We start from the raw sequence: 124,771 nt of genomic DNA, 5'->3' as shown, positions 1-124,771 counted from the left end.
ACCGCGTCCCCTCTTTCCCGCACCTGGGAACTGCAGCGCTTCCAGCGCTCACTGCCCAGGTGCAGGCTCTGCGGCTGCCTGCTGGTCGTTCCTGTGGCAGGCCGGGCAGCGGGGCGGAGCACGCCGGGGCGGAGCCGGCGGAGCACCGTGCGCACAGCCGAGGGGGCTGGGGAAGGGCGGGGTGGGCTTGGGTCCCCAGCCCATCTTTTTTCTGCCCCACTTTCATGGCTGCCTTAGCTTACTTGCCTACTTTGGTTGTGATTTTCACGGATATTTGCTTAACCAGAACGAAACAGAGCTGGTGACATGGCTCAAGCAGTAGAAGGCCTGCCTATCAAGCCTCAAGCAGGGTCCTGAGTTCACTCCCCACTACCTTCGAACAACTGTGTTTCTTTGTTTTGCAAGTTAGATTTCTGAGTAAGGTTTTTGTTATTATTACTACAAGGGGCTACAGTTACCTAAGTCAGGTAAAGAGTGCATTTCTTTTTGGACAATGTCACCCCCTCCTTTGCTCTCTCCCATGTAATATACTTTGGTTAAAACTGATAAAGAGGTAGCATGATATTATATAATACTGAATGTAAATTTATAGTTATATTTAGCTGGCTAGAACACCCTACCCCACCCCAACCCCCAAGTTGTATAGTTCACATAGTATCCAGTGAATATCATTGCTGCATTTGGCTACTCTTTGTCCCTCCATTTTTGTGCCTCTCCTTCTGAATAAGATTTTTATCCAATGAAAGAACTCCACTGTTAAAAAAAAGTTTAAAAATGATTCACTTTTTTCCACTGAATCCATGAGGAATGGCTTTTTGTAGTGGTTTGACCTCCCTGACTTTACTGATAAGATGTTAGAAGGACAGTAGCTGATGCCATAGCACAGGGAAGCCATGGAATCCAGTATCAGGGACTGCCGAAGACGCCCTGCAGCTCACCTTCCACGTTTGAGAAAGACATTTCATGGTCAAGGCCAAGACTTATTTGTAGTGATAAGTAAAAAAGTGATGTTTGGGGGAAGGTACCATATATAAATTGACTTGGATGGTAATTTCAGAGCAGTTCCAAAAATATTTTGGGTGGCAACAACCCTGTTGAAATAGGATTTTGATCCTTAGCAACTCTAAAATAAGCTCTCAAGTCAGTTTGTAGGACATACACTATCAAACCACAACTTTCCAAAGCTTATCCACCCCATCTCTCAGCAGACATCATGATGAAGGACAGAGCATTATTATGTTTAAAGAGGGGGTTTTAAAATATTTTATTGGAGAACATACATCAATATCGAACACTTAAATATATGGCATTCATATCTATAACAACCATATAAGTTCTTGTCATTTGAACACTTTATTAAACAAGTAAATTCATTTTTATCAGTGGGCATGATTCATAAAGTATCTCATCTCAATAATTTATTCATTTGCTTAGTAATATGTACATTCATGTTCTTCAAAACAAAAAAATAACATAAAACTAACATGATGGTTCATCACGTCACATCATAAACAAATGGACCTGTAAAAAGTGTGTAGAAAATTCAGGAATGAACAGCACATCTGAAGGATACTGAGTTCATTTCAAAGGGGTTAAATGCTTCGAAGCCATTGTAGACAGCCTGGGTGCCATTTATATGCATTAATACACAATGGTGCAGGTAATTCAAGTATAACAATTCACACACATGAACATATTAATCTGATGCAGGAGAGAATTCTCCTCCATGTAGCACAGAGCACAGACCACACTCTTAGCAAGATTCCGATGGGCCATGAGATCTTCCAGTCAAGTGACCAGATACCAAACCTGGAGTAGGTGGGAGTGGTTCACAAACAGTGCACAGCTAGGAATTGCACTTCACGGGGTTCTTATGGAGTATAACAATTGTAAAGGTTGTAAGAAAACCATGGCAGCCAGAACAGTTGTCAGCCTGTACTTGCTTCCCTGGCAAGGCGGTGTGGAAGGTGTACACTAGGGCTCACAGTGGTGCAATTATTTTCTATAACTTTTTTTCTTTTGCAGGGCAAAAGAAAAACATATTGCACAATGTTACCTATCACTACAAATAGATGCTCATCTTTACGTAACACTGAATTGACTGTATGCATTATTTCCTGTGAAGACACCCAAAGCATTTAGTTATGCTTATGGATGAGCTACTCTGTGTTGGAGAAAGGAATAAGTCTTTTATTTCTTCCCTCCCGTTTAGCCATCTCATGGTAAGGCTTGGGAAGAAAGATCGCTGAAAAACCAAATCCTTGTGATTTTTCAGCCACATCTGAATTGGTAGCAGGAAAAGCACTGTGCATACTATGTCCTGGTCCTGAGCTCTCCTGGGGCCTAAAAAGTGATAAGTAAAGCAGGTGTGGCATGCTCGTGGGTCCTGGGGACTGAGGTCTCCAGAGACAGTTGGCCTCCGTGACCAACCAGGCTGATTTTCTTGTGCCTGGCAGGCTGTCAAAGGGGTCAGCCCTGGTACCTGTGTGAGTAGCACTGGCTAGGCAGGTGCTATATTGCGGAACCATGCTCCCAGCCTGGCATTTTGCTGGCTATTCTGGAGATGGAGTCTCAGAGACTTTTCTCCCTAGACTGGCTTTGAATCTCTATTCTCTGGATCTTAGTCTTCTGAGGAGCTAGGACTACAAGCATGAGCCACAAGTTTAACTTTTAAGAGCACAACAGGAGGAAATGTACTAAGTGGGCATTAAAAACTTGTGAGCTGGGCTGGGAAGTTGGCTCAGTGGCAGAGCACTTGCCTTGCATGCCTAAGGCCCTGGGTTCGATTCCTCAGCACCACATACGCAAAAAGAAAAAAGCCAGAAGTGGTGCTGTGGCTCAAGTGGTAGAGCGCTAGCTTTGAGCTGAAGAGCTGAGGGACAGCGCTCAGGCCCAGAGTTCAGGCCCACGACCGGATCCAAAAAAAAAAAAAAACAAAAAAAAAACTTGTGAGCTATTGTTTTGGTGCTGACAGGGTCAGGACGTAGCTGTGCCATACACAGACAAATAGTGGAAAAGTAAATACGAGAGTCAGGCAAGGCTTAGTGATGCCTGAGGTGTATTCAGAAGAACGGAGGTAAGGACAGCAGTTGTGAACAGTGATTTATTATCCTGTAACCAGTGTATGACAAAATGGGGTAGACTGACCTTTAATGAATGAAAACCAACTTATAATACATTAGCCGCCATGTGTCAATGTGATCAAGTTTTTTGTTTTCATTTTTTCCCCTTTCCTAGAGTAAGAATTCTTGCTCCAAACCCAGTGCATCCAGCTTTCCAAATTCTGACTTCGCTAGTACTACCATCTCTTAGTGCAGACAGGCCCTAAGCCAGGCAGGCTACCTCTTACTGGCTTTCTCTCTCTGAGAGAAGTGGAAACACTTCACCTCCATTCCAGTCAACACCAATCTCTTCACTTCTCCTCAAAACTTAGCAGCTGCTTCTGAAAACCCAGAAGACCAAAATAGCCATGGGCTGTGTTTACCCAAAGCACCGTGGGGCCAAGATCCTCAGCTCTGAAAGTGATTTTTTTCCCTTCGTGTAAAGCAAGTTTGAGTCACTGAGTCAGGAAAGAGCATGGGCAAGGGAGATAGTGCCAAGGCCCTGCCCAAACAGCCGGGGGGGGGGGGCTGACTGGGTCCTTCGAGAGAACACAGGGCACAGGCCTTCCCCGCCAGACACCTGGCTGGGCCCCCTGGCCTTCCTTTCCAGGGCCAACCAAAATGCCTGACCCTCGCAGCAGGACCTGAAATAGATCTGGAGCTCCTCCCACCTCCCCCCACTGGACTGAATTCCCACCGAAATCACAAGTGCCTCTGGTCCTGCTTGGGGTTTGTTGTTCTGTCTCGTAAATATTTACTTCTGAGAGTTGCCAAGCAGTGTGAAGTCCCATTTCCTGCGGGGATTTTTTAAAACCCAGACTTGTGTCAAGTCCTGTTTCTTCTTCCAGCGGTCAAAATGACCTCTTTTTCTCATAACCTTTTCTATGACAGTTTTTTTTGGGTAGGACTTTTTCACAGGACAATGGTGATAGCATAAATGACTTCCTAGTCAATACGAGTGAGGTACCAATGCCGGCACGGCTCGCTCTAGTCCTGGGCTGTCTGACCACCCTGAGCTTTGTGGAACCTTCATGAGACGCTTGTTTTGTGACGTACTTTCTAAGAAAACAGAAACAAGGGCTGAACAACTCTTGCAAACGGGTAAAGCTGTAGTAGAATGAAGAGTAAAGGAAGGGAGGAAAGGCTTGTTGTGGATGCCTTGAAGGCGATGTCCAGAGCAGCCGGGAGGAGTGGGGAAGCCAGGGGGAAGAGTGCCTGGGGTGCGGCAGGCACCTCTGTGATTTCACAGATTTTTCTCAGCTCACAAGGGGCCTTCCTATCCTCCATTTCATCTGCACTCCCATTTCACAGGTAGAAACTCAGTCCAGAGCTACAGAGAGGCAGGATGGGCCAGAAGACCTGAACTGTGACCCCCGGATCCATCACAATCCCCGTGATACCCTCCCAACACCCCTCAGGGCCCTCAGCTGGAAGGATGAGGTCAGCAAGCTGCGTGAGGCTCAGGGCTGTGTAGGAGAACTCCAGGAGAAGGAATGAATGTGCTCAACTTCCCTGTCTTCGCATTTCCCCACACTCCCTACAGATCTTACTTCCTCTTCTTTCTCATGCCCACACCCCTGCAGTGGTTCTCTAGAACATTCCTTCTACAGCATGACGGGAAACCTCATCCCTTCACGTCTGAGAGTGTGTGAATATCTGGCTTGGCCGGTTGCAGTGAAAAGATAGTTTTTCGGATTTATCACTATATTGTCTCCAGAATGAGCCTGCAAGAACAGACAGCGAGGAGACAAGGCAGGATTTGGTAAAAGGATTGCAGACCAGCGTAAGGAAGGAGGACGTATTTCCAGTGGACACATCAAACACTCCATGGCCACACATTCCCTCCGGGCTTGGGATAGCTTTTGACTTGGCTTTGCTGCATCCTGTGTGGGCTCCAACTTTGCATGCGATCGTCTCTCCCTAAATTCTAGATGGGTTGGAGACACTGATGGGTCATGCTCTCAAGGAGGGTGGCTGCTACGACTGAGGGACCTGAGACACTTCCAACCTGAGAGGCTCCAGGGAGGGGGCCAGAGCAGCGGGAAACCACAGCAGCACCATCGCCTGAGCAGAGCAGGGGCCGCAGATGCCTGGGTCGTCCTAATGAGAACACATGCTTTTGGCTTCTCCCCTTCCAGGGGAGGAGTGAGTCTGCTGTCCCCACAGTCACACCCACCCCTCCTGCTGCTCTGGTCAGTGAACCCAGACTGCAGAAAAGGGCAGAAGCAGCAGAGAAGGAGAAAGGAGGGGAGAGGAAATCTTACTCCTGTCTCTTTGAGATGCTCTCTCTTTGCACCTTGTGATACATCTTCATTTTATTTTTTGTGCTGGATCTGGGGCTTGAACTTGGGGCCTGAGCACCATCCCTGAGCTTCTTTTGCTCTATCACTTAAGCCACAGCTCCACTTCCAGCTTTGATTGTTTTTGTTTTGGTAGTTTAGTGGAGGTAAGAATCTCAGACTTTCCTGCCTGGGCTGGTTTTGAACAATGATCCTCAAAGCTGAGCCTCCTGAGTATCTAGGATTACCTGCTCCCGGTTTGTGATGGATCTTAGTGAGTTCTAGGCAGCCTCTCAGATACTCTGCAGCAAGGTATCTCCAAATAGCCAAGGTGTCTCCAGATAGCCTAGTGTGGAGCCAAAAGAAGCATGGGGACCTCCCCTTCAGCACATTCCAAGCGTCCGGGAGGAACTTTAGGTTAGCCTTGGTCAGTGGCATCTGTCTTCGCTGAGGTGGGCAAACTGCCCACAGGGTGAAGAGCTTAAGGACTCCTGGGTTTCGCCAGGGCTTCTGTTGACCTGCCTGTGCCATCCACAGAATGCAGGCCCGCTCTCCTCTAGCTGCTGACAGCTGCTCAGACACTCAGGGATTTGTAACAACTCCTGCACTTGCTAATGGGAACATGAATTTAGTCCAGAGGAGAGGCGTCGATGACACGTTTATAAATGCTGCCTGCATGTTGAATGCCAGAATACCATTGTTTAGCATTGTTTGTACTATCTTGTAAGCTGGGGATAGTTCAAGGCATGAATGGCAAAGTGGCCCATTGGCTAGATCTAACCCCCACTTTATTTCTGGGCTGCTAATGGGACTTGAACATAGTGCATGGGCACCATTCCTTAGTTTTCTTGCTTAAGGCTGGTGTTTTTACCACTTGAGCCTCTTCCAACTTTGTGCTGGTTAATTGGAGATAACAGTCTCATTGACTTGCCTGCCTGGGCTGGCTTCAAACCATGATCCTCAGAGCTCAGCCTCCTGTGCAGCTAAATATTACAAATATCAGCCATTGGTGCCTTGCTCCAATTCCCTTTTCGGAGCCAAGAATGCTTCTGTATTTTTCAAGGATTGTTCCTTCTTCTCTCAAAAAAAAAAAAAAAAAAAGACAAAGCAAAGAAAAACATGTGACAGGGCCGTGTTGTCCACAACACATGAGGTATTTTCTATCTATCTGTTTACAGAAACTGTGCCACGTCCCCGTGTAAATTAAATAGATTTTTTTTGGTTCATCTGGGAACATCTTCCCCTCCCCATGTATAAGAACACCTCTTGGAAAAGCGCATTCTTGACTTCAGAACAGATAGACTTGGAACCCATCCGACTCATACGCTGGGGACTGTCTGTGCCTCCCGGGGGTTTTGTGCCAAGTGCGAGGCCAGTGCAGGGAGGTAGCTCGCTGCTGGTCAGGGTGTGCACAACAACTCACAGGCTTGAACATTCCAGAAAGAATATTCTTGAAATTCCCTTTGGGACCTTTGTGTTTCTGAGGACTCTGAGGTGATTGTCACAGCTGGTTTTTGCTTCACATGTCACCCATTGGAGCAGACAAATAGCCTTCTGCCCCACCTGCTTTTCTGGCTCTGTGGTGGCTTATCAAGGGAGAAAGAACTAGAATGATGTGTGCCTGTCTGCTCGCTAAGGCAAGAAGCATGGATGAAATGTGCACTGTGCAACTGCTGACCAAGGGAACAGGAGAGAAGGTGCAAACTGAGCTGGAATTACAGACTAGAGACGAAACAGCAAGCTAGAGAAGCCAGAGAGGTAAGAAATATAGTGGATCTGCAGGGACACTGGGGTGTCACAGAAAAAGGAATCAGCTGCAAAGATCGAGTATTCTAAGAAATCCTCAAGCCCCCTCCTTCCACTTCTCTGTGCACCAAGAATAGGCAATAATCCTGTCCTCCTTACACCATGCAGGGAAGACCCGAGATAGCCAAAATTTCAGCAATAGATGGGAACATTAAACTCAGGTAGGGATTTCTGACTTAGCTTCTCAGCTATCTCCCATTTGAATGCATCTCCTGTATTCAGTCTATTTAATAAGTCAGGGCTATTAGCATATTTTTTCCAGATGCAGTATAAATTTGCTTGAAGTTTTTCTAAATCTAATTAAGACTGATTTTTCATAATTTAGCAATAATCACTTCTACCTTACAATGTGGCTATACTGAGTATGATATGGAGAGAGAGACAGAGAAAGAGACAGATAGAGGGAGAGAGAGAGAGGGAAAGAGAGAGAGCAACAGAGAAAGAAAGAGAATAATGTCTTAACTCCTGAGCCATATGAAAGGCAAAGTAATTATTGTGCTTTTTTGGCACAGCTCCTGGTGTATCATTTGAAGCAAAGCATTCCTATACTGCCCTGCTTTGAGCTACATCTTTGGTTTTTTCTCTCTCTCTCTCCTTGTTTTCATTCATTGGCTGGTGTTCTACCACGTGAGCCGCACCTCCAACCCTCTTTTCTCTCCACAGGCCACTCCCACAGCATTCTTGGCAGGCGGGGAGTATTCCTAACCCACTGAGGAAGCAAGGACACTTTCCTGCACAGAGAAGATGGGATTGGCCCTCAGCCTACCCGCGTGGCGTTTGCATCTGGGAACTTGAAGGCGCATGCTGGTGGTCACACTGCATCCTTTGCTGAAATCCTAACTTGTTCCTTCATCACCGTCATCTCCATTCACTCCGCTGGCGGGGGCCTTGGAGGGTCAGAGGCCATTGCTGCCGTTGCCCTGCAGAGTTGTGGACGTGGGGCAGAGGCAAAGTGTTCCAGCTGGGCTGGAGCTGCGCACAGGTGCCTTCTTGGCTAAAAGTCCTAGTAGTGCAAAAGAGATCAGTGACCAGTGAGTATTGCCTCCTGTGCCTTCTTTTTGTGTCACCCCAACTTTTGCTTAGAGAGTTTCCCTTTCCCTTTGCTGATGAGCCAAGCTCTAATCTCTTTTATCAAGTCAACAAATACTCACATACGAGAGGCAGCATCATTTTCCTTCTTTCTTTTCGGCAAGAGAACCTAAGCAGAACTACTCCCAGAAGCAATTGAGGGTGTCTGTCAGCTGTGATTAAAGAGTGAACAATTACCAGCCTAAGCAGTTTCTAGAATGTTCTCACTTCCAGACCGTCACCCTGAAGAGTGTGAAACCAAAAGGACCGCCTGATGGTTCACGTTGCCAATGCTTGGGCAGCCAAGTTGAACGGAACATGTAGCTTTTACTTTGAAAGGGGATCCAGAAGCAAGTGGAGGCTGCCTACAAGTAGCAACTCGTCATTTTCAAAGACTTCCCAGGTATCTGGCAACCAGGAGATCAACATTCTGCACTCTTCTCCCAAAGGCATCCAGGAAAACCGTATGCTTGGTACATTCTCTGCAACTCCTGGGGAAAAACCTATCATCTCTTCCCTTCTATCCCCAAACAAAACTGTTGCAATACAGGTGAATGAGTGAGTGATGCTGTATCATTTGTGTTTAATCTTGAATGGATGCATTTTCTAAGGATTCAGTGGTCAGTGGCAGTCAGTAACACATCACCCAGTGAGTGTCCTACCCACCTTCGTGTTTGCCGTTCACGGCCGATGCAGCCTTCTCTGCATTCTTCCAATTTCATTTGCCCTTCTTGGAAGGCCGTAGTCACCTTCTGGACCGCCGTCCCCTGAAATCGTTGTGCACTCTGATAGCTACAATTGTAGACACCAATCTTTGCAATGATTATCTGGTCTTGGTTCTGGCTGAGTTGGAGATTTGGTAGCATATGTGCCAAAGCTGATTGTAAGTACATCTCAAGGAACAAGCCATTTTCAGTTTGGGTGTGAGTTGTTGTCCTTTGAACACAAAGTGAGAGGGCTTGCCCCTCACAGTGCCTAAGGCAGGAATGCCACGGAAAACACGCACTCGAGGAGACAGGGACACCCAAGGTTTCAGTCACGGATCCTCCCTGGCCTTAGGAAAGCCCTTAACTTGTCTCAACCATCAGATTTTCATTTCTGAAACAAAAATAGAAGAATTGCTAGAGGTTTAGCACCAGCCAGCCCTGACATATGCTAGGACCTACCAGGAAAGAGAGTATTTATGCATTCCAATATGACAGTCTGTCATGGACAGACCAATGCAAGAGAGAGAGAGAGATGAGGGAGTCAGAAGTCCCAGTATTTTGAAGAATATGGGGTACTTGGAGTGATGACCAAGGTCGTTTTGGATGAGCCAGGAGAGAGGTGGAAGAAAGAAAACTGAAGGATGAAATGCTACTCCGGAACCTTTGCTATAGCCTGGGGGAAGTTTTTGAGATTTAAGAGATTTAAGGTCCTTAATGCATACAATTAGGATCACAGAATAATCTCCATCTTTGGCCCACCCTATAATGTCACATGGACTTGTGTGATACTTAGACAATCCCAGAGCAACTGCTTTTTAGAAGACATTAGAGGAGACATTTTAACCATGACTCCTCAGGGAAAATTCCTCAAGCTCCCAATAGAAGCTGTAAACATGTGAGAATAAATATGACAATCCCTTGTTTAGCTGTACCCATTTTAGAGAGTTTCTGGCATGCGTAAAGGTAGAAGTTTTTGTGGATGGGCAAACAGCAGCTCCATATTTACACTGTTCATCTCAGTTTGTCACTAAGTCTTGGGTGACATTATCAATCTCTTATAAAACTGGCATGTTTCCAGCCAGTAGCAAGCTGGTGGGGGAGACCATGTTACAAGTTTGCCACCCTTGAGGCAGGGGCAGTGGAGCTGTGGGTACCAGACAATTATTTGTGGATAACTTTACATGGATACAATCGTCATGTTTTTGATGACCAAAAGATTTTCTAGTTGTGTATTTTGATTAGAAGGTGGCATTAGCACTAGCTTTCGATACTTGTAAACATGTTCTATTTGTAAAATTTACGTTTCATCCATGAAAGTGTTTAAAGATCATCACAAACAGGGAGTCACATTGTGTTACTTTGCTGAAGACAAAGGGTGTCCATTCTTGCCACAAGGCAGTGCCTCCCTTTAAGGGAAGCCTGGGTCAAAAGCCATATTTTCAAATTCAGTTCCTGAAAGAGCTGGTTCTCAACTATGAAGTTCATCCTTCCTGCCAAGGCAAGTCAGGTTTGTATGCTCACTTCCTTCTCTTCCCTTCCCTTGCTTTTCCGTTCTATTACTTTCTTTTCCTTTCCTCTCTACCCTCCCTTACCCCTCCACTACTTCTTGAGCACACTCCCAGTTCTTTTTCTGTTTTAGCCTTTTTTTTTTTCAAATAAGATTTTGAACTTTTGCCCACAAAAGTTTTGGCCAGCAATTCCCCTCCCCTTGCTCCTGAGTAACTAGGATTACAGTCATGCCCACCACCTCGGCCATATTCACTTTTTCCATAGATGTCTTTCTGCACACACACACCTGGTAGAGCTGTTAGGGGACATGCAGAGAGTCCAAAGCACCTAAAGGCCAGCCAGCTTCTCAGCGCCAAAATCCAAGTTCTGCATACAAAGCTATCCATCTGACCAACACAAAGTCACTGTCCAGAGAAACGGCTAAGAAAGCAGCCATATTCACAGTCCAAAGACAAACTACCACAGAACCCAAATACACATGCAAACTCAGATTCCACTGCAACATAGAAAAGGTTTTGTCTTTTAGAAAAATTTAAGAGAAGGAATACTTGCAGCAGGGAAGGAGGGCAAGTTTTTGAGTCAGGACCTTCGCTTTGAAGGTCACATACATTATTTCAATCTGATTTGGAATCCTTAGAGGAAGTTATGTAAATGGATGAAGGGGACACAGAGATAGTCAATTTTGGACCAGTGATTCTTGTCAGGAATGATATAAAAAACATAACACCTATTTTAAATTCTTATTGTTGAGTGACAGGCATACTTGAAATTTTTTTAGAGTTCCATTGTCATCATTAGTAACAATCTGAGTTAAATAAGGTCTGTCAAAACTTGGTATATAGAAAGCACAGAGTAACACATTTTCAAGTTCTGGATAAAGTAGGACTAGCTGTGGCATGGTGGGATGTCCCACCAGAAAAAAATGGGGATTCTGTCAAAAATGTTGAGAACCCCTATTTGGGCAGCTCTTGGCACTCAATCAGTGTGCATGCAAAACTGAACACCAGTGTGTCTTGCAGGCCAGGCTGTACTGGATCTTAGGACTCATTACAGCCTGCCACAGGTGAACCTCGTCCATTTTGCAACAGGCAGGCAAAAAGAAGTGTATTTTGCATTTCAAAATATTATAAGCTCCTACTGAGGAGACTGAGACCTGAGGATCACAGTTCAAAGCCATCCTGGGCAGGAAAGTCCGTGAGACTCTTATCTCCAATAAACCATCAGAAAACCAGAAGTGGTGCAGTGGCTCAAGTGGTAGAGCACTAGCCTTGACCTGAAGAGCTGAGGAACAGTGCCCAGGCCCAGAGTTCAAGCCCCATGACCAACCAAAATAAATAAATAAAAAATTATAAGCTCTCTGGATTTCCTTAATGGAGTTCTAGAAAAGGGAAAGTAGTTTAAGAAAGGCCTTTCTAAGCCACATCTCAAAAAGTTTGTGAAGTACAAAGCCTCCCTCTTAGCACCCACCCCACCCACCTGAACCTCTTGATCATGAAACAGATGATAGAAGAAACTTTCTTTCTGAATTTGGAACTATTCAAAGTCCTTACTTTGTAAAAGCAAGCCTCACTCTGCCATCTTTTTATTTTTTAAGTCATTTTGTTCATGATGTCCAGACCCACAAGCTCCAGAATGCTCCATGGTCTCACTCTGAGGCCAGTGTCCTTTAGTCTTATGTATAGGGGACATGGAGTGGGAGTCAGCCTAGGCAACCAGAGGAGGTAAATCTCGCAGTCCAGTGTTACCCATGTGGAGCCACTGGACCTACTGGAAGTGGTGCAGTTTAAAAGCTCATTCTTAAAGCAGTGTGCCAGGATATCTGTCACCATCTTATAGCTCTTCTTTCTATAGCCTCTCTTCACACATGTCAAATGTGGCTGTCAGTAGGGTTAGCCTGAAAATAAAATCCCCCCCACTTCCATCGAGAAAACATGTGTGCTCAAAATAGTCACGAGGAAATCATAATCCTATATTTATAGTCTTTTGGGTTGTGTACGGAATTCTGCTTCCCGTGGTGATTTCCATGGGAAGGGTCAGTCATGGAAGGCAGGCTTGGAAGGATGGCCAATGTGGGAAGGGGTGTTCAGATGCAGAGACAGGCTGTCTACGGTCACTGTGAGTGTTGGGAAACATCCCACCCCATCCCTAGGTGCTACTGCTGCTTGACCAGTTACATCCCCTCTCCATCTCCAGGCCCAGTTTGTCCACTCAGTGGATGGTCCTCCTCCAGGAAGGGTGACCTGGCATTACAAGTAGGAAGTGTGTGTGTGTGTGTGTGTGTGTGTGTGTGTGTGTGTGTGTGTTAACCTGGCATCCTTCTTCTCTCTGACCTGTCCCATCCTCTAGACTTCCTCCCCATTTTCACTGAGGGAGATGGTGTGGATCTTTATGGTGGGAATCTGGTGGTTTTCGCCAAGGCTGGGGGTCGAGGGCCCCACACAGCAGCAGACCTGCAAAAAGCTTTTACTTCTCACCCGGGCTGTGGTGCAGGCTGATTGGTCCTTTGGCACTGTAATCCTAGAAGATCCATGCGGCATGGAAGAGAGAAACTTCCATTCGCAGACCCCGTCGGTCTTGGAGATCTTATAGAAGGTCTCTCCGGATCCCACGGGGATTCGAACCATGTCCTTGTGCTGCCCTTCCGGGGTGTGGCTGGGGGCATGCAGAGTGTAGCCCAGGGCATGCTTGGAAGACTGCCTTCTACGTAGACACTGGATTCTTAAGACGTTCTGGAAGGCCTTTTTGAATTCTTGGCTGGAGCACGGGTAGATGATGGGGTTGATACAACTGTTTAGGTATCCGAGCCAAAATACGATTTTAAAGACTGTTTCTGAGGGCTTGAACTCAGGGAAGAAAGACCCTGAAAGAAAACACACAGAATTGTGCATATTATCTGCATGGCAATAGGTTCACTGGTGAGGAAAACAGATTAATAAACATCTTTTTACATCTTTAAAAACTTCCAAACGATTCCAGATGCATTTGCACCTCTAACATTTGCTGGTCTGACTATTCTTACGTGGTTTGTGTCTCCATCCAGCCATCAGTGATGGCCTCCGGCAGCTCGCACTCAACCATACAGTATCGTTTGATGTCTCTCTTCTTTGGAGCCTCAAAGATCAAAACATGACCTCTTGACTGAGTAGACTATATAAATTGTCCTGCCTGAATTTTAAAACAAGTTGGAATACATTCAAATAATTCACATTCAAATTTGAAAATACCCTTTTAGTCTCTGATGCAGCCAATATGTTTGAATTTGTTCCCTCCTGAAAGTTGGACGTGTGTGTGTGTGTGTTTTGGCGCCAATCTTAGAGCTTCAACTCAGGGCGTAGGTGCTGTCACTGAGCGTTTTTGCTTAAGGCTCGCATTTTACCACTTGAGCCATAGTTCCACTTCTAACTCTAGCCTTTCTCTTCATTTTCTTAATTTTATAGGCTATGTATTGCAGTTTATGGTGGCTTTCCCCCATTCCTCCCTGTGATGAGCACTTTCCATGCATTTCAATCATCAACAGTGATATTAAGAGTTACTTGATTGTATTTTATAAATAGAGAAGCTGCCAACTCATGAGGCCAAATAGCCCAGCCAACGTTATTCAGGTGGTCTCTGGTAGGGCTGGGATTGATATTAGGCAGTCTGATTTCAGTGCCTAAGTTCTTCATGGGATCTTAAGGCATATTGAATAAAATACATAGGAATACTTCCCGAATCTGTGCTTGTGCTACTGAAAAGAGCACACAAAGTAGTCAATCTTCACATGACTACTGGTGCTAGGTAACTATGGCCAATTCCAGGGAAAATTCGCCTTCCATTACAATGTCTATATATCATCCAGCACTTCTTTGTATGAGGGCCAACAGTGATTAGGAGAATCTGTTTCACAATGGTCACCTTTCCCTACACTTAGTGACAACAGGCCTGGATGAGCCGGGTATAGCAAAAATCAGCCTGTCTGGAAATTTCATTTCTAAATAAATCATCTGTGGAGGGAAAGTGTTTCCCTTATTTGAAGAATTTTACTGAACAGCAAAAAAGAAAAAAAATACATGAACTATGAATGTGAATGCTGTTAGAGTGATCGGAGAGTCCTGAAATCTCCCATGATTCCTTCAAGGACACACTCTCTGCGTACAGAGTCCAGCTCTGTGTTCATAAATCTCACCATTTCCATTTGGTCATCTCCTTCTCATTCCCCCCTTTCTTCCCTCACACCCCACCCCTTAATTCCAGAGCCAAGTTCCCAGGCTCTCTCTTTCCTGTGATCCACATGCTACATGCACACTGCCAGAAGTAAAGGAAGTTCTTCTTTTGTTTACATGCCTCACTTGAAACATCCATTGGTCTTCCATGAAGCTGAGGTATAGGATAAGAAAGAGTAAAAAAACAAAACAAAACAACTCTAGAGCACCCTTGGCTAGTTTGCAAGAACACCCTGCAGTATATGCTGCTGGAGAACTAACATATTAAGATTTGAATGTAAAATTAGTCTCTAGCCTCAATCTTTCAGGGATATTTGCTTGCTAATCCAAGAACGTATTTGGACATTGGCTTTTCAGATGGTGAGTGGGAGATACTTCCAGGCCAAAGACCTTCCCATAAACAGCACCATTTGGTTTATTCCACTGAGGGTGGGACCAATTCCAGACATGTCTAGACCTAGTACAGATTTGCCGACTTCCAGTCTAACGAGTCCACCAGGGGCAGGTGTCGGATGGGATACACTTTTGCTTGGAAATGTCTTTGTCCCCTGGGAAGCCAAATGGCTTTGGCTTGGAGAGGATTCATTATGATAATTCCTTTTGACACTTTCCAAGGATGAGAAAAGAGAGCAAAGGGCTGGTTCCTCCCATGGCCATTACTCTCATCTCCCATCCTCAGCTCATCTTTTTCTCATGTTTTCTTCTCTTTGGAAGGGCGGCTATAGCTGAAGTTAGGCTTGGCAAAGAGCTGTAACTACCTGATTCCTATCAGAGTTCCTCATCCTGCTGTCCAAACCTTCCTAACTCAGGCTCAGTTGAGAGAATTCAACTCCCCACAACTTCCATCCCCAGCTCAGTTGCTTCTTAGGTCTGTTCTCTTTCTCTCTCTCTGTCTCTCTCTGTCTGTCTTATGGTGATAAGATTTTAATGGGATTTGTGCTTGCCAGGCAGGTGCTCTATCACTTGAGCCACACACCCAGTCTTATTTTTGCTTTCATTATTTTTTTTGTCAGTTGTGGGGCTTGAACTCAGTCTGGGCACTGTCCTTGAGCCTCTTTTTGCTCAAGGCTAGCACTCTACTACTTGAGCCACAGTGCCACTACCAGCTTTCATTATTATTATTAAAAACGTCTTGCATGTATGCTCAGGCCAGCCTGGAGAGTGATCCTTTTATTCACACTTCTCACCAAGCTGCGATGACAAATGGAAACCACTACATCCAGTTATTTACTGGTAGAGGTGAGGAATCTCTTTTTGTTTGGGCTGCCATTGAACTGTGATTCTCCTAATCTCTGTCTTCAGAACAGATAGGATTATAGGAGAGAGACGCTGTGCCCAGCCAATCCCTTGATGAGATTGGGTTCTTCTTGATGACTGATGATACTTTTTAGAGTGGTAAGACAGCAGACGCATGCTATTACCATTCCTCTCTCCATCTGGGCATGAAGGACCAAAGCAAAACAGTAGAGTTAAGGACAGACGCCTTCGGTCAATCATTAAGGAATAAATTCCAGTTGAGTAGTTCCAGTTGGGTTTTGCTCACTCTGGAACTTCTGAACCTAGCAGAATGGGACCTCAAAGACTTACCCTGATTCTGTTGAGCCCCTGGTCTCCTGGCTATCACTGTGGATGGCTGCGTGACTGCGTCTCCTTATCCTCAGTTTCTGCCTCACCAGGTAGTCTGTGACTTCACTTCTTTGCCTCAAAGCCACTACTTTTTGCTTCTCTCCCACCCCCTGCTTTCCTTCTGCAGTTTGTTCCTTTGTGCACTGGTTCTGTTCAGTCCTCTGGTTTTCTCTTTGTGAGTATGACTCCCCCTTTCCTTTCTTGATTCATCATTTGATATTTGGAACTCCAGTTCTTCTCATTATACTTCATACAAAGAAGCAGACTTCTGAGCTACCTACATGAGAACAGGGGCTCCTGTTTCTCTTATCACCAAGCTGTGTTTTACTCCTCAACAATCTCTGCCTAGACTCTGCTTGAAAAGGAGCCAATAGCTCCCGGCTTAATTTCCTGAACATGCTTGTAGGTCAGGTCATCCTTTGCATGTGAATTTGCCTAATTTAATTCTTGGGCTTTGGAAAAATCCCCAAGTCTCTGGAGACACTTCCCTTCACTGAGTTTTTTCCTTCTGTTCTTTAGTTGCTGCAGAATTCCTGAGTCTTTCTTAACTTTCCCAAACTGGCTAGATGGGCATTGGTAGAATAGATGTCATGGCTGAGCACCACCAATAATTTCTTCACCTTTGGAAATTCAGATCCTTCTCTTTTACTGTGGAAGCTCCTAAATTCCAAGGAGAAATGGAAACTAATGATTTCAAATGGTATCTCCATATGGAGGCCAATCCCAGGGGGAGATTTGATTTCTCATTTTTGACCTGAGGTTTATGTATGGGCTTATGAAGGGGACATCAGGATGTATTTTAGTAAAGCCCGGGACATTATAGTCCTATTTTTAGTTATGAAGTGACAATAAGGCTTTCCCTCTATGATATTAACATATATTTATTTATTTGTTTGTTTACTTATTGTGAGTGTTGGTCTCCTATGTGAGTTTGCTGTACCCATGGGACTAGAAATGGAGTTGTCTAATTCCAGCTCTGCACTGGTAATTAGGGAGCTTCTTTGAATCCAACAATTTCTTTCAGATTCAGGGTGATTCTCAGAATGGCAGTAGAAAGCTCAGTTGTCAGTCTTTTAGCCTTACAGAGTCTGTGCTCCATTTTCCCCATGTGAAGGCTTGACAGGTCTCTTTAATGACAACTCTGAGAGACACCAGATTGTGGTTAAACTCATGAGTTAGAGCCATAAATACCTGAGCTGTGAAAATACATCAGCAGCCCTCCTTTACAGATGAAGACAGGGAAGTCAAGCAGGAAGGCAGCTTCCTCATCTCACATGACTTTCTCATGGCCAACGCAGGGCTAGATATAGAATCCATCATCTCACTTACTTCTACTCCCAGCCTTTGTGGGCCACTGAGCAACCCTACACCAGCATGGAAGGTGTTCATGGCAAACTATGCTCAATAATCACGGGATGGTGACAGGCTTTGTACATTAACTAAGGAGAAGGAAGGTGGTATCATCAACTGCTGTATTTCAAAAGTCAGAATGTACTGTTCAGGCTTGTCAGCAGCATATTATATTCTGAAAATTAGTGTTTAATTGGCTAGTTTAGCGCACATGAACTCCAAAGGGGAAGCAAAATCACTCCAAAGGGGAGAAAAACCACTCTGAAGTGTTTCTCATCCAGTGTTTTCTCCAGGTAGTGAACATAGGAGAGAAACAGCTGTTACACAAATAAGTGCCAAGCTTTATACCAAGGAGCTCTAGGCCCAAGCAAGGTTCAGGCTATACCAGTCAGCCTTTCCATTGGGAACACTATGCTCCTCCTCCAATGAAACCCCAGAGAAAAGCGGAAGGTGTCACAGTGCAAGAGCAGACTCAGTTTCTTATCCTCCTGGGGTCAACCAGATGACCTGCAAGTTTGGCTGTCCTGCAGTGACCCAACTGTGCCTTCCTGGGGTCATGCAGGGCCACCTGTGGGCTGTTCTCCGTCAGCCAAATGTCTCTGTGGTGTCTGCCTGGAATTATCTCTATGAATGCGGGGTACTGTGAAGGGAAGCCCTGGTCTCACAACTCGAGAGCCCTGGACAGACTTCCTATGAAACTGAGTACAAGTCTTTGCAGATTTCCTGGAGAGAAATCTTTCCTCCAGTGGCTTCTCGCCATGTCTGTGGTGATGGCAGACATGGATAGGCCAGGATCTCCGCTGATGAAGACAGGTGGTATCTTCAGCTGCTCGTTTAGCTCAGCCTCTGTGTCCTCATGGAAGTGCCAAACACGTAGGCTGGCCAGCAGACTGACTGCAGTGCTCTCTGGAAAGGTCTCTCCTGCGCTCTCCTTCCTTTGTTTAACCGGGGCCTGAAGCTACACAGTGCTTGTTTCAGGCTCTGAGTAAGGGAGCTGCTCCCTTGAGAGTCAACATTGAACTTCCTGATCAGAAGCATGAATACCAGACAAGGTGAGACACAGCAGAGGTGTAGGAGGGTGCAGAAGGGCAAGGACAGATGCAGAATGGGTGCCGCATGGACATTCAGCATCCAAAGGGGCGAGTCGGGGCCCGCGGGGCCTGCCCAGTGTAAGGGAGAGGGCTGCCCACAGTTCTAGTGGTGGATGTGTGGTGACTGGCTACTGTTGTGATGTCAGTGTTCCTGCCAACCCAGGCAAGGCAAGAACCACGTGGGGAGATGTTAAGTCATCCCCCGCACTTCTGCAAGAGGCACAGTACTCTTCAGGATCTTCTGACTAGCCTAGGACACTCAGCACTGCAGTAATTCTATCCCAGGGTATCAAAGATGCTCAACACTAGAGCTCTTCAAAAGGCCTGCTTCTTCTGGGTGCAAGTGGCTCACGCCTGTCATTCTAGCCATGTGGAAGATCAGCAAGATTGCAGTTCAAAGCCATCCCATACAAAAAGTTAGGGAGATTCCATGTCACTCAATAAGCCAGATGTGGTAATATGAGTTTGTCATCGCAGCTTCATGAGAGACCAAAGATAGGAGGATCACAACCCGAGGCTGACCCTGGGCAAAACTATAAGGCCCTGTTTAAAGAGTAACTAAAGTTAAAAAAATAAAAGGTGGATGGGGGGGAAATCATAGTGGTAGAGTGTTCACAAGTGCTTAGCAAGTGCAAGGTCCAATGCCACCATGACAATGACGACAACAATGATGACAACAACGATGACAACAACAACAACAGCAGGTTTGTCTCAATGGCCAACATACCCCCTTGGGAAAGAGGGGGGAATATCTGCCATAATTCACGTGTTGAGCCACAATCCCACAGTAACTCGGGGAAGGCAGGACCCTGCCACACGGACCCCTTAAGGACATGTCTCCTTGGAGGATTTCCTTGTGTTGAAGAGATAATTCAAAATAGGCAAAAGATAGAATCATTTCCCCCTTAGGAGGCTGAGGACAAAGCTAGCAATGACATCATCATGTTCTCTATGGGCTGTTTCCCTGAAGAGGGCTTCTTCCGTCACCTAGCTTACTTTTCAAACATCACTGTTCTTGTTAGGGCCACCATTGTCTCATGAGCCTCCTGTCTGAAGTATCTTCTCATCACCACATGGACCTGGACCACTCAGCCTGCAGAAGTGCCGTCCTCCACCCCACACTGACTGCCTTCTATGGCACCCATCACCCTTTGCAACCTGTTTCCTTCTCCTTCCCTAGGTGCGGAGTAACAGCTGCTCTTCTCAATAGCACGACTCCTGCCTTCTTTGCTTGTCTCATTTTCCTCTTGTCTCTAAACTCAAAGGCAGCACTTTTTGTCCCTTTATTTCCCTGCCATCTCCTCAACATCCATGACACTTCATGGCCTGTAGCTGGCGCCTGGCAATCTAATTGTCCAAACGCCATCCAATCTCTATGATTTCAGCAATCGAAAGACACCCCTCGGTGATGTGCACAGTTCCAACAGAAAGTTGGAGTCAATGGATGACATGTTGATGGAAGAAAACCGTGTTTTGGATAAAATTCCTGCTTCTACAACTCACAGCTATAAATATGGTCTTCACTGGAGGAAAGTCCGTCCCAGTTCACATTCCTAACGTTTCTCTCCCCCAGCTTCACCATACTCATATTTCCATGAAAATAAGACCATTCGCCACAGAATTTTATATGGTTAACTTGCAAGGCACTTCATAAAATTATTACTTCCAGTACTTATAAAGACATTTCACAGAGTCCCCGGGGAGGACTGAAGCCTGTAATTAAGATATGATAGCTATCATCTCGTCTCATATTTGTGGGACCTGAGCCCTTGGCCAAACATCATCAATCCAAAGCAGTGACACAAACGACCAAAACTGGTGTTCCAAGAAGGAAGTGCAGGACTGCAAGACTTCGGCGAGGACCCCACATTCAGCTGGAAGGCGGTGGCAAGTCCAAGTCCGGATTCTTGCCAGCCAAGTCATGGGTGAGCTGGCTGATGTTTGTGTTGAAAAAGGGTGAGCAAGGCACAGGCAAAGGGACTTTCAGTTCTGCCCTGCTGTGCGATGCCTAATCCCTGCCCTCTGGACAACTTCCCTACTTGGAAATGACACACCAGGTCCTTTCGATGGCCACTGGGTCATCCAGAGACCATGCCTCCTGATGTAGAGTCATTCTCCAGCAGTAGCAGCAGGGTCTGCTGAGGGCAGGAATCTATGGAAAAACACCCCCCAGGTCTGTATACAAGCCACCCTAGTAGCTTAAATACCTCCTGGATCCTGTACACAAGCCACAAGCTTGGGAACTTGGGTGAGTCCCTGCCATTTCTCTCTAGCCCTATAGGTGACCAGCCCTTGGCTTAAACTAGACCAGACCGCTGTCAAATGTGGGTGATATTCTAACAGAAACAACAAATCTATCCAGGAATTTTAATAGCTCATTTTACAAATAAAAGATGTCATTTTGAAATCTAGAATGTGGTCTCTCAGTACAGGTGGGATCACCAATTTAAAAATACTGTGTCTCAAGGAATTCTATATTCTATATTAGAATGTAACATAGTTGATCATGAACAATGTTACACGTGGACAAAATTGAGAATCAGATCTTTCAAAACCATCATATATGCCCATGTAATTGTAACCCCTCTGTACGGTATTTTCACAATAAAAAAAAGTAATATTAAAAATCATATATATATAAAATCTTGACCTTTGAGTGGCAATATCTCTATCTATCTATCTATCTATCTATCTATCTATCTATCTATCTATCTATCTATCTATCTATCTATCTATCTATTTATCTATCTATCCATCCATCCATATACCTGATTCCTTCCTACCAAATCTTGCGCTTTGAGTGGCAGTATCTTAGCAATGAACATATCTTAAACATTGTATTTATATTACATGCTTTTTTGTGACTTTTTCATTTACAAGTCACCAACGTTGTTCTCAGAATATAATTTTTTCATGACATCTTAGCATGTCATTATCTAAGTACAACAAAATTTATTTATCTTCCTTTGTTAATTTGAACATTTTGAGTCTTTCCAAGTTTTCTGTTATAAATAACTATGAAATAAACATTTGTGTGGCTAGATTTGGAGGTACATTTTGGAATATGTTTTTCTCAAGATAAATTCTTGGAAAAGGAATTCTAGTTCCTATGACATAAATTTTTGACAAGTATTTGAATTCTTATTTCTGAATTTCTCTTTGATGGGAGATATCTATTTACATTTCCTGCAATCAAATGCAATGACATTCAGTTATGACAATGAGTGAATGACAGGGAGATTCACTCAGATTCTAGCTTGTTACATACAGTGACTGACTCTTCTATGTTGATCACTGACACACTTGCCAATAAGAGCTTCAGTTAACACATCTTATGGACCAAATTATAGGAACACAGACAAAGGTTATTAGGAAATCTGGTTTGCCTATACTGAAGTGAATGACTAAGGTATATACAAAACAAATGATCTATCCACATTTATTCAGTTGAAAAACAAACTACAAGTTGGGATGACCTGAAACTTGGAAATTCTGAAGATGATAGTCTCATGTGAGAAACCAAAAGTGAGCTTTCTGCAGAGCCTCCCATAAACTCTGCCCAGACAGGGAAAATGTGAAGATCTGGACTGATCACGGACCCCCAAGTTCAAACACAAGAAGCAAAGACGAATGGATGAGAAAGTAGAAAATTGTTAGGATTATTTAGCCCATGTAAGCTGATTCACTGAAAAGCCCCCACATTGCCTATGCCTCCAACAAGCCTGACCAAAACCGTACGGGGAAAAGCAGACTCCCTCTCCTCGCCCCATAGTACTGAGGCTTGAACTCAGGGCCTGGGAACTGTCCCCGAATCTCTTCTGTTCAAGGCCAGCACTCTACTACTTGAGCCATAGTGCCACTTCTGGCCTTTTCTATTTATGTGGTACTGAGGAATCGAACCCAGTGCTTCATGCATGCTAGGCAAGCACTGTACCACTAAGCCACATTCCTAGCCCAAAACGATGTACTTTCAAGTGCCAAGAATAGTAAAGTCCCTTCAGGAGAAGAATGCAAATAATCACAGGCATCTCAGCAAATTTGAAGGTACTATCCAGGTCAAGGAGCAGATCATCTGAATACCATAGTGATTATAAAAGACATAAAAATTGAAAAATTTATCCTTAGAAATGGTTGCATCCAAATTTATATTCATGCTATGAGCATATTTTCAGAATCCTTATATGTCAAAAGCTCTGGCAGTACTGGGATTTGAACTCAGTGCTTCATGTTTTGGAGGCAATTACTCTACCTTGTGAGCCATGCTTCCAACTTTACTCTTCAGATCTGGTCTCGGGCTTTTTGCCTGGGACAGCTCTCAAACTGTTGCTGGGATAACAGACATGAACCACTGTGCCTGGCTTGTTCATGGAGATATGATCTCCATGTATTTTTGTCTAGATTGGTCTAAAATCACCATTATTTAGATCTCCATCTCCTGACCAGTTAGGATTACTTCATGGCCTTATTTGGTTTTGAATAAAACAATACTGTCTTCATATTGATTGATCATATAAAACTACATTAGCATTTTTAGACTATTCCCCTTGGCTGTATGATGGATAACTTCCCTAACAATTGAATAGGATGAAAGCATAGACGTATACAGATAAACTAATCACCTATGATGTTTTGTTGCCTTTGTTTACATTTCTAAATTTCTTAAAACTTTCTTTAAGTCTTTAACTCATGAAATGGTGAGACTCAGTTCTTGGCCTCCTGGGTTCATAAGTTACTGGAGAAGAAAAGTAGGAATCCACCTGTCATTCACAGAGCACAAGGCCAGGATGGAGGCCCTGGAAATGAGGTGGAGGCGTCGGATTTGGTATGATGATTTTTGGGAGGTCTGTGCAGTGTGTGCTCTCTGGAAAACTTGGATATGTACAGATTGAAAGGAAGATCTATTTAGGACAAACACGTGAGGTTTCCTTACTCACTGAGCAAATGTTGAAGGGATGTCTAGAACCAAGTGTGCAATGAAGAGAATCATATTAGAATACCTCCTATAGAGTACCTGCAAGGTGGGGAAGAAATTCATAATAAAACGAAGGCATTATTTGTCTTGGTTTTTCTCATTCTCATTCCCTCTCAAATTACTCGAATGTTCCCAAGATGACAAGACATGGTTTGCTATAACATATCAAATTCAGAAGCAGATATGAGGACTTTGCAGTGTTTTGAAGACATTTGGAAAAATGTTATTTATTTATAATTATTATTATTTTTTGTTTGTGATGGGGCTTGAACTCAGGGCCTGGGCATCGTCCCTGAGCTTCTTTTGCTCAAGGCTAGCACTCGACCCCTTGAGCCATAGCGCCACTTCGGAAAAAAAATGTTTTTAAAATCACTACTTTTAAATTTGGAAAATAAAGTTCATTTCGCAAAAATATTGTTTACCTTAATAACCAGGGAGTCTATTATTGCTTTTTAAATCATGATTATTTTTAAAGGAATTAAAAATTTTAAGAAGCTTTCTCAGGTTTTACATTTCATAGGGTAAATACGACAGCTATAACTCACAGTTTTTTTGTTTTAGGAGTTGTTTTTTTTTTTTTTAGTTTTAAGAAGGCTGTGGGGCCTGGGAGCCGTAAATCCGAGACTCACTAGCAAATATATTTGTTGAGGTTGTGGGGAGAAGGATTCAAGAGCAATTTTGAAGCCAAAGTGGTCCAGGCATGGCACCTACTTCAGGCAACAACGACTGAACTCTCTCTGTCTGTGGTCCCGAAGATGAGGCAGGAGGTGATAAGGACATTTCAAGCCATCAAGCTAGCTGTCTGCCTGACCCAAAATCAGATGCCAATTGTCTGCACTGACCAATAAGCCCGTCTTGAGACTCTGGTGATGCTCACAACCATCTTCTCCTTCTGCGGGCTGGATGGGAGTTTCTGCACTCCTCCTGTCCAGAAAGCATAGCTTTCTTACCCCATACAGAAAGAACATTGATTCGGTACTGGGAATTAAACCTAGGACCTTGCACATGCTAGTCAAACTCTCTACCACTACGGACCTTTTGTTTCTATTTTCTGTTGTTTGTCTCTGAGACCAGGTGTCGTGAATTTAGCCTGGGCTAGCCTTAAACTTTTCTTGCCTCCAGCTCTGGTGGAGTTGGTATTCTAGGCATGCACCATCACACTCCACAAGAACAGGTTTAGAAAGGATTCCCACTACACTAAACAGATCTAAACATATGATTCCCTTGCTTATACTCATCAAAAGGAACGTTAGCTCCCTTCTGCTTATTCTCATTTACTTTTTGTCCAAAGGACATTTTTCATTCTCAAATTACTTTTCCAGGCAGAGAGAATTATGTGGTTATCTTGACACGCCATTAAATATGCATGTACTAACTCCAAATCATTTGAGTCTCATGAAAAATAGAATTAGAATAGTATCGGTGTCTAAGAGACAAGCTTTATAAACTACACTGGAATTTGCACAGAGAAGACACTTTGAGAGTTATATAGATTACCATTCTGTTTCTTTTTTGTTTGTTTTTTTGGGTCCGGTCATGGGGCCTGAACTCTGGGCCTGGGTGCTGTCCCTCAGCTCTTCAGCTCAAGGCTAGTGCTCTACCACTTGAGCCACAGTGCCACTTCCGGCTTTTTTCTTTTTGCTTATGTGGTGCTGAGGAATCGAACCCAGGGCCTCAGGCATGCAAAGGCAAGCGCTCTACCACTAAGCCACCTTCCCAGCCCCTACCATTCTGTTTCTTCATCATTTTTTTTTTTTTTTTGTCAGTCGTGGGGCTTGAACTCTGGGACTGGGTGCTATCCCTGTACTCTTCAGCTCTACCAGTGTTCTACTGCTTGAGCCACAGTGCCACGTCTGGTTTTCTAGTCATTTATTGGAGATAAGAGCCTCACAGACTTTGCCCTGGCTGGCTCTGAACCGCGATCCTGAGATCTCAGCCTCCTGAGTAGCTAGGATGACAGGCGTGAGCCACCAGTGCCCGGCTCTTCTATTTTGTGTGTGTGTGTGTGTGTGTGTGTGTGTGTGTGTGTGTGTGTGTAAGGGTTCTGGGGTTTGAACTCAGGGCCTCGGTGCTGTCCCTGAGCTTTTTTGCTCAAAGCTGACACTCTACCACTTGAGCCACAGTTCCACATTAAGCTTTTCTGCTGGTTACTAGAGTCTCATGGACTTTCCTGCTTGGGTTGGCTTTAAACTGTGATCCTCAGATCTCAGTCTCCTGAACGGCTAGGATTACAGTGAGAGCCAGCCTGGCTTGCTTACCAGTTGTCAGTACTAAGATGAAAGAAAAAATTAAGGGAGCTTTCCCAATATACTCACCTCCCATCAACCCCATCTGCCCCAGGCTCCCATGACTCTTCAATGTTTTTCCTCTTGTGGCATCAATGGCCTCTGGCATATGACAATTTGTCATACTTCTAACCTCCCGGTCTAGGGAGATCTTTTACATTATTCATATTTGCATCCCAGCTATCCCTCTCAGAAACCCTTCCTTCTGTGTAGCAAAGTTCAATAATAGAAATTAAAATTTTGAGTTGTCCAAATTTTACTCGTTTATTTAATGAATTTAGTTGTTCAAAAGTTCAGCCATGCCACAGTGATGGATACTGTTATACTTTCTTAACATAAAAAGTGCCAAAATTGAGTAATGTACCGAACTGCTGTTCCTCAGCATTTAGGGTGATGCTCTCCGAGAAGAAGGCATGGAGATGAGCTCAGTGCTAGCCTGGCTTCCTCCACAGAGCCTTGTCCACCTGCTGCACAGGAATGTGGTCCCTGCTCTGTGTAGAGGAAGCGGAAGTGGTCGCTCAGGGATACTGAGATGGATGAAGGAAAGGTGCCAGAGAGAAGCCTGCAGGCACTATGAGTTCATCTCTTCTCAGGGTGGGTGGATCCATTTGATCTGCGGGCCCTGGGCCTTTGCTTTGCCTCTGTTCCTGGGCTAGGGGAGCCTCACTCCACAGGGATCTCGCTCTGGGTCTCAGCTGAGCCCAGATCATGGGAAAAACTCTCCACTTTGCTTCACATTTGATGTGTCCTTACGGGGGACCTCTTGAATCCCTCTTGAGGGATTGTCAGCAAGTGAATATTTTAGGCTAGTTTCCAGTAATTTAGTTCAGTAATGCAGATGAAATAGGCAAATGTTTGGCAAAACAGGCTTAAAAAGAAAGAGGACACTTTAATCAGAAATACAAACAATCTAGTGTTGCTAATGTAACCTGGAGAAGACAAAGTGGAAAGAGTTGTACTCCCTGATTGAAGCGGTATTGTACTGGAGTGGAGATTTACTCATGATGAATGGAAGAGCATAGACTCAGAAACACGTGTGAGCTCAGCTGGTTTTTCAGCAAAGGCTCAGAAGCAGTGCAGTGGTGGGAGCGAAGTCTCTTTAACAAATGGTATAAGTTGGACTGTATTTTGTAGGCAAATTCTTGAATGCTTCTAGAACACTCCACCCATGATCCTAGTTAGAGTGGGGATATATTTCATAGAATTTAGAAAGCAATAAACATAGAAGTAGACAGATAAACTTGATCAAACTCCTGTTCATCATAGGATAGCATTAGAAAATGAATAGACAAAATGCTATCTGTGAGACAAGGTGATGTAAATATGACAAATGTTGTTCAAGAAAATATGCGAGATGCTATAATTCAATAACAAAAAGTTCAAATAAGACTTTAATGGACACTCAGAATAGGAAGATACAGAAATAGCCGATAAAAAAAACCAAAACAAGTAGCTGATATGTACCTGGAAAGACGCTCAGCTTCCTGTTACTGAATTATGATAGTGGTGAAAATATACACCCAACCTAGAAGTCACACAGGTTTATTCTGACATCTGGGTTTGGAAATCTTAGTCATGAGCAAAGGCCCCATTGCTTTAGGCCTGTGGCAGGCAGCACAGTACATCACAGAGGAAGTGTGTGGTGAAGGAAAAGCCGTTCATCTCAGAGCAAGGAAGAGCAGAGACTGTGGTCCCGTAATCCCCTTCAAAGGAATGACCCCAATGTCCACAAACCTCCTACTAAGTCCCAACTCTGAAAGGCTTCAGTCAGTTTCCAATGCTAGGCCAGAACTTTAAAACCCACTTGGGTCTCTGGAGACACTTAAGATCCAAACGACTACAGCATCATTAACACACTAGGGACATGAAACTGAAAAGCACAGAATAATATTCCTGAATACGAAAATCAGCTTACCAAAGAATACTACTGGAGGTTCTTGAATACTACTGGGCATGGCAGATGGCACCAGTGATCCTAGCTATTTAGGAGGTGAAGACTGGGAGACTGTGGCTCAATGTCAGGGTGGACAAAAATTCCTAAGACCCCATTTCAATCAGTAAAAGTTGAACATGGTGGCACAGGTTTATCATCTCGACTTTGATGGGAAACACAATGAAAAGACTTGTGGTCCAGCTTAATCAGGACAATAGATGAAACCCTATTTGAAAAATAATGAAAGCCAAAATGGCCTGGAGACATGACTCAAGCAGTAGAGCCCCTGCCTAGCAAGCACAAGATCCTGAGGAGTTCAAATCCCAGTATAGTCACAAAAAGGAAAGAAACAGCTAAACAAAAGTCTATCATACGCCGGGAACTGGTGGTTCAGGTCTGTAATACTAGCTACTCAGGAGTCTGAAATCTGAGGATCATAGTTCAAAGCTAGCCTGGAAGGGAAAGTCCATGAGACTCATCTCCAAATAACCACCAGAAAACCAGAAGTGGAGCTGTGGCTCAAAATGGTAGAGTAGCCTTGAGCAAGAGAGCTCAAGGACAGCACCCAGGCCTCAAGTTCAAGCCCTATGATTCACACACACACACAAAAACAGTCTATCATATGATCTAGCTACTTATCTCCTTGATACTTACTCAAGAAAAGTAAAACTATCGATCTACACAATGACTTGTGAATGAAGTTTAAGGAAGGGGTTATTTGTAAAAGTCCTGAACTGGAAAGGAAGCGGACTAAATGTTTGTTAATAGAGAAGACCATAAAAATAGTAATGCCTTTTGCTCTAGAATAAAAAGTAACCCATTATTATATACCCACAACATGCATCTCAAAATTATTGTGGGGAATGGAGAAAAGCAACACATGGGTCTAGTATGGGTCTCGTCATGTAAGCTTGATAGAGTGACAGGAAACATCAGTATTTCCTAGGGTCACAAAGCTGGAGCTGGGCTGGGTGGCTCAGTGGTAGAGCGCTTGCCTTGCATGCTCGAGGCCCTGGGTTCGATTCCTCAGCACCATATAAGCAAAAAGAAAAAAGCCAGAAGTGGCACTGTAGCTCAAGTGGTAGAGCGCTAGCCTTGAGCTGAAGAGCTGAGGGACAGCGCCCAGGCCCAGAGTTCAGGCCCCACAACCGGACCCAAAAAAAAAAAAAAAAGTTGGAGCTCCCTGGGGTCCCTGCCTCCCTGGATACCACAGCATCAGGGTTGAGTTCTAGGTCTTTCTAACACACAATCAATGCTTGTCTAGTGATCTAATGGTCACAGAATGTGGACAGCCTGTAGAGCCGAAGTTTGAGGTGTGATTCTCGAGCGACACCAGTTAGTGGTCACGTGTCTCAGTGCCAGAGCAGCTGAGGCTGTTGAGGCTGGCTGTTTTATAGACCAAAAAATATGAGGTGTCAAAAATAATTGCAATGATAAGGTCTGACCAAAACTTAATTTCTTCTTATTGTTTGATATTAACAATGAGCAAGAAGCCATGAAATTGGAATTTCACAGCTCATCAGTGAGAGCAACCATGTCATTGTGGCAAAATCAACTTTGAAGTCACACACACACACACACACACACACACACACACACACACACACACACACACACACAGCATTCAGGATCCACAGGATGTCAATTCCAACATCTGGAGCAAAGCTCTGAAATTTCTGATTAATGCCATTGGTCATTCGTTGGCTAGGAGGGGAACCCTAAATAGAACTCTAAGTAGCACCAGTTAGATGGTGTCTCTTTGTGATGACAGAAAATGGGTCTCAAGTGTGCTCAACTCACTTTCATCGGAAGCCACCTCCTACCTTGTCCTGGGCAGTCCCTGTCGATGGCTTGTTCTTTCTGCGTTATCACTAACAGTGTTTCCCTCCATTCCTTTGAGATTACTGAAGGATCAAAAAATTAAGAACGATTGTTCACCATCACGATCGACAAACTGGGGATTATTCCTCACTGAAGAGGGAGCAATTTTCTGTCCAATGGGTTGTCTCATTGCTGTAGAAATAGGAACCAAAATCCTAAGCCAAACAGAACCCAGCACATATTACATGGTAATACACGTGTCTCTTCTTAAATGTTGTCCATATATTATCTCACTTAGCTTCCCACAAGTGTCAAGAGGGTGCTTACTGTCCTTTCAAAGTAGGAAGGGGACAAAGAAGGACAAACTGTTTGCCCTAGGAAGTGAGAGTGAATTTGAACCATGAGTCTTGTGACCTCTTACGATCTCTCTGCTCAGATAACAAGCTAGCGAGTCTGTCTAATGGTTTTGTTCCTTTGAAGGAGAGAAGGAGACTGCTAGTCTACTCCCAGCCCATCCACTTCTGCTCTACCTCTCACTCTAAGGAAGATCCCTTGTGGGGAATTATTACTATCTCCCCCTTTTGTTTGCCAGTCCTGGGGCTTGAACTCAGGGCCTGAACATTGTCCCTGAGACTGTCTGTGCTCCATGCTAGCACTCTACCACTTGAGCCACAGCACCACTTCTGGCCTTTTCTGTTTATGTGGTACTGAGGAATTGAACCCAGGGCTTCATGCATGCTAGGCAAGCACTCTACCACTGAGCCACCTTCCCAGTCCACTACCGTGTTTTTAACTGGGCTAAAACTCTGCTTGCTGTATGCATCAAAATCGTTTCTGCTACCACTTTCAAACTGGTCTCAGAAGGGATGGCTGCTCCTATAGACACTGATTCCAAAGAGTTTTATTTTATTTTTTACACTGTAGTATGATTGAGAACCATGGCGCAGGTGGCCCTGTGTCCCGTGCACAGCGGCTCTGGGTGGGAAAGCAGAGCCCAGATCATGTTTTCTGTGACTTCTGGCTCTGTATTAGTAGAATGTAAGTGCCATGCCGGAGCCTGACAGAAACAGAGGAAACAGAGGCTGTCCAGGGTCGAGCCTCCTCTCCACCCGCCCATGGGCGTCCAACCAATCGCTCACCAGGAGGAGAGACTGCTGGTCATTCGTGGGAAGGTGACATGCATCTGCGGGGTGGTAAGTGAAGCTGCTGTGGGTTAGAGGAGCATCTCTGTTACAGCCAGAGAAGCCCAGGTTGCTCCTTGTCTCTTGTCTTGGACTGAAGTCATTCCCTAAGGCTGTCACATGCTTTTTTTTTTTTTTTTTTTGTCGGTCGTGGGGCTTGAACTCTGGGCCTGGGCGCTGTCCCTCAGCTCTTCAGCTCAAGGCGAGCGCTCTACCACTTGAGCTACAGCACCACTTGTCACATGCTTTGAAGGAGGAGGTGGGGAGCGGGCACAGTGGCCCTGGTTAGAGGAGGCCCGAGGGAAAGTCTTGGGAAAAGGAGAGTAGGCCATGAATCTTCCGCAAGGACAAGTGACATTCCAGACGCTGCTTGAGAAAAGTAAACTAAGTAAGACAAGACCCTCACCACAGCTCACTAGAAAGTTGGGGAGACAGCTAGTATCTGTGAACCAAGAGGGAGGAAGACCAAATACTTGTGGACTGAGGGCCAACATAGCTTGACTTTGGCTTTGTGAATCCTACCAGTCACGTAGGGGAACATAGCACAAAAATAAACGTGTTCAATGGACTGGCTTCCTAACAGAAACCCTCGCTCGTCAAGGTTCTGTTACTGGGTGGAGTAACCCACTGGAGTAACTCCCCTCAGAAGAGGCACAAGCGGGCCTGCTCCCAAGAGGCACTGTCTCCTAAGAAAAGCGAGCTTCTCACATTCGGCACACTTCAACTCTCCAAGTCTCTCCTTTATCCACACAATGATGGCCATACCTGTTTCCATAGCCTGCCTGAAAGAATTAAGTAACTGTAGATACAAGAAGGCTGTGACCAAGCACACAGATGGCAAGAATGCAAATGAAAGTAAGGTGAGCACCTCGACATGGAAGAGGGCAGAATGTCACTCTCCTTCTTTCTGATTTGACTGGAAGGGACTTCCTCCCCTTGGAGATTTTTTTTTTTCTAATTTGAGTAAACATCATCTGTCTGAGAAGTTGTTCTGGAAGGGCAGGCTATCTGCCTCTCTTAATAGACAGAGGAGCCTTCAAGGGAGGGTGCTGTAGTTTGCTCGGGTCTAGGGTCTTCCAAAGTGCCTATCTATGCAGGTGCATCAGCAAGTGAAGATTCTTGTGGGTGGGAAAAGTTTGGGAAGGAAACTGTAAGCCTGCAGACTTCAGCGGGTCAGTACTCTGCAATCAGGAGACTCCCACTGGTCATGAGGAACATCTGTGTTGCTGTTTGCAATGAGAGGCTGAGCTATCCCTGAGCAGATGTGTGAGCTCTGTTACAGTGGAGACCCGCCTTGCTCACCATGATCTGCTGCGCCAAGCTAGGCTGTAGGACATATTGCATGTGCCTATAACATCTGTTAGATTTGTCTCTATATCATCACTCCAATCAACACTTTCAGTTCTACCTCCTACTGCCTCCCCCCCCCAAATGAATTGCACCAATGCCAATTTGAACTATTGTCCAAATATGCCTTTTGTCTCATGCCATTTTTGTCTGTCATGTATTGAAAGCCCAGCAGCCTCTAAGGCATAGAGCCTCTGAGAAATGCTAGCCTGTCATCTTAAAAACATGGAGATCCAAAAGAGAGATCTTCCTCAGAGGTGAGAAAAAGAATCAGAATCGGGCTGACTCAGGTTCCACGAACCTAGAGACGGTAGAGATTCTAAGATGGGGAACGACATATTCTTTACCCAGCAAGCATGTCACCCTGCCATAGGAGGCTGGGAGGGTAACTGCTTTACAACTCAACTGGAGAATCAGGAGGACTGCAGGAACAGTGGGTGTAGTCACCATTTATGAAAGCACAACATTTTATAGACTTTGGTGAACTCTACGGTGCAAATGTGTGCTGTTGGAGTGCATCCAGCTCCTGTTCTGTTCAACACTGGGCAATGTGCTATATAATGGAATGGTCTAGTCCAGAGAGGAGAGAGAGGAGAGATGGGGGGAGGAGGTGAGAGAAAGAAAATAAGAATTGATTTAATTTCAATAGATGCAGAAAAGGTTACCTACTCACAGAAAGATAATCACAGTGACAAATCAATCCTGGGCTCGGCTTTCCTCTGCAAATGGTTTTCTGTGTAATTTTGGCAAAATCCCTTACCTATTTGGTCCTTAAAACCCCTTGATTGTTAGTGGCACTTCCTTCTTTGATGATCACATCCTGTTTTGCATGTGATTTTTACCCCAGCAGTGGAACTCTGGCTCCAGCAAGGGGAAAGTCCCCTTGAAAACGGCCTGCCCCATTACTTCCCACCTTTTCTTTAACGGAGTCTGCGTTAAGTCTTTATTTCTGGAAACCAGTCATACTTAAATAAGCCTAGAGGTGAAATCACTAATGACAAGATCAGTGTGGTCATTGCATGTACCAATGCCATTTTTGCGAAAGGACTTGTCAACTTGTCATGTAAATTCCCGTGAATTCAGGCAAATTCCACTTGGGATTAATTTAGTGCTTCATTTCTGAATCCTCCTTGCAGTTTCTACTGAATATAGTCATGATTTCATGATTGTAGTTTGTTTTTTTCCCCCCCTTGTTCCATCCAAAGAGTTGGTGACAGGCAACAAGCCCAAAACAGCTGCTCTGCCTCGTTGGGGGAGAGAGGTTGCACGTGTGCACTGAATGAAACCATCTGCTGGAATCTTCTAGAAGTGTGCCAAGCAATGAAATGCTTGTTTTCCTTTTTCTTTTTCAGAAGCGCAGTTATAGGTAACGGACTGCTATGTCAAGATCTGAAGCAAGCGCTGTGAGCAGGCCGGCTCGGGTTCTCACCCCGCGGCTGGGCCGCCTCACCGAGCAGGCCGCACGGGTCCGGCTTCGGCATGCCCTGCCATGTTTGCTGTTCAACGTGAACCCGTGTTAGTGAGCTGGTGATGGATAATTCTGTTGTTTCCTGTTGCTGGGCTTTTACAAATAACACAGCTAGGAACGTCCTTCTTTCTTTTGGCAGACATAAGTCCCTTTGTAAAAAAGAAAACCTATAATGTTGCCTTTGGTAGACTAATTTTTTCCCCTTTTTTTTTGTTTGAAAGAAGTCAGTGTGGTCTACTTGAAATGAGGGAAAACTAGGTTCTAACTAGGTGGATCCTGAAGGGACCTCTGTCAGATCGTTCCTTGCAGACACCGTGTTCTCCCACTGCCTCTTCTGCTTCTAATCCACCCCCAGCAACGGCAACGCTAACTCATCCTTTTCCTTCTCTCCTATTCCCCCCCCCACTCCTCCAACTGCTATAATAAATGATAATCAAGTAATACTTTCACATAAAGATATTGCTTTGGTGATAAAACATGCATATTTATAGCAAATAGGTATCTATTTTTGATAGAGAAAATTTAAATGTCAGTAAGGTGCGGAGACAATTTCCAAATCAGGAAGCAACCTTTTAGATACCAGGAAAATCACACAGTAAGTGTCTTTCTCATTAAGCCAGCTCTTAATGCATCCTACACAGGGTAGCCTTTCTATAGTGTACATCTAATTTTTTTAAAATGCCAACCTCATTAGTTCTGTCCATACACCGCAGGCCTGACGTAGTTTACCTGCTATTTTTCAGTCTTAATTGCAAACACAGCCTTTGGCCACTGCCAGTGGAGGACTGCATGCACCTGCAGAATGCATGCAGACTCGTCTTCAAGTTAGTTTCAGGGAGGTGCAAAGTTTGTCAGTTGCTCTGAAAAAAGCAAAACCTGGTAAGTGTCTGTCCCCTTCCACTCAGCAGCCTGAGCCAAGTCACCACACGGGCAGGGAGAATGATCTGTGTGGACATTATGGGGAAAGTCTTTGAAGGTGAGATTAAGAAGAAGGCCAAATAACAGTCTGATACTCTCTTGTCTCCCCCGCGCCCCACCCTAACCCACTTCTGTGGAGCATATTCCTTGCAAAGAAAGAAGTTCATAGAAATTCAACTTGGGGCCAAAAGGAGATGTATCCACCCACCCATCCATCCATTCATCCATCCATCCATCCATCCATCCGTCCGTCCATCTGTCCCTCCATTCACTGGATCTTTGGCTTGGATCTCATTCTGGGAACATCCACTCCATGCTTGGGCCTTTCCAGTGGTAGGGAATTTACATCAACCCTCCAGCCAGCTCATTTTCACAAGGTAAATAAAGTTACCTATTGGAAAGTAACCAACAGATGGTTTTTTAATAAACTGGCATTCTTCTCATGATTGTATTCTCAGCTGCTGGCAAAGTTTTTCTACCATTTGAAAGGCAAGATATTGAGAAAAACGGACAATTTCATCAGAAAAAGTCTTTTAAGCTTGGGCCATGTGAGGATGATGTTGAGAGCTGACATCTTTTCCCCGTTACTTGTAGCAGGAGAAAGATTTCTCTACAAATGGCATGGCTTCCAAAAGCGAATCCAGTTATCCTCAGAGTAATGCTCACGATGTGTTTTGTTTGGCCAGTGCAATGTTTTGAAGACAATAAAGTAGTTGAAGTTAGGCTATTTCATGTAACATTTGTATCTGGCTGATCTCAACAAAATTAAAAAAAGAAACCTGTTAAATGATTTTCATGATTTTCCCCCCCTTCACTTTAAAGGAATATTTTTAGTGATCACTATCTCCTATGATGAAAAAAAACCTCTAATATTTTGCAATCAAATAATTCCTTCTACTTAACTTTAGCATTTTTCTATTAAATGATCTAAATTTGTTACTTTTATTCTTTTCATTTATTCAGGCCTCCAGGCATCCTTCTATTTAGAGAAATGTCATGCTTGGTAGTGGCGGGCTTTTCAGACCACCTATAACATCTTCATGTTGTTTTGTTTGACAGGTTAGCATTCCACACATATCACACTTACCTCATTATAGTCCCTGTCATTTAAAAGAAACTTACAAAATTAAAATATGTCCCTATTCTTCGATCTCTTGATACTTTTAATGGATGTGATTAAGAGAAACCTCAGTGTTGAGTCTCATTGTTCATGTTATAAGAAAAGTTTTAAAACCTGAACTTCCTTATTGGACAACCTCTCCTCCGAATATAAAATGAGTACTTAACTCACTTTAATAATTTAGAAAAATATGTATTTTATTCCTTTTATCGGTCAAAATCATCTAGATACATAAAGCAAAATGTCAAATATTTGTGCTATAAATTCTTACTGAAAGTAAATAATGGGTCATAATAATTACTGGATTAAACGATGTGATGAAAGATCATATGCAGATTTCCATGATTGAAAATAGGGTAGTCTAGAATATGAATAATCTTCTGCAATAGAACAGCTAGACATAATGGGTGAACTTTAACAAACTCTCTCCTAAATGTGTGGTTAGTTACACTTAGAAGATAGGAAAAGACAGGAATACAATTTTCCAAGGCCAACAGGAAGATGACAGTGAAAGTATTTACACAGCATTGGTCCAAGCAGCCTTGTGGGCATTTGCTGATATTGATACACAAGAGACATGAGTTTTCTGAACCATACCAGGCCAAGAGAGGTGGACTGGGACTTACGTAACATTGAGCCACATGAACTAAGACTAGACTTAAGAGCTGGGAATCTCAGGAGTGAGATTTCTAGTGAGAAGCCATATCACTAGGGACCTTGTTCATCTCATCCTGGACACTGTTTTGAAGGAGAGAAAGATCTTTGTTGGGAACTGAACCAAAATAAAACAAAAATAAAGCAAAAATAAAACACATCAAAATTCGCAGAGAGCAGTCCTTGGAAATTTACAGCCATAAATACTTCTATAAGATAAGAGGAAAGCAGAAAATTAACGAGCAAGGTATCTATTTATGTTCTTTATAAAACAGAGACTGTGGTGAGCAGTACATGTAAATGCCTTATTTGGGAAATCTGTTCCCAGGGCAAGGAATGAGACAAGAATGGCTGACAAGCGAGCGAAGGTGATGCCCTAGGTCTTGCTCACTGTTGCTCTGTGGCAAACTGTGATTAGATCAGCTGGTCCCTGTGTGGATGCAACCATCTGGCTACCCCTCTGTCTCCAGGAAGTCTAAACAGAGGAACATCGTGGGAAGTCCCACTCTTTGAGTAAGACTGGCAGTGCTTGCAGTGGGCACAAATGCCCATCCAATGTGGGCCACCATGCCTCACCCTGCTAACCATGTATTAATGAACACTTGAAGCAAATGTACCACTTTGATAGGAGATGCTGACAATGGAAACAACATGTATGGTGGGGACAGGGGCATAGATGTGCTTTCTGCTCAGTTTTCAGTGGGCCTGAAACTGATCTAAAAACAAAGCCTGTTTGAAAACAATGTGAAAGAATCTAATGTTCTTTTGGCTTGGGCATAGAAAATAGGCTAAGAGAAAAGGACAGAGCACCTACATGAAGTTCCATATGTATGGGGTATTAATGCAGGACAGAGGTGCATTATAGATTATGGGAAAAGGATGTTTCAATAAATGATGTTTGTATAGCCTGTTACATAAATTGGATTCCAGCTGCATATCATACACAAAAATCAATTCCTTGTGTTATGTTTATGGAATACGGATTCATGCAACAAAATGAAAGCATTTCAAATGTATTATGCTACGTGAGAAAGGCCACAATCGAGAGGCTTCATAGTGCATAATTCCACTTTATTTTCCGTCCTTGCACTGGCCAAACTGTGCCACTGAAATGGGTTGGTGGTTGTTATGGACAGAGGGTTAGCTGTGGGGCGAAAGTCTGGGGGATGATGGAAGCTTTCTATTCCTTGATTGCGGTGACATGGCATGTATGTTTATCGAAACACAAAGGACTGAATAAGAGAGAAGTTCAGTTCACTCTCCCCAGAGAGGAAAAATGGGGAGATGATGGAAGGGGCGACACTGACCAAGAAGCATTGTATTCATAACCTGACTTAGGGAATGGAAACCTCTTTGTACAACTACTTAATAATATTTCAAAAATCCCTCAATAAAATGTTCAAAGGGAACTTGCTATAAGGACAGAGGTTAGAATTTCTATGCGCATCCTTCAATTTAATCCTTCACAACTATCTTATGAAATAGGAACTACTTTTATTTACGTGAGAAGGGTTAAGAAGGATGGAATCAATTTGCTCATCTGGCTTTTATTCTGCAAAACTGCTTGAGCTCTTTTAAAAAAGCTTCTAAGTACAACAGGAAACAATACCAGCCAGTGGAAGGATTGTAGCTTCTCACTCACCTCCACCGAGTCAGGAGTTCTAACACCACCCTGGGGGAGCACTAACTCTGTGGGGTCCTGGAAATCAAGGGACCAGTCCATCACCTCTGCCCATGAGCAACACGGTGGAGGCAGGGGGAGCTCGCTTTCCTCTCATTGGCTCTCCCTCAAGGCAGCAATGGCTGGTGCTAGCAGAGACCTTCAGCTGGGTTTCTCATTCCATCCTGAGCACCCAACACAGTTTACCCGTGTGGCACCAAATAGGAATAAGGAAAAAGGTGGGGACTCAGGACTCACAGCAATGAGCGTGCAGAACTCACCAAAGGGCTGCTTCGTCCTAGACCCACCTACGAATCTCAAAAGACCTATTGTGCCTCATCCCCCCCACAAGACTATCTCCACCAAACCCTGGCACTCTGAGCACCCCGCTCTCCTAGCTGGAGACCATGCACAGGAAGCGCAGCCGAGCCTCCATAGACTGTTCATCTGACAGCTGACTGAGAGGAAGCCCCTTAAACACTGCAGGGTACTGCCCTGGAGAAACAGAAGGCTCTTAGAAACCATTTTTGAGGTTCACAGGTTCCCCCCAAAGGGGATCGTAAAGATGAGTACACAGACAAACGTAACAATCCAATGATCGAAAGTCAAAGACAAGAATTGTGAAAGCAGCTCATTACGTACTAGGGAAGTATCCAAAGGCAGGAGAGAGTAGGGTAATGGATTCAAGGTGGCGGATTTAGAAAAAACGAACAAACAAACAGATAACTATAAAAACAAAAACCTTCCAAGCAATAAATATTATATCTGGCAAGGCTAACTTTTAAAACTGAAAGAGATTTTTCCAGGCAAGCAAAAGTTGTAGGAAATCATCACCACTATTTATCTGATAAAAATGCAAATGAAGCTGGGTGCTAGTGGCTCAGGCCTGTGATCCTAGCTACTCAGGAGGCTGAGATCTGAGGATCGAGGTTCAAAGCCAGCCTGGGAAGGAAAGTACTTGAGATTCTTATCTCAAATTAACTACCAGAAAACCAGAAGTGGCGCTGTGGCTCAAGTGGTAGAGTAACTGCCTTGAGCTGAAGAACTAAGGGACAGCGCCCAGGCCCAGAGTTCAAGTCCCATGACCAACTTAAAAAAAAAAAAAAAGCAAAAGGGAGTTGAAGTTGAAAGGAAGGGGCAGTAACTGCTAACAGGAAAACACAAAAGTGGAAAGCTCCCTGGTAAAGGTAAGTATATAGTCAAATTTAGAGATGCTTATATTGTAATAGTAGTGTGTAAAATTACTTTTACTCTGGCATAAGAATTAAAGACATTTTGCTTAGCCTCATCTTCTATGGTCATATGTACATAGCTGTTGAGCTATTCTGCTTATCTTCTAGGATTGCCTTAGACATATACTACTTATTACAAATGAGGTAAACCATGGGGGTCTATGTTTCTTTGGATCTGGCTTACTACACTTAATATGATTTTTCCAAGTCCTTCCATGACATGGACACAAGAGGTTTTTCTTTGTGTTGCTTTTAACGTACCATGCACTTTCTTGTTTCTTTTGTGTTTTTCCCCCTATCGTTTACCCCTTTTGTCACTGTATTTGATGTTGGTACCCTGGATATTGCATATACATTTATCTGAATTAGGGAAGGGAAAGGAAACAACAAAATGGTGAGACAAAGGACCAAGGGGGAACCAATGCCGCAGTGCTACTCATAGGACACTATGTTGGAAATGATCTGTACAACGGGGAGGGGGCTGGGGGAAGGGAAAGTGAGAGAAAAATGAAGGAGGGGGTAACAAGTTCAACAAGTAATGTACTCACTACCTTACTTATGTAACTCTAACTCCTCTGTACATCACCTTGACAATAAAAAATTTTAAAATGTAAAAAAAAGAATTGCAGAAAGAAGTATTAGGGTATCTAGAGTAACAATAATTTGTGAAGGATATACACATTTAAAAGGCACCAACTACAATCATCAGCAGTGGGAAATGTGTGCCAGAGGGCAGAAGTGCATGAGTGGGTTTCAGTGAAATTGCAATCCATTAAAAGTAGACTACAATATGCTTCAGTCAGCCTCACAGTTACCAGAAAGTAAAAATCTGTAGTAGATGAGCAAGGAAGAGAGAAAGGAACAAGAAACTATCATTACAGAATATCAAATCACAAAGAAAGACAGAGGAATAAAGGAAAGAAGGAACTAAACAAGAGTCAGAAGATAGTGAACAAAGTAGCAATAGCAAATGCTTAACAGTCAGTAATTTCTTTAAATATACTGAATTCTTCAAGAGAAAGATCCACAGTGGCTGAATGAATTCACGGTTTTTAAGACATTTGCTGTAGATTAAGGACACTTAATGGGTAGAAAATGGAGGGATAAAAATAGCTATTCTATGTGTTAGCCAAAGGATATCAGGGATAGCCAGACTAATATTTAACCAGACAAAATAGGCATTCTCTGGAAATTCATTCAAAGAGCATTGCATATATCAATAACTCACTCCTTTTAATTGCTGTGCAGGAGTGTATTGCAATTTTCTTAACAATTAACTCACTGACAATGATCTGGTTTGGAGCTATTAGAAATAAAGCTGACATAAAGATTCGTGACATAAAGATTCACACGTGTTTTTGTGAGCATACGATTTCAATTCTCTGGGGCCCTAGCCCATGAGTGTATTTATTGTGTTGTATGGTAGCTACATGCACAGATTTTAAAAGACATTAAACTTTTCCGAAGTCTCTATCATTTTACAAGGCCAACACTAAGGCATGAGTGATTCCGTTTTTATGTCCCCTTGCAAACATCTGGCTTGTCATTAGTTTTTTTTATTTTAACCTTCTGATACCTAATTATAGTTTAAATTTGCATTTTCCTAATGACTAATGACATGAATGCCTTTTGGGGTGCTTGTTTGCCATCTGTTTTTCTTCTTCAGTGAAATGTCTGCTTGTGTCTTTTGCTCAAGTTCTAGTTGGATTGCTTGATTTTTTAAAATATACACTCTAGGTAATAAGACTTCGTTGGTTACAAAGTTGGAAAATATTTTCTCCTGTCAGTAGTTATTTTTCATCCTTGTAACAGAGTCTTTTGCAAAAGCTGCAAATATCTATATATCATTGTATATATATATATATATATATATATATATATATATATATATATACTGTTAGGTTAGGTGTGTGTGTGTGTGTGTGTGTGTGTGTGTGTGCAAATCTCTATGGCAGTGATCCACTTTTTTTTTTGCCAGTCCTGGGGCTTGAACTCAGGACCTGGAAACTGTCCCTGAGCCACTTTGTGCTCTAGGCTAACACTCTACCACTTGAGCAACAATGCCACTTTCAGTTTTTTCCTGAGTAGTTTATTGGAGATAAGAGTGATCTTCACATCTCAGCCTTGTGAGTAGCAAGGATTATAGGCATGAGCCACTGGTATCTGGCTATTATATACAGATTTTATATGTCATGTAGAAACCTATGGCTGAATTCTATTTGCTATTATTTTGTTAAGGGTTGTTGCACTATATTAATAAAGGATGATTAGATTGTCATCCGTCTTTGAGTTTAGTATTGGGAGAATGTAAGCTATATCATGAACTGGCATGTATTCTAATTTATGGGAGAAACTGTGTATGTTAATCCTTCTTTTGACTGAATTATTCACTGGAAGAACTGTAGTTGGACACATCTTTTCTGGCAGTTTGTAAGTGATGTATTCAAGGTATAGCATTGTTCAAATGATCTACTGGAGTGAGTTGTGGTAGTTTGTACTTTCTAAGAAAGGAGTCCATTTCATCAAGTTATCAAACTGATGTGTGCAAGGTTGATCATTGTGTTCCTTATCCTTTTGATATTTGCACAGTCCATTAGAATACCCTGTTTCATCCCTGACATTTGAAATTTATGTCTTCTCTTTCTCTCTCAGAGTTTCTAAGGTGTTTGTCTATTTTATTGAGGCTTTCAAAGAATCAATTCTTTCTTTCATTGATTTTTCTCTTTTCACCTTCAGGGGTACTTGTTCTTGTTTTTCAGTTTTCTTCCTTCTTGGTATGGGTTTATTTTGCTCTGTTTTCTTCTTTCTTTCTTTCGTCATGGGGCTTGAACTCTGGGCTTGGGCGCTGTCCTTGCGCTCTTCAGATCAAGGCGAGCATGCTACCGCTTGAGCCACAGTGCCACTTCCAGTTTTCTAGTGGTTTATTGGAGGTAAGAGTCTCACGGACTTTCCTGCCCAGGCTGGCTTTGAACCGCCATCCTCACATCTCAGCCTCCTGAGTAGCTAGGATTATAGGTATGAGCCACTGGCGCCGGACTGTTTTCTGGTTTCTTGAAGTGAGATTTTTTTCCCTGAAAATGTAATTATTTAGCATGGAAAGTTTCTATCACAGAACTGGCAGCTGGGTCGCACCGTATTTAGTGACTGGATATTACTGTACAAGAGGGGAAAACAGGTGAAAGTAAGTCTACATTTCATTCTACTTTCCAGAAGTGGAATTTTGACATCAGGCTTTGTAAGCGTCCATGGTGACCTTTTCTCCACTAAGAGTTCAGAGTGGAGACTTGGGATCTTCTGCTGTGTGATCTGGGCTCTGATACTGAATTTCTTCATCTGTGAAGCTGTATGGCAGCTAAGCAAGGTTATACATACATGCTTTGCCACATGTTCTATTGGACAGACAGCTCTACATTGTTAGAAAGTGAGCATGATGGGGTTGATGCAAAGTATAATGCATGCGCGCACACACACACATCTCTATTGAAGACTCTGCCCTCCTTGCTCAACTCAACTTGCTTAACACTTGTCATACTGGCTCTGACTTGGGTGTGGGAGGTAAAAGGAAAAGCCAACAAAAGCGGTGAAGTGCAAGAAAAGGGAATGGCAGAAGGGATGCTTCTTCATAGTTTTCATCTGCTCTGAAAGAAAGGCACTGCAGAGTCTCAGAAGGGCCGGCATTCATGTGGAACCATGAACAAAGAAAAGACTCCCAAACAAAAGAAGTAAGAGAGAGGTGAAGTTCAGCATTCCATCCATCCAGGTATATTTCATAGGTAGAACATAAACATGAATGGAAGAGTCTAGCTACCAAGGCCAGTTGGAGCTCAGTCCCAACCCTGTGGCTTCTCAGCTAGGAAACCTTGGCCAATGCCAGGGAAAGAAAAGAAAGTTAGGATGCCAACATCTTACAGTTATGCAAGGACTGAATGAGCAGAGGTGCATAATAATGGCTGCCCAAGGTAAGAACTTACGTGACTTTTTTGTTTCTTTGGTATGTTCTTTCCCCACAGTATAACCCGTTTCCACTGTATTTGATTCTGGTGCCATGCATCTTGTAATATACATTTTCTAATTTGGGGAGGAGAAGGGAAATAACAAAATGCTTAAATAAGGATACAGGTTGACCCACTGTAACAATGAGATGTACAAGACACTATGTTGAAAATGAACTTTGGGGGGAGGGAGGAGTTGGAAAGGTGGGGAGGGAAGGGATGGTAGGGGAAAAACAAAGGAGGAGGTAAAATGCTTGATAGGAAATGTACTCATTACCTTACTCATGTAACTGTAACCCCTCTGTATAGTATTTTTACAATAAAAACATAAAAAGAAAAATTCATTACATTAGATCACAACCCAGATAGCCCCTTTCAATCCACTGCTCCACATTATAATAAGCTCTCTCCTATTGCCTCTCACCCCCATCCATGCCAGCCATTCCCTTAATCCCTCTAATGAGCTAAATAAAGAGTGCAGACAGGGCCTATGGGAAACGATGATTTCTGAGCCAAGCGAAATCCCCAGGGAAGTGAAGCAAACCACATGGCCAATTACCATAGCATCATTTCATTTCCTTGGAGTGACTAATACCTCTAGACAGTCACTTAAACACTAATCGCAGGAGAACAGGTAGAAATCATGTTAAATGAGCCCATCTTTATTCTTCGAAGAAAAGACAGCAAGGTTCTCTGACCTATGAGCATGCTGCTTCTTAATTATCTGCAGAAAGTGAAGGTGGCTTCCATTTCTCTCTGAACTTTGGATTTTAATAGCTTGCCAATCTATAGGAACTGAACTACCATTGCAGCAATGGGCTGGCTCTATTCGGTCAGCATCACTTTTCTGGATTTGAGAATGGCATAAAAATACATCTTGCAGAGAAAATATAGATACTCAAACATAAAAGCCTGAGCTTGGCTGTATCTTCAGGGTCTCTTCCTATGTCTGCATTGGGAGAAGGGCAGGAGAGCTCTGTCTTTGGAAGTTTTTTTCCTTTTTCATTTGGTAGGTTTAGACCCAAGACTTCATTTGCTAGGAGGATGCTCTTCATTTGAGCTACACACCTCTCCCTGCCCTGGCCCTTTCGGCTTCATGTTACTTTTCAGATAATCTTGTGCTTTTTTCTGGAGCCAGCCTTGCTGTCCACCCTCCTATTTGATGTCTCTTGTGTAGCTGAAACAGCAGATGTTACTAACAGGCCTGGTTTATTTATTGAGATGAGGTTTCACTAACTTTTTTTTCCTGTAGCCTAGAACAGCCTCGTAACTACATTCCTCTCAATCTCAGGTAGCTGGGATTACAGGTATGGACTACCGTGTCTAGCCTTTCTGCCAGATTTTCCTGGGGACTTCTTCATTCCCTACCCTAGCTTGTTTTCTTCCTTCCAACTATGTCCTCTGGTTTTGTCTTTTCCTTCTTGCCTATTATGGTTTGAATCTGAAATGGCCCCAGAGTCCATGAGCTACTGGCTTGATCCTTGTGGGAAGTTTAGGAGGTGGAACCTAACTAGAAAAGTAGGCCACTGGGGGTGTGTGCCCTTGGAGGGATCGCACCCACTCTCTTCCTGGCAGCCATGATGCCAGCGGTTCCCTGTGCACCCCCCCCCCCCCCCACCTATATACCCCTCTATACCACCACCACCTTGATGTGTGGTCTTGCCATCTGCCTGAAATAACAGAACCACATGACCAATAGACTGAAATCTCTGAAGCTAGAGCCAAGTTAAGCCTTTTCTGTCAGCTGGGCGCCAGTGGCTCACGCCTATAATCCTAGCTATTCAGGAGGCTGAGATCTGAGGATCACAGTTCAAAGCCAGCCCAGGCAATAAAGTCTGTGAGACTCTTATCTCCAATAAACCTCTAGAAAACTGGAAGTGGCATTGTGGCTCAAGTGGTAGAGCGCTTGTCTTGAGCTGAAGAGCCCAGAGTTCAAGCCCTACGACCGACCAAAAAGAAAAACCTTTTCTGTCTTCTAAGTTGATTTATCTCTAAGTTGTTGCAGCAACACAAAGCTGACTGACCCACTGGCCTTTAACCATTCTTCCATTAAGTCCCAGAACAAAGTCCATCTCTCCTCAAAGCTCTTCTTTGACTGCACAGACCCTCAGCATTCTCGTGGTTTCTTTAGCAGACCCACGTTTAGCTCATAACTTCATGCTAATTGCATCTATCTCGAATGTTAATGTGGACTCCTCATCTTGATTTAGAGATCCTGTCAGGGAGGGATGAAATCTTCCATCGTTCTAGTATTCTGCATGGGTATTTCGTACAGTTCTTGGCAGAGTTGGTTGCCTATTTGATACTTGCTTAAAACAAAACCCACTCTCAGTGGTGTTACTACCAGGATAAACACTGTGTGCTCTTAATTTCGCCAGTGTTCTAGATCCCGAGCTGGGCACTGGCCGTGCCCGAAGCACAGCCGTGCCCGAAGCACAGTCCAGAGAGAGCGTCCCTCCTCTTCCTGTGGAGAGGCCAACCCCTCCCAGCCGACCTCGTTCTCCTTGTGGAGATGATGATTGCGGGCTGTGCTCCAGCTGAGCATACTTTCTGCCCAAGGCTTGGTGTAAGTTTGATTCCTTTCTGGGGCTTTCCTCAGAATGTGTAATGCTAACTCTACTTTCCCTCCAAGAAAACTATGTGAAGAATGCTAGCATAGTTGACTGAGGGCTCTTGAACCTATTTCCAATTGGTAGCTGATAGGCAGGAAGCTCTCCAGAAGCTCTGCCATCCCTAGGGCCCGGGATATGACCTTGGAAGCCATGACAACGTCACAGATGACTGCCATGGCACCAATGATTCTTGCCTTCATGGGCCCCTTCTGCCATGTGGAATACAGAAAAATTATAGATATGAAGTACATAAACTATAAAGATGGCTCTATTGTGCATTGGCATATCTTCTTTGACCTAAAAGCTTATTTGATCCTGATTTTAAGGAAATAAGAGCATTTCCTGGGCTGGTAAGGTGGCTCAGTGGTAGAGCGCTTGCCTTGCATGCTCGAGGCCCTGGGTTTGATTCCTCAGCACCACATAAGCAAAAAGAAAAAAAGCCAGAAGTGGCGCTGTGGCTCCAGTGGTAGAGCGCTAGCCTTGAGCTGAAGAGCTGAGGGACAGCGCCCAGGCCCAGAGTTCAGGCCCACGACTGGATCCAAAAAAAAAAAAAAAAGAGCATTTCCTGTAGATGGTCTCAGTACTGAGGCCAGTAAGTATATGTTCATCTAGTCTAAGTCAATTTCGTCCAGGTCAGAGGTGGCCCCATGACCTTGGTGCCAGATCATACTGGCTTGCTTTGCCACTTTGGTACATGCACACTGGGCTCCTGGACAGAGGGAAGACTTTGGACCTTCTGCTAGCTCTTGAGTGCATCGTACTATTTCTTTTCTAGAGCCAGAATACTATGTGTACTGAGAATATGGCTATGTCTGACTGGGCACATTCATGATTCATCTGCAGACGTAGTTCCACAACAGATCTCCCTTGTACTCCTTCCATGCCATAATGCATGAAGATGATAGTAGTTGGCTTTTCTACACTGTTCAACACAGCATCTCGCCTGGGGTAAGCACTAAATAAATTTAATCTTTTCTTATCATTATGATTTAACACAACAATGACTCATATTTACAGAATGCTTGTATTTTCTAGGCACTGCTACAGGATGACACCAGGCAAACATGTTTCCTTGCAGACGAAACTTGTTTGTGAAAAGCACTGACATTTGACAGAAATGTTCTGGAAGACAGACGTGAATTTAAATCTCAGCTCTGTTGTTTTCCAGCCGGGTGAAGTAACACATATCAAGTGTGCAAGTTTGAGTCCGTTCAGACTGCTATAGCAGAACACCCTAGTCTGGATCACTTACAAACAGCAGCAGGAATTTATTTCTCACAGTTCTAGAAGCCAGGAAGGCCAGGGCCAAGATGAGGGAAGAAGGGGAGTCTGTAAGGATTTACTTCCCAGCTGTGTCCCTACGAGGTGCAGGACAGAGGCTGCTCTGTAGAGCTTCTTTTGGAAGGACACCAGTCCTCCATATCAGCCTCTCCGTCCTCAGACCTAATTGCTTCCCAAAGCCCTCACCCCCGACACTCACACTGATGATAAGGCTTTAACATGTGAGCGAGTGTGTGTGTGTGTGTAGCAACATTCAGACCTTAGCACTGTTTTCTTCTCATCTGTAAAAATTACATAATAGTCCTCACTTCACAAGCAATGAGAATCTGCCCCATGTATCCCTATCACCAGAATGTTCCTTTTGTTGTTGTTGTTGTTAAGGACAAAGATCAGTGTCCTAAATACATACCTCCCCCACATCTGTGGTTATTAAAGTCCTTTTTCTCATCAGACCAGACCTGGTGCTAACTTCATGGATGCTAGTTCCCTTCCCCTGTTACTGTTCCAGTTAAATAAAAACACCATGTCTGGAAGGAGTTACAAGTGAGTTCTGCATCAGGAATTCATACTTCAACTCGAAGGAAAATAGACTTTGTTTATGTTATTTTTTCCCTGTGATTCTGTTACACTGGCATTGCCATCTAATGATGAAACCCTCTTGATTAGTAGATCATGCTTCCTGAAGGATTCTTCTCTGTTAGTGAAGGTGTAGGGTCAGTATCTCAAGTCTTACAAGCTTTTGTGCTCAGTGGTCCAATCTTTGCTTGACACTGAAAACAATAATAGTGTCTGCTGATGTTTGTTAGGGGCACATGGTAGCCACACACAGGGTATCCTGGAACTCAACTTCAGTCCTGTTCTTCCCAAATGCCAGCTCTGTGAGCTGAATCTGTTATATTTTCTTTTGCATTTCTTCCTTTATTATTTGAGCAATAACAGTACCTACCTAATCGGGTTGCCTGTGTGGAATAGCACACAGTCAGTGTACAGCGTCTGGCATGTAGTAACTGCAAGTGTCACATCTAAAGATAGCAGAGCCACTCTAGATACGTGTGGATGCGAGGTGGGAATACACTGGGGACAGTGATGCCAGCTAGCTGTCACCTGGATGGAGTCACCATAACCAGGTAGGAATGGGACTGTCAATCTCAATGACTGGTCTAGCATAGGCTGCCTGCCTGACGTGCTCACTGGCAAAGCCAGCTTGGAAATTCTGGTGTGGAGAGAGTGGTACTTATAGGCCACTTGTGACAACACAACCACAAGGCAAATTCAAGTGTCAGTCACTTGTGTTTATCACAGAGAGCTGTCTTAGGAAAGGAACAACCAGCAAACAAGACAGTTCCAGAATTTCTTCCTAAAAAAAGGAAACTGAGACCTGAAGAAAGACCAACAATCCCACAGCATGCCTCTTGCTGACAAACTCATGTGCCTCTTGTAAGTTTTTGCAAGGAAAATTCTGAACTAAGATGGAGACAAGCCAAGAAGGAGCTGACTCATTTGGGGCAACAGTGGCTCCACATATTTAAAGGTTGAGTGTGTGAGTGTGCGTGTGTGTGTGTGAGTGTGTGTGTGCGTGTGTGTGTGTGTGAGTGTGCGTGTGTGTGAGTGAGTGTGTGTGTGTGTGAGTGTGTGCGTGTGTGTGTGAGAGTGTGTGTGTGCGTGTGTGTGTGTGTGTGTGCATGTGTGAGTGTGTGTGTGTGTGAGTATGTGTGTGAGTGTGTGTGCGTGTGTGTGTGCGTGTGTGTGTGTGTGTGCGTGTGTGTGTGTGTGTGTGTGTGTGTACTAAGGTGCACTGGAGTGTTCTGGGAGAAGAGATGCTGAATGCTTGAACACAGCACCAAGTGAATGTGGTGGCCAGCCCCTTGAGCCCTGAAGGACTCAAGGCTTTAACCTGTGTCAGAACCACTGAAGATCCACCATCCCCAGGCTGGGGGTTTCTGTGGGAGGAGTTAGGTATCTAGGTGAATCTGATGCTCACCAAAATACTGAGACCTGCCCCTTTAGTCCCTCCCACCCAAAGCGGTACTTGCCCCTACCTTCTTATTTCTGGCAGGTTCTCTGTACAGAAAGTACAAAGGTGGGTGAACACATAGATCAATGTTAGTGAAAGATGCTTCCTGGCCCGTTCTACCTACACATGCTCGGGTTGTACTTGTTCCAAAGAAGGGGGAAGAAGGTGGGTGTTGTTGTTGGTTCTAGGGTCTGCACTCTAGTATTTGGCCCACACCTCCAGCCATTTTTATTTGAGTTTTTTCATACAGGGTACCATGTTTTTGCCTAGGGCCATTCTCAGACCTCTATCCTCCTGCCTCTGCCTCTTGTGTAGCTGGAGTTACAGACATGCACTGCTACTTCAGGTCCCCTGGTCCTGATCTCTAAAACTTGGCTTGAAAGGCTTGTTTCTTTTCTGCTATTTTCAGAACTCTAAACTCAGTCATGGGGGCTCACTTGTTCCTGCTAGGAGGCTACATGGCTGGACCAACCAACAATGACCATGGAAAGAGTCTACCCTGAAGCCAGGCTGTATTCTTTCAGCACAGGAATGAGTTAACAGAAGGTAAAACCTAAGACAATTTGGCTGCAGGGGCCAGGGTAGCTGGATCACCTCATCAGCGGTGGTTGGTGGTCGTGAAGAGAGTTTAAAGGTATGATGGTTTACTTAGGAATTAACCAAGAATAAGCTGCTCCTCCCACAGCCCTCTCAGCTGAATGCCCAAGTTATTTTCCTCCCCTGAGAAGATGCCAGTTCTACCCGAACATCCACTGTTCTTTCGGATTTCATGTGAATTTCTTTGGGATACGAAATTTGCTTCTGCAGCCTACCAGAACAGGCCTGTGTGGTCGTAGACTCTCCTCGTCTCAGACAAGGTCAGGGTTAGTCGGTGGTCTCTGTCTCACCTTCTTAAGCAATGTGGTGAACTCACAAGGTGTTGGTTCGGGTACGTGTCTCTGTTCACACTGATGTGGTTATGGCCACATTTCAGGAGACTGAGTTCTTTTGTCGTTAAAGAAGTATGCTGTGGAGATCAGTGAGGGCAAAGAGGACCTCTGGAGCCCCAGTCTCTGGAGCCATAACCTCATTGTGTCTCCTTGGCAGCGCAGGCAGGCAGGCACCCTGCTGATCTGTCAAACTCTCACATGGGCGTTAAGAAGATTAAGATAATAGTGTGCCTGACACTGCTAATAAGAAAGATTCGAAACAACTGGCAGGACCAGATTGAGCTATGAAATGCTTGTTATGGATGATGATTCTGTGTCACAAAAACAGTCTGTAAGGTCAGCTTCATGTCAGACACTAGCAGGGGAGAGGAGATGCCCAGGATGCCAGGGCAGGGGCTGAGCTGCCACACGGTGCCTGGCGATCAAGCGGATGGGCTGGCGTGAGCCTTCGGAGCCTCATCCCCTGACAGACCCATCACTGATGATTGCCAGCTTGGAAGGATGGAGAGGACAGGCGTGCAGGTGACAGTGACACAGACATCATTTATACTCAAACATCCTAAATGGATTTTCCCAAATCCAAGAATTCTCATTCTAACACCCCCCTTTCCTACCTGGTCAGGACAAATGACATGCCAATTCTTTTGTTATTTCCTTCCTTCCTTCCTTCCTTCCTTCCTTCCTTCCTTCCTTCCTCCCTCTCTCCCTCCCTCCCTTCTTTTGACAAGGAGAGCATAGCTTCAGCCACAGGAAACTGAAGACTCTGTGGGTCTTGCTGCACACAGTCCCTGCCCAGCTCACTCTACCTTCCTCCTCAGCTCCCTAGGGCCCTCTTTGTGGCCTCTGGGGTTGTCAACACCCCTACACTGTGACTCCCTGCTCTGGCAGCTGCTTGGTGGAAGCTAGCTCGTGCTAGACACACTGGTCTGTACTTTGGAGCAGGAGAAGACACTCCACTGCGCTCTCTGCCACATCTTTCATTCCTGTAGAGAGAAATGCCACCAAGAGACCGGGAAACATCTCTCCCCACATTCTTGCCACATGGAAGCAGTGAGAAATGGTGCAGTTATGAATGAATCTTGGGTCTGCATCATCTTTTGATTTGCACATAGGATGCAACAGGTCTGCAGATAGGTGGAATACGTAGCAGGCTCCTCTCATTCACTGCGACAGCAATGGCATAAGAGCCTTGTGAGAGAGGGATCTGCAAGGGGATTTCTGTAACAGAAAGCAACCTCTTGCCCACCAATCTCTGTCTTAGGAGTTTAGCTCAAAAAAGTAAAACCACTTACATATGTAAAAAATTCTGAGAAGTGCATACCTATCATCTATCACCTGGGAGGCAGAGGCAAGAGAATCATGGGTTCAGGACCAGCCTGGGCTAAGTGAAGTTCCAGTCTATGCTGAATTGAAACTCCTTTGTGCAATCACTTAAAGATAATAAGAAGAAATAAAAAAGAAAGTTCCAGTCCTGCTCAGGGTATATAGTGAGACCCTGCCTCAAACAAAACAAAACAAATTGTCTAGAAGCAAAGCACTGATTGGAAAGGATGACTACAAAAGATGACTGACAGCTTTTGAGAACAGGGGAAATACAGGCAGGTAAGGTTAGTTTGTGTTAAGGACAAGAGATGAGGAGGAATTGGAAAAAACCAAAAGAGCCCCAAAAGTAAAACGTTAGCCTGTACGTGTCAGGGAAGCCGGCTGAGATGTGCGTCCTGAGGTGAGGGCTTGGCGGGGAAGTGTGCCGGCAGGAGCTTGGCATGGGAACTTCCCCAGCATGGGACGGTGGGGAATGGGAACACACTGGAGACACGCACCCAGGATAAAGGCCACAGTCCATGTTTGAATGAGCTCCAGTGTGGACAATGGTCCCAAATTAGGACATAGGACCAGTCACTGGATTTCCTGCCATCAGGAAGGAGGCGACTTCCATCAATAGAGGACAGCCACCTGGAGGTGACAGCCTTGTGCTTCTAGTTGTAGCCATTCCCAACAGTGCAGGGATGGTGTTGGGGCAGTTGGCACATCATGCCATATGCTACAGGACAGCATGATCACTGCAATGACATAGATTCATGAGTGTGTGTGTGTGTGTGTGTGTGTGTGTGAGAGAGAGAGAGAGAGGGAGAGAGCGAGAGAGAGGGAGGGAGGGAGGAAAGGAGGGAGGGAGAAAGAGACTCTAGGGAGAAGAAGAGAAGGAGAAGGAAGAAGAGGAGGAGGAGGAGGAGGAGGAGGAGGAGGAGGAGGAGGAGGTTGTCGACAATGACAATGGCGGTGACGACAAGGGCCTTTTGGATTTTCGAAGCATAAAATTTACTCCGAACACAGTTCTGAAGTCTAACTGGACTCCATTCCAACAAACCCACTGGGACCCCAGGCTGGACAGTTCTGGGGGAGCATGGCCCTCAAGGATTCTCTGACTTGGTCACAGTGCAAATAGCACTCAGACTCCCGACTGAACCAATGTCGGTTCCTGAGAACTCCGCTGCTTCTATTTTTGAATGGGTTAGAAATAGAACCAAGGGATAAATTTTGTCTCCTTTTAGCTTGTCAGGAGTGGGTACCTTGAATGTGGGTTAGAATTGGAAACCAGAGTAAAAGGCAAAGACCCCAGATGACACCCACTGTCACCGAGAGGTAGCAAAACATGGAGAAAGCTGCAAAATTAAGGTAGTATCTCTGTCCCAGCCCTCACCAGACAGCCCGGTGTGATGAAGGCACTCATCTTGAGACTAATTAACATGCTATAAAAATGTAGAGACCTTGTAATTAGACACATAGCCAGTTCTAAACCCTACCTTCCCACACTGTATTATGAGCAAGGCAGGAACCATGCATTGGCTTGCCATTGCTCCCGAGATATCTTTCACGGTGTGAAGTTCTGCCAATGAGGAAGAGTTTAGGAATGATGAAGATGAGCAGGTGTTATCCTTGGATAAGACAAACAGATTTTATTTGGAAACAATTATCTGGGCAAACATTTAAATAAATTAAAATCAACTTTAAAAAATACTAGCCTGAATTAGAATGTAAAGATTTCATTCACAGTAGCCATGAAAATATATTATACTTAAGAATTCATTTAACAAGGATTTGCAGAATGAATAATAGAGAAGGCTATCCAAATCAACTGACTTCAAGTCAATGAGACATTCTTACATCTTCTTTCTATTGTGAAGATATCAATCACTGGTACTGGAGTTTGATACAGGGCTTTGTACTCTCACTTGGCTTCTGTACTCAAGGCTGGCACTCTACCACTTGAGCCACAACAAAACTTCAACTTTTTGCTGTCTAACTGGAGATAAGAGTCTTACTGATTTTTCTGCCTGGGCTGGCTTGTCAGATCTCAGCCTTCTGAGAAGCTAGGATGAGAGGTATGAATCATCAGCACCTAATAGTTTATTTGAACTAGATAAAAATCACCCTTAGTTTCATCAAAAGAGATAAATATGAATGTAAAGTCATACTGAAGACAGTGGGAATGAACACTGGCCAGTTGGATATTAAATGTTTTTAAAGTTGCATAAATGTATAACTATTGATAGTAAAATATAAAGCAGGCTTTCTATTGTGTGGCCAGCCATGCTTCCTGTTTCTGGACATGGAAATTAGCATCTCTCTCTCTAGCCAACTCTGCATTCTTGAGGCCCTTATTTTGTCCTGGGGACGTCTTCATCTCAGTCCATCAGCCCAGAAGAGCCATCATCCTGTGTTCCCTTGGTATCTTTTCTTGGAAAAGCAGGGCAGCCCCATGCTATGCATTCCTCTGGAGGAGTCTCCAAGGTGAGTCTCCAAGGTCTGACTACCAAGGCACAACCTGCAGTTGGGTGTCCAGGACCTGAACACCTGACACAGAAGGGGCTTATCCTACTGGGATGTTTCTCACTTCTGGTTGGCTAGACAGGTAAGCCATGCAGACTCCATTTTAAAATTTCAGCTGTTCCTTGGTCACATTCTAGAGTCCTTCACATCACCTGTGTTCAAACCCATCATGCACTTTTTTAAATATTAGAAAAATAAATTATGAAAAGTGGAATGAGAAAAAGAAAGATAAACAACTGCCAAGCAGATTCAAGCTTCGGTTTTTATTGTTGTATTCAACAGACAGAAAGATGCTGTTCTGTTGCTATAAATGTCACTTTGCGCTTTGGCCGCACTTGTTGACCAACTGCACTGTTATATAACTCATGGCAGAAAGACCAGTTTTTACTTTAGCTGAGGTTTCTTCACACCCTGTGGTCTACGTATGAAGACTTACATTTTTATAGTATTTCACTTTTTGTGGTACTCAAACCATGTCTTTTTCCTACTCTGAGGTATTGAAGCAGCTAATTAAGAACCCCACTTTTCAGATAAGTCATGAAGCTCCTTGAAGAAACATCTGTGACCCATCTGAAGTGGGGAGAGATGGAGCTGGAAGGGCCCTGTAATGACCTGATTCATGACCCCAGGTTCTCTCCCCTCCTGAATGGGACCATGTGCATGCTGATGAACTGAGCTCCCAATCTATGATCCCAGGACTTGAACCCATGGCTCTGCTGGACAGCACATTGTAAGGACCGATGCTCCAAGGCCCTGTTTATAAGCTTTTGCCATCCCCTATCCTTTGCAGAGGAAACTCACCAAGCTATCCAGAGCTCTTGTACGAATGATGTGATTCTCACATTGCATCAGTGTCAGGAGGAAAATTTCAAATGACTCATCACTCAGAAAGCAAATATCACTGCAGCAAAGTCACTAGAGGAGACAGCACTACTCTCTTCAAGAAGAGAGATGTAGTTGGGTCTGCTGATGGTGCACACCTGTGATTTTGGTGCTCAAGTGGCTGAGGGAGGAGGATAGAGAGTTTGAGGCCAATCTGAGTTACAGAGAGACAGCACAAAAGACAGAGAGAGAGGAGGAGGAGAAAAAGAAAGAGGGGAAGGAAGAAATAATGAAGGGAGGAAGAGATGACAGAAGAGAAAAAGGAAGGAAGGAGAGAGAAAAAACAAGGAAGAAGAAGTGAAGGGGGGAGAGAGAGAGACGAGAGAGCACAGATATGCTACATATTAGGCTACATATCTGTTTTCAACAAACGTCGGGTCACAGTGCAAAACAGCAAGTCAGTAGCCTCGTATACGCCAAGCTTGCAAATAGAAACTACAAACAGATCTTGGAGATTTCAAGCAAAAGCTCAGTCCGTTGTCCAGAAGGGCGCTGTTCCCAGTGTTAGGTACGAGGGTCCAGCAGTGGCATTGGTGAGTAAAGGTGTGTGTGGGGTCACCTTGGGCTGTGTGCAGTTCAAGGTGCGAATGAGCACCCCAGGAAGGCAGCACAGCACCAGGAAAGACTGTGGCTCCAGGACCCAAGGGTCCTGGTTTGAATCTAAGCCAAGCTACTTCCTGAGGAATGGTTTTACGTCCCGCTCTGCCTGGCAGATTTCTTCTTATTAAAACAAAGAGAAATTGCTGGTATATGGATGGTGAGAAACCATTTACAAAAAGCACCAGGCATCTGTTTGCACCCCATTAGGCCCTTTGAAAACCATTGCAAATTTATTTTTGCCTATATGATTACACAGAATGGAAACGGCTTTGGGTGGGGTACGGCCTTTACATGAAGAAGAATTACAGATAAAAGGAAACACAGGAAGAACTGCCTCAGAGTTCCTAGGAGACACTGAAGTAGTCAGCTTGAGGGCTCATCGAGATGGCGAGTGTATGGCAAAACTGGCTCTGTGCTGAGAGGTGGTTTTACAGAGGATTCCCACAAGTCTAACATGTATGGAGAAGACAGAATGGCTTGATGTGTAGTTCAGAAGATCCGACCATTAGTACCTTTGATCCTCTTCTTCATACATTTGTTACTCTCCCAAAGTCCCTCAGAATGTACAGAAACAGAATTGTCTTTAACTTATTGCATGCAGAGCAACACATAATTGGGACAATTCGGATTTTCCCCTCCTGGCTTGCGTTGCTCCAGTTGGCCATCTACGCCAATCACAAGACTCTTGTTTCTCAGAGTTGTGTAAACTTAAGCCAAGTAATTGAGTACAAATCAGGACAGATGTTTAATCATACAGACACTTCACACCCGTTTTTTTTTTTTTTTCCTCCAGGCACCAAAAAACATTTTGGACTTTTTCTTTAGTTTATATGGCCATATTTATTTATGTACTTTGGATAATTAACTTAGTTTTGCTGTGTACATTCAGATATTTAACAACATAAGGCTCAGCTCCAAGATTTGTCTGAATCTATATCTCGCAAAGCCAACTTGGATCAGCTTAAAGATCAAGTCACCAAAAGCCACCTTGCAAGTTTTGGTGGCAGGTAGAAAATCCAAGCCTATGGCCTGCTTCTTGTAGTAAATAAAATAGCCAGCTAGGATCGCTTTCTGATGATGTTCACTGAGAAGTGAGAAGCAGGCATTGGTTCTCCTTAATTTAATTCAACAAATATTTATTCAGAACTTACTACTGTGCTGAGGCCCTGAGGATTCAAGGCTGATTAAGATTGACTCAGGTTAGGCCTGAGGAATGAAATCTGGAGCTTAAGTGCTGATCACTTAAGCCTACCCTGGACTCCTGCTGATGAAGAACTATGACCAGGACAGCGAGAAGCTTTCCAGGGACAAAGGGCAAGTATCTGGCGCCATGGTGAAGGGGATGATAGCGTTACCACCAAAGGAATGGTGGCAGATGAAAAAACAGTACAGCCTTCTCCCCATAGCCGAGGGGCTTGGGTACCAATCCATCCCTCACCTGAACATACAGGAAAATACCTCCATTGGCACAGGGCAGCTATGTCCTCACACAAATGGTCTGCGTGTCCTCAGATGGCTCCTGCTCTGGAGGCGGAGGCAAGGCCACTAGGCCCCTTATTACATCTTAAGCGCCATCCATTCTGGGCAAACCAGATGTTGAGCCCACTGCAATGAAGACTCAGTGTCTTTGTTATCTAAGGAGATAGCAACTGAGACTTGTATGTAGCTATGCATATCCAACACCTGCTAGAACCCGTGTGGTAAACAAAGTCTGCTAGTTAGGTGAGGGCGATTGGCTGTGCTAGTTAAATCACTTTTTTTTTTTTTTGTCAGCCATGGGGCCCAAACTCAGGGCCTGGGCTCTGTCCCTGAGCTTTTTCACTCAAGGTGAGTACTCAACCATTTTGAGCTATAGCACCACTTCTGGTTTTCTGGTGGTTACTTGGAGATAAGAGTCTCACAGGACTTTCCTGACTGGGCTGGCTTTAAACCGTAATCCTCAGATCTCAGCCCCCTGAACAGCGAGGATTGCAGGCGTGAGCTACGTATGCCTGGCTCATTAAGTTACTTGTTAATGACTGAATTGAAACTGTGAGCAAACCCCCATCTGATCTACCCCTGTCACGATGATGACCCTATGGAGAGCCAGGTCTACATCCTGAAGTCAAGGGGCTGTTGGGGTGTGGCACCCAACAGGCTCTCAGTGTGTTCCTGGAATGAAGACATTTTGAGATCCCAGTGCACTCCAGGTGCTTCCCAGGAGAGGAGAACTGGAGTTCATTCAAAATGGTTTCTCCATTCACACCTTCCCGGAGACCACAAAATGGAAGCAGGGTTGATGTAGGGGTGGTGGAAAGGCATAAACTGTTCCTGTGACTTGTAACTTCCCCATGATTGAAGGGATGCTGGTAGTCAGGCTACCACGTTGGCCAACACGTAGGGAGAAAACACAACCCCACACCATATGTTGTCTACCCACAACACTGCTGTTCTGAGCTCGGGGCTGACCTTGGACATCATTTCCTTCTGTGTGAATCATTGGAAGGCAATATGCAGTTTCTCAAGTTTGTGTTTGGCTCAGGCTGTCAAATCTCCATCCTGACTTATGAAACACGATTACCCAAGAAGCCTTGGAGAATGCAACATTTGTAAAATTAAAAGCCCGCAGCTCTAATTCCAATTCCAATGGACACAGTTGGACATATAGAGATATAATCATAGGAGATGCTGACAGTGGGTCAATTTAGGGACAGTGTAGGTTCTGGGAAACCCTGGGGCATCCAGCAGGAAAGTGCTAGAGTTTGGAAAGGCAGTGGATGGACGAGAGCATCTTTCATGCTATGCTTTTCTTTCTGGTATTTGTTACAGAAGAGCCGTTTGATATGGACACCTGAACTTTGTGACAGAGCCGAGTCTTGCCAATGGCTTCCACATAAGTAGAATGAGGCAACTCAGCTGCAGTAAATGCAGTTGCTATGGAAGCCCCTGGCTGCGGTTTGGGAAGTATCTGTGATATTTAGGATGACCGCAGTGAAGGTCTGTAACAACATACTCCTTGGGAAGTTTCTTTTTTATCCTGAACTTTAATGTTCTTTTTTTTTTTTTTTCATTTCACCCTGTGGAATTTGGCAAGAGGAAAAATTTAAATCAGATTGGGAATTTTACCTTCTCAGTGAAATAGCTAAAACAGGAGGTCTTGATTTATTCAAACCATATTCTGCTGGAGATAAATTTAACTCTAAATGGAGAAACGGCTTAAAGGTCAAGTTTTGTCTTGGTTACTTTGAAAGAGTTGCTAAGCATTTTGTCCCCCATAGAGGCTGGGTTGACACCGGGAGGTGTTATTTTGTGCTGTTTCACCACAACCATTTTTCCACCTCTGGGTAAGGAGAGGAGAATTATGGCTGCAGAGAGCAAACACACCCTTATGTGGGCATGATGGCAGCTCTGCCCGAGTCACTCAGCCCAGTGGGGGCAGACTTGGTGACTGTCGACGCCGTGGGACACAGAGGACAGAAAGGGCACGCAATTTGGCATCAGTTAGAACCAGGTCCTGACTCCGACTCAGACACGTGCTTCATTGCATGACTCTGGGACAAGTCACTTACCCTCTGCCACAGTTTCTTTTGTGAAATGAGAACCGAGATATCTATTGCTCTAGAGAATTCAGTGAAATAATACACATAAAGTATCATCTGCTGTAATAAGCATCATCCAGAGTAAATCAATGAAAAGGAAGAAGGAGAAAGGAAGACATATGAAGAAGACAGGGAGCAAAAACAAGTGGATCAAGCTGAGACCCTGGTTTCAAGTGCTCCTTCCACTGACCACCAGCTCCCAAAGTCTCGTCCTCCTCCTGCTGTTTCCTTAGCTATCCATCTGGATGGGGAGGTGGCTCATGTCCATGGATATGTTGTGTGACACTCATCTCTAGCAATGCCTAGAGATGCCCTTCTTCTGTATCCATCTTTAAAAAAATCCCACCCAAATTTGACCATGGAACCAAAATTTGACCATCTCTATCTTTTCTTCCTTCCCTCCCTCCCTCCTTCCCTCCTTTCCTTCCTTCCTTCCTTTTTTTCTCCCTCCCTCCCTCCCTTCATTCCTTCTTCCCTTCCTTCCCTTTTCCCTTCTTCCCTTCCTTCTTGTCTTCCTCCCTTCCTGCCCCCTCCCCTCTCCCTTTGTTCCCCCTCCTCTTCCCCTCTGGACTTCCTTGAGGAGTTCCTAGAACTTAACATTTCCGTGGAACTCCTTCCAGGTCCCTAACCCTGCACAGTCTGAGAAAGCCTGGGACATTCTGCTGCAGTCTTCTTTCTCTACTCTGCACCAGGAGGGAGAGGCTGACTACAAATGACCTGAGGTGACTGAACAACTTTTTCTTCTGGTCCTCTCTCTCTGACAGCTCATGTACTGGGCAATGACACTAGTCTCTCTTCAGTGAAATGTTCTCTTCTTTTTGTTGCCTGGATTTTACATTAATCTTCTACTTCTCCCAAACCTCAGAGGACATCTGTGTATTCTCTGTGTGCTTCCCAATCTCATGACCCAGTGACTTTGTTTCACCACTTTCCTATTTATATCAAGAACTAAGAAATGGCCAAGGCCGGTGGCTCATGCCTGCAATTCTAGCTACTCAGAAGGCTATGATCTGAAGAATCACAGTTCAAAGCAAGCCAAAGCAGAAAAGTCTTCAAGGTTCCATCTCTAAAATAATCAGCAAAAAAGCTGGGCTGGAGGTGTGGACTAAGTGGTGAGTTCCAGTTGACCAAGCAAGTGTGAGGCTTGGAGGTTAAGCCCGGGCACTGGATGGTGCAGTGGGTGGGGCAGGAAAAACCACAACAGGGAAATGGCTCCTGAACTTGGCCTCTCATCAATGTGCTGATTGGCCACTGATTTCTATATCCGTCTTGCCCAATAGAAGATGATAAGATGATGGAATATATTATGCCTAGTCCATCCAATATGGTAGTCACTAGTCATGGGTAGCTATTGAGTAACTGACACCTGGCTAGTCTGACTGGGGAGCTAAATTCTAAGGTAAGCTTAATTAAGCTCATCACCATACTGGATAGCACGGCTGTAGAATGTAGAGTGCTGTTCTTCTACACCACAATCTCAGGCTGAACGGGATCAAAACTGAAGGCCTTCAGAGCCATTTCCTCCCACCCTTTCTATGGCATAATCCACGCTCAAATATGTGTTACCACTTCCATCCTGATTCCCCGTAAGTCCCTCTGATTCTCACTGGTCTGCCTTGAAATGTGTCTGGGCCTTCTGCACTTTCTGACCACACCCCCATTCAGGACCTCATCCCACCAACGCCATCCTAAGAGCCCTCATGTCCACACATCTAGCTATTGCTGCTGATCTAACCGCATTCTAACCATGCTTTGCTAAGATACTTACCTGCTCCCAGCCTCAGTGGCTCCACGCTCCTCCCTACTTCAAGGCTAGAACCTTTGCTGTTTTCAAAAAGGTGTTGAAGGTAATATGGTCCCACCAAATTTGGTCAATGTTTTCTTCCATGATATTCTCTCTCTCTCCCTCTCTCTCTGTCTTTCTCCCTCTTTTTCGGGGATTATCTCATGTAAACATGTTATTCTCATTCTATTGGTCTTTCAAATTCTACATGTCCAGACCTGATTGAAGACACCGGCCCTCCAGGAGAGCCCAAGTTCCAAAACAGACACATCTCTCACTTCTGAATTCCTGGGGTGTTCATAATGGACGAAACTTTGACCTGCTGCCTATTCTTCTGTGCATATAACCTTTCCTCTCAGGTTAGACTTGAAGGCACGGGGGCTTCTTCAGTAGCCTCTACAAGACTCAGCTCTACACTGAGTGCCCAACAGATGTTGAGTCAGCAAGTTCAGGTTAAGAACTGGACATGAAAACACCAGAGAACACAAACAGTAGACTCACATGGTTAATCATTTACTCCCAGATTTCCATAGTTCCTGCTCACCCTGGGGTCTGGCAACCCGAATTCCCTATTTGCTATATCTCCCTTCCTCCAAGAAACTACACGTGCTGCCCCTGATGGGGTTTAAATAGAAAGTGTAGGGTTTTCTGTTTTTCTGCTGGACCTGAGACTTTAAATGACATGAGACTTATTCATGGGGACAGATCAAATGATTGAAAATACTTCAGTAATAATGCTTGAGCCACTTCATTATAAACACTAACACAATAGATCAAAGACTAAACTATAAAAGTCTCAAATCTTACAGGGGGAACTGCAGAGTTGAATAAAATAACCCTTCAATAGCACGTTATGATATTGGATTGGATGCACATACCACAGAGATGGAACAGGCATTTTGGTTTTAAAGGATAATCTAAATGACCAATGCTTAAACCAAAGGAGCTTGTTAAAGTTCCAAATTCCAGTCTGTGTAAACTAAGCAGAAAGTCAAACATAGCCAGATCTCAAGCTAGCGGCTGCTGAGTCAGAGTAGGAGACAGGCCCAAACCTCGGCCACACAGGTCAGCCGTGGTGTCAGTGTGGGTTGCATAAAGCAAACTGTGACTATTTCTTACTTCTGTGTTTAGCTAATAAAAGACAGAAAAGAAAATCACCAGCATTTTTGCACATCATGAAATTAACGATCTCTAATTCCTTCTCTAAAGTGTGTGGAGTCAATTATGTACTAAAATTCAGGATTTCTCAGATTGTACAAAGGTAATTCGAGTCACAAGCCTATATATAACATATATAGTGTATACAGTGTAACATCACCAGTGTAGCGTTACCCTACACCAAAAATGCGAATATTTCTGCAGCATGATGTATGGGTTTCAAATCTACACAGGGGTCTATGAATTTGGATTAAGTTCACTAACAAATGGGCTCATATCAGGTCAGGTTTTGACCCTTAAATGATGCTGATGGTTTATTATTATTATAATAATTATGTCTATGAAGTTCACTGTGATAACACAATGCATGTACAACTCAATGTATGCTGTCCATTTAAAAATCTTAATAAATACATAATAAGTGATGAGTGTTGAGTTCTGTATCTAGAGACTGTTTATTAGAAATTCCAAATTGTCTGTGTTTCTGTACTATTCTACATAATTTTCTACAAAGAGAGGTAGTCATTTTCAGAAATGTTGAAAAAAATCCAGTAGGCAGTAATTCTGAAGGTTACCACTAATCTACAATAGACAAAACATGGAGGTACTGGTATATAGGTAAGAAGAATATAGAACAGCATTCTGTACAGCAGAAGAGAATCTAGGGAAACTGGTAATGAGATCTCATTGCAAGAGAATCTAGAGTTCAGAAAGTTGCTGCAGACTATGGAAAATTGAATTTTGACATGGGCTCCAAGACTATTTGTTTAAGGGATGGGGGGAGAAGTCTCTTCACTAATAGTGCTTGGATTACTTCATTTTCATAGGCTAAAGAAGGAAGTTAGAAACTTACCTCACATCATAAATAGAAAGTAATGCAACAGATCGAAGATTGACCCGGAAGAGCGAAAACTATAAAACGTGTAGAAGAAAACACAAGAGTGAATCTTTCTAACCTTGGGCTTGGCATCAACTACTTATATATGAGACCCAAACCACAAGCTACCAAAGAAAAAGTAGATCAATTGGGTCTTAAAAGTTAAAGACAGAGGTTGGATGTGTGGCTCAGTAGGCAGAGAGCTAGCCAGTGAATGAAAGCCTTAGGAACTGAGTTCTAGTTCTTGTCTCAGACTCCCCCCCCCCCCCCAAAAAAAAAAAAGAAAAGAAAGAAAAAGTTAAAGATTGTGGTACATCAGAGGACAATATAGGTAAAATAGCACAAATCTGGGCTGGGAAGGTGGCTCAGCGCTTGCCTTGTATGCCTGAGGCCCTGGGTTCGATTCCTCAGCACCACATAAGCAGAAAAAAAAAAAGCCAGGAGTGGCGCTGTGGCTCAAGTGGTAGAGCTCTTGCCTTCAGTTGAAGAGCTGAGGGATAGCGCCCAGGCCCAGAGTTCAGGCCCCACGACTGGACCCCCCCCCCAAAAAAAAAATAGCACAAAGCTGGGCATATGCTTGTAATCCCACACTTGGCAGGCTCATGAGTTTGGGGCCCACCTGGACGACTCAGTGAGACCCAGTCTGTCCCCTGCTCCCCTCACGAAAACGATTTGGTTAGTGTACTAAATGCTACCCAACCACACAATTTAAAAGGCTCACAATAAAGACATTTATCACAATGAAAAGAAAACAACAACCAAACCGATAGTGGAGTCTCTTGGGGAGCTGCAGGCAGCTAGAGACTGAGGGATGTTGGAAATACAGTAAGAAATTCTAAATGACAGTACAAATTGGTGTTCTGCTTTCAATGGGGCTGTTTCCAAAGTATTTCAACAGATCTGAGAGCTTGTCAACAGCGGCACTGTCTGCACTGGGGGTGGCTCCTTCCCTCGGTGGGGCTGCCCTGCGCACTGCAGAGTGCTGCTCCCACCCACTGTGTGGCAGCACATCCTCACCCCAGTGCCGTCGCGATGATGACCCAAATGCCTCTCAAAAGGGTTAAGTGTCCTCTGGGTGAGATCAGCGCTGGCTGAGAATTCCTGCCCTGACTTCAAGAATGGTTTGCTGTCTTGGGATTACATCCTCCTCAAGAGTTTCTTTAAAAGAAAATAGTAAGTCCATTTCTCAGATTGCCCAAGTAACAGGGAAATTGGGGAGGAGAAAAGAAACCAACAGCATTAGAGATACGCTGGCAACCCTCAAAAGTTATTTCCCGGTCAGGAGCTGTGGCTCACACCTGTAATCCTAGCTACTAAAGAGGCTGAGATCTGAGGATTGTGGTTTGAAGCCAGCCTGGACAGGAAAGTCCATGAGACTCCTATCTCCAATTAACCACCCTCTCCCCCACCCCACCCCCAAAAAAGTGGAGCTATGGTTTAAGTGGTAAAAGGCCAGCCTTGAACATGACAAAGCTAAGGGGCAGCGTCCAGCCCTGAGTTCAAGCCCCAGGACAGGTACAACCAAGCAAAACAAACAACAACAACAAAAGTATTTCTCCTTCTTGGGGCCAAACCATAGCATCATTGTGCGAGCAGCATGTTTTCTTACTGGCAACTAAATGCCCTGGCAAAGGGCTCAATGTGGATAGCACATTAAAAAGGGGGAGAAAAAAATGTGTGTGCAAAATGTTCCCTTCTCAAACCCTTTAAGGGCAAAGCCTACCACGCTGTCTGCATTCCAGGATAATGACAGCCCCGGGTCCCTGGTCCACCTCCCCACCTTCTCCTTCGAAAAGGCCAACGGCACTTCCCACAGAACTCCTGGAATCAGACCCTGCAGCACAGAGAGTGAGCTGTGCTCTGGACCCTCCCTGGGGCTGCCAGAAGTGCTCGAGGCTGTTACACAGGTTTCTCTGGGTCTCTGAGTGCCAGGTCCTTTGCCCAGAGTTCTCCAATAGGTCGGAAAGATGAACGTAAGCCTTTTGTCCCATAGGCGAGGGGTTGGAAGTACAGAGGAAGGGGAAGAAGGAGGGCTTGGAGCCTGTGTCCAGACCCCTTTCCTCATTCACCAGAAGGCAGCCAGCTCCAGTGAGAAGTCACTTAATCTCTGTGGCCCCTCGGTTTGTGTGTCTCAGATCAGCAACTTTTGGGAATGAAATGATGCCCTCAGTGGCACCAGCCTCGCCCTGGGGACGGGGACGGATGGAGTGCTTGTGTCTCCTCAGACTTGGATGTTGAAGCCCTAATCTCCATGGTGATGGGGCAAGAAGGGAAGGAGCCTTGGGAAGTACTCAGCATTCTACAAGGTCCTGAGGATGGAGCCTACAAGGGAAGACCCGCGTCCTTCTAAGGAGACAGGAAAACTAATGCTCACTCTCTGATACGTGAGGATGCAGAAGAAGGTCGCTGTCTGTGGATCCAGTAACTCATCACGCCAGCCTGGGGTCTCAGGCCTCCAGCCTGCAAGGCATCCGTGCATGCTCTTTAAGGTGCTCCATCCATGGCACGCTGCAACCGCAGTGCCAGTCCAGGAAGATGGCCTCCTACCCCATCAGGCACCCCCCCTCCCCCCAGCCAAGAGACTAGCCCCACCCTCACATGCTGTCTCCCACCCTCCGGTGATCAGGACTGACTGCAAAGGAGAGCACAGCTGGCGCTGGCTATGATCTCACCCCATGGCGCTGTCTTCTACCTGCCTTGGTAGGCAAAGGCTGGGTGGCAAAAGCATCCAAAGGCTGGACGCCTGGTCTTGAACCACAAACCTCCCCTGCTTCAGGCTCTTCTTTGTGCCATGCTTTGCTGTGAAAGGTGTCTGCTCTGAGGTAATGACTTCTGAGTACACCAAGCTTCCAAATTCCTTCCTAATTGTTGTTGCTGCTGTGATACTTGAGTTTGAAGTTAGGGCCTTGAGCTCTGCCACCTAACCTTTGTATGCTGTAGTTAGTTTCCAGGTAGGGTCTTGCATTTATGCCCAGCCTCAGCCTGAGATCCTCCTATCTATGGACTCTCAGTAGCTGGGATCACAGACAAGTGCCACCACACCCGTCTGTCAGTGGCTGAAGGAAGGTATCATTGACAGTCTCTTCCTACCAAACAACAGGAGTACACACAAAGGAAAATAGGCTGCAGAGACAGAAATAATTGGAAGAAGTATTTGAAAAATAAAGATGGATAAAGGTAAACTTAACAAAAATAAATACCTCAAAATGCCACTATTAAACATTCAGTCAACAAAATAATTGATCATATACAAAGTCCTATGGGGAAGTCTCAGTTATTTCCACAGCAAGAAATTATTTAGGCTTTACTCTGTGATCACCTTGTTGTAAATTAGAAATGAATTTTAAGAAAGTAGGGAATAGGGGCTGGGAAGGTGGCTCAGTGGTAGAGCGCTTGCCTTGCATGCTCGAGGCCCTGGGTTCGATTCCTCAGCACCATATAAGCAAAAAGAAAAAAGCCGGAAGTGGTGCTATGGCTCAAGTGGTAGAGCGCTAGCCTTGAGCTGAAGAGCTGAGGGACAGCGCCCAGGCCCAGAGTTCAGGCCCCACGACCGGACCCAAAAAAAAAAAAAAGAAAGTAGGGAATAAAAGTTCTAACTAGTTTTGAATTAATAACCACCACAAACAAGAACATTCTTTGTTTACACGAGATGAAAGGAAATATTAAAAGTAACAATTCAGCCCGACTCAAAGAAAAGACTACCCAGTTCAACTAAGCATCCTGTTCAAGGCATTTTTATTTTGAAAAGCAAAAATATAACTAGAAAAATTAAACAGAGAATGCAGAAGGGATTAAATAAATGCATTGAGAAATGGATTAAAATAACTAATAAATCCAGAAGGTAGATTCACTGATAAACCTAATAAAATAAACAGTCATGGGGGAAGTCCAAAAGAACATCAACAAGATCACCAATACATGATGTGGGAGTCACAGCATCACAAAAGAAATCCAAGCTGCAGTGGTGTGGCGCAGAAGAAGGAGAGTGGACAAGGAGGAAATAAAAGTCACCAAATCTGACAATCGCAACAGATCACTATCCATGGAAGGAACAGAGCCGGCCCTGAGGATCATATCCATAAAAGGAACGGAGCCCAAATGTTTTATGGGCGTTTTTCAAACCTTCATGGAACACATAATTCTTATGCTATTTAAACTGCTAAAGACTGCAGGAAAAAAATTGAAAAGTGTCACAATTCGCTTTATGCAGTTCACATAAACCTGGTACCAGAATGTGACAAAAACAGAACCATAAAATATTAGACCGACTTCACAAACACATAGAAATTCAGACTAAAAGTAAAAAAATGTTATTACAGAGCAGCAACATAAAAAAGAATAATGCTACTCGATCAAATAGCATCGTATCCAAGAACACACGGAGCAATAGGAGGAAATAAAACCAAGCAAACCAATGATAATGAAATATTGTGTTAGCTGGGCATAGTGATGCATTCCTTTAATCCCAGCACTTGGGAGGCTGAGGCATAGGGGGCTGCAAGTTCAAGGCCAGCGTGGGCTAAGTTCAAAGTTAGCTAAACTATATAAAAGACCCTATCTTAAATAAATGAATAAATAAGTTATATAAATAAAATGATCATATTGATGGGACTAAAAGCAGTATTTGATCCCATCAATGAATTAAAATTTTATTTTTTTAAAATAATGCATTATAAGATGTAAGTAAATTAACATGCATTTAAAATATAGCTCTGCGTAGTTCTGTAAGCTACATGAAGGCTTAAGGCCGTACATTGACCTAAGACCATAGCCGGTGGTATATGCCATACTGCAGTACCAAAGCAGCATCTGTGACTGCCACTGCTAGAATCACTTATTTTTTCAGGAGAGATCAGTCATGTGGCTAAAATAAAGCGAAAACAATGGTTCAAAAGCTGGTTGGGCAGTAAACAGGGAGACGTAGGAGTGTAGGGATTTGCTGGAGAATGGAAAATCAAACATATGCTATAAAACCATGTCCAGTAAAACAATGTGGCATCCATGTGAGAGGAGAAGGAAGATGATAGACAAGGAGAGAGGCTCTTTTTAATACAATGGATGTGGTTCCCCAAATAGGACAGCAAATGATCCATTATTTGATCAATCTTTGGAGACGCTGACAAAAACCATTTCAAAATGAATACAGTTAGAAATCTCCTATGAGTCTTCCCGGGAGGAGAGGAAGATGCACAAGTCTCTACCAAGAGCCCCAAGAAGGCAAGTTCCACAAGGAAACAGACCAAGATGCTAGATCCACTTCGCTGGAAGAACCACAAACACCGTAAAATGTAAACGGGGAATTACATGTTTGAGATATTCCTCATCTTTGTTCCTTTCTTAAACGTCTCTCTCGCTTTCCCAGAGATTCCAAAGACGATGAGGAGGCCAGGGCCAGGTGAGTGCCCCAGGCAGGTAAGGAAAGAAGAGGAGAGAAATGGCTGTCTACCCAGGGTCACTGTGGAGGACAGTGTGGGGGCCCTCTCCACTGGGATGATGCAGGTATGCAAGGACGTTGGTGGATGAGGGGGGAAGAAGTGCTTTTACCCTCTTTCTAGGTCGGGGTCCAGGAGAACGGTCCCTCCCTGCAGCATGTGGTTAAGCAATAGCCAGCTGGGCCGGGCAAGGGTGAAAGTAGACTGGGTCAGCCCTTCTGGGGGGTTCTCCAGAGCTCTCCCTGCCCCCACCAGAATGAGAATGAGAGCAGCGCTAAGAATTTGGGTCAGGCAGTTGCCCAAGAAGCTCCCAGGGACTGCTGGGCTCAGTAGCTCTCTTGGTAGCAGCAGTAAAGCCAGTGTCAACCTCCTCCAGGAGCCAAAGGAGCGAAAGGAAAACCTGGAGGGTCAGGAGTTAGGGGGAGGGCAGGGGGCTAAGGGCTGGGATCAGAAGCCTCAGGTTCCTAGGGACTGGAGCCAAGGGTCAGAGCTGGCATCTAAGGACCAGGCCCTCTGGTGCAGGACACAAAAGCCCTAGCAATTAGCAAGACACAGTTAAGGCCAAGGGCCCTGCTGCTGTGGTTTGGGTCTTGAATGCCTACCAAGGGGCTGCACATAAGAGGCCTGCTCTCCCAGGGACAAAAGGAAGATGATGTCAATGAGAAGGTGGGTCCTTCTTGGACCACTAGGGCAACACCCTTGAAGGGGACTGTGCTGCTCTGACCTCTGCCTCTCTGTTTGTTTTCTGGCTACTGATGCATGCCTACCTTGACCACAAGGTCCTGCCACCACGTGCTGTGCTGATTGGAGGCTCAAGCAATGAGTCCAGCTGACTTTGGACCATGAGCCAGAAAGAAACCTTTCTCCTTACAAAGTAATTGCCTTGGGTATTCATTGTTGTGATTTCCATCTGACTAATATAGACCTAATTTCCCATCTTTCCATGCCCACCCAAGCTTATGTAAGATGCTGGCCTACTCTACATCTTAAAGCACAATTCTGAAAGTATATATATATACACATATATATATGTATATATGTACGTATATATATGCTGACATTAATTCTCCATGTATAGTATTAAGAGGGAAAGAGCCTGGGGCGGGGATTAGATGTAGCAAGAGCTGTGCTGTTTCTACCATGTGGAAACACAGCTACAAGGTGCAGTCTATAAACCAGAAAGCCATAATCCTCATGAGAAATCTAATCTGTTGGACTTCCTTGGACCCGATTTCCCTTGTTATAAATGATCCAGTTAGTAGTAATATTTTATAGCAATCCAAGTGGGCTAAGACACCAAGTCTACTGCCAAAGGAGACTGAGGATGTACGATGGTACATAAATTACCAGGCTGGACTGGACTTAGCTAAAGGTGAAGGTGTGTTTGCGGGTGCATTTCTGTGGAGATTTGTTAGAACAATCATAAGGGTTTGTGGAAGATAAAGAATCCACGTTTTCTCAGCACTTCTAGATACAGTATGAGAAGACAGGCAGCTCAGAATTTATGATAAGTGATTAATATCTTCAATGGATAAGATGAACTTACAGATTAAAGAAAATAGTGTATGCCAAGTATGGTGGCATATATCTATAGTCCCAGATATGTGGGAGGTGGAAATGGGAGGATTGTAGTTCCATGGGAAACTCTCTTTCAAAAAACAAATTGGAAATGGTGGCTCATGCCTGAAATCTCGGTTGTTGGTGGATAGAGGGAGGAGGATTAAGACTCAGGGGTAGCTATAGGCAAAAGCAAGACCCTTTCTGTAAAACAAAGTGCAAAAGAGCTGGTAAAATCATGGCTCGGAATAAGTATGTGCTTTGCCTAGCAAGTGCAAATCCCCTGATTCAAAGTGTAAGATTGCCAAAAAAAAAAAAAAAAATGAAAAAAGAAAAGTGACTCCCTAAAGCACAGTTAGACCACTTCACAAAAGATGTATTAATAATGAATAAAAATGTGAAAAGAAAGGTTGAGCTATCAAAGAAATATACTATTAAAAGTGAACAGTCTCCACCCAACTGTCAAATTGGCAAACACAACAGCAAGGCTAAAATACTGGGAGTTTATTAGACAAATGAAGTTTCTTAGGGAGTGTCTTCCTGCCTACTATGGCACTATGAGGTAGAACACACAGCCAGGACTTTGTTGAGTGACTAAGGAGTCCCCTCTACTTTCAAATAAGAACTCATCTGGCTATCATCTGATTAGACAAAGTCGGCTGTCATTCAAAACTCCACTGTGGACATCCTTAAGGCCTGCAGCACAGATTTTTGCTGACAGAGCTCTCTTAGAGAGAGAGCCACAATGAATTTAAAGCCTAGTCTGGTTAGACTCTTTGTGATCAGAAGAATCATTTTTTCATAAATCTAAGCTTTGAGGGCAAGACAAAGGGAGACGTTTCCAGTGCTATGTGGAACAAGTATTCGAGTCAGCAGGTTAGCAAGAGCGTATTGGCAGCCAGCAGCTCACTCTGTCCTGTTGGAAGGCCTTCCAATTTGTCTATCCACAATCTTCTTTTCATAAGCTTTTCATACTTTGGAATATCAACTTGATCATGTCGTCTCTGCTTCCTGGTCATCTTTCAGAAAAAAGACAACTTGTAGAATGGTTATCAAATCTTGTTTAGTCTACTCTTTCTCTTTCCAGCTCCACCCATTTCTAGCTAAAAATGCCTCAACAAAATCTTACTGGGCAGCAAGACTGACTGCCTGTCAGTCTTTGCACATTCTGTGCCCTCCCTTTCCCTTTCAACCATTCAGCACCTACCCAGTTTACAGATCTTCATTGCAGGGCCAAGATTTCAGCCCTGCCTGCCCAGGACCATCAGAACCGTGCTGGTACAGAGAGGGTAACTTTACAACACTGAGCAGAGATTTGGCACTGTTTTATGTGGTCATCTGATTACTGTTTGTCTCACTTAGAAGCTGGAAGCACACAGACAGAGAAAGACCCTCACTGTTTCTACTGACTGCACTGCAGAAAGCCCAGCACAGGGGGCGTTCTCAGTGTAACCAAGGGGAAAACAAGAAAAGTTACTGGACACACTCTGCAAGAGGTAATGAACGCCCCCCCCCCCCCCCCCGTCCCTATATGTACCTGCTGATTCTGCATAAAGAAATGGACGCCTTTCCCTTCCCTAAGAATCTGCACAGGGCAGTCATCCAGCCCAGTTCTTCTGCCATGGCTGCCTTGGGGGAAATTTCGTGCTATAAGTAATCTGGTGTAGGCCACTGGAGAACCAGAGGCCACCAGGAACGACAGCCAGCCACAACTGCCAGCCAAGCCAGCACTGACTTACTTCTGGCTCTCAGACTCAAGACTGTTACTTGGAGACAGTTTGCGATGTAAGAATAACGGAAAAATCAGTGTCTCATCTTAAATCTTATAGTCTTAAAAAATCTTTGCATTGTTATCTCTAAGAAGTGAGCATTTTCTGTGAGAATTAGGGATCTTTTTTTTTTTTTGTCGATCGTGGGGCTTGAACTCTGGGCCTGGGCGCTGTCCTTCAGCTCTTCAACTCAAGGTGACAGCTCTACCACTTGAGCCACAGCGCCACTTCTGGTTTTCTGGTAGTTTATTGGAGATAAAGGTCTCACAGACTTTTCTGCCTGGGCTGGCTTTGAACTGTGATCCTCAGATCTCAGCCTCCTGAGTAGCCAGGATGACAGGCGTGAGCCACCAGTGGCTGGCAGAATCAGGGATCGGATGTTGGGCTCAGTAGCTCATGCTTGTAATTCCAGTTAATTAGGATGCAAAGAGTGGAAGTATTTTGTGGTTCAAGGCCCACTCAGGCAAAATGTTAGTGAGATTCCCCCTCCCCATCTGATGTTGGTGGTGCACACTTGTCATCCCAACTACACCGGAGGCCACAGATAGAAGGGTCTTGGTCCAAGGCCAGTCCTGGGAAAAACATGAGACCTTACTTGAGAAATAGCTAAAGCAAAAAAGGGCAGGGGGAAATGACTCAAGTGGTAGAGTGCCTACCTAGCAAGCTCCTGTACCGAAAGAAAGAGAGAAAGAGAGAAAGAAAGGAAGGAAGAAAGAAAGGAAGGAAGGAAAGAAGGAAGGAAGGAAGGAAGAAAGAAAGAAGGAAAGAAAGAAAGAAAGGAAAGAAGGAAGGAAGGAAGGAAGGAAGGAAGAAGGAAAGAGAAAGAAAGAAAGAAAGAAAGGAAAGAAGGAAGGAAGGAAGGAAGGAAGGAAGGAAGGAAGGAAGGAAGGAGAGGGAGAGAGAGGAGGGAGGGAGGGAGTGGAGCAGCCCCAGCCCTGGCTATCTCGGGTACCTCCAGAGGACTCACGCTCATCACGTGACATGTCCACATCATCGCCTGTTCCAGCACAGCCCCCAGGGGCTAGCGCTTCCTTTGCCATGTTTCCTGGGTCAGCATTGCTGGGCATTTAGGTTTTTGGCTGTCAGGACAGGTACTGGCTCATCTCAGGTGACTCGCTAGCTGACTGGCGTGTAGCTGAGGCACCAGGGAAGTTTACTGAGTTCTCTCATCTCTGCCACATCGCTTCCTCCCAGTGACACTGTGCCAGCTCTACTTTCCCCACGCAGACCCTCTAAAAACACATCCTTCCTCCCTCCCTCCCTCCCTCCCTCCCTCCCTCCAGGCTGCTGTCTCCAGTTGCCCTCTATAAACATCATTCTCAAACACTGGCTGTCCCTACGTGTCTGGATTGGATCTCAGGATGAGTAGAGAGAACAGGCAGGAAGCACTGACTCTTCAGTCCTAACGACTGGCCTGAACTCAACCGTGCTGCCTCTTTCTGCCCTGGGGACTCCGAATTTCAAGCACACATTTGAGATGCCAGAGCGAAACCGAATGCAAAGACTTGAATGCGGGAGACGTGCAAGTCAGATTCCCACCTGCCATTGCCCTGTGGATCCAGACAGCAGCCCCGCCTTGGGAGAAGGATGAGAGAAGTCTGGGGAAAAGGGATGAATGATGGTGATAGGCAGAGGACATCTTCTCAAAGTCTAGAACAAGAACCCAGAATCCACTCAACCCGGGGTGGGCGGTTTACCTCAAAGCACTGTACACCACATTCATCCCTGCCCTGCTCTCATTTCGAATCCCTCTGCTCTCCAGCAGCCTAGCTCAGGCTGATAACCTCTTCTTCCCAAGACAGCACTTGCCAGACTTAAAAGCGTAGGTCCTGTGGGTATGATAACATCTTTATTGATGATATCATCTTTATTTCCCTGGTCACATTTTGCATGAAAATGGACTTAAGGTTGTTATGAAAAACAAATAAAATACTGCTGATGGCCCAGCAGAAGTGCTATCATTCAAGAACTTGCTCAGTTGGCCATGACACTTCTGGAAGCTTCTGTGGTAAGTTCCAGATTTAAAAACAAAAACAAAAATCTGCTGTTTTCCCGAGAATCGGTAGCAATAGCACTGGAGCACTGGTCTCCCCTCACGGGTGTTAATCATTCACAGTTTGTCTGCTTGCCTAGACTGTGAGGCCCTGGAAGGTCCTCTCTGTCTAACTTTGCACCTGGAGCTTTTATATTGTTGGAATATTCTGGGAGAAACGGTCTCACACACATTTGCTGTTGGGAAGTGGTCTGAGGATTGGCAGGTTCCGGGGTTCTTTGCCCTCCTTGATCAAACACCTTTAGCTGTGAGTTTTCAACTTCCCTCAGCCACACCCCTTCCTTAGGATTTAGAGGAAGCCAGTGACTTCACCTTGTTTCCTAGAATGCACGTCCATCCTCGGCCATGTCCCCCTCAGCTGTTTATCTGTGGGAGAGTGTCACATAGATGTCTGGACTGCTGGACCTTAAATGAGCAACCACAGTCCCACAGGTCCCCCACCCCACCCCAGGACTTGTAGGGGACTGCTATCTTTTCGTAATATGTTTCTTCTCCCACTCTCAAAGGTCAACATTTCACGTCTTCTCTTTGCTCCTCTTTGCACCCTACTCTTCCCTCACTCTGATTTTTAATTTGCCAAAGACATGAAATTTTCTGGAGACCCCTGACTCTCCCCGCCACATTTCTTGCTTACGTCCTGTCACCGAGTCCCTGTCCTGTCTTCCTCTTGGTCACAGAACCTTGCCTCTCATCCATGCTACCAGCATCCCCTCGATTCCACTGTTTCTGTCTCACCTCTGAAAAGGTTCTAGATTGCTCCAGCAACATCCTGTCTCCCTTCCCAGCTCCACTCTAAGCAAAACTTTCCCAGAGTTGTCTATTTTTTCTGTTCCCACTTGACCATATTTTCTCTCCCATCTCTCCAAGGAACCAGCAGCCTCCCAGACTCATGTCCCTGTGCTAAGGACCTGTGATGGCCAAGGCCACTGTTACCCCAGCAGCTGAATGTGACATGGCAGAAGATGAAGGAGGAAGAATAATCTTTACTATGCAAAGCAGTAGTCGGTAGTCATATGTGGGCTGGGGACTAATGGGATAGGTTGATGGAGTAACTGAATTTTGATACTGTTCCAATTCACACTGAGATAGCTACATTTAAAAATGCACATTGTAAAAAAGCTGGCAGCTCTTGCATTAGGGATTGAAGAGTCCCTTTGGCCCCCACCTGAGATTTCAAGATCACAGCTGTTGAAAGGCCTAGCAAGATAAAGATTGGTAAATTGTCTGAAACATAGTTGGCACTCCAAATAAATAGGAGCTATAATTATGACATTGATTTTTATGACTTTTTATCTTGACTTTGTTTGGGAAGAGTTAGTGAATAGCCAATGTGTGGGTCTGTCTTTGAGCTCACAAACTAAAAATAGCTAACAACCATTTTGCGATCCCACTGAAGGCCTATCAGAGACAAATGACTATTCCAAGAGGACTGGCTTGCTGACACTCATCACGAGCAAATTAGTTCTGACAACAGCACACTTAGCATATGCAAGAATCAGATTTGCAACATTACTGTATTATTTTCAAAGTGTGAGTTTGGAGGCCATCAGTGTCTGTTTTAATATTTACTACTGAAATACATATTTAACTTACTGGCAATATTATGACATCTTTAAGATTTAAATTGGTTTGGACATAAAATAATTTTTGTTGTTATTAACGGCTCCTGGGATTTTTCTTTTCCTTCCACAGTGAATGCCGAAGATAAAATTCATACAGATACAGAACACGGAGCCTCATAAGTCATCCTAATGAACAACTCCAGGCAGTAATAGAAGCACACGTTTGCCCAGAACAAGCAGAGTGCTCATGGGAATTTATATTCCCCATTCGAATGTAGCCAAAGGAAAGCGGCGGTGGCACCCCACAGTGGGCTTCAGTACTTAAGAGCAGGAGGAGCGCTCAAAGGGGCAGATGCATTTAAATGGAAGGCATTAAGAAAAGCTGACATCCCTATTAAAGAGGCCAATTAATCCGCATAGTAGAAGCCACAGCTGGCTGCCGTCGAAAAACAGTGCCCCCGGGACCCTATGTCGGGACAGTGCAAGAGTCGGAAGGGAAATGCACTCCGCCCCTGGGGAAGCCTTTCCCTGTGCCTCCCCGGCCCCCGGGGACCCCCTCCCCTCCCGAGGAGACTTACCGATGGGCATCACCAGGAAGAAGGGCAGCCAGCAGAGCACGAAGCAGCCCACCACGATGCCCAGCGTCTTGGCCGCTTTCTTCTCGCGGGAGAACTTGAGGAGCCTCACGGAGAAGTGCGCCTTGTTCTTGGCGCTGCTGGGCGCGCCGCCCCCGGCCCCGCCGGCGCCCCCGCTGCCGCCCGCGGTCGGGGCGTTTTTGCGGTGGATGCGCAGCGTCACCTGCTCCGAGTCCGACTTCTCCGTCTTGAGGCCGGACTTGAGGCCCCGGCTCTCGCGCTTGGCCACCACGTAGACACGGCAGTACATGACCAGGATGATGGCCAGCGGCACGTAGAAGGAGCCCAGCGCCGAGAAGAGCACGTAGCCCGGCTCCTCGTTGATCTGGCAGATGGTCTCGTCGTCGGGGGCCGGCTGCCGCCAGCCGAACAGGGGCCCGATGGAGATGACCAGCGACAGTGCCCAGACGCACAGCAGCGCGCGCACGCCCCTCCGCTGCGTGACGATGGCCGGGTAGCGCAGCGGGTAGCTGACCCCGATGTAGCGGTCGATGGAGATGATGCACAGGCCCATGATGGACGCCGTGCAGCACAGCACGTCCACCGCCGCCCAGATGTTGCAGAAGACCCGGCCGAACGCCCAGTAGCCCAGGATCTCAAAGATGGCCGAGAAGGGCAGCACGGTGGAGGTGAGGAGCAGGTCGGCCACCGCCAGGTTGACGATGTAGTAGTGCGTGACGGAGTGCAGGTGGCGGTGGCAGGCCACCGACAGGATCACCAGGATGTTCCCCAGCACCCCGAAAATGATCAGCCCCCCCAGGACCACGCCGAGCAGGATGGCCTTGGAGACGTTCACCGGCGCCGGAGGGTGGGTGCAGTTGGAGCCTTCCGAAGCGTTTCCGGAGAGAAACACCATGGTCCCGGCCGGGCGGCCCCCCCTCCTCCCCAGTCTCAGGGCCGCCGTCGGGCGGGGACGGAGGCGGAGCCGGAGCGAGGCGCGGGCGGTCAGAAAGTCTGCGCGGGGCCGAGGCCGGCCGGCGGGGCTGGGCCCGAGGCTGGAGAGAGGGGGCGGGTGGGGAGCAGCCCGGGCCGGCCCAGGGAGCGCTCGGAGAACCGGGGCGAAGGGCAGGGTGGTGGAGGCGACATGGCCAGGGCCGCGCGGGGCTCCCGGATCTCTTCACGGGGCCTCGGGGTCCCTCGACGCCCTGACCCTCCCTCTCCTAGGCCGGGCGTGGGGCGGCCGCCCGCGCAGTCCCGGATTACCGGAGTCGGCTTCCCGGCGCCTTCGGGGCCAGGAGGCCGCGCCGCATCCCGTGCACAATCCGGAATTCGAATTCGGAATCCGCGCGCGCCCGTCGATGCCCGCCGCGGACGTGCCCGGGCCGGGCCGGCGGTGCCCCGTGGCGGTGCGGGGTGAGGGCTGTGCGGCGGCGCCCGAGCCGCGTCCGCGCCGGTCCTGCGGGAAGAGCGCAAGGAGAAGGGGCTGAGGGGAGCCGGGCGCGCCGGGCGAGCGCGCGCGGGGCCGGGCGCGGCGGGACGGCGGCGGGGAGCCGCGCGGCCGCTCCGCGGCGCACCGGGGGCTCCGCTCGCCCCCAGCCGAGGCGACACCCCGGACGCCCGAGGGGACCGCGCCCCGCCTCGGGCGGGAACCTGCCTTCCTCCCCCCCCCCCCCCAACCCTCCGCCGCCTCTGGCCAAGCCCAGGAGCCAAAGCAGCAGCAACAACAATAACAACAATAATAAATAATAACAAGAAGAAAGCCCCAACGGCAACACCAAAGCCCGGCCTCGGCGGTCAGCTGGGCAGACCCGGCGGAGCCCCCGCGGCGCGGGCGCGCGGACCGGGGCGCGCGGTGGGAACAGGTGGCGCGCAGCCGGCCCGAGGGGCGGCCGGGCTCCGGGTCCGGTGCGGCCCGGTGCGCGGGTCCTTCCCCCAGCCCGGCCGGCCGGGGGCCCGGGTCCCCGGCGAAGCCCAAAGAAGGTCCCGGGGCCAGCCCGGGGCGGGGGGCGTCTCCCCAGTCTGCGGGCCCCGGGGCTCGAACCGCCGCGAAGCTGCGGGAGAAGGGGGCGGGGCCGCCGCGCGAGCCGCAGCCACTGCGGTGCGGCGGGCGGAGGCGCGGGGCGCGGCGTCCCCGCGGTTCCCGGACTGGGGACGCGCGGCGCGGTGGGGTCGAGGCCCCGGGGGCGGGAACCGCGGGTTCGAGCCCCGCGCGCCAGGCAGCGAGCCCGCCGCGGCTCTCCGCGGCTCTCCGCGGCGGGGCGAGCGGCGCGGGCCGGACACTTGTTACCCGGTGGTGACTTGCCCGGGACGCGGGGAGAAGGCGGGGTCCCCCCTCCCCGAGCCGCAGGCCCGCGGGGCGCTGCGGGGCGCCCGGGCTCCCGCGCACTCACTCACCTGCGGCGCCCGGCCCGGGTCCTGCAGGGCCGTGCGGCCGCCCGCGCCCGCTGCGGGGCTCGGATTCGTTAAAACTGTGAGCGTGGGAACCGGCCCGCGGGCGGCCGCCGAGCCCACGCCGCGCTTCGATCTGCGCCTCCACGCCGGGGAAGCGCCGCGGCCGGCGAACTTTGCGGCTCCGCTGACGTCACGCGGGCCGGCGCCCGGCGAGTACCGTAATCTCCGGCTGCTACCGTATTTCCCCGGCGCCACGCGCACCAGGGCAGCCAGTCCTGGGCTGGTTCCCAACTAGGAGTGGGTAGATTTGATCCCCCACCCCCATTTTTCCTTAAAAGGATATCGTGTGTGTGTGTGTGTGTGTGTGTGTGTGTAAAGCACAGCCTGGCTTTGAACCTTGAGCCTCAGATCTTAACCCAAGTCGTCTTCTTTCGTCCTGATGCATCCAGACGAAGCATAATTCCTCAAGGTAATTTATTAAGGTTCCCTTAAACCTAATAACAGAAAGATAACGTTGAGGTGCGGTCTGGGCTTGCATTCCCTCCCTTGAACACCGTGTCATCCATATGATTACATTTCTTTCCAGGTGAAATGTTTGCGAGACTTCAGATCCTTGATCTGAACTCTGAAATGCAGCCCACGAGGGGAGGAGTTGGGTCTCAGAGGTTTGGATGTCCCCAAAGGCCTGACCCCGTTCCTCCGCCCCTGTGTGCACAGAAGATGATGTACCGCATTTGATTCGACTTTCATAATAATTTTACTCATCATATTCTTTAAGTGAACATACTTTTACTCATCCACAAATTGGATTTTAGTCTCCGGAAGGGGCAAACTGGATGAATGGACAGGAAACATGGCTCCTCTCTGAGTCAGTCCCTTCAGGGGAAGGAAAGGTGTTCCAGCTACAGTCACCCCACATTGTTTACATCCCTCATCAGATCGGTGTGTGTGAGAGTGTGTGTGTCCCTTTAGAACTCTCATGCTGCAGAGGGAGGCATGTTGTTTAGATCCAGTCACTCGCTTCTTGCTACGAAACAGCCATTTTTATTAAGATCTGTTCCCTGGTAGATAAGGGAAATCGTGTTATCTGCAAGACAGCCACTGGAAAACCTCTCAGGTCTGCAAGGTCAAAATTCACAAAGGTTTTTGGAACTCTCCAATCTTCCAACCTCAAGAAATGAGACCCTGCTCCAACTCCCAGTGGTGAACCTGTGTGCTATAGAAGGCTCTTTTGCTTGGGAGCATTAACTTTGGGGAACCATTTCTCACAATCGGCTTTTTAGTCGCTAACCATCAACTGTCTATCCATGGGCCAGTTACTCTTGAAAGCACGACTGACAAGGAGGGAGACTCAGCCGAGAGCAGCCTATGGAGTCCCTAGAGGGCTCCTCCTCCTCTCAGCTGTAAGTGGGGTTGAATGAAATTATCTCTCTCAAGAATGCTGTTGACAATGTAGATTGATGCTTTCATTGTTCATCTCATTAGCCCTTCTTTCTGCTCCTTTTGTGTGTTATTTTAAACAGGAGCATACTCCTGACTCGTGGGAGAATGTAGACACTGGTAAACTCACCTGGAGAATGTGCGGAGCATTACATTTGGACCCAACCATGAAACTGGCAGAGTTGGGAAAGTTGTCCCAACTCACCTGGAGAATGTGCGGAGCATTACATTTGGACCCAACCATGAAACTGGCAGAGTTGGGAAAGTTGTCCCAGCACTGGGACTGCTTCTTCTTCCCACTCCCTCAGTCCCACCCCAGGGTGGAGAGACTTCCTGAACGTGGTGAACACTTCCACTCACACAGCCACACAGCTGCCTTTTGCTCTTAGGCCTTGGTTTGTACCCATGTTATTGTTGGTCCAGAGAGGATGGTACCAAGTCAAAGCCCCAAACTCCCTGAAAGGGACTGCGTGGCTATTTGGGTGCAAGGGGTTCTGGGGAGCAGAGCACAGCCTAGAAGTGAGGGTGCAGGCTTCTGCTAGGCATCTCAAGTCAGTCCCATGGACCCTTTGACTTGGGAAGGGAGCCAGAGTTGGGCTCTTTAGAGACAAACACAGGGAGGGGCCCCTCCTGCCTCAACCCAGGATGTGATGGTGAAGACCAAATTTAGTGAAGGGGGTTCTGAGAAGGCACATGGGGGTGATAACGCTTGGTAAGTGAGATTTGGGTTGGGAGACACAGCTGGGAGCAGCTGCATCATGAGGTGCGGGCCCTCTGTGTTCCTCTCGCGGCACATAGAAGGTATGTGTGTCATCAACACTTACCTGATGCCTTCCACTGGCATCAGTGGAAGGGTTCTGTTAGTGATCAGTGAGAAACATCATCGTGGGAGATTTAGAGTTAAAAAAGAGTCTGCCAGTCATTCGCTTACAAAACCAATTTGCAGTGGAATCAAGGCTGTTCTCTGGATTCATGACTCCAAGTGACAGGACAGAGGGCCTCATGTTAGTCTCTACCAAAAGACTTGGCCTTTCAATGAATTCTCTTAAAGCTTAAAAAGTTACAGTGGAAGGAAATGGAAAGCATTGTTTAGAGAGATATCGATGCAAGATCAAATCACAGTCCTCGAATGAGCACCGTGTTCTAATCCTTTACTGAACTGGGAAAAGTGCACAGTGCATTGACATGACTGGAAGAAAGCCTTGGTGAGATCTGAATTCTTTTGCATTATTTGCTTGAATTCTTGACATCCTGAAAACATAATTTGTCCCAAGTCTTATGAATTACATCACCTGATTCCTGAATGATAGGGATATTTGAACGGGAATATGGAGTAAAGTTGGTCTGGAGCGAATCAATCGGGTAACTTTGCAGACAAATGGGAGTTGAGCCATGTTAATCAAATTCTCCTAATCCTTTTGTCACCTATTATCTGATAAAGGACACAAAAGATTTAAATCAACATCTGTAGCAAATAGGGAAATAGTCAGCCTTCCTTCTCTGCCTGATGGACTGTTCCATATTAAGTAAAATGTTCATCTACCTGCATTTGATTATGAAATTACATGCTCAATTTAGCACTTTCTTAAAACTCCACGGTAGCTGAAAATAAAAAATTATCTGTAATCCTACTCTTGTAACAATAGCCAGGCTAAATATTTGTCACATTTGTTCTCATTTTTAGCTCATGAGTAATTTATACTTAGAAAATCATGTTAGTCTGACATGTATAAATGTATTTATTATGTGTGTATATATGTTTGCCCACAGATATATTAGTGAAATATAACCACATATACACATCTACATATAACTCATTACATGCAACACTGCAGCCAGACCGTATCTGTAGCTGCATGTCTTAATCTTCCACTTAGATATTTCGTGAACTCATCCTCCTATGAATTTATGACCAATTGCGGCATCCACCAGCTGCATGGTGATGGCATTCTATGTGCACACCATGAACTGCCTCTTCTCCACCATGTTGAAGCCTTCTCTCGACAGTAGGGCACTGCAGCCTTGGGGAGTTGCTTAGGCCATGGGCTCTCTGCTGTAGTCATCTCACCTCCAGAGTCAGGTTCCTTCAGTAGGTGACTATTACCTAAGTCAGCACATTTCAGAGAGAGAGAGAGAGAGAGAGAGAGAGACAGACAGACAGACAGAGAGACAGAGACACACACAGAGAGAGAGAACAGACAGACACACAGAGAGACAGAGAGACACATACATGAGCACCCAGAGAGATAGAGAGATTGGAAATTATGATAGCTCAATAATAAAACATATCAGATGAGAGAAAAGCAGATCCTTCTAAGGGACTGCCATTAACCAGAAGAACCAGGAGGGAGCCTGTGAGTTGGTACGTGTGACCAGCATCTGTTTGCCTCTGTTGAGGTAACCATAGCAGGATGGAGTTTCACAAAGAATACAGGGTATCCAGAGGGGATTAAAGGTCTGGATTACACTGTGTTCCAGGTCCCATGATACAGACACAGAAGTGTGGTCCTTGCTCTTCTGGGGTCTACAAGCTAGCTAGAAGAGGCTCATCAAACAATTATTTATAGGAATGGATTAGTTATTGTCTGAGAAGTAACCCAGAGGAAAGTTTTAGGGACAACCACAAGATATTTGGAGATCCTCGTTCTTTCTGAATAGAAGAATCTAGAGAATAGATACAAAGATCTAGGAATAAAAAGGAAAAAAATCCAAGGTTTTAAAATACAAAGCTATGATTTCATGTTGAATGCTGAAAATCAAAAGGGAAAGACCAAAGAATTAGAGATAGCTTGAAATGCATACTGTGTATGCTCACTTTGTTACTAACATCACAGTGAATGAAATTCTTAAATATTTTAGAGAAATACCTTTAGAGTTCCATACGAAGGCTATAAACTCATTTTTGTCAAAATTTGTTGACATTTAATAATCGTGTTATTCCTAAACATATCAGACAAGGAAACAAGGTGTCACAACCATCCTTTCCTCTTTATCAAACTGTTACTGCAAGAAAATTAAAAAAAATTCCAAAGAAACAAGTCCTCACTCATTTTAATCTCAGAAAGCCAACAGATCTTTGGTGTTGGTTTTAAAAAGACCTCTAGAAATCTTTTTTTTACACAAAAATGTTTTTCTTTTATGTGGTTTTAATTTTTTAAATGTGGAAAGTTAGAAGAACCACAGCTCCATTCCTTACAAGTAGTTTTCCCACACAAACAAAACAACTTCCAAGGAAAGTTTGAAGCTTTCTAACAATTTACTATTCAATCCTATATTACTTTGGGGTTTTCTCACACTGTATCATTAGAACAGCATATATACAAACTAACCCACAATGCACTAATTATGTCTTCTTAGAGTTCAGTAGCATTGACAGTAATAGTAACAAACTTTAAATAGTTTATAATAGTTTATAAAGCACTTTCACAATATAAACGCACTGGATTCTTTGAACAACTCTATAAGATAAAATAACTTACATTTTAGAAAGAAGGTAACCAAAGACTAAAGATAGTAAAAGAGCAGCACCAAATCACAACAATTTCCAGCTAAAAACTCTTTTCACTAAGATGTCTAAAATAAAGTGAACTTCTTATTGACTTAGAAGTATCATAAAGTAGAAATAGAACTGTTGTCTACCAGCCAGTCTGATATTTTTCAAGAATTTGTAAACTGTCTACTGGCCAAATATGGTCCCCTGGTCTAATTTTTTTTTGGGTAGAGCACTCCAACTAAAATGTTTTAAAATATGTTTAACGTTTATCAAAACAAAATCAAATGGGTATGCAACTGAGATGCAGGTGACTAGAAAGGTTGAAGCCAATTACAAGTCAATCCTTTACTAACTAGTTTTCTGAGCCCTTGTTTATGGCATTGTGGGTACTGGGCACAGGTCGGGGCTCCTGTGTTGCTGTGCTTCATGGGTGAAAGTGTTCAGGGTGACAGCTAGTGGTCTGAGTAGATTCCAGTGCACTCTGAAAATGTGTACCTCATAGAACAAGTCTACACGAACTGACACACATTGTTCTGGAACTGTGCAGAGGTGAGCAGCTCATTCAGGCCTGGTTTTTTCTGGACTTGCGTTCTAAGCATACATCTGGTGCCATGCGGCTTTGGTCTTGTGTGCACAAGGCAATGACAGAGTCCCCTCTATTCTCTATTTCAGGCTTCTCCAATGATGTTCCCTAAAGTGGTGTCAGGAGGAACAGCCTGGTGTCAGAGGAGTGAAAAGCATATTTTCTAACCATGAGCACAAAACAAGCTCATTTCTCTCATTCCCATTTTCTCACCCACTGCACTTGTGCACAAGGATGTACAAGTTGAATAGATTTCTTCCCATTTGGCATGCTTCCCTGGTCTTGTTGTTTCTATCACTTAAAGGATGAACACAAGACACGGAGGGCTTTTGTTGAGAATCTACTTGAAAAGTGTCCCAAATTCTGTAAATATGAACATGAATAAGATGCTGAAAGACGTAAAAGATACTTAAAGACATGAATGCATTATAGTAAGTCTTAAATTGAATGCAAAGATATGAGTGTGATTTTTGTGGCATTGAGTATGGATGGATCTTGACAACAATGACAGTTCTTTTAACTTATTAAAATGAGATTTAGAGGCTTTCATTTAGAAGAGGAGATGTAGAAGTCTTTATTGAAGACAAGTCAGTGGGGGCGGGGAGGGAGGGGAGATAGTAAATTCTACACTTCCTAGAGACAGGCTATCACCAGGCAAGCCTCTACTCTTCCATTTATGAAAACGTTTTCAAGTAAGATGTCAAGTGGTGTCAACACTAACGTCCACTTTGGCCTCTAGCTAAGTGTTGAAGTAATTGTGTTGAACTTTACCACTGGGTAAAGGCAACTCAGACACACACCACCAGCTTTTAGATCTCTTGTCTGTGTCTGCTCCAGGGTTTATAAGGAGCTTGGTGAAAGTCACACACAGCAATCAAAACAGCTACATCAGGGAATGAGGGTGGGCTTGGCAGGGGGACCTATCCGGGGCACTGGTACCTGGGCACCTATGGCCACGTTACAGCTTCTGGTGTGTGTGTGTGTGTGTGTGTGTGTGTGTGTGTGTGTGTGTGTGTGTGTGTGTGTGTGTGTGTGTGTGTGGTTGTCCCCCTCTTTGTTCTGAATCAGATGCAAAGGTGACCTTCATCATTTTCACATGCCACTTTTGCCCACCCACTTTCAGATGTCACACATTTTTACTTACACCGGGGCACTAATAATCCTCCCCACCAACCACACATCTGCCCCTGGTGGTTTATTTCCCCTCGTACTCAGATTCCAAGAGGAATCTAGACTGGCCTGTAGTTCCTGACTGCAGCTGCCCGTGCCCCTAAGATTACTCTCTCACGCTCTAGGGTTACTCTGGCTACTCGGGCATCTGAGCTGTCCCAGGCTTCCACATGAGTTATGAGAAATTGGCAGTGGGAGTAATGGTATCCAGACCAGAGATGAAGGAAGTGTTGATGCCAGGCCAAGTCCAGATGGAAATAGTCACTCTCCTTTTAGGCCTGTGCAAGCTTAGATCATGCACAGCATTCAGAGCAGGCCTTCCTGCAGTGCACTGTCCCTCAGGCACGGACTGTCTTGAACAGGCTTGAACTGTTACCGGATTTCCTTTGGTCTGGCCCTGCCCTGGGGATCGGCATTAAATGTAACCAGAAAATAGCAGAAGTTCCCTCCTACTCCAGACTCAGCATAAACTAAAACTAGGAAGCTCATTTTTTCTCCCAAAAGAAGATGAACTGATCAAACAGTCATAAAAAGTTATGCTCTATGATTACTTATTACTACTGTCCCTCAGTATAGTACTTTGTGTAATATCTCAACTCCTTTGCCCTCAGTCCCTCTATAACACTGTATTGAAGTGACAGAAGTCAAAGGATACATATCTTTAAGGACAATATGAGGACTGTGGTTCATAATACTGCACCACATACCAGAAATTTGCAGTACCATACTCCAAAAAAGCTATGTAAAGTGATATTATAGTGATCATTTCACTGCACGAATGTGTGTCAAAACATGCTATTCTATACCTTAAATATATGTAATACACAAGTAAATGAAATCAAAATCTCTGAGTTTATATTAAAAATGAAAAAGAAAAGAGGAAGCTCAATTTAGATTTAAATACATTAAATCTAAAATGAAACACAAGAATTGAATTTATGAGTTTAAATTCTCTTAATCCATTTAACCAATTTCAGTTTTACAACTTTAGGCATCCTTTCAATTATTTATTTATTTAGTTTTTAGGTTTCTTTTTTTTGCCAGTCCTGGGGCTTGAACTCAGGGCCTGAGCACTGTCCCTGAGCTTCTTTTGCTCAAGGATAGCACTCTACCACTTGAGCCACAGTGCCACTTCCAGCCTCTTTTTGTATATGTGGTACTGAGGAATTGAACCCAGGGCTTCATGCATGCAAGGCAAGCACTCTACCACTGAGCCACATCCCCAACCCATCTTTGCAATTTTGTAACTCATTTAAATCCTTACAGGGCAGGGCCTTCCTGCCAGGAAACAACACTTATTTAATCCATGTAATTTCTTTTTCCTGGTCATTGTTAACACATTTCAAAGATGTGTGTTAAAAAGTAGAATACTATTTATTAGAGACATGCAAGTAAAACTCAGCTAATGTAGCTTCTGGCAACTGACCTTCCCTCTGGATGAAACTCAGAGGAAAGCAGCTCCAGACTTGGAAGGAGGAAGAGAGGCTTTCTCATTTCTGAATTGCTTATGGGACCAGCATCTGAAGTGGGACTATTGGATGCAAGGATGGTTTTATGGAGGCTCCTGTCATTGTATTATGCAGGCGAGGATAATGGTGGTGATAATGCCCAAGGCTATATAGCATGGTCATGTATTATCTTCCTTTTCCATGAGTAGAATTCCTTTAAATATCTTCTGCAGTGGTCATTTAGTTGTTGTGAATTTCTCTAGGTTTTGTTTATCATGGCTGGGTTTTCTTTCTTGTTTAGTAACAAAATGGTAACTTTATTGGGTGGAATAATCTAGATTGGCCGTAATATTTTGTGTGTGTGTGTGTGTGTGTGTTTGTGTGAATGTGTGTGCTGTTCCTGGGGCTTGAACTAAGGGCCTGCCTTGTGTGCTGTCCCTTAGCTTCTTTTGCTCAAGGCTAGCACTCTACTACACGAGCCACAACTCTACTTCCAGCTTTTTGGTAATTTATTAGAGATAAGAATCTCGTGGTTTAGCTGGGTACAGGTGGCTCATGCCTGTAATCCTAGCTACTCAGGAGGCTGAGAGCTGAGGATCACGATTCCAAGCCAGCCTGGGCAAGGAAAGTCCATAAGACTCTTATCTCCAATAAACCACTAGAAAACTGGAAATGGCGCTGTGGCTCAAGTGGTAGAGCGCTTGCCTTGAGCTGAAGAGCTGAGGGATAGCGCCCAAGCCCAGAGTTCAAGCCCCACGACTGACAAAAAAAAAAAAAAAAAAAGAATCCTGTGGCTTTTCTTGTCTGGGCTAGCTTCAAACCACAACCACAGATCTCAACCTCCTGAGTAGCTAGGATCACAGGCAGGAGCCACTGATGCCCACTTTCCCCCACCTTGCTTTTAAGGCATCTCTTATTATTCTAGTGGGTTTGCCTGTATAGGTAACTTGGCTCTTCCCCCTATAGCTTTGAATGCTCTCTATGCTTGATGTTTTAACTATAATATGACATATGGAGATTCAAACATGGTCTTTTCTATTGAGAATTCTAAAGATCTGTATATAAACTGGAATTTATTTCTCAAAATTTGTAACATTTTATTGCTATTTTTAAAATTCTATCCTTCTCTTATGCTCATGATTCTTAGGTTTTGTCTTTTTCTGGAGTCAGAGTTCTTATTGTTCCTATCTCATTCTTTATCTTCATCAGATTTTCCTAGTTTATATATTTCATTTTCCTATTTCATCTTCAAGCCCTGATATTCTGTCTTCCATTTGACCCAATCTCTTTTAAAGACTTTCAACTAAGCATTTTATTTTACTTATTTTTTCTATGGATTTATTCAGGTGTTTACACATGTCCTTTTTTATTTGTTGATTATTTTTCATCATCGTTTTGTGTGTGTGTGCAAGTGTGTGCATATGTGCACATATGTGTGTAGTGGTCACAGAGCTTAAACTCAAGACATTGCACTCTTGCTTGGCTTTTTCTCTCATGGCTGGCATTCTACTTGAACCTTGCCTCCAGTCCAGCTTTTTTGCTAGTTAATTGGAGTCAGAGGCTTTCAGACTTTCTGGCTGAGATGGCTTCAAAACCAAAATCCTTAGCTCTCAGCCTCCTGAGTAGCTTGGATTTCAGGTGTCTGTCACTGGTGACTGCCATATATCATCATCATCATCATCATCATCATTATTATTATTATTGAGCTCAATATTGGAGATTTTAAGTACTTTGTCATCATTCAAATACCTTATTGTGTGGTTGTTTACTTTTTAACGTGTCATGGTGCCTTTTGTATTTCATATTTTCTTCATTGAGACTTGCTTATCTGAAGTCAAGCCACTGGATGGAGGTTTTAGTCACCAAAGTGGAGTTTTTCTCTCTCAATTGAATTATTCTCCATTTTCTGACAGACTGGGTAGAACAAAAATGGTGCTGTATTTCTCAGCACTGGCCTGGGAATAGAAATCAGCAATAACATACTCAACAATTCAAAACCAAATATTTACATGAAGTAATAACTTTTGGCGCATCACCTGTATCACCAATCATGTTATATTTGAAAGGAATTAGGGTTTAGAAAAAATATTAGTGTCAGAATTAAGGATTAGGTGGTAAATATAAGTCAGGGATTGCAACAGGATAGAAAATTAAGAGTAATTTACAACATGGCTAGAATAAATTGCTAATAGAAAAAAAAACTATAAAAGATAAATGGAGGCAATGGAAGCCAGTGCTTCAGCCTTGTTGAGAAGGATGTATGTTGGCAGGGCTCTCTCTGGGCATAGAATCTGTCTTCTTCCATTCTTGTATTTCCTCCTATCTGCTGCAGTTCTTTTGTTGGGTTTACTCACATACGCCTTCTGGACCTAGAATTGCTGGGGACTGCCCTCTGAGAGCAACCTTGGATGGTAAGGCCTGGACTGGAGCAGATGCTAGAATGAGGTAGGACAGTGCTACCCCTGTGAAGTAGCACAGAAAAACTTAGACCAAGTATTTTAATTCCATAAGAGTAATGCAAATATTCATCATCTACACTTGAGAATGAGTTAGATTTCTTACATTTGCTTTACCTGCTTTTTGCCTCATTTTTGAAAATTATGGATAGCTTGATGTTTGCTCTTACTGTCAAATTTCCCTCCTAATATTTTCTTGTTGGTTTGTTTGGAGCAACTAAGGGCCATGCCTTTCACTTGATTGTATGTTTTAAAACTATCCTTTAACAAAAACCAGTCTCCTCAGTCTTTTTTTTTTGGTCCAGTTGTGGGGCCTGAACTCTGGGCCTGGGCGCTGTCCCTCAGCTCTTCAGCTCAAGGCTAGCACTCTACCATTTGAGCTACAGCGCCACTTCCAGCTTTTTTCTTTTTTCTTATGTGGTACTGAGGAATCGAACCCAGGGCCTCATGCATGCAAGGCAAGTGCTCTACCACTGAGCCACCTTCCCAGCCCCAGTCTCCTCAGTCTTTAGTTGTGACCTTAACTTACTGAAGAACCTAGCGTTGTGATGACAAATAAGCTATTAGCCTGCATCTGCTTCCTTAATAGAGGTTCAATTTTATGCAGATCTGGATTGGTTTATAAGTACCATTTCACTCCAGGTCCTTTTCTCAATAACACTGTTCTCAATAAGGAACAAAACGGAATAAAACTGACATCTTTGGCTCAGGCAACTTCGACTCAAAGCAACAAGTTCTTGTCCTCAGACTCTGGGGTCACAATTTGTCCTGAAAGCAGACTAGGGTGTAGGGTTATAGTTGATAACTACACATGGAGACAGAAAGAAAATGTTTTCCTTGCTGAATGGGGAGAAATTTAATAGAGGGCATTAAATCTGCAATACCATTTAAAGAAGTTTCTGTTTTATTAAATATAAGCTTAGCCTTTCTTTGGCCCTAGGGGAATTCTTAAAAACAGCTAGCTACCTTTTTTCCATTACAAAAGCTATAATTTTTAATACACTACTTGAGGATATTTTAGCCAAAGATTATAATGTTTTAAATTTTTTTTTATTGAGCTCAAGTAAGGTGACATTTTGAAAACAACTTATCTAGACTTTGAAACAGGGCAGGGAATTCTCTAGGATTTTCATTACAGCATTGATGACAGTGCCATTTGCAAGACAATGTGGAGCTCCTGGCCTTTGCTACCATTGGAACATTTGAATCTGTAATGCTAGCTACGTAGGCTGCTTTAGTGTTTGGTGTTCTGAGAATGTGATATCTCTTTTTATTAACTTCTTTTAAAAAAATTACCTTAAGTAGTTATACAAAGGAGTTGCCATTTAATAAAGCAGTTTCTGCATACAATATATCTTGATCAATGTCACCCCATTCAACATTCTCACCCACTCCTCCCCTACTTACTCCTTTCTTTTGCTTCTTAATTTTATAGGATATACATCGATTTTTTGAATTCATTCTCTTCCTCTTGTCCTCTTCATTAATTTTCTCCTTTCCCCTTGACCCACCCCTTCCCTTCCTGGCGTTTTATTGTGCTGAGCTTTGCCTTTGCCTTTCTAAGGAATTATACTTTTTGAGTTCTCCCTTGAGTCTACCATATACATTTATACTTTTATATATACTTGCAACCATCCAACATATTTACTTATAGGTTTATTAGCTAAATCTAACTTCCCTGGGTTCAATCTTCAGTACCACATACACAGAAAAAGCTAGGAAGTGGCACTGTGGTAGAAGACTAGCCTTGAACAAAAGAAGCTCAGGGACACTGTTCAGGCCCTGAGTTCAAACTCCAAGAATGACAACCCCCCCCAAATATGTAAAGTTGGGGTGGAGTAAAGTGGGAGAAAGTGAAGGAGGGGGTAAGACTGTTCAAAAAGACATATACTCATTATCTTAATTATGTAACTGTAATCCCTCTGTACATCACCTTTACAATAAAATTTATATATATATATATATATATATATATATCACCTGGGTTTTTTTTTAAAAAAGCTTTTACTTTTTGTCCTCTGATAAAACTCATTACTACGCACACCAATTCATTTAAAATTCATATAAAAACAACTCAAATCACAATTGAAATCCTATGGCCAAGTCTAGTGGAAGCATGTCATACGCCATACCAGAGGGGGTCCTGGAAAAGCAAAAAGACACTAAGTAAATATTGGCTTTTGCTTTTCCTTTTGCATTTTCAGTTTTTACTTTACAGAAAAATTGCATAGGAAGCACAGAGAGCTGCCATATTCCTTCCCCATTAGTAAACAGCTTGTCTTGACTTGTACAGCGGATGAACCAAGGCACACACAACAGTATTATCCAAAGTCAGAGTTCACAAATGGGGTCACCTTTTTTTTTTTTTAAATTTAATTTTATTTTATTTGAGAACATACTGTACAGAGGGGTTACAATTACATGGGCAGGATAATGCATACATTTCTTACCAAGCATTGCAGCCTCCTCCTTTGTTTACCCTTCACCTCCCTTCCCAGCCTCCCCCCTCCCCCCCACCCAATCATACCCCCCCTTCCCCCCACACCAATATTGTAAAGCTGGTTTTGACATGACATTTTGTACTTCTCATTGTTGCAACAGGTCCACCTGAATCCTTAAATGACTTGTTTGTCCCCGTCTCCTCCACATGTTATACTGACATCAAATATAGTGAAAGGGACATACAAAGCAACAAAGAAATAATCTTATAAATGCGTTAGAAACACATGCATGAAAGAAACAAAAACATTAAAATACATATTTGAGGGTTCGTTTTCCTAACATCACATTATCTGACTTTTTCCACTTGACTCATACCTATACTAGATATTGCAAATAAGGGAAACCATGGGACCTATGTTTCTTTGAGCCTGGCTTACTTCACTTAATATAATTTTTTCCAAGCCTTTCCATTTCCTAACAAATGGGGAAATGTCATTCTTTCTGATGGAGGCATAGAATTCCATTGTGTATATATACCACATTTTCTTGATCCATTCATCTACTGAGGGGCATCTGGGTTGGTTCCATCTTAGCTGTGGTAAATAATGCTGCAATAAACATAGTTGTGCTGGTAGCTTTAGTGTGGTCTTTTTTGTAAACATTAGGGTAAATGCCCAAAAGTGGGATTGCTGGGTCATAGGGGAGTTCTATGTGAAGTCTTTTGAGGAACCTCCATACTGCTTTCCAAAGTGGTTGAACAAGTTTACATTCCCACCAACAATGAAGTAAGGTTCCTTTCTGTCCACATCCCCTCCAGCATCTGTTGTTGTTAGAGTTCTTGATTTTTGCTGTTCTAACTGGAGTGAGGTGATATCTCAATGTTGTTTTGATTTGCATTTCTTTTATGGCTAGGGATGTTGAACATTTCTTCATGTGTCTATTGGCCATCCTTCTTTCTTCTTCAGAGAAGTTTCTCTTTAAGTCTTTCGCCCACTTACTTATTGGGCAGTTGTTTCTTTGAGGATTTGTTGTTGGGTGGTTTAATTTTTTGAGTTCCAAGTATATTTTAGATATGAGACCCTTGTCTGTTGTATGGCTAGTAAAGATCTTCTCTCAATCCGTGGGCTTTCTATTGATCTTGCTAGCTATGTCATTTGCCCTGCCGAAGCTCTGCAACCTTATGCAATCCCATTTGTCCAACTTTTCTTTGATTTGTTGTGTTTTTGGGTCTCTATTCAGAAATTTTAGTCCAGGACCAGATGGTTTTACAGCGGAATTTTACAAGGCCTTCAAAGCAGAGCTCACACCAATTCTCCTCCAACTCTTCAATGAAATTGAAAGAGAAAGCTCACTACCGAACACATTCTATGAAGCCATCATAACCCTCATCCCAAAACCAGGCAGGGACTCATCAAAGAAAGAGAACTATAGACCCATTTCTTTGATGAACATTGATGCAAAACTTCTCAACAAAATTTTGGCCAACCGACTTCAACAATTCATCCAAAAAATCATACACCACAATCAAACATGATTCATTTCAGGGATGCAAAGCTGGTTCAATATACGCAAATCAATTAATATTATTCATCACATCAACAGGAGCAAGAATAAGAACCACATGGTTATCTCAATAGACGCAGAAAAAGCATTCGACAAGATCCAACACCCCTTTATGATGAAGGTTTTGGAAAAATTAGGAATCCATGGAACATTCCTCAATACAATAAAGGCTGTATATGACAAACCTACAGCCAGCATTATACTCAATGGTGAAAAACTAAAGCCATTTCCTCTTAACTCAGGAACAAGACAAGGATGCCCACTCTCTCCACTTCTCTTCAATCTAGTATTAGAATGCCTAGCTACAGCAATAAGACAAGATGCAGACATAAAGGGGATCCAAATAGGGAAAGAAGAAATAAAACTCTCCCTCTTTGCAGATGACATGATCTTGTATTTAAAGAATCCCATAGACTCCACTCCCAAATTACTCAAGCTGATTCAAAACTTTGGCAAAGTAGCAGGTTATAAAATTAACCCTCAAAAATCAATGGCTTTTCCATATGCCAACAATGAGAAAAGTGTGGCTGAAATCAGGAAAGCAACTCCATTTGTAATAGCACCACAAAAAATAAAATACCTAGGAATTAACTTAACTAAAGAAGTGAAGGACCTCTATGATGAAAACTTTAAAATCTTGAAAAAGGAAATCAACACAGAACTTAAAAAATGGCAAAACCTCCCATGCTCCTGGATTGGAAAGATTAACATCGTGAAAATGGCAATACTTCCCAAGGCTATCTACAAATTCAACACAATACCTATCAAAATCCCACCCTCATTCTTCAAGGAAATAGAAGAGGCAATCCAAAAATTCATATGGAACAATAAAAGACCCTGAATAGCAAAAACGCTCCTCAACGGAAAGAACACTGCTGGAGGAATATCAATACCAAATTTCAAACTCTACTATAAAGCCATAGTAATCAAAACAGCTTGGTATTGGCATAAGAACAGACCTCAGGACCAATGGAATAGAATTGAAAACCCAGAAATGAACCTACAGACCTATAGCCATCTAATCTTCAATAAGGGAGCTAAAACAATAGAATGGAAGACAGACAGCCTCTTCAGTAAATGGTGCTGGCAAAACTGGTTAACTACATGTAGAAAACTAAAGCTAGATCCTTATATATCACCCTGCACCAGAATCAACTCCAAATGGATCAAAGACCTTGAACTCAAAGCAGACACTCTGAAAACATTAAAGGATGGAATAGGAGAAATGGGGTCACCTTTGGGGCACCGCCTGGTCTGGGTAGATGGAGTGTGATGACCACACCTGCCCGGAGCTTCACAGGAGAAGGGCGGAGCCCTGAGGCCCTGTGGTCCTCCCGTCTACCCCTTCTTTTTCTCCAGTGCCTGGCAACCACCAGTCTGGTCACTGTGTCCATCGTACAGCCTTTCCAGAACAGCACATACATTGCGTAGCCTGAGAATCCATTCTTTGATGGCTGGTCTCGGCCTTACTTCTCCCTTCCCTGGCTCACTCTGTTCCTTTGCCCTGGGCTGGCTTGCTGCCACTTGTGGTCTTGTTTGTTCTACAGATGGAGTCTGTGCCTGTGTGGGCCCTCTTTGGCCTGGCTCAGGGAATTGGATGTACAATTATTAATATTTATTCCCATCCAGTATAGACTGTCTAGAGGTTACTGACTTACTTAGAAAGGGGGCTGAAAGTAATGGAACAAAGCAGTGATTGCATAGGGCTGAAGGCTCCGACTCGGTTTGCTATGTCAGCAATGCAATCTGTCCTGGACACTCTGCCAGTGATGGAGGGGCAGAGCTGGCTTCCTATTACCTTACGTTTCATCTCTATCAATAATATTGAACTACCTTTCAACATGAAAATAGTAAGACTTTAGTTGTGATGTGATCGCATTCTAAATCTTTGGTGGAAAAGAGGGCCTCCTGCTGAGCGCTGGAGCAGTTTATGGGGAAAAAAGTTTGTTCTGTGAAATATTAGAAACACATATTTGAGTATAGTTTTAGTAGCATATCCTAAAGGTTGATACATGTAGGGGTTTTCCTTGTCATTATAATCTAACAGGTCTGTAAGGTGATATTGATCTCCCCTTTGACCCCAGAATTATTGTCTAGAACATTGTCTAGAATTATGAGAATATATTTTTGTGTGTTCTGTTTTTACTTTTGCTATTAAATTTAATTTTCTTGTGTTGGGGTCAGAAGATTGTTTGTAGTCTGTCCAATTTCTACTTGCACTATATTTATTTATTTTCATTTTTGTTATGGGTTAACAAAAGGGTTTCAGAAATTATGCTAATAATTTTTCCATGTTTGAAACAGAAGGAATTTTTTTTAATTTTTATTTTTTTTATTATGAAAATACTGTACAGAGGGGTTACAATTACATGGGCAAGATAATGAGTACATTTCTTATCAAGCATTGTAGCCTCCTCCTTTGTTTCCCCTTCCCATCCCTTCCCATCCTTCCCCTACCCCCGTCACCCAACAGAAGGAATTTTTATATCTGAACAGCAATATCTATCTCATCAGCATTATTACAGATACTGTCTCAGACCATCTCCATTTTGCCTATTCATTTATTATAGATTGAGGGCATATGTTGGAATCATTCTGCTATTTTTTCATTTCTGTTGGTTTCTATTTGTATTTCTAGCAGCATCTTCTCTATGCATTCTGGTACAAAGTGCTTTAGCAGGGGACAGATTTGTGGTGGTGACATTTTAATTTTAGATTACATGTTTTATCAATATAAAATAATTTTTCTTGTAGGGGATAATCTTTTTCTGTTAACATCTTCACTATTTTTGTTTTCCTTTGTGTTCATATCTTTGTCAATTTAAAACTTTTACTTTTTACCTTTATTCCCTTTTGCATCTGTTTTTAATAAATAGCATTAGATTGGCTTTGATTTTTATAAAATATTTACTATCTTATGTCACTTGGTAGAAGAAAGTTTAGTCATTTACATTTTTTGTGATATTTGTTAACTTAGGGCCTCATGCTTGCTAATAGGTGCTTTGTGTTCTACCTCTTGAGCCATTGACCTTAAGCTTTTTTTTTTTTTTAAGTTGCTTTATCTTTGCCCTTGACCTTGCAGATTATCAACTCATTTTACTCACAGATTTAAATATTTGGTTTACAAAACTTTCCTTCAGAAGTTTTTGGGGAAAAAAGCCCCCCAATAACCATGCATTATTTTTCTTTAAATCCTGGCTCCTGTTAAACGTACCTTGCTCATCCTTATTTTCCTCTCTCACACCTTACATTGGTTTTTCTCTACTTCGAAACTAGCAGAGGACTCAAACTCATCTTGTCCTTCACTGATGGGAGCTGAGTATCTGCTCGGTGTCACTATTCCATGTGTCATACCTTCAGTGTCTCTTTGACACTGAGAACAATGATAACACAAATTCTGTAAAAATGGCCCTTCCCGCCAATTTTACTGGGCAGGGTGGCACACACTGTAATCTCAGAGCTTCGGAGGCAGAAGCAGGAAGGTCCCAAGTTTAAGGACAGCTTGGGCTACTTAGTGAGAACTTGTCTTAAAACAGCAGCAACAGAAGAGAGAAAGAAAGAGGAAGGAAGTAAGGCAGGGAGGGAGGAAGGAAGGAAAAAAAGAGACAGTCTGAAAGAAAGAGTATGCCATTTGTTCCTCTTGCTATGGACGGTGGTTTCAATGGCTTGCTTGCTCTTGAAGAAAGGAGGTCTAGGTGTGCTAGAGGTTGGCCTGGACTGTTAGGATTTGGTGGAGATTGCACATTATATTTAAAAAATGGATGGCTCTAGTCTCTTTCTGAACCTTTTATCCTAATCAGGAATTAAGACAGTCAGCTCTCCTGTGGTTTACAACACTGCTGAGGCTCCAGAGTCTCAGCCCTGGCCCTTTCAAGGTAGATGCTGGTCACCAGAGCTTGGATGTCTGGACTGTGGCTGCTGGCACCTCCACAGGAACCCCCTTAAGGCAGTTCCCCGAGGCTGCCCTTTTGTGCACCTGCAGCTCAGGAGAACCGTCCACCCAGGCTGGTTGAGTGGCAGCTGCACTGCGCAATTGCCAGCTTCCTTCCCATGTTCCCCAGGATCACGGGTGTCCCCCCTGCTCCCGCCAACACATTACTGGTTTTATTACAGGTTTTCTCTCTCCCTTCCACTTACATGTGGTCAAACAGCATGATAGTAGATCCTGTCCCCTACCCCTCCCCATCTAATCGTGTCCCACTTCACTGTTTCTAAATGTGAATGATATTTACCAAGTTCCAAGATGTCTGGAGCCTGTACACACGATCCTCTCCTTACAATGTTTCAAATTATGATGGGAGCCAAGGGGTCACACTGGAAAATGATGCCCTTCTCCTGGTGAGTCATTGTGATGATAGTACAAAAGTGTAGCCACACAATCCATTCTGCCTTTCACATTCAGGACAGCAGTGAATGTAGCAGGTGAGATGCTCAGCACTTCCTTATAAAATAGGCTTTGGGTTAGATGATTTTGTCCAACTGTAGGCCACTATAAATGTTCTGAGATCTTCAGGGCTTGACTGAATTTTGATGATCAATAGGTTAGGCGATTAAATACATTTCCAACTCTATGATATTTTCAACTTGCAATGAATTTACTAGGATTTAATTCTTTTGTAGGCTAAGGAGCATGTTTGCACAAACATACATATGCAAATATATACCCATAGATCTGTGGGAGGGGTGCATGCATATGCCTATTGATATGGATGTTATTTTCTTGGATGTCAGCCTGGATATCAAGATTTTTTTTTTCTGCTGGTCATAGTCTTTCTAGGCATTTTAGTAGGAACTGGCAGAAGCAATTCAATGTGTGTACCTACCATCACAATTTCTAGGTTCTACCCTGCTTCTGTGAGTCTCTTCTGTGTCCCTCAGTAGACAGAAGAGAACTTGCCAGGTCTCAGGTTTTCCAACTCCTCACAAGGGCTGTGCCCATCATTGACATTTTGCAAACACTGGATGGCTTGAATTCTAATGCAATTGTTTCTTCCCACCTTCCTCATATCTGGGCTTTAAATATCAATATTTTTACTGGCAGGGATTCTTACAAAATGAAAACAGAGGCACCCATTTCCTTTGTGAAGTTTCAAGAATACAAAGGTAATATTTGTGCACCAGCTAAGGGAAATTTTCTTCTACTCATTTAATAAAATAATTGGGTTAATATGCCTGGGTCTGTGGCATCACAAGCGAAATGCATGCTTCGTTGCACCATGCTGTGTGAATTACCCAGGGAAGCAGATAGACTGAAAATGAGAAGAGCAGCCTGGCTGGCCCTGCCCCCGCCTTCATACTCAGCCCAGAGAACAAGACAACCAGACAGCAGTGCTTAAATCTCTTCCAAAATGTTCACAGGGACGTGGTCCTGATCGCTGGTAAGAAAGTCAAGACTAAGCCACTGAATTAGTCGAGCTAGTCATCTGTGAAGACAGTGTCTGAGAATGTTAGCCCACTAAAGATGGCTCACCACAGGAAAGGCATTATTTGCAGCTCCTTTTCCAGTTTTATTCCTTAGTGACCTCGTATGTCTCGCCCCCCTCCCGTCTCTCTCTCTCTCTCTCTCTCTCTCACACACACTCACCTGGTCATGTGACTCCTGTTTATCACGAGGCTGGGCAGTAGGCGGGTCAGATCAGCTACTGCACAGTGGACCCCGGCCACTCCTGGCCTCAGCAGCATTTCCATCTTTCTAGTTCTGGAGGCTGGAAGTTCTTAGGCCTGGTGAAGATTGTAGCTTTTTCCTTGGCTTGTAGATACTGCTTTCTTGCTGTGAGTCATCGTGTGGTAGAAAGGACAGATTGGGGGGGGGGATCTTTTCATAAAGACACTAATCCTATTAGCACATGAGAACCACATTTCTTAATGAGTTAGGGCATTATCAGTTAGGGCTTCTACATATACCCAAACTTTGGGGACTCACTAGTGATTTAATCTACAACAGGCTGAGGGAGTATGAGGGTGTATGTGGAGAGATAGCCATGAGGAATCAAACTCTCCTTGCTGCGACGTAAATCCACCATTTTGAGTATCAATAATCTCATGTGAAGGCAGTGCAAATTTCCTCCCTTCCTCCCCACCCCTGTCTAAAACATGCCACCCCCTTGTCCTGTGGTTTTTCTTCCTAGCCCCTCACTCTGTCAGGCTGTTTTGTTTATTGTCCCTTCTACTCATACCGTTAAAAGAAGCTTCCTCAGACTGAGGATATCTCCTAACCTAGATCAGCCTCTCAATAAAGCAATAGAACAATCGCAGAACAAATGAAAGGGTGAGAAATGTAAATGCTCCAAAGGCCGAGGCTGATCAAAATTTGGTAATCTGGTAGGTGAGGGGGCCATCTAAGCCTGGTGGTGTACACAGACAAGGAAAGAACAACTCATCAAGACCGGTGTGCTTATGGGACATCAGGCTGGCCTCTGTCCTAACTAGACAGGCTGCTTTGTGTGTGTGCATGAGTTTGTGTCAACTGTAGAACCCTGAAGAGCCCGGCTGGTGGAAGCCCCAGCCAGTTACCTTTCAGAGACCTACATCTTGAGCGATCATCCCAGTCCTTTCACTTTTTCAGTCCCCCCCTCTCCCCCCAAGATAGACTCTTGTGCTTTTGGCTGGTCCAGCGTTGGGGTGTGACCAAGTAGCTGAGGTGACTGGGATGATCGCTCAAGATGTAGGTCTCTGAAAGGTAACTGGCTGGGGCTTCCACTAGCAGGGCTCTTCAGGGTTCTACAGTTGACACAAACTCATGCACACACACAAAGCAGCCTGTCTAGTTAGGACAGAGGCCAGCCTGATGTCCCATAAGCACACCGGGCTTGATGAGTTGTTCTTTCCTTGTCTGTGTACACCACCAGGCTTAGATGGCCCCCTCACCTACCAGATTACCAAATTTTGATACACCACATCTGGTTTGATTGTTGAGACAGGATCTTGCTAATTTTGGCCCATTTTGGCCATGAACTAAGATCCTTCAGATTTCTACCTCTTGAATAGCTGGGATTATAGGCATATGACACTAGGCCACTCCATAGGCAGAAGATCTCCTAAATCAGTAGTTCTGTGTCCGAATGCTACACATAGAAAGAAACATAAGGATGAGGGAGGTTCATTCACATGGAGGAAGTCAATCAGTTTTTATCCAAGCCACGGATTCAAGTGGGGTCTCATCCAGAAGCTCCTCACAGGTAGACACAGATCGTTTGATCACATGCCTTAGACAAATGAACCCACAAAATCCACCATCACAATTCAGCCTTCAGTGCCAGAAGGGCCTTGGGTCACTTGACATTCTGTAGAGTCGGTGTTTCCTCTGGGCATCCGTGTGCACTCAGCTCGACCCCTCCTGCACGGAGTGGAGGTCTGGACATGTGGTAGCTGAAGTGGGCTGAGTGGAATGACCAGACCAGTGTGGCCCAGAGCAGCTGGAGGAAGCTCCACGGAGGCGATGCGAATGGAAAGGGGCCTGGGCCAAGACTGTCTTCTTCTGGGGACAGCAAAGAGAAGGTGATTCACATGAGAAACCAGAACAATGACATAGCTCTGGGCCTTGGTCTGAAGGAGTGGAGGAATGAGGGGCAGGAACCATTCTGATGAAAACAGAGGATGCTGGGAAACAGAGCGAGCCTCCTGGCTAGATAGGACAGTCAGAGTGAAGAACCAAGATTCCGAGCAGTAACAGTGAGAAGCCACATTTGAGTCAGGCTTCATCCATCTGCTGACTTGAATTCAGGGATGTGCTCTTGTTTATTTGTTGTGTGTGTGTGTGTGTGTGTGTGTGTGTTGCTCAAGGCTGGTTCTCTACCACTTGATCCACATGTCCAAATTTTGTGGGTTAATTGGAGATGAGTCTGCTTGATTTTCCTATCTGGGCTGAACCACAATCCTGAGATCTCAGCCTCCTGAATAGTTAGGATTTACAGACATGAGCCAACAGCTGACTTTGTATTCTTAAGCATGGCTACAAGAAGTACTATTTTTAATTCATTTTTAATATTCTTCTTGCAATAGTACTACAATCAGTCTTGGACTTATTTTAGGAATATTTCACTTACTTATTTTTTATTTATAGCCCAACTGTGCAGGAAAAATGCCCTCTTAATAACTGAAATACTGCAATGTGCTACTAGTTAACATCTTACCCATGCTTCTCCCCAGCACATATTTGAAAGCAGAGCCATTTCACTGTCACCACAGAATAATTGTCACATTTCCTTCCATCCTCTGAGACCCAGAGAAGAATGCAAAAAGTATTATATAACCTGTAGCCCTCAGATCTTACACACAGTGGGTACATTTTAGCACAAGTGTTGAGAGAACTTGGTTACTCCTCACACCTTTCCAGTGTTGTACTCAGCTACCAAAAAAAAAAAAAAAAAAGAAAGAAACCCCAGATAAACTGTATTTCCAGAACCATGTGTATAACTGAGAAATAAATGATATCCATATGATCTTTGAAGGTAAGCTTAAATATGAACATCCATATGACATGTAGGAACCTACAAAATAGGTTCTAATTGTTTTGATAGTGCCCACAAATCACATTATGTACTTTTTTGACCCCTTATGTTTTGAGGTTTGAACTCAAGGTTTTGTGTCCTTGCCTATAAATGTAGGCGCTCGACTACTTGAGCAATTTCACCAGTCCTTTTTGCTTCAGTTTATTGTTCAGAGACGGTCTTGACTTTTGTCTGGGCCAGTCTCAGACTGCGATCCTCCTCCTTCTACCTTCCAAGTCGCTGGGATAATGGGGGTTAACTACTTCACCCAGCCTTCTCCACATCTTTTATTTCTCACAGGACACACTGGTAGAAATGTCCATCAGAAGCCAAGAGAACATTCTACAACTAAATGAGCATTACTGCTCCTCTATTCTTTTATTCCCCTTCATAAAAGGTCGGCATCTCTGTTTATAAGAGACTTGACCCCAAAAAGTCTATCTTGCCCTGTAATTTGTGGTAACAATCCCCCATTCAAGACAGGTTCCACAAAAGGATGAAGTAATTGACTGGTTCTAAATGCACACTAAAATAACCTGGGGATTGTTCTCTCTTTCCCATCCCTCCCTCCTTCTCTCTTTCCTCTTCTCCTCTTCTCCTTGCCCCTCCTCTCTCCAGTCCTCACCTCTCATCTATCCTCCCTCCCCTCCTCTCATTTCATTTCTCCTCCTCTCCTATCCCCTCGACTCCTCTCCCCTTTCCCGACTCCTCTCCCCTTTCCCCTTTCTACTCAGCTCCTCTCTCCGTATCTCCTCGTACCTCCTTTCCTCCCTGGGGTACAACGTGATGTTTTAATCCATGTATACATTGTTAAATGATTCAGTCAAGCTCATTAACATACTCCTTGCTTCATTCACTTACTTTTGAGCTGAAGATGTTAAAAAAAAAATCCCTTCATTCAGCAGCTTTAAAATACCGTGATTAACTGTCACTGTGCAGTCTAAGAAGTCTCTCAACACATTACTGCAGTGGAAATGAAACTTGGTCACCTTCGATCAAACTCTTCTCTTCCCCATCCTCCCCACACTAGCTTCTAGTAACCACCTTTTTAACAAGTTTCGATGACAAAAACTTGGTTTAGATTATCCAGTGTTTGTCATGGTAGGCCTGGTTTATTTTGCTGTTGATGTTTTGATCTTACCACAGAGATTCTGCTTTGGTCTATGGGCACAGCTTTAGCACTGAAGCCTTTCTAAGCCCTTTTGATGAGTCTAATGGGCACCCAAGTCAAGACCACCTATGGTAGCTATGGGTTTAAGGTAAATATTAGCTGCACGGTTGACTGAGTCCTATCACCTCTATAAGCTTTGTCCTTGTGTATGTGACAAGTGGAGGCACACCAGTACTCCACCAGGCCAGTGTGAGGCCCGGACAAAATAATGGATAGGAAACTTGGCTGCACACAGAGGTCTCTACAAATGTTCATTCTTGGAGATGTATTCAGATGCTCTTGCTCCAAAGAGATTATGGAACAATCTGATTTGCACAAAAGCCATGCTTTAGTCACCTTAACAGAAAAACAAATGTCTTGCCAAGTTTTGAAATTACTTATCATGCCAGTGGCAGATTTTAGATAATAATATGTAGATTTTATATTAATAGAATAACTTTTAAGTGGTATTGTTAAAGCAGATTATCTATCTATCTATCTGTCTGCCTGTCTGTCTGTATGTCTATCTATCTATCTATCCATCTACCATTTTTGAGTTTTCCAAGATTTTCTTAAAAAAGACTTTTTTTCCCAAGTGGAAAAGTGAGTCTCACCCTGATATGTGCTCCAGACAAGATGTGCTGATCCTGATTCGAACCTTTATGACCATGAACCAGAATCAACATTGTGCTTGATAAGTAGCCTACTGGACATTTTGCTATAGCAGTGGAGAGCTGACCGATACACTATCACAGAAACTCTTCTTTCCAGTGCATCTTTCTTCCAGTCTCAGCTTCTGTTCTCCTGTCTGCAGCCATGAGCTAGATTCAGGGTGGAGCCAACTTGGAAGCTTCACACGGTGGCCTCTAAAGGGCTCTAAAGAAACAACATATGTCAGGAATATAGGCTAGGGTGGCTCAGATCTCTACATCCTGTCTTCATATACTTAGCAGTGTGGGTGAATGACGCCATCTGAAAGGACTCGAAGATATGAACTTACTTGGACAAATGGTCTTTGCAGCCAGAATGAAGGAACTAGAGATGAAATCATCTCTGAGTCCAATGATGAGTGACCTTATAAAACAAGAAGAGAGAACACAGAAGACGGGGTCATGTAAAAATGGAGGCAGAGATTAGAGTTATGTAGCCATAAACCAAGAAAATGCCTGGAGCCATCCAAGGTTGGAGGAGGCCAAGAAGACATCTTCCCTGGAGTCTCCTGAGGGCTTGTGGCCCTGTTGACACTCTGGCTTTGGAATTGCAGTTTCGGGAACTGTGAGAGAAAAGAAGAAAAGATTTCAATCAGTTTAAGCCACGCAGTTTGCAGCCATTTGTTATGGCGGTCAAAGAAAACTAATATAACTGTCAAAATGTAAATAATTCCCTCTCTCAGTAAAATGAACCATATCCTCAAGTAAATTGAAATGATAATACAAATAATAAATCTTGCCTGTGCTCACCTACGTTGGTGGTGTACACTCCGGACACCCGTGTGGGAATTCGCAGGGGTAGACAGCACTCTTCAAGCAACCGAAGGCTGTCCCCGAGCCATCTGAAATCCTGCACTGGCATAGTGGGTGATGCGCAGCTGTTTTCCAAAACAGAAAGTGACTCATTCTCTTCTCTGACCCGCCAGGCAGTACTATCCCATCTGAAAGTTCTGTCTTTCAGTTTCCTGAAAGACAAGTGATGAAAGATGATGGTCTTGTTGATTTGGGTTTGTTTTTCAGGTGAAGTAAATCATCAGCAAGTGATTCTCGCCCTTGTTCTTCTTGCTCTGGATAACTACACTGTTTAGGGAATGTTGTCAAGAAAGAAAATCTGCATGTGTTCAATACAATAACATTTTCTCCCCCAAAGAATTCCATCCTACAGTGAGGCAGTGACCCCTTATGAACTCTCTGGTGGAGAACAGGAATGGATGGTCCACGTTTGCCCACCTCTAGGCATGAAGTATAGATGGCAAAGCAACCTAATTGTTTCCAAGTTTCCAATCACTGTCATTTCTCTGATTCATTATACTGAGTGGGAAAAATGACACATTTGTCTTATAGGCTTAGTAAACTTAAAAAGGACTAACCTGTATTTACCATCATCGATGTCTGGCAGGCTTTTGAATTCTCTGTGTGAATTTGTCAGTTGATGATGTTTCTGCTGTAAAAGAGAGTATGTCTGAAAGTCAAAACATTTTTTTTTATCCCAACAAAACAAAACAATACAATAAGCAAAACTTATTTTATCCTTGGGGTGGGTAACATGCTATTCTGTTCTGTGGAAAACTGTAAAAGGATAAGCAATTTCTGGATAAGTGAGTGCTAAATTCAGTGCACATAATAAGTCCCTGCATTTGAATTCAGTGAAAGGGATCTACAATTCCGGCACCACAAGCTGGCCCTGCTTGAACATAGGTGAAGCCCTTCCATGATGCACAATTACAGCAATACCAGGAAATAAGGGACAAGAGAATGAGATTTAGTTTTGGTTATTCTGTGAGACCACAGAGATAGCCCCCTCCCAGTTCCCAGTATTTTTAGAAAATGAAAATAATGCAAGGATTCATTATGATTGGGTGACTGAGGTAACCATTCTCTACCATTCCATTTCCCTAGATACTCTGCAACATATTTATCAATTCTTCTCTGCAGATATTGAAATCCAGTTATATAAATTAACAGCAGCTAGGCACTGGTGGCTCATTCTTGTAAGCCTAGCTACTTAAGAAGCTGAGATCTAAGGAGCCTGATTTGAAGCCATCAGAGGCAGAAAAAACTGTGACACTCTTGTCTTCAATTAACCAGCAAAAGCTAAAGGTAGAGATGTGGCTCAAATGGTAGAGTACTTGCCTAGCAAGGCTGAGGCTCTGAGTTCAATCCTCCTCTTGCTTCTTTAGAAGGAGGCAAGTGAGAAATCTCCAGCATGCTCACAGAAACAGTGACATCCCTTCTTCAGAGAGCTATTACTTATGACTTTTCCACCACCACACTTCAGACACGTGTCTAAGTTCTTTGCATTTATTATTTTGACCATCACAATAAACCATACAAAGAAGGACATTACTTTTATCTCTATTTACTTTATTTTTCTTTTTTGTTATGTCCAAGACCAAGACTCAGTACCTGCTGCTTTTACTCACTGGCTAGTACTCTACTAAGCCACGCCTCCACCTCCATGATCTATTTTTACTAAGAAGAAAATAAAGAAGAAGTGGTGATCACTATATTGTCTGACCGCAACCCACATTCAATAATCGGGCTCTCCTTCCGCCGTCTTCCCTCTTCAGTGGACATTTCCTTCACGAGAATTTCTCAGCCATCTGTTTCTTTGAGTTCTTCCCATAAGGTTTGTTGAGAATTCTCAGAAAAGTGAAATGATTTGCTAAAATTTTCACAGTGAGTGAAGCACAGCTCAGAATCTGATCCCAAATCTTATTATCTTTAATGACATCACCCTACCGGATAGAGCTGAAGTTTTCAACTTAGGAGACATTGGCTCTGAGACAAAATAGCTGGCATTATTTCACTTCTTTCAGAAATAAGTTCCAGATGGATTTAAGAATTAAATCCCACAAATGAAACCATAAAAGTACTGGAGGGAAATTTTGGTGGATATTTATGCAATCTTAGGGTGACAAAGGCTGTTCCAAAAATGGCCCTGAAATAGAAAAGATGGATACATTAGATTTCATAGCAATAAAAAAGTCAATATGGGAACATACTATAAATAAAAGGAAAGACAACCAACTTAGTACAGGAAAGCAGTGCTCTCTCTCTCTCTCTCTCCCTTTCTCTTACTAATTCATTCATTTATTCATTCCAAAACTGTTGGGATAAAATGAAAGTACAAAGAGATAATGCTCTGCCTTCATGGAGCTTATAATCCAGAGAAGTCTGTACTGATTGACAAACATGTGAGCACCTCAGGTAAGGATGTGGGTGGGTGTGAGAGCAGACGGGAGAGGAGACTAATGTAGCTGGGTGCTAGGAAAAACTGCAGAGTAATACTTACAAAGAGATCAGAAGGATGAGTCCAAGTTCACCAAGGAAAGACAGCAAGCGAGCAACCCAAGCAGAGAGAAGAGCAGGCCAGGAAGAACCAAAGCCAGAGAGAGAGGCCTTGAGTTCAATCCCCAGTACTGCCAGTAGAAAACACACAAAACAACACAATTGGAAAATATTTTCAGTTACTCTTCCTGGGCTTAAAACAGAAGACAGACAATACATCTGCAAGAATGTATTATTCTGTGGGACCACATAGTTAGCCCCCTTCCAGTTCCCAGTATTTTAGAAAATGAAAATAATGCAAGAATTCATCATGCTGGGTGACTGAGGTAACCATTTTCTCCCATTCCATTTCCGTACACACGCCCTAACGTAGTTATCAATTCTTCTCTGCAGATATTCACATGCTGGGAACTTAATCCTCAAAGCAACAATGTCGAGAGGCAGGGCCTTTAAGAAGGGACGAGGCTGTGTTCTCATGGGTAGATTAAAGCCGTTACTCTGAGATGGGTGAGAGAATGCTAGCACAAGTTGTTAATCAGAAGGTGCTGAGTGGTATGGATGGGGCGGACAGGCAGGGGCCTTTCAACAACAGAGGACAGGTTTGGACAGTGCTCTTGGGTATGTCCACATAGAGATGTCAGAGTAGGACCTGGATGTTTAGAGTATAAAGAAGGCTGGTGTGAGTATGGAAGTTGGGGGCATGGCTACATGTATGTGAAGAATTCGCTGGCATGTGATGAAAGACAGCATACAAGGATGAAGCGTAGAGCAGGAAGAGGAAAGTTACTAGAGCTGAAAATGGAAGAATACCAGTATTTGAAGACCAAGTAGCGGGGAACCTACAGAGGCAACTGAGAAGGTTAGGCCTTTAGGGAACTCCAGGAGAGTTTGATGGATGTAAGGTCTCTTGGTCTATTTTTGCGGCTGCTATAACAGAGCACTGGGGATTAGGTCATTTATAAATAACAGAGGTTCATTCATCTTATAGTTCCTGAGGCTTGGAGGTGCAATACTGAGGAGCTATATTACGTAAGAACCTCACTGTGCAATCTCATGACAGAAAGGTAGATGGGCAAAAGAGCAGGTGCATGGGGCAGGCAGTAGCTCTGGGCTGAACTCTTCTGATTAGAAACTCATGTTAGCACTCTCTCACCCTTCTTAGAGTAATGGCTTTAATCTACGCATGAGAACACAGCCTAGTCACTTCTTAAAGGCTCTCGACATGGTTGCTTTGAGGATTAAGTTGCCAACATGTGAACTTTGGAGGACACAATCAAGCCACAGCACAAAGAAAGCCAGTGTTTCCTAAAAGGCGACAGAGCAGGGCCAGAGACTCCTTAAAGGTCAAAGAAGATGAGGTGGGAGATGCTCCAAGCGTCCCTTGCATTTCGAAGCATCGAAGCCACTTATGGCTTTAGGATATGTTCGTGGTGAGGTAAGGAGATCAGGAGCTACGTGGGAGGGGTTGAGGTGTGAGTGGGTGAGGAGAAGAAAACTGAGATACCAAGGACTAAAATGTCCCAGAAGTTGGGGACCCGGGGAAGAAAATAAATGATATCAGAGAGATGTGACACTGAGGGAAGGGTTTGTAAGTTAACTTACTATTTTAGATGGGAGAAACTTGTGGGTGCAGAAGTATAAATCTGAGTCGACCAATTAATTGGGTAGGATGGATAACTTTTCTCAACTTTCCCGGACTTCAGTTTTAACTAGATCCCCTATCATCAGTGTCTAGAAATTTAAGTCCAGTCCATGGCAACCTGCCTTTCCCCAAGGTAGCCTCGAGGCTCTGGAGGGTCTGTGATTCTCACCCAAGGGCAGTTCTAATACCCCTTCTGCCTAACAGACCACGCTGCACCTTCCCCTCACCCATTCTTTTTTTTTTTTTGGCTGGTCGTGGGGCCTGAACTCTGGGCCTGAATGCTGTCCCTCAGCTCTTCAGCTCAAGACTAATGCTTAACTACTCGAGCCACAGCGCCACTTCCAGCTTTTTCTGCTTATGTGCTGCTGAGGAATTGAACCCAGGGCCTCATGCATGCAAGGCAAGCGCTCTACCACTGAGCCACCTTCCCAGCCCCACCCACTCATTCTTCTTGTGCCTTCTTACTCTCTCTTTCCTTCACATTGGGTCACCCTTCCCTAGGTTGGATTAGTGGTTAAGTGACAGCCTTTCTCTGTCTTCTGTTTATCTTCCTGGTTCCACTGTGATCCAGTAGATCCCCAACTAGATAGACGTAAAGGCAATCTGTTCTCTGCCCTGTGTTGTCCACCCACTGTGGCTAAAATTGATCCAGGTAGCAATTCTGTTCTCTGTTTAGCAATACTTATTATAAGCTCTTAACAATGATCTTGTGCACTGTTGTACCTCCCAAGCACTCAGCAATGAATGCTGAAATTTAAGGGAAGAAAATGAGCCAGAGGACAGGGGAAAGCGAGCAAGAACTTGCTGATGAAGGCAAGCAGCATGATGTAACACCATGTCAGCAAATGTTTCTGCAAGATCTCTACTCTGTTGACCTTCTGTAAGCTTTACATTGCCCCTGCCTTCTGTGTGAGGAGACCCTAGGGACTTCTCAAGGTGCTCTTTAGTATGATTATCATGTAGGTTGGCCTCCATTCACTCACTATCTTCCTTTGTGTCAAAATCCATTGATATTTTCCCCACTAGTATACTGCACTGACCAGGTCTAATGTAGACTTTTACCTGGGCTGCATTCCTTGGAGCAGGCTGATTGAGAACATGGAAGGGATGGTAAGTAAGCACGTAGATTCTGTCTTGATTCTACATGGATAACATGGATAATCCAGACTCTATGATTGTAATAAATGTGTCTACTGGAAATGTGCATCATTGGAAAAAGAGGCAACGTGTCATGGGGGTATAGACAATGATCTCACTGGAAAGGCTGAACTCCTCCTGCTCTAACTCCAGGTGATTTCATTAGAGTCAGAGACAACTTGGCCCAAGCACAGACTCTGACCAAAAGTTTCTGCTAAAGGAAGGTTCTAGATGGTGTCCCCAGGGAAGAATGACCGTCAAGAAAGAGAGGTAGCTGCAAGCAGTTTATTAGCTGGGAGAGACTTTCCCTGCCTCAACTCCATACAGGATGATGGGAACATGAACGTGCTAGGCTCTCAAGGCCCACACAGAAAAACTAGTGAGAGAAGAATGTAGCTGGTTTTCAACAGGTCTCTGAGGGAAGGAATCGTGAAAATTGGTGGGAAGGGAGATCTCTTTGCCTTCCACTGGCTTAGTATCAGGTGATCTCTCTATCCTCTGGGCAAAGCAGTCTCAAGAGGCCCGGCACCTGGGAGTGGTCTCTCCCTAACTCCACAGGTTTCTGGCATCTGGAGACATGTATGATGGTCACAGTTGTGGATGCTGCTACAGGATGCAGTGATTGGAAGCCAGGGATCTGCTAGACACCCTGAAGCATATACATGGCTCACCTCCTTTCCCACCAGGGCCCAGCTTGAGACATCCTGGTCTAGAGACGTAAATATTCCTTGAAACCATTTCTCAGAGCAAGCGCCATATAAAATGAGGTCCAAGGCTAGGTTGATTGATTTTTTTTGAGACAAGAAAGCCTTTGATTTTATCACTCACATACATTTTACTCATAATTCTCATGCACCTTCACAAATGAGGTGTTATCAACATTTTCTGGTGTAGGGTTAAAGCAGGAGTGTTCACTATGCCACAGGGTCATACGAGGCTCTCTCTCTCTCTCTCTCTCTTTCGTAATGCCTACACCAAAACCAAGTCCAAAACCTCTTTAAATATCCATAGAAAAAGTCCGTCTCCACACCAATGCATTATTTGGGCAATTACCCTGTTAACAGTATAACATTCTGTGTTTTCCTCCTGTCTTAACTTTATGGTTAATTTTATTGGGCACTTTATGTAATCCATTCTTTTCAATGTTTTTAGCCAAGAGTAGAAAAATATATTGATCTAAAGCAATGGTCACTTTTACTATCAACTTTAAATTATTTCAGTTTATGTGTTTTCTTTATCTTATTAGTTATACTTGCTCCTGAGAATAAATTTATACCATGTGACTTAAATCTCACAGATGCAAATAAAAGCTCCCTTTCTTTACCAGAGATACCTGGACAATGAGCTGGTATTTTAATATATGTGCCTAGATTCTTCATTATGGACACCAAGATGGCTGATAAATGACTCAAATTGAGCTTCCAGAAAGAACAGTGCGGGAATGTTTAGCTCCCTTGGTGGTGTCTTTCCTGAAAGGCGATTTTTAAATTATCTTTAAGTCGTTGTACAAAGAAGTTCCCATTCTACAAGACAGTATATGAGTACAAAGTGTCTGACTCTCTCTTAACCCATCCCGAAAGGCAATTTTTAAGACTTCTGATTCTTTAAGGTAAGCATGGCTTCTTGGTAGGAATTGAACTTGCTTTTTAATGGACAGGAATGAACTCTGGCTTAGGAAAGAATTTTATTTTCCACCCTTTGTAAAGCAGTTTGGAGACAGGCAGTCAGGAAGTGATGTGGTGCACTGACTCCATAGTCACTGTGGAATGAAGTCCTTTGGTTTGAGACACTTCCTGTCCCATGTGCAGCTTCTATCTCCAAGGTTGCCCAGAGTTCAAGTACAGGGATGGATCTGTAGCCTCCGGAACATTCCATGTCAAACACAGCAAAGTTAGGAGGAAAGGAGGGGAGAGGAAAGCAAGGGGGAAAGGAGCAGAGAGACAGAGACAGAGACAGAGAGTGTTGGGGAGAAAGGTAGCCTTGACTTTCAAGAAGTCATCCCAGAAATCCCCAGTAGTACTCCATCTCACTGGTGGGAATTCGTCTCTGTGGGGGAGGTTGGGAAGCATTTTGAGCTGTGTATGTGGTTATCAAAAGCAAGACTGGAAATGTTACCAATGAGGGTAAAAGAGACCAAAAGGAGGCTATGCAGCTAGCAGTCTGTCTCCATTGTTTCAAGCTACGCAAACCCAATCATTTTATTTGGGAGTCCACTCAGTTTCATTGCTTTCCTCTAAACACCTTCTTCCCCAGCCTTCCCCAGGTGCTAGAGAATGTACGAGAATCCTAGGAGTTCCAAGGTTTGAAAATCATTACCTAAGATCAGTTCCAAGGGTATGTAAAATTTTTCAGAAATGGATTCAATTTATTAATATCTAAAGGAGTACATATTTTAGTGATGTGCATTTTAAGGTTATAATTTGAATAATATATATATATATATATATATATATATATATATCAGGTATCAAGAGCTTATGTTTTAATGGAATTTTTCTCAATCTAACCATTTCCTTCATGGAGCAAGGCCTCTAGATGAAGATAAAGAAATCTATTTATCCTCATTTTGTTTTTATTGTGAAAATACCGTACAGAGGGGTTACAATTTCATGGGCAAGGTAATGAGTACATTTCTTATCAGAGACTTAATTTGTTTTTTCCTCTTAGAATGCATGAACAAGTTGATGGTGGAGAAAGTTAATTGCCCTGAAATTTTTAGGTTGTGCTTGACTCTGTTGTTTTTCCTGACTTATTTTTAAGGCACACATTGTTCCTCTGTCATCTCATAAACAATTCTGCACTTTTGCACTAACTTTAGAAGCTGTGTAAAGAACATGGTGGGTTGGAGCCACACCCTTGTACTCAAATATCATTTTTGTGGCTGAGCTGCAGAAACAAGGACAGATTAGTTTTCCTGAAACTGTCTTCATTTATCAAACCTGTGCCGTTGAGTTTTAGAGTTAAATGGAATACTACATTGCAAAGATACTACAAATGCTGTTTTCCTTTTTAGGAAGAATACAATCTATTCATATCACAGAGATCCTGTAGGGTTCTTCTTTGATGGTGAGAAGAGTAAGAAGGGAAGGTGTAGAGAGGAAATCAGAACTGTTGCAAGATGGTGGAGGAGACAGTAGGGTGGATGAGGCAGATGGCTGTCACAGGACATGGACTAGAATATTCCACCTCACTGTTAAATATAAAGACTCTTTGTGTGTACTCTCAGGCACAATGTTGCTATAAAGCACAAAACATAAATAGAAGAGGGAGAGCAAGAGCAAGCTCATAGTTTGGTTGTGATTCTGAAGTTTCTTGGCTTCAATCGTGGCATGTCTCTGATTCAGGTTTATTCTTGGCCCTCACATGAAAACATGGGCCTAGCCAAGGGCTTAATTATGAAGCTTTCAAGTTTGACTTTGGCAAGCTTTCTCTTTTCAGCACCTTCTTGGACTCCAGGGTGGTGGGGTGAGCAGAGGAGAGTGGAGTGGTGGTGATAAAGAACTTTTGGGGTAGGTGGAGAGGGTCCAGGGCTTAGAATCTTGAGATGCAAATTTCCTACTTCAGGAAGCACTTCCTTAAGAGAAAGTGTCTAAGCATTTCAGTTCTTCCTTTATGAGACTGCAGCGAAAGGAAGTTAGGAAGTTACAGAACAGTAATGGTATGGCAAGAGCCACCTGGTGAAGTCACACGGCACATTTCATCTTTGTGCATCCTTTTCCTTCATTTAAAAGTCTTTCTTGAGTTGGTCCATCTCCCAGTTATGGGCTTTGTAATACCAGCAAACCTCCAACCGTGCCACCTAGCCGGGTCTATGCAATCCGACAAGAGGCTCAGCCTACGCTAGGCTCTACTTTGTACTGCGTTCTCATCTCTGGTATTCTGTATTTGGGATGATTGATTTTCTTTGTTTTGGTGTCTGTCTTGCAGCTCTTCCTTAATCCAGGCTTCAGGAGGTGGCACTGGGGCCTTGGCACTGCTGACTGGGAGAAGATCCCTTTGCCTGTCACAGTTCATCTTTCACTCCCCTACAAATGCTTTCTTTCACTAGAAGCTTGTGATTTTTAAAAAAATTGCTGACCCGTCAGTGATATCAGATTCTTGTTCTGATTATGGTAGCTCTAACCCAAAATAGGTTTGAAGATCCTTTTGAGGACAGTGATGGGCAGTTAGTGCTATGGTTTGAATACCCGTGCCTCCAACATTCTTATGATTGCAGGATGAGGCTTCGTCTGCATAGTCAGATCAGTGCTCTTATGAAGGAAGCGGAAGGTGCTGGAGGGTTCGTGCACCACCTAAGCCAGAAAAAGAGCAAGCAAAGAAGTCAAGTGAGAGGATGAGTAGTTCAAGCCCTGGCATTAACACAAAGCAATTTTGAAAAGGAAGGTGGAGGAAATGTCCTACTACTTTCTTCCCTCTTATCTCTTCTGCCCTGTAAGAACTCAGAGTCTTCTCTGGAGAAGCAGTGGTCAGGTACTATCTTGGAAGCCACAGCAACCCTCCTCAGATACCAGTCTAAGACTGTCTTAGACCATTTGCTAGTCAGCTTCCAACAAGTACTCAAGTTAAACGGCTTTGCAAGAAAGCATGTTCCTGCTCTGGCTTGTGAAGATTTCAGTTATGGTCAGTTGTCCACTGTTTTTGGAAGAAAAAGAACAGCATGATGGGAAGTGTGAGGTGGAAGAGAAGAGAGCTTCTCACTTCATGGTGGCCAGGAAGCAAGAGGAGAAAGTGAGGAAGGGGTTAAGGGCCCGTGTTCCTTCAAGGTCACACCTCCAATCACCTCACTGCCTCCCACTTGGCCCCACCTCCCAAAGGCTCCAGCACCTCCCCACAGTATCATCAGGGGGCAAAGCCTTGAGCACATGAGCTTTCGATGGCATCTAAGACCCAAGCTACAGCAGTGCTTTGTGCTGCTGCAACAGAGGACCTGACTCAGGGAAATGTATAATGAACCGATGTGTTGGCTCACGGTTCAGGGGCTGGAATCCAAGTGGCCGGAGCTGACGTCTGACAAGGGCCTTCTTGCTGCATCATCCAGTGGCAGAAAGTGCAAGAGCAAGAGACGAGGGAGAGAAAGGAAAGAGAGCTTCTCCTTTTATAAGGACACCTGCTCCCCTAAGGAGGAGTCCACACCTGTGATAACGGCATTAATCCATTCAGAAGGCAGATCCCTTATGGTTAAATTTGCTCCCGGGAGCTTTTGCTTCCAACACTGTTGCATCAGGGATTAAGTTTCCAACATACTCTGGAAACTGATGGCATTCAGACACAGCACAGCTGGATATTAATCTTCAGGTTCTCTCTTATTTTGTAGGGGGGAGGACTCTTGAAATGCAGCCCTACTGTTGCTGTGCTTTGTATGTTTGTTTTTAAGTTACATGCCAACTGGATTTTTTTTTCTTATTACTTGTTTGTTCTTTTAGTCTGGAGGGACCAAGCATTTTTTTTCATGGACTTTAAGGTCTAATTGTTTTTCTGGAATATGTACCAGAATTATTCATTCAGAACAAGTTTTCTGAGTTAGGTGGTGTGCTTTTCTATGTGTAGGTTTGTGTCCTTTTATTTCTGACAAGGGTTTTGTTTTGCATTACAGTAGCTGTTCTGTTTACTGTTTTGTTTTCCTCTTCAGGGATTCTAATTACAGATGTTTATTTTCAACCACTTTCTGTCTACTTTCCTTTCTTTTCTCCTTTACCTCATTTTTTTTTTAGCCTCAGATTTTTAAACTTGTTTCCTTTAAAAATTTAATTTGGCTCTATTTAATTCAAGACTTGGTAATCTATTCTTTATTTCTGAGTTGATTTTTTTTTTTTTTTTTGGCTTTCCCTGTCGTTTCTCTCTTGATCTTGATTAGCTCTTGTTCTATTCCTTTCTGTGTTTCGCATGCTGTTAGGTTTTGAATTTTTAGTTCTAAGGATTTAAGAGGTATCTCTCCGATGCTCGTTAGAGGATATTTAATTCACTTTGGTGTTTGGTATCAGCACTTTCCTCCGCTTCATGATTGATCTTGGGTGGGGGTTTTCATTTTCTGTTTTCTGTCAGCAACTTCACATCCAGTTAGTCTGACCTTTCTCGTTCAGAGGCGTTGAAGGCCGGGGCGTGTCCTTCCCTTCATGGCTGATGTTGAGAAGAGGAGGAAAGGATTCCTGTGTGTTTAGTTCTCTCTTGTTTCAGTAGGAAATTGATTTCCTCTCTCTCGTCATTGCTACATCTCTCGGGCAGTGACCCCTCTATCTCTGTCTCCTTCTCCCTTGTAGCAAAACTTCCTGGACACAGCCACCACTGCCCCCTCACTTTCAGGCCATTCTCCATGGCTTTAGGTATTTCAGTTCTTAGTGTTGGACACCAGAGGTGAGAAAAGTAGGTGCTCTCTGTGCTTCATTTCTCTTTCTGTGCCCTTCCGGTTCATCTTAGTCTGTGTCAGGTCCTCTGTTCCTTCACTGATTGGGGTTGCCATAACATGGGAACTCATGGGAAACTGTGTTCCCACAATGACAGGGATTCAAGTTCTGTTGGAGCTTGAGGGACTGTTCTCCGCTCACTTGTTACTATCTCCTGTCTCCAAGTAATGCTGAGCACTCGGGTCCCAGATACCATCATTGTACTTCTCCCTGCTCATCTTAGGTGTTTAGGCAATGTTGTATGAAGATGGCGGGGACAGTGATGGAAGAGATGACATTCATCAACATACTTACAAACTACCACGTTGAATTGAAAAACCCCTTTGTACATCTACTGCAGCCAAGTGCAAACCTTGCTTTGAGTATTCAAAATGCAACTCTTCCCTCCTCCCCACTGCACTGTACATCCAATAATTATTTTTGCCAGATTGAAGGGTATTTTCCCCAGGCCTGAAAACTAGCCAATCATTTTTATAAAACATGTCCAGATACCCAACAATGGACATACATATCTGCATAGACTTGTGCCACACGGGCATGCTTTGGTTAACGATGGATGACATATGCCTGGATGTATGACATTGCCCCTGTGAGAGCCCACTGCCTGGTGGTGTTGGAGCCATGTTAGTTGGCACAAACAGCACAATTTCTCAGAACGAATCCCTATGATCAAATGGCACGTGACTGTGTGTACATACACTGAAATACACAAATACATATGGAAAAAATAAGTGGATTTGTCTGCAGTTAACAATACGTTGTTGAAGTCATCATCTTTCCCCTTTCCTGCTTTCTATAAAGGTGAAGAACTCTGATACCTTTTCCCTCTTCCTACGGAAAGCAATTGGAGAAAAAGCAAAACAAACATAGAAAACAAAAACACAAAGAAAACCTTCTCTCCTAAAACTCAAGACAAAAATCTGAGTCAGTTTAGTAATTTCAAGAAGGCTGAATGTGGATGGAGACCAGGCCTGGAACTCGACTTTTCTGACCTTGAGCTTCCTCTAAGTGCAAGCATTGGAATGGCTGACTTCCCAATTTCCCCTTTTCTCTAATACCTACTAATCCCAGTCACCTACCTATGGTAGACCTACAATATGCCACTGGTGGTTTATCTCTATCCCCCACACCCATCTTAGCTTTGCCAGTTCCACATACTAGCTTGTGCGGTGGAATATTTGGAACAGAGACAAAGCCAACCTTTTATGGGATCTGGATTGCTGAAGATGCTGAAGGGGCTTTCTTGAAGCTTTAAAAAATATTGACAATGCTAATTAATGTATTGGCAGGACTTGTCCTGTCATGAGATGGCAGCATCCTGAGGCGTGGAGTCTGGGAGAACTTGCTGGCCTCTGGACGCTGATGAGTTACTTTCGCCCCCTGTTGAGTCACATGGTCTGATGGCATGAATCAGCTCTTACCTCACCTCCTCTGTGTTTTATTTTTCCTCTCTCATGTCTGCACAGAAACGCTTCCTTCTTGGAACTTCTAGGGAGAAGATGTGAGGCTTTCACCGGAGAACTTGCACAATGAGTAGGCAGTTGGTTGTTGAGGGATGCGCCACGTGTCATTGGAAATGTAATTTCTCCCAGATTTGCAGGAAGGGACTCAATGACACAGAATGTCCTCCGCAATGACAAAGGAGGTACTGTGCTTGCCAGAACTTTAAATAGGCGTCCAAACTTCAGATCCTTGGCTCGAAACCCAGAAGTCGGCGTTTTATTGTATTAAGTATATCTTGAAATTCACTTTCAAGTTCGGTTGATTTATTGCTCAATTAAGAATATTGAAAAATGGCCATTTCTCCTTTACCATTTCATAAACATCATGTTAGTGATCTCCATAGACAGATAAATAGGCCCTAAATATTACTGCTCTATTGTATTTTAGAATCATTGAACATCTGTCCTCCTTGGGGCATAGAATTTGGAATTGTCAGCAAAAAAAGGCCAATGTTCCATTTCAAAGTAAACAATTTTAGAGATTAAAAAAAAGAGCCTTAGAGATGTTAATATCTCATTTTACTGATAAGCATACCAAAATAATCAGAAATTGAAGACTGTGCTCAAGGTCATAAGCTTCAGGGTTGGTTTTATTGTTTGTTTGTTTGTTTTTCCCTTTCTTAGCAGACTCCCTTTTTGATTCCTCTCCTTGCTGTGAAGTCTCATCAGGATATCAGAACCTTGTTCTGTGGACCTTTAGCTATCAGAGTTGTGAGCCAAGTTAGCGTCTTTTCTTTATGCATTGCCCATAGTCGGGTAGAGCAAGATTTAAAATCCAAAACCTAGCAGACAACATTTTTATTTTTGGACCCTCCCCTGACCAAAAGTCCATAATGTAATCAATGATGCCTCCTCCTGAGTGGGAGCTACACAAGACCCTCCTGGCCAACGAGGCCATGAGCGGCGCCACGGAGGCGCAGAGCCTCCTCAGCCCCACACCCTGCCCCCTGCACCTCTTCCATGTGCTGCTTCTGACTCGGATCTCGTGTAGTACATCAGGGTGGTAAGCAAAGGGCCTTTCTGAGTCCTGTGAACCATTTCAGCAGATAAATGAACCTGAGCAGGAGGGCTACAGAAACACCATCTTCTGGGGGGTTATGGAATTCTCATTCTCCTCCAGACTTTATGGCCAATTAGAAACAAGGGGAGGTGCCACCGACCTGGGGATTGACACCTAAAACAGGGGCACAAGGAGACGGAACTGTTAACTTGTGGCAACCATGCCAGCTCCAGTGAGGGTCAGAGCTGGATTTTACATTAGATATTCAGCTGCTGTCCAGAGAGATGGTGTCTGTAAGTGGTTGTTGGTGTGAGAAAACAAACAAATGAACAAACAATATATTTGGTGTCAGTGGCTGAAAATCAGATCAAAATAGTTGAGTGAATGTAGAGGAAAGAGTCTACATTATTTTCTTCCTGGTCCTGCTGGGTGGGGGTAGGGAGAGGCGTGGGGAAGGGTCTAACTAGACCAATTGGGGGATAGGACTATTTATTCCTCTATCAGTTAATTCAATCAGGAATGGATTTCCTTGACTCACCAATGCTGGGCAGTTTCTTCTGAGGCCACAGAAAAGGAAGATTGTATTACCGCCCCTGCCCTCACCTAAATTCCTTTTTACTTGTAGGTTTATTTGTATGCTAATAAAAATCTTAACAAAAACAAAATAAAGATGAATAAATAAGTTAAATATGAAAAAGAGACAAATCTTCCTAAACATGTACAGACCGGACAGAAGGAAGCAGAGCCAATCATCGATGGTCAGAACTGAGGTCTCTCAAACATTAATATCTTCATTTCTTTGCTATCTTCCCCCTTTATATAAATATATTTATATCATATTTCCTCATGGTAACAAAATAAACTATTCCATTTTTATTTTGCTAATGATAACAGTAAAAACTTGTCATTTGAACCTATTTTCCAACTTATTCGCCAATGTCAAAATGCACAGCTTTCATTTCATTCCTTCCCTATGATATAAGAACTTCAATTTATCCCAGAATTTCTTGTTTTAGGTGATGGGCATTCTCTTGGATTCCAGATTCTGGATTATTACCATAAAAGTATATGAAATGCATTATTTGAAAAAGTAATATACTCAATAACCAAAACCAATCTAATTTTTAAAAAAATGGACAAGGGAGTTGAATAGACATTTCTCTGAAGTAGAAATATAAATTGCTAATAAACACACAAAAGTACTCAGCGTCATGACTCATTAGGGAAACACGCAGAAGGGCCACTGCGAGGTATCACTTCAAACTCATCAGCATGGCTGTTGCATAATAAAAACTGGAAAAACAATTAGACCCCTCATAGATTGCTAGTTTGAACATAAAATAGTGCAGCCACCATCAAAAACAATCTGGCAGTTCATCAAGAAATTGAAAATAGAATTACATTATCCAGAAGCTCCACTCCAGATATATAATCACAAGAATTGAAAGCAAGGACTCTAACAGAGAGACATGCACAGGATGTTAACAGCAGCATTATTCAAAAGAGAAAAATGACCCATGTGTCCAAGAACAGATAGTCAAAGTCAGGCCCCTGGGGCTGAGAACAAGGTGCACAGTTAAAGGCCAAGCTGGGCAGAGTTCTCAAGACTTGTTCTCAACCCATATCCAGGAGCAGTAGCAGGTGCCTATAACCCTACACGAGATCCGAAGCACCGTGGATCAGCTAGCCCAATCAGAAAAATCTGAAAGACTGAAGGAAGGTGGGTGTGAGGAGGAAACTGGAATAGAGGAGGAAAGAAAGACTTTTTTTAATGAACACAGAATTTCTGTTTGTTACGATGAAACAAATTCTGGGGATGAATGATTGCACTAGTTTTCCCGTAGTGGGACACATGTAACACTATGGTGAAAATGGAAAATAGCGTTCTGTGTATTTACCACAGTAACACACTACAAGAAAGTATTTTGCTATTTCAAAGTCTCCAAGCAAGGAAATTGCAAACATTCTCACCACAAGTGATAGATCTATTTATTAGCTTAAGTATTCTACATTGTATTCACAAATAATGGCATCACTCATAAAATAACATTGTTTGGTACCTCATAAACACATACAATTATACTTGCCCATGCATAATAACTTTCAAAGATTAAAAAAGTAGTATGTTGAAGCCTTCTTATTGTAAAAGCAATATAGAACATGTAGAAGACAAGGGTCTCCCTTTAACAAACTCATTCCTCCCTAGAGTTAGTCTGCTAAGTTTAGTTTGCTTCTACATAGAATAACATCTAAATACATATAAATATGCATATGCATGTAGATACTGATGGTATTTTTGAAAGACACCATTGGGAGCAATATCACAAGCGCCACTGTGAACTTTGCTTTATTGATCTTGTTGAAGATCATCTTATTGACGATCCTTTATGATTGATCTTGTTGAATCAGAATATGATTGATTCAGGATATGTCACTGTTGCGCCGGCTTCATTGTATTCCTTGTATTTCTTACACTACATTTCATGAACTGTTCCTCTATTCTTTGATATTTGGGTTGTTTCTATTTTTACCTTTATGCAAGCATTGTTCCTGTTAATATATACATATATATGTGAAAGAACAAATGCAAGTATTTCTATAAGACAGGTTCCCAGAGGAGAAATTGCTGAGCTTGAGTATTGTATGTTTTAAACTTTATTAAAGATTTATTGATAATGCTAAATTGTCCTTCAAAAATTCTTTAGTGATTTATACTTCCACAGTCTGGAAAACACTGGATAGTATTATTACTTTTCACTCACCCTTGTCCTAGTGAGGGGAAGCGTATTTTTATATGTAAGGTGATTGTTGAAATGTTTTCTTCTGGAACTTTCTATTGGATTGTTTTATCTGAGTGATATGTAAGAATTCTGCACAATCAACAATGACGAAGTCACAGTCCTTTTGCCTTCCTCTGTCCTGTGACCCGCAGCCAATATAATCCTGAATAAAAATGGATAGTGGAGTTAGAGATAAGCTCAGTGCCATCTCTGAGCTGCTGAACAAACCTTTCCATTAACTACTATGAGTACGTCCTTTTACATGAGATGAAACCCCTCCACTTTTAATTATGTATTCTCTAACTTGAAAGCTAAAAGGGCGTGTGGTGTGGTTTGGACGAGATTCTTCTCACAGGTTCACCTTAGGAGTTTGATCCTCAGTGTGGTGATGTTGGAAATGGGGCCTTTCAAAGGGGGGACCTAGTGGAAGCTCCTCAGGTCAGGTGGATGGGATGACCCGGAAAGGAACTGTGGAGCTTGAGTCTCCTGGCTATTCTCCCTCCCCTCCCCTTGTGTGTGTGTGTGTGTGTGTGTGTGTGTGTGTGTGTGTGTGTGTGTGTGTGTGTGTGTGTGTGTGCATGCAGGTCCTGGGCTTGAACTCAGGGTCTGAGCACTGTCCCTAAGCTTTTTTTTGCTCAAGGCTAGCACTCTACCACTTGAGCCACAACTCCACTTCTTGGGCTTCTTATTTGAGTTGTGTCTTATACACACACACACACACACACACACACACACACACACACACACACACACCTGCCATTTCCAATCTTTAATTGAGGAGAATGAAGCTAAATGAGGACAATGATGGGGTCACGATGCACATTTAGTTCCTAGAGAACAGAGCTTGCACTCAGATTTATCTTCCATGACCGCATATGCTCCTACTTCTCCCAGGTGGATTTATCTCTCAACTTTGCGTCAGGGAAATGTCATTCTGTTCCGGGTAAGGGTTCTACTTGTCTGGGTAAGGGCTACTGGGGTAGAATGTGCCATGCAGCCAGGATCCCCCTCAGTGATGAGCAGGGTTTTGCTCCCCGACATTCACAGAGTAGAGCCTGTGGACAGGGCTGCTGACTCCTGGGTTCCTAAGCCAGGGCTGCCACCCTGGCCTCGAGGATGGAGCATCGGCCAAATAGGATTATTCTTTATTGAAAGCAGTACTGCCATTGGAACTCAGGGCCTCAGAGTTGCAAGGAAGGCTTTCTACCTTTGAGCCATGCCTCCAGCCCCCTTTGCCTCTCTAAGACAGAGTCCACTTTCATGTCTAGGGTCATAGTGCTCCTGTTTTTTGTTTTTTGTTATTTTTTTTAACCTTAGCTGGGATGGCGGGTGGATACCACCATGCCCAGCTTCTCCCATTGAGATCGAGTCTCATAGGCTTTTCTGTTTGAGCTGGCCTGGAGTTGGGATCCTCTCCATTTCAGCTTCCCACACAGTTAGGATGACAGGCATGCACCACCATGCTTGGCTCAGAGTCCAGTGAACGTTTCTGCCAGTCCTGGCCTTGAGATGTCAGCCTTTCAAGTAGCGAGGGTTACAGGACAAACAGGATTGCTCTTGAGCCTTAAATCAGAATGTCCTTTCTTTTTTTTTACCCTGTTAACTTTTGGACTGTTCAGAATGCAGGGCATCTATCTCCTTTTCCATTTCTCCCCCACAGAGTGGGAATCTGCCTTCTGTCTGTCTCACCATTGTCCCTCACAGCTACAGAGGAATTTTGCCTACGGATGAATCTCCCCTAAAGTCTCATGCATTCCTGGTTAGGGTCCTGCTAGTTTGATGAAATTATGGAGTATTCTGAATATACTAAGATCTTGGGGGTTACTGGGATGAGATGAAGGTTTTGCATTTGAGAAGAATGTGGATTTGGAGAGCCAGAGGGTAGAGTATAAAGAGAGCAGTTGGAAATGACATGGATTTTTTTTTTTGTCAGTCCTAGGGCTTGAACTCAGGGCCTGGGCTCTATCCCTGAGCTTCTTTGGCTCAAAATTAGTGCTCTACCACTTGAGCCACAGCAACAGTACATGGATTTTAGTCTAGCACTTTGTTTAACATTACCATCTTTAATTTAGTTGGAACTAATTGACATAAGGTATAACTAATGTGTAACTTTATTGTTTATAAAACATTTATCCAATTTTTCTATGGTTATGCATTTGATACATAGATATATGTGTATAGGCATAAAACATACCTAACAATATGTAAACTAACAGCCTTACACAGGAATATTCTATAAAATAGCTGTGGGTATGTAATATATATATCTAATAAATATATTACATATTACATGCTCCAAGATGATTCAATCTGTCCATTTTGCTGTGCAGGAATCACTGAACAAGACACCACCTGTTGCCATGTTTCCATGTTGCATTTTCATGCATGAATAAAAACCACCTTGACCACATTCTCTCTCCTGCAAGCTCATTTGTCCTCTCCACTCCCGGTGGTCCTCGCTTTCCAACAGAACTCATTACACATTCGTTTTTCTTGCTGTACACTCATTTTACAAATAGGTTTCACATGGCATTTCACATAGGCACGTTACTCTTGCTGTCTCTTTCCATGTCCCTGGGATCGGATCTATCATCCAACAGCTTTCAGTGAGATTCTTTATGCCATCTTCATACGTAGCCACCATGTGTTTCCTTATTTTTCACCCTCCAACATTCTCCGACCCCTTTCCCTTCCCCATCATCCCATCTACAGACTTCCATGCGAATTTTGAATTCAAGATTCATACTACCAAAATGGAGCAGGGAAGATTTCCTTGCTCTGAGTTGTTTAGTACAGCTGTGAAAGCGTTGGTCCTGTGAATGCCAATCACATTAAAAAGTACCATGCTCAGGGGCCAGGTCCATTCCTTTCTTCCTGGCAGTCTGATGGTCATGTGGTCCATAAACTGATTAGAATGAATTAGTCCAAAATGTGGAACTAGAAGATTCATCGACACTCTGGCTTCCCAGATGAAGACAGTTCATGTACCCAATTTATCTTCAGTGTTTTAGAGAGAACTCATTTTGTCCACTTTATTATCCAGGAGATTGAAATCACATCATACTTGCTCAAAAGTTGGTAGGAAGCACAGAGAGAGCATATCGGAGACAGAAGATACCATACTTCACAGAAATAATAGATAACCCTGAATAAATCACCCATCTAGGAGCCTACCATTCCAGGAGGGAACACAGGGAATATAATGCCCCCAAAGGCCTAACGTTATTTATAGTAGAGAGGTTGGTTCCTGGCACACAGATAAATAGCTTACTTGTCTATGTTAAAGTGCATATGAACTTGCTACTGTGGGCTGTCAGGGAAAAGCTCAACTCTGCAACACACGAGCAAGGGAAATGACCTAAAGCATAGAATATAGTCAAACACTTGTACACACAGAAGCAGTTTGGAGAAAGAGGAAATTAATTGTTTTCCATTTTCTCCAATCCCCTGTGCTGAGACTTCTAATCTCACATGCTGGAAGCACAAACTGAGAGAGCGGGAAAGAGCAATTCCTGGGAAACCATTCACCATCATTCCCTTCCCTGAGGCCCCCCCCCCCCCGCCCGACCTCCAAGAAGAATACAGAAAAGCCACCGTGGGGAAACTCACCCAGTTCTATTCCACCTGCCATTTCCCACAGGAGGAGAAAGATATGGCATTTGGTGGAAGAAATTCCCAGGAGAAAACACTGTTCTCTGCCTCCTCATTTTGCTGTGACTACACTTTGACCTATGCTGCACCCCTGTGTGGTGAGTGCCCTTTGACTCTGAAGTTGGAAACCGTTACCGAAAACAATCGGTTTTGCTCAGTTTTGTGTGTTTTAGACTTACAATGTGAAAGCACTACTGCTATAATTCTTCAACTCTTTCTG

At 44.1% G+C, this 124,771-nt stretch overlaps 1 protein-coding gene across 3 annotated transcripts; it reads right to left on the bottom strand.

Annotated features, from left to right (window-relative positions):
- Positions 1 to 8,173: 8,173 nt before the first annotated feature.
- On the bottom strand, positions 8,174 to 77,022 carry Adra1a (adrenoceptor alpha 1A). 3 transcript variants are annotated; one of them, XM_042697862.1, is made up of 3 exons: positions 75,816 to 77,022; positions 12,945 to 13,330; positions 8,174 to 8,189 (listed from the first exon to the last, which is right to left on the bottom strand). In XM_042697862.1, exons 1-3 carry the CDS (start codon positions 76,726 to 76,728, stop codon positions 8,181 to 8,183), a joined length of 1,308 nt encoding a protein of 435 aa, XP_042553796.1. In that variant the 5' UTR covers positions 76,729 to 77,022; the 3' UTR covers positions 8,174 to 8,180. The 3 variants fall into 3 exon arrangements, with proteins under 3 accessions (XP_042553796.1, XP_042553795.1, XP_042553797.1); XM_042697861.1 differs by lacking the exon at positions 8,174 to 8,189 and having other exon boundaries at positions 12,611 to 13,330; XM_042697863.1 differs by lacking the exons at positions 8,174 to 8,189; positions 12,945 to 13,330 and adding an exon at positions 70,444 to 70,872.
- Positions 77,023 to 124,771: the final 47,749 nt, after the last annotated feature.

Source organism: Dipodomys spectabilis, unplaced genomic scaffold (assembly GCF_019054845.1).
Source record: "Dipodomys spectabilis isolate Male_0828 unplaced genomic scaffold, ASM1905484v1 ptg000229l, whole genome shotgun sequence".
NCBI lineage: Eukaryota > Metazoa > Chordata > Mammalia > Rodentia > Heteromyidae > Dipodomys > Dipodomys spectabilis.
This window is presented reverse-complemented; position numbering and strand designations above follow the sequence as displayed.

Coding starts and splice junctions, on each gene's coding strand:
- Adra1a (XM_042697861.1), bottom strand. CDS start 76,728: ATGGTGTTTCTCTCCGGAAACGCTTCGGAAGGCTCCAACTGCACCCAC. Junction 13,331..75,815: donor CTTCCTGGTGATGCCCATCG/GTAAGTCTCCTC, acceptor GTTTTCTTTCAG/GGTCTTTCTTCCCTGAGTTC.